This window comes from Homo sapiens, chromosome 3, assembly GCF_000001405.40.
Source record: "Homo sapiens chromosome 3, GRCh38.p14 Primary Assembly".
Taxonomy (NCBI): domain Eukaryota; kingdom Metazoa; phylum Chordata; class Mammalia; order Primates; family Hominidae; genus Homo; species Homo sapiens.
The window spans coordinates 182588536-182732714 of NC_000003.12; the positions used below are offsets into that span (position 1 = coordinate 182588536).

A 144179-nucleotide genomic window follows, 5' to 3' on the forward strand; every position below is an offset into this window, starting at 1 on the left:
CCTTTCTGGAAGCATAAGGAGTAAATCTTTTCTAGCTCCAGAGGCTTCTGATTCCTTGGATTGCAGACCTCATTCTCTACCTCCAAAGCCAGAAAGTGAGCTTGAAGTTGGCAATAATTTCTTAAATACAACACAAAAGCACAAACTATGAAAGAAAATAATAAAATAAATTTGATTAAAGTTAAAAATAGTTGCTCTTTGAAAGACACCATTACAAAAAAAGAAGACAAGTCACAAATTGGAAGAAAATACATGCAAAACATAGATCCAACAGAAGACTTGTATCTAGAATATATAAAGAATAGTTAACAACTCCATAATAAGACACACAGTTGAATAAAGCAATGGGGAAAAGATTCAGATACATCACCAAAGAAGATATATGAATGAAAAATAAGCACCTGAAAAGATGTGCAATATAATTAGTCTTTGGAGAAATACAAATTAAAATGACAACGACATACCACTACACATCTACTATTAATAGGATAGCTAAAATTTGAAAGATTGACTGAGTGTTGGAGAGGATGTGGATCAACTGGAACTCTCACTGTGGGAATGTAAAATGTTACCATCACTTTAAAAACAATCTGACAGTTTCTTTAAAAGTTCAACATAAACCTGCCATACAACCCAGCCCTTCCACTCCCAGGTACCCAAGAGAAATTAAAGTATACGTACACACAATTCTAATAGCAAAGAGATTTGAAAACAACCCAGAGGTACATGAATAGGTGAGTGGAAAGTAAATTGTGGTATATCCATACAATGGGATACTACTCCTCAATAAAAAGTTATAAACTATTAACACACACAATATGGATGAATCTCAAAATAATATGCTGAAGGGAAGAAGCAGACTATCAAGAAAATGTAAGGTTTCATTCCATTTAAAGAAAGGCTTGAAAATAGACTAGTGACAGCAGCAAAAGAAACTACCATCAGAGTGAACAGGCAACCCACAAAATGGGAGAAAATTTTCACAACCTACTCATCTGACAAAGGGCTAATATCCAGAATCTACAATGAACTCAAACAAATTTACAAGAAAAAAAACAAACAACCCCATCAAAAAGTGGGCGAAGAACATGAACAGACACTTCTCAAAAGAAGACATTTATGCAGCCAAAAAACACATGAAAAAATGCTCATCATCACTGGCCATCAGAGAAATGCAAATCAAAACCACAGTGAGATACCATCTCACACCAGTTAGAATGGCAATCATTAAAAAGTCAGGAAACAACAGGTGTTGGAGAGGATGTGGAGAAATAGGAACACTTTTACACTGTTGGTGGGACTGTAAACTAGTTCAACCATTGTGGAAGTCAGTGTGGCGATTCCTCAGGGATCTAGAACTGGAAATACCATTTGACCCAGCCATCCCATTACTGGGTATATACCCAAAGGACTATAAATCATGCTGCTATAAAGACACATGCACGCGTATGTTTATTGCGGCATTATTCACAATAGCAAAGACTTGGAACCAACCCAAATGTCCAACAATGATAGACTGGATTAAGAAAATGTGGCACATATACACCATGGAATACTATGCAGCCATAAAAAATGATGAGTTCATGTCCTTTGTAGGGACATGGATGAAATTGGAAATCATCATTCTCAATAAACTATCACAAGAACAAAAAACCAAACACTGCATATTCTCACTCGTAGGTGGGAATTGAACAATGAGAACACATGGACACAGGAAGGGGAACATCACACTCTGGGGACTGTTGTGGGGTGGGGGGAGGGGGGAGGGGGGAGGGATAGCATTAGGAGATATACCTAATGCTAGATGACGAGTTGGTGGGTGCAGTGCACCAGCATGGCACATGTATACATATGTAACTAACCTGCACAATGTGCACATGTACCCTAAAACTTAAAGTATAATAATAATAATAAAAAAAGAAAAGAGCTAAAAGTAAGAACAACAACAACAACAAAAAAAAGAAATAAAAGAAGAGAAGGACTGACATAAAGGCTATATCCTTTATGAGAATTACAGACATGTGGTGCCTGTTTACAGGATCAAGTACTTTTTCCCCCTGGTCTTTATAAGTCTTGGTTATGTAAATGGAGAAAATGTCATGGTTAGAACTCTATATGTTAGTCACAGTTGGGAAACTCAAGTCAAGGTTTAGAAAATTATAACATTGGATTTTACAGCAATAAAGCCACAATGCAAGGCATAAAAAAAAAAAAAAGAAAATAGACTAGTGACAGAAAGGAGATCATTTGTTACCTGGGGACAGTGTGGGGAGGGAAGGGAGGAAAAAAGAAGAATTACAAAAGGCACAAGGAAACCTTTAGAGGTAATAATAATGTTTATTAACTTGGTTATGGTAATGTTTCTCTTTCTCTCTCACACACACCCACACAAAAACACACACACACACATTAAATTACAAGTCAACTTTATTGTATGTCAATTATACTTCAGTAAAATTACAAAACAAAAAATAAAACTACGGGAAGTTGTATTCATTCATCAAATGATCAAAACCTAAGAGTCCAGCAGTGGAGAATATAAGGGTATGAAGATTCTCATGTTGTATTCATGCAAGGTTAAATCTCAAAAAATCTGTCAATTAAAATACACAATCCCTTTAAAACAGCAATTTCACTTTCAGAATTGAATCTTATAGAAATATTTCCACCTGGGTACAAATATAAACCTTGTCTATAATCATACAATAGATCACTCTTAAATGTCTATCAATAACAGAATAAATAAATTATGAATAATTACATGATGGAAAACAATTCTTTTCTAAAATAGGTTTTCTTTTACCTCACTATATAAATACCTATTTTATTTTTATAGTCATTGCATAACTAAATTAGTTTTGTCCCCAAGTGGATTTTGTTTAATAGGTGAGATGTGTGTGTGTGTGTGTGTGTGTGTGTGTGTGTGTGTAGGATCAAATTTTATTTATCTGACAGATGTAAGTTACTTGGAAGAGCTCATTTTGAATTATTGGACACAATGATATGCTTTTCAAAAAAGAAACATGTGCATGTATATTTGCTTGACAGATTGAAAGGCTGCACAACTAGCACTTTTTTCATATATATATGAATGTGCTCCTGGCCTAATCATTCAAATAAACCCAAAGAAGTTATTTCAGCATCTTGAATAAATATCACCCATTTTATAACTTTTCATTAAAGCAAAATATAAATATCACCTACACATTGTATACATCATCTATAAACCTGTCATTGGAGTACAGATATATGCAAATTATTTACAGTCATGTATTCATACCTACTATCAAAAAGCCAAACAATAGCTAGAACATAAGAGTGGAATTTTCTTTTTAAATTCTGAGGCTTGTATCACTTTTCTTTTTGCATATTGTTTCTCCTGTGCTATGTCTCAAACTGGCAACCGTGTAAATTTTGCTTTTCTTCATTTGCATCACCAGATTTTGCAATTTGATAAGCCTTAATATATTTAATTATATGATTGCTCTTCCTCAGGAAGGGTCAAGAGAAAATAGAACACTTCCTGATTCACTAATTTCCTGGAGAGGTGGTGGTGAAATATCCACAATCCTAATTGCAGTGGAATTGCACTTGAGATGAAAGTGAACCTGTCTTCCTTAGCCTCTGTTGGAGTTTAGCTTCACACTGCTTTTTCTTGATGCCCTGTTTCTCCAAAATGTGGTAAACAGCCCTAGAGAATCTTGTAAGACCTGATAGGAGGCCAGCACCAAGGAGAAAGAGAGACAAACCAAATTCAAGACAGATGTGAGAAGCAATGATCGAAACGGATGCCACAGCCTGGGGCTTGCAGCACGGATGAAAGCCAAAAGATTCCAGTGACAAACCAGAGGGCAAAGCTGTTGTAATTCAGCTTTGTAGACTCAGAGGTGAAACACCATAGTTCTCTTAGCCACACAGAGCAAGACAAGGCAAAGTGAAATGGGCCTCAGAAAAGCAGCTCCAAAGGTAATTGTAGATGACTAGCTAGAAGTTAGGCGAGACTTAAGGGCAGAGTTCCTAATTATATTGAAGACAAAGGCAGAGAAATGAGTGTTAATAGGTGCACGCTGGGACCTTTCCCCAACTAGACAAAGATTCTGGAATTTATTTATTCAAATATTTATTGAGTGTCTCTTACATGCCAGTCATTGTTCCAAGCACAGGAGATACAGCTGTGAACAAAACAAAGGCTGTGCCCACATGGAGCTTACTTTCTTACAGAGAAAGACAGATAATAAAGGTGTAAACAATCCAAAACAACTTTTTAGAAAGTCAACAGTGATTCATACTAGAGAGGAAATAATACAGGATAATTTGAATAAGAGTGACTTTAGATAAGGTTCGGGAAAGACCTTTCTGAAAAGGCGATGTTTGAGTTACAGCCTTAACTACAAGACAGAGGCAGCTGTGCAATCACATGGGGAACAGCATTCTGGAAGAAGGAAGCAATAAATGCAAGGGCTTTGCTGTAGGAGAAACCTGACCATTTCAGAGAGGAGAAGAAAAAAAAAAAAGCATGAAATGATACCAGAAAGTGAGAAGGGATTGGATTAGGTGGGGCCCGTGGGTGCCTGAAGGTGTTCAGATGTTATTCTAAGTGCAGTGGAAAGCCATGGGGGTTAAAACAGGAAATGATTGATCCTGATTGATTTTTGCTTTTAAAAGAGCACCCTGTCTTCTCTGTGGAGAACAGACTGAGGGAGCAAGAGCAGAATCAGGAAAAATTAGTTAGAAGGCTATTACCATAGTCCAGTGGAGAGACAAGAGTGGCTTGGAACTAAACAAAAGGTAACACACTGGAAATACATTTTGGGTAGAGAAACACCAGGACTCACAGATGGATTGGATATGAGGGTAAGGAAAAGAGAATAATAAAAAACGATTCCTAGGTTTTTAACCTTAGCAGTTAGATGCAGCTATTAACTAAGAAAGGGGAAGAAAAGAGCAAAACAGTTTTCAGGAAAGAAAGTCTAAGTTCTTTTTAAGCTAAGCTCTTAAGCCTAAGTTCCTTTTAAGATGGCCATTCTACCCTAACATATTGATTATGATTTTGGCTATATGTGTCTGAAGCCCGGGAGAAAGTTTTAGATTAGAGATACTACATGGAGAGACATCAGTGTGTACAAATGGGATTTTTTTTTTTTTTTTTTGAGACAGTGACAGTGTCTCACTCCATCTCCCAGGCTGGAGTGCAGTGGTGCGATCTCCACTCACTGCAACCTCTGCCTCCTGGGTTCAAGGGATTCTCCTGCCTCAGCCTCCTAAGTAGCTGGGATTACAGGCGCCCACCACTACGCCCAGCTAATTTGTGTATTTTTAGTAGAGACAGGGTTTCACCATATTGGTCAGGCTGATCTTGAACTCCTGACCTCAGGTGATCCGCCTGCCTCGGCCTCCCAAAGTTCTGGGATTACAGGCGTGAGCCACTGCGCCCAGCCTGTACAGATGGGATTTTAAACCCTGGGGCCAAATGAGAGCACCTAGATGGAGAAGGGAAGAAAATTTTTAAAATAATAATAATGAGACTGGCATAGGACTAGTTCACGGTCTCCCCAACCTTTAGAGAATGGGAAGAAACAGCTAGTGAGATAGGAAGAAAACGCAGCAATTCTGGTGTCGAGGAAGCTAAGAAGGGACGATCGCAATGGCAGCCAATCAGGAATCCAGAAGGGCCATCTGAACAGAATTGTAATCCTGTGTTTTGAAGAGAGCTGAAGGGAGTCTGTGATTGAGGTGACAAATATATGGAGCCCAGGTTTGCTCTAAGAGAAGCAGTCCGTGGGTCTCTTTGGCAGCCGAAGAGAGTTAGTGAAAATGGAAACCCAGGAATTGTAATGTGACGTCCAGTAGTTTAATTGTGACAGCAGAACTTTAATAAAATTATGCATGGGCAATTTAGGGAGGACTGATTACATACATCCTACCTTGTGGACATCAGCTTTGGAATTGGGCTATGTTTGAGCCTACGTTAGTGGTACAGATTGGGGGTGGGAGGGCCAGCAATAGCTAATCTGATTGCCAAAATTCAGGGGAAGTGGCAACAGGAGAAATGAGAGAGGAGATGACACAAAGGAATTAGAATGTCTAAGCCCTGGCCAAGAGAAACCAGGAGATTGGCAGGATGTTAAGAGAGCAGAACAGGTGGGCAAGCCTACTGGCAAACATCCAGGTGCCAGGTAGTGCTCAAGAAGAAAGGATGATTAGCCAGTTGCCTTAACCTGAAGTTCTGTAATGAGCCCAAGAAGGGAAAGAAAGCCTGCAATTAGAGTTGGGAAGGAAGAGACCACAATGGCAAACATACAGCATGTAGCACAGTGCCAGGCACATTGTGGGGCTTCAGTTTATGAGTCACGTATATTAATTATCGTTACTGTTTTAGTCAGAACAAAGTCCCCCTACATACAAGATAATCACAGATTTCTACCCTAACTCATTTCCATATTTAAAGCCTATAAGAGAATAGCCTGCCTACAATTTTGACCCCAAAATTACTTTCTTTACAGAAAAAAAACTTTGAAATTCTATTTCAGAGTTCCTACTGGGTCATTGTGTGCTAAGAATACATAAATATGTTCATGCTCTCTTCAAAGGTTAAGATTCTCTTCTTCCGGGCATACCTTCAACTTTACGTCCAGCACCTAACGATGTTGCTAGGGGAGAAGATTAAATCAAAAGGCACTGGTGAGCTTTGAGGATTACTTACAGATTTCATTCATGAAGGCTCTATTTCCTCCCATTAATATTGGTAACTGAGAGACCCCTGCTCAATATGTTGTGTGCGTGTTATATGAGCCTGCTAATGTTCTAATGGGCCAAGGAAAGAAATCCAGAGCTTGGTTGTAGTGGAATTTAATACAGTCTTTAGTTCCACTAGTGTGCACCCCAGCTGCACACGTGTATTTGGAAACACTACTAACTAGGGTGAACCACTGAGCTTTTCTTTACCCAGTCTTAAAAGGCCTCCCTTCTCCTCACATTGACCTACAGTATCCTTTTAATAGTCTTCCTCTACAAATAGAGAATGACAACATTAATTTTTTTTTTTCCGAGACAGAGTCTTGCCGTGTCACCCAGACTGGAGTGCAGTGGCGCCATCTCAGCTCACTGCAACTTCCACCTCCCAGGTTCAAGCAGTTCTCCAGCCTCAGCTTCCTGAGTAGCTGGGATTACAGGCATCTGCCACAATGCCCGGCTAATTTTTGTGTTTTTTAGTGGAGACGGGGTTTCACCATGTTGGCCAGGCTGGTCTCAAACTCCTGACCTCGTGATCTGCCCGCCTCTGCCTCCCAAAGTGCTGGGATTACAGGCATGAGCCACCACACCCAGCCAACAACGTTTTAATTTTCAAAGGCAGATTTCTAAGTTCCTCCAAGGACTAGAAAACATTGAGAATCTTTTGGGAAACAAACTTCTTTGTAGCCGAACTCTCAGCCTGAAATACTACCCAGATTTCTATTTCATCATGTGCCCAAGGTTTGAACTAGATACAGAACCGGCTTCTCTCTTCTGTGACTATCAAAACTCCAAGGTGTCATTCAGTGCAATGCATTAACCTATTGGCCAAGCATAGCTAAGTAAAGCAATGGCAAAATCGAGGTGAGCTACGTGTTAGGAGGCATCTGAACGACTGCATTTGTCCAGCAAAATCTATGCGGATGCCTTATACCTCAGAGAGGAGAAGTACAAAGGACATGGAAACAGCCGGCGGGGAGGCTGCCATGGATAGCTGTGCTTCCTCAAGCTAGAAAATTCACATTATCGTTAAAAGGTAGCAAGTGCAGAAAGTTTTGAAGTCAGCATTTAGCCTTTTTTCTAAATCCTGCTGATAGTGAGCAGAGTGGTAGGAAATCCTAAAACAGCCACTGTTTTCTTTATGTTGGCATTAACAGGCAACATGAAGGGTTTAAGAAAAACTTTGTTGGAAAACGTCCACTTTGAACAGCAAGGGATTTGGTGTCTATTCCAATCTCTTTCTCGCCCCCTCCCTTTCTGAGAGGGGAATTCACTCTAAAGTTGAAAAGCAAACAGCCACAAAAGCATTTCCAGGTACAAAGCCACTGGGTATGTTCTAGCCTTTTGGTAGAGTCTCCTAGGTCTCTAGCCACAGTCGGTTTTATGTTCCAGGCATCAATCCACACTCATGATTGTTACCGTACACCTGTATGTCATTCGGAGGTTCACCCAGCTCAAGCAAATTATATTTTAAAACTGCACTGATCAAAAAAAAAATCAGGGGAAGGGATTTCCTAGCTCTCAAATAAAAATGTGCAATGGAGCGCTTACTAAGTAAACAGAAAACATGGGCAGCTGAGAAATCAATTTAGCTGAACAAACAATGTTCCATGTAATGAACTACTAATTATCCTTTTATGCCATGTCAGTCTGAGTGATTACAGAGCTGTGCAGTTTAATTTGACGTTTGAGCATTGCCTTGCTCCATTAGCTTCATATAAAGCTACAACACATTCAAAAGCGGGGGGGTGGGGGTTCTGTATTTATCTGGAAGTAAGTAAGCACCTGTATTAATAATAAGACTAGAATCTCAGAATCTGTTTAAAAATATGCTTTTAATATGAGGATGAATAAAGCACGGAGAACCCGAGGGAGTGTGAAGATCAAATCAGGTGTCTTTCGGTCAGTGGAGGAAACACCCGGAAGCAGTGAAACGCACTGGGCTTATTGCAACAACCCCAGCTACTGAAAATGCCACCCTCTCCACGACGAAGCACCGCCAGTCCCAAACTCCAATCAGCCGCTGGGCTGGGAGGCCGAAAAGGCAAGAAGACACAGAGCGGGGTTGAAATGAAGAAGGAACTCTTTTTCAACGAGACTCATTACAGTATGCAAAACCTAAAAAACTGTACCCTGTGTTGTAATGAGAATATGACTGCATGGGAAATGTGGGTTACAACTCTTGACTTTACCTGCTTTTCACATATTTTCACATAGTGAGTAAAATCGCTGTGGGAGGAAATGGCAATGTGGGAATTTTTTTTTTAATTCCATCCAATTCAACAAATAACTCATTGAGTTCCTGCCATGTGCCTGGCCTGTGCTAAGTGTATGGTGAATGAAGAGAGAAGTAAAAATACAATGCAAATGCTTCAAGGATTGGACAGTCTTTATATCTGAGCCACATTCCATTCTTTAACTTGCTGAGCAAGAAAAACTGGCCTTCTAAGGCAGTGGTTCTCAACTTTGGCTGTACATGGGATTACCTGGGGACGCTTAAAAAACCCAAAACCTGGATTCCGTTTCCAGACATTCTAATCTGATTGCTCTGGGAGAGTCATCATTTTTAGAACTACTTAGGTGAGTCTAATGAGAAGCCATTATTGCAATCCACTGGTGTGTTGACTAAAGTTTTATCTTCAACTTATGGCATTTACTCAACCCACAAATATTTACTGAGTACGTATGAGGCACTTGCACTGCACTGAGACTTGTGAAACTCTGTGCAGTGTTTTCATCTGAGCAATAGATTATACCTCCAAAGGGTTGGCTCTGGTCACTAGACCACTGAAATTAGGATATTCGGTGAGCAAGGGTTTCATAACTCACTTTTTTAATCCCCAAATCAGATGAAGATTAAGAAAACAAATTCACTGCTTAGCACTCAGTTTTCAAGCCAATTTGTTTAAAAAGTAAGTAAATAGAATAATACTGTCAGTTTAATCTATGATAAAGAGGCATAGGAAAGATATAAAGCCGTAATACAAGGATTCCCCAACCAAGAGAGGAAAGAATCACCCATCTTTTCAGAAAATGTTACAGCTAGAATTGCACAGCACTTCAGAAAGAAAGATCTCAGTGTCCACAGGTATTCCTATCCCTACTTAACAGATAGACAAATGGGTATGGCAGGATCCAGTGGCTCCCTTGAAGTCAAACATTTAGTAAGTAACAAACTGGGATTTTAAAGGCAGTTTTGGGCCCAGTGCGGTGGCTTACACCTGTAATCCCAGCACTTTGGGAGGCCAAGGTGGGTGGATAACCTGAGGTCAGGAGTTCGAGACCAGCCTGGCCAACATGGCGAAACCCTGTCTCTACCAAAAATACAAAAATTAGCCGGGCGTGGTGATAGTCACCTGTAATCCCAGCTACCCGGGAGGCTGAGGCAGGAGAATCACTTGAACCTGGGAGACGGAGGTTGCGGTGAGCCAAGATCCCGCCATTGCACTCCAGCCTGAGCAAAAAGATCGAAACTCTGTCTAAAAAAAAAAGAAAGAAAGAAAAAGAAAAGAAAAGGCAGTCTTCTGACTCCTTGAATCATAGAATCTCAGAGCCGGAGGAGATCTGTCATGACCTAATTCCTTAATTCAAACCCTTTCTGGTGAGTTCCCTGAGTTCCAAAGAATATGAGTGACTCGGTCAGCCAGCCAGTGGCCAAATAGCATTTAAAGCCTTAAGACTGAAACTCTGTCTCCCAACCCTCAGGGGAGTGTTTTTATCTGAGCAATAGATTATATTAATACCTCTGATGGGCCAGCTCAATTAGGATATTCAGTGATCAAGGGCAACGCGCTCGTTTGAATCCCAAATCAGATGATGATTAAGAAAACAAATTCACTGCCTAGCACTCAATTCTCAAGTTGAGAAAAGTAAGTAACTAGAATAATACCATCAGTTAAATCTATAATAAAGAGGCTTTTTCGGGATTCCAAATCCCAAATCTTTGACCAGTTTGCGTACTTGGAGCCCACTCTTCTCAATGGCTGTATCTAGGACACGTAGGCAAGTATGTTCCTTATTACTAGTTAAGTCTGAAGTTCTCCATCCAGGCTGCCCGTTAGAATCACCTGGTGTGCTGTTTTAAAATATCCATGCTGGACCACATCCCCAGAAATTTTGATTTAATTGGTCTTGGTGGGTTCTAGGCATCAGTATTTTTTGAAAAGCCCCCCAAGTGATTCTGACATGTAGTAGGGTGAGACCACTAACCCAAGGAGTTGCCCTCAAATATATTGGGCCACCTATGATTTCAGGTGCTCCTCTTCCCCCTGAGCAGACAGTCAGTATGGGAGAAGCTCCAGTCTCCTTCTCCAGGCCTTCTCTCCTCCAGGATCTACCAGGATTTGGCCTTTTAAGACAGAAAATAGCTTCTCCCAAGCAAGGGATGATCAGGCCTCATGTTAAAAGAGAGACTTTTTTTGAAATTCTAAAAATATCTGACCAATACTCCTTAAAACTGTCAAGGTCATGAAAAACAGGGAAAGACTGAGAAACCGCCACAGACAAGACAGGACTAAGGAAAAATGACAAATAAATAAAATACAGCAACCTGATTGGATCCTGGTGCAGAAAAATAAAAGACATTATTAGAAAAATGGGTGAAATTCAAAGGAAGTCTAGAGTTAATAGTAATGTATCAAAAAATTGGTCTCTTACTTTTGATAAATTACCAAGATAATGTAAGATGATAACATAGGGAAAGCTGAAACTGGTTGAGGGGTAAAAGAAAATGTTCTATACTTTCTGTAATTTTTCTGTAAGTATAAAACTATTTCAAAATTTCAAAAAAAGCTTATTTAAAAAAAAGAGGGGGTGGCTGGTCACCGGGGATCACGCCTGTAATCCCAGCATTTTGGGAGGCCGAGGCAGGTAGATCACTTGAGGTCAGAAGTTCGAGACCAGCCTGATCAATATGATGAAATCCCGTCTCTACTGAAAATACAAAAATTAGCCTGGTGTGGTGGCGTGCACCTGTAATCCCAGCTACTCAGGAAGTCAAGACAGGAGAATCACTTGAACCTGGGAGGCAGAGTTTGCAGTGAGCCAAGATCGCACCACTGAACTGCAGCCTGGGCGACAGAGCAAGACTCCGTCTAAGAAAACAAACAACAACAACAAAAAAAAAGAGGGAGCAACTTTTTTAGGTGCACTCAAATATATTGGGCCACCTATGATCTTCAGGGACTCCTCTTTCTCCGAGCAGAAGGCCAGTATGGGAGGAGCTCTCTCAAACAGGAGAATATGAGAGATTGCTTACCTCACCTGGTTTTAGTCATGATACCATTTGCTCTCCCTCTCAAAGCTTTACCCCTTGGTAGCATAGCTAGTTGCCTGTGTCTGAGGACTCCATTTAGTCCTTAAACTATTCCGTAGCTCCAGGAGGAGACCTGAGTTCTCCCCAGAGGTTAGAAACTATCACAGACAATTCTATCAGTGTTGTGTATTAGTCATGTGGAAAAAGCAGAGGATTGTAGCATTATACCGAATTTCAACTCAGAAGATAGCCAGGCTGCCATACTCTGAGACATGAAGCTACATGGTGTAGTCATTGTAACAGTAGCTCCATTGTGTTGGCAGCACCATTTCTACTGTCATGTTCTTACCATGCTCGCATGCATATTTTATGATCTTACTGAATGCAATGTGTTCTGTACATATTACATACGTAGTCTCCAAGCACATTAAAAACAGCTGCTGCCTAGCTTCCTGTCTGTTTTCCCAGCCTATGAGCCTAGTTCCCAGGCTGACTTCCAAGACTCTTCTCCTTAAGAAAAAAAATGAATGAACTATTAGCAAGTAATATTTGGCCACTAGATATTCAGAATGGTCTTCATGGGAGCTTACTGAAGCTGAAAGGAGTATAACTTCCTAATAGAAGAAAGAAGAGCTAGCTCCCTTCATTTCTATTCAAAGAGAAACCAGCTCGTGGTCAGTGTAGTAGTTTTGTTACTAAAAATACAAATCCACTTGGTTCTGATCTGACACCCACTAGAATTATACTACCTGTATCCCACTGGCAAAGAATGTCCTAGGAGCTTGCTAGACAGTGTCTCTTGGAGGTGAAACAAAAATAAGAGGCTGGGAGAAAAAGATGCCAAAGTGTGGCCTTAAAATGAGGCTCTTTTATCTAGTCGAGACTGTTCTTCTCTCCCTTGAGCAGAACAGGGTGTTTTAACTTTGAGCGGGGCTGGGATACTGTTTTAAATTAAACCTCTCTATTGGGCCTGCTTCTGACTTTCCATCGGCCAGGACAGGATTTCCGTTACAGTATGTTCCAATGCGGAACCTAGAGGCTAGGTGGTCTGTAATTGGACCACGCGCAAATTGTCTCTCCATTCAGCCTCCTGCATCCTTGTGTTGTGCCTATCTACATTCTCCACTAGATTATAAATCCCCATGAAGGAAAGAATCATATATTATTCATTTTTGTGTCCTTTGCTATGCCTACCACATGCCTGTCAAATAGCAAGTGTTCAACACGTTTGTGAAACATGTCTTGTATTTCCTTAAGTGGCAAGGCTTCCTATGGAGCTTGTTTACAGCTGCAGTCAGGATCCCTGTAGTCATGGCCAGCAGGGGAGGTCAGGGCAATGCTCAGTCAAAACTCAAATGGATGACCCTGTGTTTCACTGCCCACCCTGGAGAGAGTATGGGTTGATTCACTGGAGACTAAAGGGAATGCTTGAAGCATCTCAGAGGCGTGCACCATGGTCCCAAATGTTTTCTCATCTTTAAGCCAGAGGGAAATCATAGTTATTTTACTCCATGGCGCAGAATTCACTACCCAAAATGTAATGTTACAAGTATGTGTCATACAGGAGACACAGAATACAAGGGCACTGGGGACTAAGGCAAAGAAGAGACAGAAACTCTTTTAGCACAATGGCATACAGATGACTTGGAAGTAAGAGGTTGGGGTGACATCGTCCATAACCAAATGGACTTACAGTAAAGCACACAAAACAAAGCCAGGAGAAAACACATTCTTTTTTCTTTTTTCTGAGAAGACGTCTCACTCTGTTGCCCAAAATTTTTTTAAAGAGAAAGAGAGTAGAAAATAATACCGCCCAGGCTGGAGTGCAGTGGCATGATCTCAGCTCACTGCAACCTCCACCTCCTGGATTCAAGCGATTCTCCTGCCTCAGCCTCCCAAGTAGCTGGGACTACAGGCACGCACCACCACGCCTGGCTAATTTTTGTATTTTTAGTAGAGATGCACTTTTACTGTGTTGGCCAGGCTGGTCTTGAACTCCTGACTTCGTGATCCGCCCGCTTCAGCCTCACAAAGTGCTGGGATTACAGGCATGAGCCACCGCGCCCAACCAAAATCACATTCTTTTACTGTTAAGTTGGAGACATCATCCAACCTGAGTCTACGAGGGATACAGATTAAAGAAAGGAATTTCTATTCTATTCCACCCATCTCCAACCACTCCAACTGGCATAAAGTTTTAGTTTTATACTCTAGGACCTTCCCAGGAAGGTCCCCCCTCCTTTCCTACAGAGCCACCCACTCAATCTTTTTTCTTCCACACCTCTTTGGCTTTAGAAATACTTTATTTCCTCCCACTAGGGCTCTACCATGGGCTAAGCATCCAGGTGGCTTGTCAATCACCAGCAATATGCATTTATGTTGCTGGACTCTGAAGGTGGCCAACTAAAGAACGTAGAGAACCCTTAGTAATTACCTGGCCTCAGGATAGGGTATTTATAAATTAATCATACCCATCATACTGCCAGGTTAACCTCTTGCTAGCATATCTCCTTTACATCATGAAGCTAAAAAAGCATCAAATTCTTTCCTTACTTTAAATCCTGCTGCTTTCTTGTGTTCAAGCACTCCCCTTGTATTTCCTGTGTACGTATCTATCTTGCTTATTCAACTGACTGTACAGTTGTTTGAGGGAAGACCCATGTCCCTAATGTTTATTCTAGATTTGGTATGTGCTGGGCCTCATAAAAGAGTAAAATACTTTGGGAGGCCAAGAAGGGTAGATCGCCTGATGTCAGGAGTTTGAGACCAGCCTGACCAACATGGTGGAATTCCATTTTTACTAAAAATACAAAAATTAGCCAGGCATGGTGGCAGCCGCCTGTAATCTCAGCTACTCAGCAGGCTGAGGCAGGAGAATTGCTCCACCCAGGAGGTGGAGGTTGCAGCGAGACGAGATCATGCCACTGCACTCCAGCCTGGGCAACAAGAGCGAGACGCCATCTCAAAAAATAAATAAATAAATAAATAAGAGTAAAGTAGTGAGGAAGAAAAGGAAAAATACCTGAGCCATTCTGTGCTTTTATTCCAAGTCCTTAATTTTGTATATTTTTAAATAAATCCTATATAAGATGCTTGTAAAATAATCTTGGCCATTTTGGCTGCCAAACCCAACAAAGTCTGAGTCATCTTATTCATTATTTTCATGTGTAAAGTTAAAATTCTCCACACACAGGTGCAGGCTTGCATGTATATTCTTCAGCCAATCTAGACAACTAGTTTCTCTTCTAACTTGGCCTATCCTTTTTGGCCTAATATTAATCAGATTTCTGCTGAGATTATTCTGCATAACAAGCAACCCCCAAAATCTCAGGAATTCATAAAAACTAACATTTATTTTCACTCACAGGTTTGTACATCTGCTGTCATTTGGATGATTTCAGCTGTGCTGATCCGCGCAAGGCTGGACTTAAGCCAGAGCACTTTCAGGTTTGCTGCTACGTGCCTTCATTCCAGACCTCAGGCTGAAGGCACAACATTTGCCTGAGACGAGCTGTTCTCGAGACAGAGGGAAGAAGCTTCAAGAGGGCTGGCAGAAACTTATCATGAGTCTTTTGAAGTCTGTACTCACAAATACCATGCTGCTACTTCCATCCACATTTCAATGGTCCAAGACAGTTACAGGGCCAAGCCCAAAGTCACTGGAGGTAAGGGAGCATGCTCCTCCCTGTACAGTTTGGAAAATAAGATGAATATCTGCTGTTTAGTGATGTAGTCTATCACAAGCCTATCCAATTTTATGTTTACTATTTCATTTGGCTGAAATGCCCCTACTATCCGCAAACATACCCATTTAAATCTGGCCCATCCTTCAAGTCTCAGTTCGAATGTCACCTCTTCCATCAAACTCTCTCTGGTGTCACTGGGCAAATATAAGCATTCTTTTTTCAAAACTCCAAAATCTGTATAGCTCTGGAAGAACTGCACTGCAGCCCTCTTTATGTGTAATATCCCCTATACACCTTTAATATCCTAAACACCTTTAATCCTATAATATTCTAAACACCTTTAAAAAAAGATGGGGGATGTAAGCGATTCATCTTTTTAAAACCAACATCATCTAATGCCTCTAGCATGGTAGACAGCATATGTGACATAAAGAAATTAATATGGGCCGGGCACAGTGGCTCACGCCTGTAATCTCAGCACTTTGGGAGACTGAGGCGGGTGGATCACAAGGTCAGGAGTTTGAGACCACCCTGGCCAAGATGGTGAAACCCTGTCTCTACTAAAAATACAAAAATTAGCCAGGCACTGTGGCTGGCAACTGTAATCCCAGCTACTCGGGAGGCTGAGGCAGGATAATTGCTTGAACCTGGGAGGCAGAGGTTGCAGTGAGCCAAGATAGGGCCACTGCACTCCAGCCTGGGTGACAGAGCAAGACTCTGTCTCAAAAAAAAAAAAAAAGAAAAAGAAAAGAAAAGAAAGAAATTAACATGTATGCCTGTGTATTAACATATGACTGGAGGGTGGGGGTGTCTACATAAAAGAGAAAATGTAACAATGATTAAAGATTCCAGCTCTGGCATCAGACAGATCTCAGTTCAAATCCTGTCTTCCTCTCTCCTTGGCTGTGTGCCTTCTGGAAAGGTAGTTAACCTATTTGTACCTCAGTTTTCTCAGCCATAAAATGGAGATTATAACAATCCATGTAAAAGTTGAATACAGGATAAGCACCTAATAAGTGGGGCTATTTTATTATTACCATATACATTATGTTAAAATGTTATTTCTCTTATTATATTCAACATGATGAAAATATATTTTCAGTAAGTACATACTGACAGAGACTAAAAGGGAACATGTGTTAGGGCAGTAGGATTGTAAGTAAAACATCCTCTTTTGTATTTCCTTCATGAATAATATGGTTTTGTTTATGTAATTTAAAAAATTAAACATCTATTTTCCTTGGTATTCAGCCAACTCCGGGGTGGGGACACCCATATGGACCTACCCTGCTCCATAGAAATGACTTTTTGAATAGATGTTCTGTGTCAGGCCCATTATAAATCCTTTTTCTTATTCTCACAATAATCATGCGAGGTAAATAATATGCCCATTTTATAGATGAGAAAGGTGAGATTCTGAGAGGCTAAATTATTTGTTCAGGGCTCTGCAGTTAGCAAGTGGGAAATATGGGAAATAGATATCAGGCCCGACTCTGAAGCTCAGACTTCCTTCTCCACCCCACACTCCTGTCCGGACTATTTCACAAGTGATTTATAGTGTGAAAAACAAACCAGGAGAACTACACAGATCCTGGCTCCCAGTACCATTCTCTAATAAAATAAAAATAAAAATAAAAACAGGGCTCCTTGGAAAAATGGCTGATTCCAGAACTATAGCAGGAAAAATACAAGATCAGCCTGGACCATCTTGTAGGCCCAAAAAGTAAGGAAGTACTGAAAAAAAAAAAGTTTGAAGAAGACACACACACACACAAACACACACGGATACACTTATGTCTAAGGGGCGTAAGAGCCAACTGAAAGAGCTTCTAGCCAAAGATAGAACAATTTGGGACACAAAGTTAAATAGTGTTGGATTATAGCCCAAAGTATAAAATAAATATCCGTGAGTCAATACTGATATAAATAAATGATTGACTAAAGAAATAAATGAGGAAGAATAGACAAGTTTCCCAAGCAGGAGACTGCCAAATAGCTTGTGTGGATACTCCACCCTCAAGGAGGTGAAATATAACTCCTTAAGTACAGACTGCACATGGTAACTTCCTTCAAAAAGCACAGTATGAAAAGGGGTGGGGAAGAGTAACTTTATAGCAGAGAAACCTGACAAACACTACCTCAGCAGGCAATCAAGGTCAACATCAACAATGATAAGCAATGTTGATAGTAAGTACCCTTGATATGATGTCATGAGAATGGCACTTTACCTCTGTAGTTTCCCTCCCAAAAACTCGTAACCCCAGTCTAATCATGGGGAAATTATGAGGGTTCTCCTAGTGAGACATCCTACGAAATGCCTGATCAGTACTTCTCAAAAACCATCAAGGTCATCAAAAACCAGAGAAATCTGAGAAACTGCCAAAGTCAAGGAAACTAAACTGGACAGGATTCTGGAGCAAAAGGAACATTAGGTGAAACCTAAGGAAATATAAATAAAAACATGAACATGAACATCAGTTAATAATAGTGTATCCATATTAGTTCATTAATTGTGACAAATGTACCATCTTAACATAAAATGTTAGGGGAAACTGGGTGGGGTGTATATGGGAACTCTCTGTACTATCTTCGCAACTTTTCTATACATCTAAAACTATTCTAAAATTAAATTTTTATTTAGAAAAACAAAAACCAGAGCCTGAATGTAAAAACGAGTTTCAACTATGGAATTGGCCCTGGAAGAATCTGGAGTACAGGCCAAAAAAAGAATTTCTCATTTTCTTGGAAAACAAGAAAGTACCACCTGACAAAATGCTTGCCTTCCATCACATTTTAAAGCTGACTTGCCTAACCGAGTGGCTATCTGATGATTCCAAATGAGGAAGCAATTTGCCAAGTCATAAAGCAATCTATTCCATGGTTATCTGATGACATCTATCAAAGTCCCCCCTGTTATCTTTCTCATAGCACACATTACTCACTTTTCTTTTAGAACTTACCTCTTGTGAATAAGTATTTCAACAATTATCTGCTCAATGTCTATCTTCCCCAGTACACTGGAGTTTTAAGAGGAGAGAAACCTCTTTCTGCACTGTATTCCCGGAACTTAGCAGAGTGGTACCTCCTAGGTGCTCAATAACTATTTACTGAATGCTTGAATGCCAGTGCAGTCTAGAGGAGCAATGATCAACACTGCTAACTGTGGTGCAGAAAGAATGACAAGCCTGAGCTTTCTGAAGATTGAGGGGCCACTGGGACAAATATAGCTTCTCTCTCAATCTTTCCATCTCTTAGTTCACCCTCCAATTCACCAAATACAATTATTTCTCTTTTTTTAACTTAAGTTCAGGGGTACATGTGCAGGTTTGTTACATAGGTGATAGTGTGTGTCATGGGTGTTTGTTGTACAGATTATTTCATCACCCAGGTATTAAACCTAGTACCCATTAGTTATTTTTTCTGATCCCCTCCCTCCTCCCACCCTTCACCTTCCAGTAGGCCCCAGTGTGGGTTGCTTCCCTCTATGTGTCCATGTATTCTCATCATTTATAAGTCCCACTTATAAGTAAGAACATGCAGTACTTGGTTTTCTGTTCCTGTGTTAGTTTGCTAAGGATGATGGCCTCCAGCTCCATCTGTATCCCTGCAAAGGACATGATGTTGTTTGTTTCTGGCTGCATAGCATTCCATGGTATATATGTACCACATTATCTAGTCTACCACTGAGGGGCATTTAGGTTGATTCCATGTCTGTGCTATTGTGAATAGTGCTGCAATGAACATACGCATGCATGTATCTTTATAATAGAATGATTTATATTCCTTTGGGTATATACCCAGTAACGGGGTTGCTGGATCAAATGATATTTCTGTCTTTAGGTCTCTGAGGAGTTGCCACACTGTCTTCCACAATGACTGAAATAATTTATACTCCCACCAACAGTGCAAATACAATTATTTCAAAGGCTTTCAAATAAGATCAAGGAGTGAAATTTAACCTGTTTTAATCAAATCTAGACCTAGAAAACACTAAAGTTTCCTAAAATGCAAGCAAATTATAAGATCCACATATTTTCTTTTATATGGCTCATCTATGCCCTCAGAACTGAGTCTAGTCCAGGCATTACAAGGAAAACCTAGACTCCTAAAAACCACAGGAAACATGTGGCCAAAAGCACTGTGGGGAAAAACCAAAAGCATAACACAGATTTCAGTAGGGACACTTGGTATGAAGTCTCCCTGGTATATCAATCTTCATTATTATTTTATTCTATAAGTGCATTCCAGATCACAGCAAGTTAGTAGTTTTGCCATATCTTTCACTGCCTGGCTTTATGTAAGTGCTGCTAAGAATAAAATTAAGCAGTGGGAGAAAAACATCAGTTTGGTGTCTAAATTTAGAAAACTTGATGAATAAATCTATTAAATCCATCATGGGGAGAGAGAAGAGCAAATCATGTCTTATTGGAAAGATAAAATAAATAGAAAATAAAAGGTGATTGTCTTTATAATTTAGAACAACGGATTTCAATGTAAAGCCCCCCCCCCTTTTATTTACAAATATATTGGTTGATTGTGTATTTTCATTCACGTAACCCTCAACTTGAATTTTTAAAAAGACATACTGTGAGGCAAGAAACCATACAGAAAATCATTACTGGAGCCCTGAATTCTGTATTTATTGGGGGAGGACCTTTATGAGATCCTACTTATGTGATATAAATCATCCTCTGAAGATCATGGAAAGCAGGTGCCTAACATTCTGCACTACAGACATCTGGCAGGCTTTTATCCTCACACTCCACCCTCCCGCTCAACATCTGGCAGCCCCTTCATCCCTGCTCCCCACCCCCACCCCCAACTGCCTCCCAACATCTGCCACACACTTCTCTTAACCTCAGAAGCAAATCCAGTCCAAAGCTCAAAGACACAATGTTCCAGGGGTGGTGACCTAGAGTTACACGCTGGGTGGGAGTAAAGCAGGGTTTGTTTTTATTTTTTTCCTAAACTTTAAATGAATACACAATTCACTTGGAAGTATGCTTTAATGTCAAACTGGTTCTCACTGAGAAGCTTGTTTAAAATTGAAATCCATTGTTACTATGAACCTCTTTTTATAAGTTTTAAATCACCTTGGGAATTGGAGGGTACAATCAAAAAAGTATGGGGAGGAGAATAATTTTATGCTGATGACATGCATCTTATGAGCAGAGAGAATTAATTCTGATTGGAGAAAAATGGGCAGAATACTTGTGGCTTGTCTATGAAGTACAAATCATTTAAAGGAGCTGTCTTAAACCTAATCCAAAATGTTTTGAAACCTATTTAAGGAAGTGAGTGCCATTTGAATTCCACATTAGTTTAGAAATTCCTCCTTATGGCACTCACTGGTTTATAGAGCCATCTCACTCATAATCTCCCTGGTTCTGAACAGGAAGACAACTTCTTAGTTAGGGCTCACCCTGAAGTACTTCTCCTCACCTGAGTAAATCACCTGACTTAACGCTTCCTACTAACACATTTGTATTCCGGCTACACTACTCTGACAGTTTGCTGTTAACCATTTCACGGTATTTACCTTAGGGTTACCTGAATGAGTAAACTCCCCAACTATTTCCTCCCACACCCACTCTCAGCCACCCGTACACACATAATTCTCCTTCTCCTCCCTTCTTTAGACCAACCCTATTACTTTCCTTCAAATGAAGAAATGCTCGCTGTTTCTTTTTCCAGAGGAACATGGATAAAACCACATAACCCTGAGTGATCTGGGCACAGGTGACTTCCTGAGATGGTCCTGGCTTCTGATGAAATAAACATTCCAAACTCAAAGCCACTCTGGGCCTTGGATGGCTGCCAAGATGCTGGATGTATCACAGAGACTCCGCAGGCCAGAGCTCTATGAAAGCATTTTATCATTTTATTACACACTTAAATTAGTAATTACTTCTGGGACATTATTTAGATTCTGTTGTAGTGTGCAATTTCTTGTTTAAAAGTTTAAATATGTTTAGTGACTATTCCTTATTTGGAATTCCTTGCACATATGTTTGTCTGGGTTTTTTTCCCTAACAATCCTCTATTTTTGTTCCAAAGAATGCTAGAACAAAGAGATACATCAACATTGTTTTCTCTTTTGATAGTTACCTGGAGTCGGGAAATTTTTATGCTTATTAAAATCACAGGGGATGGTAAACTAAGTTAGGTTGGAAGTTGACTAGAATTGTTCATGGCCTTTGCATGTTGAAGTTATTATTACCAGGATGATGATGACAAAAATAAAGTCTATAGGGAGAGCACAACAGGCTGAACTGATACATGGTTTACCAGAAACAGCATGTCAATGGCAGACAGAGGACTTGCCTTCTAGTCCCAGTCTCCGTTTTGTTAGCTCTGCGATGTTTGGATCTTGGTTTTTTTCATCTAGAATGATTAAGTTTGTCTAAATATATTTTTCTTAACTTTGTATTATGAAAAAATCTAGAGTAGCTGCAACACTAGAAAGATGGCGGAGCAAGAGCAAAGAAAAATCCCTTTGGTTCCAGAAAATCTCCTGAAAAAGAGGAAGGCTTATCAAGCCCTCAAAGCCACCCAGGCAAAGCAGGCACTTTTGGCAAAGAAGGAGCAGAGGAAAGGAAAAGGGCCAGGTTTAAGCAACTGCAATTATTCCTACATGATTCCTGGCAGCAGAAATATGGCAAGGTGAGTCTTTGACGACTAGAAGTGAAACCTCATGACTTGGAATTGCCAGATAAACATTCCTTGGCCTTTGTTGTACTCATCGAAAGGATTGATGGCATGAGTTTACTGGTGCAGAGAACCATTGTAAGACTTTGCCTAAAGAAAATTTTTAGTGGTGTCTCTGTAAAAGTCACCCCTCAGAACCTAAAAATGCTGCATATAATAGAACCTTGTGTGACCTGGGGATTTCCAAATCTGAAGTCTCTCTGGGAACTTCTTTTGAAATGTGGACAAGCCAAGGTCAAGAATAAGACCATCCTTCTGACAGACAACACAGCGATTGAGGAGCATCTGGGGAAGTTTGGTGTCATTTGCTTGGAAGACCTCATTCATGAAATTGCGCTCCCAGGGAAGCATTTCCAGGAGATTTCATGGTTCTTGCACCCTTTCCACCTCTCGGTGGCCTGCCATGCTACCAAAAATAGAGTGGGCATCCTCAAGGAGATGGGCACATCTGGCTATTGGGGTGAACGCATCAATCAGCTCATCCCCCTGCTGAACTAGACCCAGGTGCCAAACTGCAGTCAATTTGTATCAATGAAGTGGAAGCCAGTGATTTTGTTCTTTTGGGAATTTTTATCAAGTATCTTCAGAGACGATTATTTCCTGCTTTATCTTCAAAAACTGGAAAGGAAGGGTCAAAGAAAAGACAGTAGCTATGTTCATGGCAAGCACCTCTCATCACAGTCCAGTTCCGAGGAAAAATTCCAGCGTTTTCCACATTGGCTGCCTCCTCGTCTGAAATCAGCACATTCCATGGAGGAAGGAGTCTTGCTTTGTTGCATCTTCTTTCCTAAGGTTTAATGCTGCTAAATGAGTAACTCTAGCATTTGTACAAGGCTCCCTAAGACTATTGCAGGGGTCGACCAAGCCCAGGGACATAATTAAATCTGGAGATTCTTGGGGCCTTGTTTTGAAAAAGACTTGAAATGCACATAGGAAGAAAGGCACAAAAATAAATGTTCACTTGACTCGGCAAAAAAAAAAAAAAAAAAAAGAAAGAAAGAAAAAATCTATTTATAAAAGTACTGAGAGTAATATAAGTAATCCAGCTTCGGTAATTATCAATATATCTGGCCTCATCTCTATTGCTTTAATTTGCCCCTTGTTTCCTGCTGTCTTTTAAAGCAAACCCTAGAAATCGTAATATTTCATCTGTAAATATTTGAGTATTTCTAAGAGATAAAGACTTTTGCCTTAGCCACATTAATTAATCATTACATCAAAACAAACTAATTGACAAGACCAAAAACAAAAGAACAAAACCACTTAACAATAATTCCTTCAATCCCTTTCAACTCAGACATTTCAAGACCCAAAGCCTACAAGCTAGACCTGAGTCAGTTATAGCCACAGAGTCCTAAGAACTGACGCTTTTTACTCTATTCTATAAATTACTAAGAGTTTTAGCATTTTTACCTGATAGACTTCACTGGTCTCCAATTCTGGACTTCAAACCAAAAAGGAACATGAAAAACATAGAGAGCATTAAGTAAAGAGCCAACCAAAAGGTTTTGGTGTTCAAAAAGAAGGTAGATTCCTTATAAAACTTGAAAGAACTAGAATTATTCTGACTAAAAAGGAGACATGCCAATGGAGTACATTAGAAGCAAAAATCATTCACTCATTCATTCATTCATGTACTTTTTCATTCATTCATTCGTTCAACAAATGCTAATTGAGGGACAATGGTAAGTGACGGGGATGCAATGACACAAAGTGTCACCACAGGAAGTGTGGCAATAAGCTAGTCTCCATCTTCAATTAGGGAAAAAGTAACACCAATGGGGCTAAACATGCAGCGGTGACACTAGCAAAATATTGAAGAGGGTTTTCAAGGGACACTGGGAATCTCCTATCAGAGACAGGAGAACTTCATTTTTGTTTAGGATGGTTTAAATATGCACAGAGCATAGAAAACATTTTAGGGATGCTATAGGATTTTGTAGACCCCAAATTTATCCTTTGTCAAGAAAAGTATAAAATACAGAATAGATGCCGTAATGATTTCTATTACCTGATATTTGCATCTGTCTGGTGTTGGGAGTTACCCTACATGTAAAGACAAAATCACCCTAAAAATTTAGGTTTGCTGGCGGGGCACAGTGGCTCACGCCTGTATTCCCAGCACTTTGGGAGGCCAAGGCAGGTGGATCACGAGGTCAGGAGATCGAGACCATCCTGGCTAACACAGTGAAACCCCGTCTCTACTAAAAATACAAAAAATTAGCCGGGCGTGGTGGCACACGCCTGTAGTCCCAGCAACTTAGGAGGCTGAGGCAGGAGAATCGCTTGAACCTGGGAGGCGGAGGTTGCAGTGAGCCGAGATTGCGCCACTGTACTCTAGGCTGGGCAACAGAGCGAGACTCTGTCTCAAAAAAAAAAAAAAAAAAAAAAAATTATGTTTGCTCCTCTCTGAAATTGAAAATGTAAAATATAACTTAACTTCACCTCTCCAAACAGAAGTCGAAGGTGTGCGAAACACAATTGGAAGATAGAGAGGTCCATTAAAATTTATTTCAGTCTTATTTCCCCTCAACGCTCCTGCTACTAGGATACCAGCCTCTATCATCTGATAACTGTAAGATTTATAAGTTGCTGCATCACCACAGTAATTTTGATATTGGCAATTTAAAAGCCCAGTGACTGAGAAAGACCACCTGAAGTAACTCAGACACCTGCAAAAAGACAGCCCTGAGACAAACAGTGAAGTGATTGACCCCCTTATTACTCTTCCCTTTTCTCCCACCCCACGGCCTTCACCTGGGTTAGCCATTCACAACCTCCCTTAGATAAGATTCTGGCTCCTGACTTCATTCTCCTCCTGCCTCCCACCTACCCCAGCCAAAGAAATGCCCCTACATACTTCCCACTCACCCAGAGTCATTTTTAGCATGAAATTAATGTTTTTAAAAGATAATGTGAATATAAAAATAACTGAATTTGTTTGCTCTCCCAAAATGTATATTTTCATTTTTATGTACACCTCCTAAATTCGTCAATTGATCATTAATATAAAACAGGTGGGTACATACCGCTGACTTTACTAAGAGCTTTCAGATGCATTGTCCAATTTAATCTAATCTCCACAGCACCCCACTGCCCTCCCAACCCAGATTTGTAGCATTTTACAGATGAAGAAACTGAGGTCCAAACAGACTAAGTCGCTTTTCCATGATCACTCAGAACTAAGAGACAGAGGCATTTCTGACTTCAAATCCTGCCTCAACATCTGGAAAGCTAAGTGCTTATAGTCAGTCTCCCTTGTGGAGTACAGGCAGGGCCATCACCTGCTTAACTGGGAAAGAAGCAACACTCAACACTCACCCTAAGGTCTTACCCTTTGTAGACCAGTCCTTTAGCTTTCTGATTCCAAATGATTTGCTGCTGCTGTTGTTGTTGTTCATTTATTTCATTTTGTTTCCACAATCTCAGCATACTTAGCTAAGAAAATGCTTTAACCCTAAGAGACTTTTCATTGAGACCATCTTAGACACCTGTGGTCCCCCAGTAGAGGCGAGGCCTCTCCAAATGGCACTACACACTCAAAAGATACCCGGGCTGGCTCTTAAATCCCTGCTTGCCATATAAGAAAGCAAAGTCAGTCAAAATGAGGGACTGTCTCAGTCTTCGGTGCATGAATGGTCAACTTTGGCACCCTTGGTTGACTTGGTCAGTGATCCAGAAAGTTCAGTATAAATAAATCATATAGATGCCACATTGAAATGAGTGTCACTGGATTAGCCAATGAGTGAAAAGAGAAGCAATCAGAAAGCAGATAGCACTAACACCATCCTAGGGTTGGCTAAGCCACCTCTGTCTTTCACTATACATAGGGTTTATGTTAAAGGGAAACTGGCTAGATCCATGTATATTCAAATCTGTGTGATAATGCACCATCTTCTCACAGGAATCTCCTAGACTGGGAGTCCAGATGCCTACAGTCTAATCTCAGATCTCATGAGTTCTGTGATGCTAATAACTCACTTAACCTATCTGGGCCTCAATTCCTTCATCTGTAAAACAGGGGCACTGAGAAGGTTTGAGCTGAATTAGAATTCCCACTTCTAACACTGCACAAGGGACACTATACTGCATTCTCTTCTGGAAGGATGTAACTTTGCACAAAGAGGCAGTAGGACATACACACTGGAATTAGTCAACCTGCATTTGAATCCTGGTTCTGCCATTTACTAGCTATGTGTCTCTCAGCAACTTACTTAACTTTTCTAAGACTCAGTTTTGTTATTTATTATAAATAACAATAATAATTATTGAGAAGTCAAATGAAAGAATGCATATAAACTGATGAGCAGAGTGCCTGGCACACAAGAAGTGATCTTTAAAAATGCTAGTTCATATGACATTTAAACATGTTTCTTATTTTTGTGCATCAAAAATGTTCATGTGTATCAAAAATGGAAATGATTCATTTCATTCTGTTTTTTAAGCTTTCTGGTTTTTGTGTAAACCTGGAAAAATTGTTCATAAGCTCAAGTTCAACTCCAGTTATAAATTCAAAGATGTCTGATTAAAAACTCTCTACCTTGTTGTGGAAACTCATTTGTTGTAATATTCCATTAAGCCAGCTGTGAGCTGGTCAACTGAGCACCCACTGTGTGTCAAGCACATCTGAAAGAATGTAAATGCTTGAAAGGATCATTTAAGCAAAACCTATACAAAGAAATATACTCCTAATTCCTTTATTTTTTGATTCTGTTATTTTATATCATTGACCCTTAGACACAACCATTGAAATTAGTCCAGAAAGAGAGTGTGTATGTTTTATGTCATTCGTTTACTCAAAAAATATTTATAACCATGTATTCTGTACATGATGCTGTGCAAATCTGAAGCAGATGCAGATTATCTAATCCCCAGCTCCTAGGAGCTTGTTATCTTGTAGAAAAGATGCTACATACAGATATACCTATCAACCAAAGCAGTATTCATGTGCCATTAAAAAACACAAAGTAAAGAAAAATGAAAAATTATTTCTAGCTGGAGACAGAGAAGAAGTAAGGTGAACCTCTTGAAGAAGGTGGTATTTATACTGGTCCTTTAATGGCGAGCAGGATTTCAATGATTAAGAGATAGGTTTTAGGGAGGAGAGTCCCTGAGGGCCTCCGAGAAATTAGGAATGACAGGCATCAGCAAAGACTGGGAGAGTCAGATCCATGACATCCATCCATGAAACGTGGCAGAGTCCCATCTGGTCAGCATGTGAGATACAGGCAACAGTGAGCACCAGGTTGGGAACGCTTTGCCTCAGCGGAGTTTAGGCATCATTTAGTAAACAAGGGCAAAGCATGGAGGATTTGAAGAGCAAGGGGAAAATGCTCTCAGAGGTGTTTTAGGAAGAACGATCCGGCACTATGATCTATTTCTCCTTTCCCAGAGAAAAGCCCTACAACCTATGTCCCTCAAAACAATATGTTTATCCTCAATGTCTCTAAAAAGTGCTATGGCCATCCCTAGTAGCATATTAACTGTTTAAATAAAAGCATTATGTGAAAGACTGCAGTCCTTATGTCAGGGTAACATTGAAGGTGCAAGGCACGTGTCAGAAGATGAAATAAACTCAGAGTAACCTATCCCCTCTAGAGTCCTGGCTTTAAATTCAGGTTGCATCATAAATGAATAGGGTTTGGTGGCCTCCCGCCTATCTCCTGGGAACATTTGTTTGATTTACAAAAGTACGACACAATTTGACACACTCAGTATAATTAGCATTCGCTATTTGGGAGAATGCCCCCAGACAGCTAGAATTCAAATGCACCGAAGCCAGACCTGAATTTTTTTTCTCTGTCCTCCTCTTCCATTTTTTTTTTTCCTGCTCTCTCCTTTCTTCATCAGAGGACCATGCAAGCTGGAGATTCGAGGAAGCAAATCCCAGATGTCCCGGGTGCTCTACACACCAAATCAAGCAACAAAATGCATGTTTCAGCCTCTACCGTTCTGCTATGCGTAGAGAACAGAGGCTGTTGTTATATGTTCTGCTCCCCAGACTTCTTCATGCAACTGTTGATTACACAGTGTTGGTTTCACATAAAGAGTTTTTCTGGAAGAAGTCCCATTTCAGAGAGAGGTGCTTAGTATTTAACAGTGCTCCTGCTAATAATGATTAAAGTTATTACTGTTACTTAAATAAAGCAGGGCATAAATACATAGAAGACATTGGGTTAACTACTGCTCACAACATATGAAAATATCCTCTTTTCTCAAGCACAGGAGTTTGCCTGTTCATTTTAAATCTGTTTAATTCCAATTTTAGGGGGCCTTGTGACAGTCATCCAAAAGTTAGCTGCCAAAACTGTGACTATATTAAGCTGTTTATCACACACCAACTAAAGGTGGTGCGTGCTGGTAGACACACAGAAAAGCAAAGAAAATTGGAGCTCATTAGCCAGGGAGGCCAGGAAAGCTTTAGGAAAATTCTGAACTGGGAAATATTTGTTAGAGAATTTTAGTTGTGTTTCTTCTAAGGACAAAAAAAAAAAAAAAAAAAACAATCTAAGTTTATAAACAGAAGCAGCATAAATGAGTTAATTTTAAAGTTATAATAGACAATGAAGAGGTGAGGATAAATAGAAAACACAGACCTCAAACTCCAAGGCAAGTGAACGGAATCTTCAATTTCTTGATCCTTTGGTTTGACATGGTTGACACGCTTCCCATGGCTCACAGCCTGAAAATGCAAGGCAAGAAATTCATTTTCTATTTTTTTTCTATCCAAAAGTTACATGTGTCATTTTAGAATCATCACAAGTTTCAATTGGATGGGATCCAAAAAAATGTCATCTTCCTGTGAGTGCGTAGCAATATAGCAATGCAGAAATGGAATCATAACTGACCTGGAAAACAAGGAGGGCCTCTCCAAACTCCACATCCGAATGGACACACCACATTTGGTTTCTTCTCAGCAGTGACTAATTTTGATTAGATTTGAAGGCCCAATTTAAGCTTAGCCTAGAAGCTGCTTCCACTGCTTATTAGTGGTCTGTGCCCTCATTAACTATCATTGAAGAATGAGGTGGAAACAATCATTCAAGAGCATCTACTCAACTCTACATTCAAAGCCACAGCAGTTTATTTTATCCTTTGGTTTGGTGACGGCTTGGGAAGGGGAAGTCAATTTTCCTTCATTTCTTGGAATAGAATTGGAAACTAATTGCATGTTGCTCTTAAAATTCGTTAAAAAATAGTTTGAAACTAGCCCATAACGTCACATAACCATAGATGACAATTGGCCCCTAATTGTACCTCAAAGTTTAGCCACTGACGGTTCATTTGTATTTTCCTTCTCAACACGCTTTCCCCCTCCCCAGCACCCCAAACAAAACATGCTACTTTTAAATAAGATTTGTGGAAAGTCCTAAATGGGGTACCATAGACGAGTAAACAGTGTCACCTAGTGGGCCAGAGGACACTAGGAAAAGAAGAAAACTAGTAATCTGTACAAATGAAAATACCGGCCAACTGACAGCATTAGGCCACATTTTGCCTTCATTTTTGCCCTCTGTTGTCAACCATGAGCAAAGAAGAAAGTTTCCTCCAGGACACACTAATAAATAATCACAAACAAATAAACGCCAAACCCCACAGCTTTCCCTCTCTAGTTCCCTAATAAAGATCTTACCTAAGTAAAAATAACAGCTGGCATTAATTCAGCATTTACAGAGAGCGGATATTTTGCAGAGAGCTTTACCTGGGGCATCTCACTTGGTTACCCAGAGTCCCATTATTGGTTAGGGAGCTTTGGTGACTTGCTTGAAATCATAGACTCTGACACAGCCCCTGTGGTAACACCTGCTCTGTAGTACCCCCCACACAGCCCAAGGGCAAACAATGAGATCTCGGAGGGACAAATATATGTAATAACAGAATCATTAGACACATATTAAGCATTTACTGTGCCCCAGACTATTTAGGGGATACTAAAATGCACTGACATGGATCCTGCCCTCTAACAAGTTGTCATCTAAAGGATCCATTTGTAGAGTACTTTAGAGTTACTATCATTTCAGGCTATCTTCATGTGCCTACAATGTAATCAAGGTCCTGATTTTAGAAATGAGGTTTTGGGATTCATCCAAGTTCACACAGGTAAGAAGTGGCAGCCCTTCAGATTTAAAGGTGAGTGGATCACTCCACCTCTTGCTGCCTCTTTCACCAGTGCAGCTGCTAGAGATCTCTGGTTTCATGACGAGGTATGGAGGCCACAGACGGCAGAGAGCTGACTCAGAGAACAATTACCACAGGGTTCAGGGGTGGAATGTTCTTTCCCTCTACCATCTCCAAACCATCCCAGCCTGACAGGAATGACCATAAATCAAATCTCTTGATAGATTAGATTAAAACAGATAATTCCCATTCTGTGGGTCTCAAAGAATGAGAACTATAAGGAGATTTTCTTAATTTAAAAAGGGGTGCCGGGCGCAGTGACTCACGCCTGTAATCCCAGCACTTCGGGAGGACAAGGTGGGTGGATCGCCTGAGGTCAGGAGCTTGAGACCAGCCTGACTAATATGGTGAAACCCCATCTCTACTAAAAATGCAAAAATTAGCCAGGCGTGGTGGCAGGCACCTGTAATCTCAGCTACTCAGGAGGCTGAGGCAGGAGGATTGCTTGAACCTGGGAGGCGGAGGATGAAGTGAGCCAAGAGCATGCCACTGCACTCCAGCCTGGGTGACAGAGTGAGACCCCATTTCAAAAAAAAAAGTGGGGGCGGCAGGAGTGGCATACATGAGAAACCTACAGCAAACATACCTAATGGTAAGAGATAGCATGCTTTCTGTTCTCACTCATAGGTGGGAATTGAACAATGAGAACACTTGGACACAGGGTGGGGAATATCATACACCGGGGCCTGCCGTGGGGTGGGGAGAGGCGGGAGGGATAGCATTAGGAGATATATCTAATGTAAATGACGAGTTAATGGGTGCAGCACACCAACATGGCACACGTATACATTTGTAACAAACCTGCGCGTTGTGCACGTGTACCCTAGAACTTAAAGTATAATAAAAAAGTAAATAAATAAAAATAAATAAACAAAAAAATAAAGAGATAGCATACTTTCCCCTGAGATCAGTAACAAGATAAAGATATTCTCTTTCACCAACCTATTCAAGGTCCTAGCTAGTGCAGTAAGATAAGAAAAAGAAATAAAAAGTATACATATTAAAAAGGGACAAGTAAACTGTCTTTACCACAGGTGACATGATTATTACAGTAGAAAACTCCAAAGAATCTTTAAAAAATTATTGGAACTACTAAGCAGGTTTAGCAAGGTTGCAGGATATAAGGTCAATATACAAAACTCATTGCTTTCCTACATACCAGCGATGAAAAACTAGAATTTGAAATTAAGAAATAATACCATTTACAATACCACCCAAAAAAAGAGGAAGAAAAAGTACTTGGGCATATGTCTAGCAAAATACATATAGGATCTGCATGTAAAACTTACCTTCAGTAGGGAGGAAAAAAATCCTTCTGTTTTATAAAAATAGGTTAACAGAACAAGGAACAGTATATTCTTCATCTTTGTACAGAATGGGAAATTCTTCCAGAGGCCAGACTCAAGATTTCAAAATCCTGGGATTAGTAGCCCACCTGGGGCCATCTGGGCTCCTTCTCTCTTCTGCGGTCTTACAGAATAAGGGAACCAGGGTGTGGCATACTCAGAGTGCCTTAACTCACTTAGGAAAGCTAAGGAGAGAACAAAGAAGGGAGGGGAAAAAAATAGCGTTTTTCATTAAAAGCCTTAATACCATCAGATGATAAAAAGAAGTAAGTACAGCCTTTCTCCTGACTCTAAGGACATAATGCTTTTTCATTCTTCCTGCAGTTAAGATCACAGATCTAAAATCCTTTGAGGATCTTTTTTAATTAAAGAGATCACTTTAGCTTATTGAATGAAGCTGAGAGATGCAGCTCAAGTTTTCCTACTTCCTACCTTCCACACTCTCAGCAGCACAAAGTTCATCTGCATAAACTATGCACCCTAAATCCAGACAAGGCCTTGCCTTGACTTGTATGATGCTTACTCTGTGTTACTCTGGGCCAGGCACTTCTCTACTAATGCACTTTACACCTATTAGCTAATTTAATCTCAATACCTCCATGAAGGAGGTGCTATTGTCAGTCCTATCTAGACAGCTGAATAAACTAATAGCTAATACATTTTTTAACATTGCAAATTTTCTTTTAGGAGTTTTACTTTGGGCTTGCTTATATGGCCAACAACTTATAACATATGTCAACTAAAATATCTTATAATAGTCTGACTGCTTCAACATTTCAAGAAGCTATTGTTTGTAAAAAGCAAAGTGTATTGGTGAGGTGGGATCCTGGTGTGGAGGTCAAGAGGCAGGGAGGGTGACTGAGTTCAGGAGCATGTCTGTAACCCCAGTGTTGTGCTGATTAGTGTTCAACAACCAGCTCTTCATTTAAATAAAAGGAGGGGTGGGGAGAAGAAAAAAACAACAGCATAGGAAGCCCTGATTTGTTGTGGTTGCCAATTTCTGTGTATAAATACTCTCACCATTGCCAATTTTGAAGCTCATGAAGTTCCTGAAAATTTAAAAATAGGCTTTCAACGAGCCAGTAGGGGCTGGCTCTAGCACACCTGCAAAGCTCCATGAGGACAGAGTCCATGGCTGTTTTATTCAGCCTCACAACTAGCGTAGTGCCTAGCATGTAGTAAGCACTCAGGAAATATTTGTTGAATGACTGAATGAGTGGATTAATGAGATGCAATCAGGTAAATTAAACAGAGGTAAGTGCACTGTCTTCCTTTGGCTATACTATAATCAGAACCTGGTTGCTTCAATGACATCACAGTCTTGATTTATCATGATGGTTATGATTTGTGCTACAATTCTGTGGGGGAAAAGGAGTGTTATCTCAACATTGTGCTTTGTTAATCATAATAGGAGTGCTAAGGGAGATAAGACTCTTGAATGTGTGTTTTCAAAAGCAGGAAAAAAAGAGACATTAGATTTGTTTTTGTTTGATTTAATCAAACAGAATATACTTATAATTTTAAAATGTTATTATTTAAACTCCTATAAGGAAAAAAATCGTTCTGTTATATGTATCTGAGACTCTAGCCTCTAACCCCTTGAAACAATAATTGAGACAATTATTTTGATAACCAAATATTCTTAGGAACTCAATTGTTTCACTGGAGCCAAACAGACAGGGGACTAGCTCTCTACTGCCCCCAGACAGTTTTCTCTGCTCCTGGAAATGATTTTCTTGCAGCACACATTGGACAAAATGTTAGAAGGGAATTAGTTATCCACACGTGTAAATAAATTAATTTATTTCAATCTAACACCAGTTGTATGCTCAAATTTCAGAACCTTTAAGAGATGCATGCAGACATTCTAGAAAATACCATTAAGCTTTTAAATAGCAAATGAACAAAAGTAGCAGAGCCCTGATATAACCTAAATTGAGATTCAGCTCAAACTGAAGTATCTAAGCAAATGGAATAGTGGCTCCCAATGTAGGGTTGCCAGATAAAATACAGGATGTCCAGTTAAACTTGAATTTCAAGTAAATAATGAATAATTATTTAGCATAAATGTTTCCCAAGCACAGCTCCCAATATTGCATGGGACATACTTGTACTAAAAATGTATTTGCTGTTTATCTGAAGTAAACATACGTATTTTAATTTGTGAAATCTGGCGACCCTATCCAAACAACATATTTGCTTGAAATGGTTTAAAGAGGAGTCTGAAATTTCAAATAGGTTCAATATTTAAATGTAAAATAAATAAAGAAAAATTTGTGAGAATTCTTTTATAACCTTAAATGTTAAAAGCCCTTCTAACTAACACAAAATCCAGAAGCCACGGAAGAAAAGACTTTACAAGATCCACTCTTTAAGAATAAAAAGACTATTTTCTGAATTTAAAAAATGAGCCAAGTAAAAAACAAATGACAATTAGGCAAAAATATTGGCAACCTGAAACATAAAGGGCTAATGTCCCACATATAGAAAAAGTATCTACAAATCCCTAAGAGTAAAAGAAATATCATTCATCCAATTACAATGTTCACAAAGGTATGAACAGATCATTCACAGAAGAGAATATCGATATGGTTCCTAAATAAGTGGAGAAAAATAGATGCCAAACTTCATTTATGGTAATGAATATACAAATTAAAACTAGATGAAGTTATTCCCCCACTACCTATCAGATCGACAATATTCCAGAAGTTTAAATAATAAATTATGTTGCAAGACTGCATAAAAATAGCCCTTTCACATATTGTTGGTGAGAATATGAATTAGTAGAATTCTTATGGTGGGCTGTCTAGTAGTATCTACCAAAGCTTCAACTACTTATCCCGTTAACCTAGCAATTCTACTTCTAGGAATTTATGCTACAGATATAGAAATGCTAAAATGAATTAAATACAAAGATATTACTTGCAGTATTATTGTAATAAAAATTTTGACAAAAAACTCAATGTTCATCAACAGAGAACTGAATAAATTATGGACTATCCACACAGTGGAATACTATGCATCTGTAAAAAAAATTAAAAACTATTAGTGTATTGATATGAAAAGATTTCTAAATTATACTAATTAAAAGCAAGGTATATATAGCATTTCTCTATTCTTGACAAAAGAGAGACAGAAAAGATATATACATATATATATTTGTATTGACTTTTATTTACATTTAAAAAATATCTCTAGGGCTGAGCATGGTGGCTTATGTCTGTGATCCCAACACTTTGGGAGGCCAAGGTGGGCAGATCACTTGAGGTCAAGAGTTCGAGACCAGCCTGGCCAACATGGTGAAACCTTGTCTCAGCTAAACATACGAAAAGTAGCTGGGTGTGGTGGTGCATGTCTGTAACCCCAGCTACTTGGGAGGCTGAGGCAGAATTCCTTGAGCCCAGGAGGTGGCGGTTGCAGTGAGCCAAGATCATACCACTCTACTCTAGCCTGGATGACAGAGTGAGATTCTGTCTCCAAAAAAAAAAAAAAAAAAAAAAAAAAAAAAAATATATATATATATATATATATATATATAAAACACATATAATATGATGATAAGAAATCAATAATAATGTTACCTATCACAGGGATAGGGACAGTTGAATTAAGGGCTGATAAGAAAATAGTTTTTTTAATGAATAGCTTTTATATGTTTTATATTTGAAACACGAATGTATTACCAATCCAAAAAATTATAAAAATAAAATTAATGCCCTGTGATTATCCTGATACTGACGTCACTCAAAAGTAGGAGGGCTTAATTTTTTGATTGAGGTTAAAATCCTTTTCGAAACTCCGTAATCCTTCTCCTTATCCCACTGTGATGAACTAATGCTCCCAGTGTTGTTTTTACTCTGCAGAAAAAAGGTATAGAGATAACAGAGTTCCAAGACCTGATTCAACTATACTCAGGCTGTAACTATTACAAACCCTTAAAATTCCTCATCAAACCTTAGCCTAGGTTATCAGCAACAGCAAAAATAAATAATTATCGAGCACTGGCTGTAACTAAGGCATTGTGCTAGCTTCTTTGCTTCAGAAAAACCTATCAGCCCTTGCACTGACAGGCTTACAAGAAAGGCATTGTGTATAAATTAGAAAGATAAAAGTTTCCATGAATGGTATAGACAAAAAAAAACTGGAAGAAAATGTTATCACCATAATTTGTGTTGGAGGATTTATTAGCTATTATTTATAATTTATTATAAATTTTATTAGCTATTAATTATTTGCTATTAAGATAGGACTAACAATAGCACCTCCTTTATGGAGTTGTTGAGATTAAATTAGCTAATAGGTGTAAAGTTCATTAGTGGAGAAGTGCCTGGGTCAGAGTAACACAGAGTAAGCATCATACAAGTCAAGACGAGGACTTGTCTGGATTTAGGGTGCTAGTTTATGCGGATGAACTTTGTGCTGCTGATAGTGTGGAAGGTAGGAAGTAGGAAAACTTGAGCTGCATCTCTCAGCTTCATTCAATAGGCTAAAATGATCTCTCTAATTAAAAAATCTCCTCAAAGGATTTTAGATCTGGGATCTTCACTGCACAACACACTCTGTGTAGCTTCAATATGGAACTTAAAGGATGAGAACTCCAAGCAAGAAGAGGAGTCCAGAAGACATTTCAAACAAGGAAACATGATGAAGAAGGGCACAGAAGTGGGAAAATGTGTACCATATTCAGACCAATGAGCAAACGCTGTCCTCCCCACAATATGTATGAAGGGAATGAGAGGAGAAAAAATTAAAACGTGAGTTAAAACCTGTGGCAGAGACTGCTGGTTCTTTGCCCCAGAATACATTATTCTCCTCCTTTTTAAAAATAGAATACTGATTTTTTGGCTAGATACAGGTAGAATAAAAGAGCACATTTTCTCAGCCTCCCTTGCAGCTAGAGGTAGCCAAGTGACCGGGTTCTGGCCAATGAAATGTGAGAGGAAAAGCTCTGTGAGACTCTGGTAGTCTCCTTAAAGGGAAAAGGAATGTAGCAAAATATAAACAAGCAAACAGAGCCAAAAGTCTGTAAGGAAGAGTTTTGGTAGAGACACCTAGAGCAAGATATGGGAAGATGAAGAACAGACTCTGCCTCTGCTCAGCGCAAAATGCCAGCTGTGAGCCTGTGGAAAACAGGGCTTCAATTAGAAGACAAAAGGGTTGCTTTCATGAGGATTTTGTGATACATTGGAGCACGGATGGCGTGTTTTTTTGTTTTGTTTTGTTTTTTGTTTTCTTTAATGACCGAGTAACAAAGGGCAACATACTGAGGAAGGTGCGTTTTCTCCTAATTACTCCATGAGGCAATGTGGTTCTAGAGGAGTGAAAGCTAAATGTGCTGCCATTTTGGCACCTCACAGGTTTGCAACTTTGGAATGTTCTAGAAAAATATCAACAACGGTCTCATGAAGATTGGCAGAGAACAAGGAGACACTCTTACATGGTAGAACCCGTTATGAGCTCATAAAAGCCCCCACAAAATAACAGAGAAGAAACTGAGTGATACCAGAAGTAACTGAGAGAGACTTGGAACAGAGGGTCTGAAGACTTGTGTTATGGAGGAAAATATAAAATCAGCCACTGAAATGTGACTTATTGCTATTAATGTCAACTTGTTTTCTCACAGATTATTGGGGTACAGTGACCACCTGCTACATAAGTGTCAGTATTCCTTAGACGAGAGCCCCCACTAAAGCAACAAAGCAAAAACAGCCAGAAGGATAAGCCAGGACCTGAGATTGCCTTCCTGGGCATGAGAGAGTGATTGGTCAGTGATGGTGACTCATCAAAGTGAAAATGACGAGTAGTGGTGACCCCAAAACAGAAGGCAGCTACGTTGTAAGGAAAGAGCCCTGGACGGCTTTGGAAAATCCAGACCCCTGGGAAGAGGATAGCTAAATGTCAGGAGCCTCAGAGGGGTTTTTGGCACCTAAGAGAAGATGAAAATGTACCTTCACCTTGACCAGTAGTGGTCATCTCTCCACACAAATTGATTTAACACGCTCCATATTCTCTAGAGCAGGAATAACTTGAGATTCCCAGAGCCATACTCAAACTGCATGCAAGTCTGAAACACATTTTCCCCATAACCCTCAGGGCAGTGAGGATCAATGGGCCCACCTGCTTTTTCTACTACTTTGTTATCACATCTGATAAAACCTTGAGGGCTCCTGACTGCCCAGTCACCTCCAGGAGAGACTGCAACTTGAGCTCAGAGGACTGAGAGTCACTTCTTATTTGCCATTAATTTGTATTTGTTTAGTGTGCCAGTCATGGTAATCATCTTAAGTTCAAGGTTTTTGCTTGTGGTTAGAAAGGAAAGCTATCGTTAAGGATGTGGTCATTCTAAATTAAATCTTTAATTCTTTTTTTGAAGTCTGGTGTTATACAGTTACCTGTCACTCAAGGAAAGGGGGAATGGGAAAAGGAAATGAACAAGGGGGAGGGAGGGAGAAAAGGAAAAGTATTAGTGGGAAAGCCATATGTGATTGTACCTGGAGCTATAGAGAACTTTCTCTCAAAGTACCACAGACTGAATTGTATATGACTCTGTAAGTTTCGACATTTTGCACACAAGTGTGAATATGCTGCGTAGTAATATTCTTACATTCATAGTATTCTTATATTTTATATGAACTTTTGTGGGGCTAAAAGTATTTCACATTTCAAAGAAGACTTTTCTGGCATTCTGTTCAATTTAGTTAAAATACTCAGCTAACCATTTCAAACTTCCACAAAAGAAATTCAATATGCAAAAACATATTTGATTTTCACTATTTACATTGGCTCTGACTGTGTGTACCACTAGGGTGGGGGAATGGGAGGAAGCAGGATTTCCACAGTTGGCTCTTTATAAGGTTCTGGTGAACCAGACCAGATTAAACATTAAATCACCTTTGATCATTCTCACCCTAACGTTTTCCACATTCAAACAGAACCTTCAGCTAACCAAAGAAATCTACATATTTTTTGTGCTTTGATGACATCTAAGCATATGTGTAACTAATCATTTACTACTGATTCTCAAAAAATCTTTTAGGCCACATCTAGGTATCTAAACAACTGGAGTTTTCTTTATTTTTTTTTAATTTTGTGGGTACATAGTAGGTGTATATATTTATGGTGTACATGAGATGTTCTGGTACAGGCATACAATGTGAAATAAGCACATCATGGGGAATGGGGTCTCCATCCTCTCAAGCGTTTATCCTTTAAGTTACAAACAATCAAATTACATTCTTCATTTCAAAATATACAGGTAAGCTATTATTGACTATAGTCACCCTATTGTACTATTAAAAAGTAGGTTTTATTTATTCTTTCTCATTTTCGTGCCCATTAACCATCCCAGCATATCCCCCAAACTCCCCACTACCCTTCCCAGCCTCTAGTAACCATCCTTCTACTCTCTATCTCCATGAGTTCAATTGATTTGATTTTTAAATCCCACAAATAAATGAGAATGCATGTTATTTGTCTTTCTGTGCCTGACTTATTTCACTTAACAAAATGATCTCCAGTTCCATCCATGTTGTTGCGAATGACTGGATCTTATTCTTTTTTATAGCTAAATGGTAGTTTATCATGTATATGTACCACATTTTCTTTATTTATTCATCTGTTGATGGATACAAGTTGCTTCCAAATCTTAGCTGTTGTCAACAGTGCTGCAACAAACATGGGAATGCAGATACCTCTTCAATAGACTAATTTCCTTTCTTTTGGGTATATACCCAGCAGTGGGCTTGCTGAATCATATGGCAGCTCAATTTTTAGGTTTTTGAGAAACCTCCAAACTGTTCTCTATAGTGGTTGTACTAATTTACATTCCCACCAACAGTGTACGAGGATTCCCTTTTCTCCACATCCTTGCCAGCTTTTGTTTTTGCATGTCCTTTGGATATAAGCTATTTTAACTGGGGTAAGATGGTATCGCATTGTAGTTATGATTTGCATTTCTCTGATGATCAGTGATGTTGAGCACCTTTTCATATGCCCCTTTGCTATTTGTATGTCTTATTTTGAGAAATGTCTCTTCAAATCTTCTGCCCATTTTTTGATCAGATTATTGGATTTTTTCCTATAGAGTTGTCTGAGCTCCTTATATATTCTGGTTATTAATCCCTTGTCAGAGGGGTAGTTTGCAAATATTTCCTCCTATTCTATGATTCGTCTCTTCACTTTGTTGATTGTATCCTTTACTGTGCAGAAGCTTCTTAACTTGATGCGATCCCATTTGTCCATGTTTTCTTTGGTTGCCTCTGCTTGTGGGGTATTGCTCAAGAAGTCTTTGCCCAGACCTGGAGTTATTCATGTGACTAAATCCACTACATCCTGGTAATTGGCACAGCCTAGAAGTAGCACACCACATTAACTATCTGGTCTGATCTATTATATGGTCATTTGGACTATTTATTCCCTCACTTGGTCAAAAACCATTTATTGAGCATGTTCTATGTGCTCAGCCTTCAAGTGGATGCTTAGGTTACAGATGTGAATAATAGAAATATGGTTCTCACCCTCTTTGTGCTTAAAATCTGGTTGAGAAAAGATGCTAACAGCTAATCTTTATGGAGCACTTATTCTATGGCAACAACTGTGTTATGCACTTATGCATTTTATATCAGTTCATTCTCACAATAACTCCAAGAGGTAAGAACCGTTATTTGAACTGGAGCTTGAGGGATAAAAAGACTTTCCATAGGCAAAGAATGAAAAGAATCAACCCTGGAAGTTGATAAAACAGCATAACAAGTACAAGAAGATAAAGATAGCTGGCAGATTTGGAGTGAGTGTACCATAAGGTTCATGGAGGGAGAAAGAGTTGAGAAGTAAATCTGGAGCCTTATCTCCCAAGCTATGGGGGTTTGGAAATTTATTCCAATGAAATAAGCACAGATAGTATTTGATACCTCTTCCTGCTTTTATTTGGCCTAGTGAAGATTGTGGACCAAAATTTCAGTGCAAGAACATGGCAGAAGTCATAGAGTGGAATTCAGCTTGAGAAAAACTAGGCTGGTTCTCCCAGATGTCTTGATGATGAAAACAAGCTACAGTTACATCTCCATTCAACAAGCACCTATCAAGTGCCAAGCACTGAGCCAAGCTGTAGAGATGCAAAAATAAACAGGTGGAACACATTCCTTGTGCATGAAAGTTAATAGTCTAGCAGAAAAGAGATTATTAAACAAGCAATTACAACTTAGTTATGCTGGTATTTTGGTCTGGGAAGCATGAAGTGCAGTGGGCAAAGTGAGCAGAGCATGTGTCTTAGCATGTTGGAGCCCAGGCCCAGGCCCCCTGGAGGAAATGACTCAGGCCCAAATCATAAGTAGAATTTAGCCAGTTAAAGTGGGGAAAAGAAGGCATAGCGTGTGCAAAGACACAGAGGCTTGCAGAACTGGGAGAAGCCAGGTGTGGCTTGAGTGTGAAGGCAGAAGAGTTGGTTTTATTTATCATCTTGTGCACTTTGTGTTTCTTTCTCTTTTTTTAACCGAGTTTCTCCCCCAGTAGTCTAGGAAATAAATGGAGGACTGGAAGATAAGAAGGTATGGAATGTTTAAAAGGAAAAATCCAAGTGGAAATAAAAGGAAGAAAACAAGGCAAGAAAAAGAAGGAAATGAGGAGAGAAGATAGAGCAAGAAAGGGGAACGGGGCAAGGGCAAAGTGGGGGCAACACAAGTCAGGAAGAGGGGTGATGATATAACTGCAGTTATCCCTAAACCACAGGGACCAGGTGGAGATTAAAATGCTCTGAGAACACTAAAACCCAGAAGCGTTTTTGAGAGAGTTCTTAAAATAAAAATCAGAAGGAAGAAAACAATTATTGAGCATCTACAGTATGCAATAGGTATTTTCACATATGGTATCTCATTTAATCTTCACAAAAGCCCTGCTTGATGAATATTATTGTGTTACCTAGGAGAAAACTAAGCCTTTGAAAGACTAAATTGAGTGGCCAAGTTTACACCGTTGGTAAATGATGGAGCTGACATTTATATCCGGGTCTACTTGAAAATCTCTGCCATTTTAAGACAACAAGAGAACACAGGCACTGAAAGGGGAAAACACCAAACAACCTTCACGTTTCTCGCCATTTTGTTCAAGGCTTCCTTTGACCCTGAGAGAGGAGTCATCTGCCTTCTAACATGAATAAAATGCGTAGAAATTACACAACTCAAATTTATAAATCTCTTTAATCTACTCCTGGCTGCACATATTATCCATGATCAGTGATCATAAGGAAACAAGGAAAAAATGGGCACATGAACTCTGATACTGACCTACAACCTCAGATTCAGTGACTTCTGTTTTTTACTATCGCAAGCAAACAATGTGACATTAGCCTCTTTGCAGTTATGCCCTTGCACACTTACGTAGTTCTGTAAGTTAGATGTCTAGAACTGGAATTACCAGATCAAAATAGTTATACTTTATTTTGGTCTACCAAATTTTCTGCCAAGCTGCCTCCAAAACATCTAAGCTTTTTACTTTTATGGCCAGGACCAAAAATTTTGGTAAACCCACCACCGTAGATGTGGAGTTTCATATTGTTACAAAATCATGTTTCATATTTCATATTTAAAAAATTATATTTTACAAAATATTTTCTTAAAAAAAACAATATTTTTTCAGAAAAATTTGGGATTTTATTACAACTAAATGGAAAGCTTAAGTATTTTGAAACACACTACCTGACATGGATTCCATCAGAACCTCAGAGCCAGCAGCGGACATAGAAGGCCAGAGCTGGAGGCCCAAGCAGGCTCCCAAAGCCAGGAAAAAAACAGGGAGTTCACAAATGGGAACAAGATCAGAAGTGGCAATGCCAGTGGCAACCATCAGGCACTTTAACCTGAAATCTTGATACATAGAAGAAAGGGGTGGTGAGGTTAGTAAAGGTCCACGTCAGTTTATTTATTATTCTGTCAACAAGTATCTGTTGAGCAATGACTATGTGCCAGGTACTGCACTAGGCTTGAGAAAACAAAAATAAATAAATGTTCTTCCCTAACTATAGAGTTGCTCACAATCTCATGAGGACACTCTCCCTTGTTTTCTGGAACTCCCTGCCTCCAGCATTTGTTCTGAGCCCTCATTCCACCCCTAGCTTCCTTGCTTCTCTCCACAATTCACACGCCTTACAGTCTGGCCCAACACCAGGTTGGCAAGGCCTGGCCAGGATGGGAGGAGATATGCGGTGAACTACAGGATACATTTTAGCCCTGTAGCCAGGGCTCTAGCCAGGCCAATGGAAAGCCATCTACCTTTGCCTCTTATCCAGCCATGAGTCAGTCTTACCTATATTTTTTTGTTCATTTAATATGTTGAACAGTTAAATACTCCCTGCTGCTCTGAGTGGATTAAGACAGCCAATTTGGAATGGCCATTCATATTCAGGTTTAAAAACTGGAGGGAGTGAGTTTGATGTTTGTCTCCATGGAGAGAGCTCTGCAGCAGAAGGGACACGATCACTTATTGCATGTAACAGGTAATCTAAATCAGCCTCTGAGGCAGATCTCACAGGGTGACACCTCTAGCTTGTCAGAACACCTCCCGGCAGGATCACATGGCCAGTTTACAAAAGAGGGGAAAGAATATTTTTTAGATTCTTACACTGAACTCGTAGATTCATTCAAATCCATCTCATATTCTAAGGGTAACCTCAGTCTATGCACAAGATTAGAGTTCAAGGCAGGCTAAGATCTCAGCGCAGAGTTAAAGTGTTTGGCGTGCTCCTCCTACAACCCTCCTTGAAGTGCTTCAGAGAGGGCGGAACTAGGAAGTGGAAAGTCTAGATTCTCTTCTTTGCTCTGATGCTTGATGTGTGGTTTCAGAGACTCCGCATCAAAAATGAGACAATCCACAGCCACCTGGACCTTACAGGACTGCCATAACAACCAAATAAGATGATGCATGAGAAAGTGTTTCTAACTGCAAAGTGCATTGATATATGAGAGGTGGTGCTGGTGGTGGTGGTGGTGGTGGTGACAATGATGAAGAAGGAAGACATGGCCCAAGTCCACCACCTGGATAATGTTGGTCAGCAAATTATTTTGTCACTGTAAGTGCATTACCTCTCAACTCTAAAGTTTATTTCATTAACTGTTCTAAGTGCCAGTATTAGACTTAGAAACGAAAGAGTAACCCAAACACAGTGTATCCTTTCTTGGGTTCAGATAGCAACATTCTGAGGAGCTAAGAGTTACCAATGAGGTCACCGGGCCCAGTATATGTGCCTATAGATATGCAAAAATAAAATTATGAAAGCTTCAAGTGGGAGAATCCCAAGGCCACACAGGTTGCTTAATATTTGTGCTAAACGGCTTCAATCCCCAGGGAGTGGCAAGATGAAAAACAACTGCATACTCTTGCTAGAGACCCAGGTGCCAGGCTGTGTTTTCAGTTCGTGTGAGTGCCCTTTATCGGGCAGTGGAATGGGTTGACCTAGTGAGACCCTAGAAAATGGCCCTCCTTAATGGAGCTCTCATTGTAGACATCTGCAGGCTTTTTTTTTTTCTAATTGAAAAAGCTAAACCCTTTCTGCTCAATCTTATGATTTCCACAGTTGGCTTTAAGAAACTGCAAATAAAACCCAGAGGCCTCCTTAAGCTAAGACTTTTAGAATTGGCTTGCTTTTCCAAAACCAGTGGGGGAATAGAAACGGTGAGAGAGAGACTGGGTTGTGAGTGGATGGGACCGCAGATATAATTCCCTTGAATAAAATTATCACATAATGAGACGGATGCAAGACCAGAGATTGTATAAGACATGAAAGACATGATTCCAAATCAAAGCACTTTATTTGTCAAAGCAACTAAAATAGTTGTTTAAAACACACACACGCACACATGCGCACGCACGCACACACACTGTTTTCTAAAGCGTGATATTTTCTGCCTGAGCCTTTTCTTCTCACTTGGCAGCCCTGTTGTGTACACGATCTCTACAGGAATGCAGAAAAACCACCTGAGGGAGAAAATTACTAATCACTAAAAATTACTAATCACTCTCTAACACTAAACAAATCCCACCGGGAGGTTTTTAGTTACACACCAGGATATGGGCTCTCTCTTTTTTTTTTTTTTTCCTTCTCAGGTTAATGATACAAAGGCATACAAAATTTTAAAAAGGAAGCATGTCACATCTTAATATGCATTAGCAGGGATATTTTTACATGATAGCATCTAGGTCTCAGTCCAAAATAAAGGCAAAGTAGACTGAAAGTCTCTAATGCCTACCACTGGGTCTCTCAGAAAGAAAAGAGCCTGGAGGGAGTCGTACTTCCCACAGCATTGAATACAGCGCCTATCATTCCCCCGACTGTCACCCGTCACTCTCTCTAACATTCATCAACCTCCTTTTCCCATGATATTCAATTCACAAAGCCCATCAAGTGCCTATCATATATTATTTCATTAAATAGATTAGTGTGTTATTTATGGCAGGCCTCATCAAGTTATATCATATCTTCACATTGTTTATCTCTTACTTGTTTATCTTTTACTGTTTCTTTCATCCACTGTAAATAGTCTAGGCCCGTGTCCCTACTTAGTTGATCAGAGGTTGAGTGTTTCCCATTCAATGGTCATATTACAAATGAGAGAAATTAGTAGAAGCAATAGAATTAAGAGTTTCATTGTAATGCCTCTTGGATTTTTCTTCTTCTTTATTATTATTATTTTCACTGATGATGCAACATAATACCATTCACTATTAAAAATATGTTTAAGCAAGTGAAAAGCCCCCAAGTACAAAGTGAATGTTCTTCCCCACTAACTTCTTCTACCAGAAACCATTGTATACAAACACATTCTTTATGTGTCTAAGTATAGATAGATATATACATAAACATGTCCATCTAAGTGTAATAATGCAAAACATACAATTCTGTAATTTTATTTTCACTTAACAGTGTATCACAGCTGCCTTTCCATATGAAAAATATGGAGCTACAATCTCCTTTTGAACAGCCACTGAGTATTTATTCCATTTGGAGTTATATCATAATTAATTTAAATAATTTCCTATTTGTGGACATGTATCTTATTCCCCATTTTTCACCTTATCAATAAATCTTAGAAAAACAGGCCAGGTGCAGTGGCTTATGCCCATAATCCAAGCACTTTGGTAGGCCAAGGCAGGTAGATTACTTGAGGTCAGGAGTTTGAGACCAGCCTGGCCAACATGGTGAAACCCCATCTCTACTAAAAATACAAAAATTAGCCAGGTGTGGTGGTGCATGCCTGTAATCCAAGCTGCTCAGGAGGCTGAGGCAGGAGAATCACTTGAGCCCAGGAGGTGGAGGTTGCTGTGAGCCAAGATCACGCCACACTGCACTCCAGCCTGGGCAACAAAGTGAGACTCTGTCTCAAAAGAAGAAGAAGAAGGAGAAGGAGAAGGGGAAGAAAAAAAAACTAATAAATATGTCTTTGAATACCTTTCTAATTTTCTCCTAAAAATAACTTTCTGGAAAAGAGATCACCTCATCAAAAGACATGAACACAGTTTAAATTTTGAAATGTATTGACAATACACCTTGCAGAAAAGTTAATCCAATGCACCCACATTCTCACAAACACTACATATGATCAATATTTTTTGTCTCTGACAATCTGATAGATACTTATTAGATATAATGCCATTATTTTTTCAGGTGAATTTCCTTGATTGTTAGTAAAATGAAATATTTTCAGACAACTATTTCATTAATATTATGATGAAATCTAATTTTTAAGGTTAAAATTCTTCACGTTATTTTGTAGATTAAAACTACCCCTTGCTTTTATAGACTTCTATCCATCTATCACAGCATTAAGGAATCATAACTATTTTATAGATAAAGAAGCGGGGTCCAAAAAAAAGTAGATGGTTAAAAGAAAGTAAGTAGTTGACAAGCATTCTCATGCTACTTCTTAAAACAACAACAATAACCAAGATGGAGCATACTCTGTGCTCCAGATAGAATGTAGAAAACAGAAATGAACTCACATTTATCCCTATTCTAATTCAAGCCAGGCAGAGTTGAATTGGAAATGCATGTACAAAAAAAAGAAACCTAACTGATAAAGCATTTGAGTTTTTGCTCCAAAACCCCTTGATTTGATCTAGGAAAGAACATGTAGGAAAGGGTGCACCTCAGAGAAAAAGTGTGTGTGTGTGTGTGTGTGTGTACATATGTGAGCATGCACACGCATGTTAAAATGTGACACTTGGTCTTCTAGTTACATTTTTGCATTCAGACTAATTAAGCAACACCTGCTAACAACCCTGACAAAGGTGTCCCTTTCTCTCATTCCAGCCCCCAACTCCACATATACTGGCTCTGCAACCCCCACACACCTTTATTTGGTTGGGTTGGGAGCCTGTTGAGACCTCCCTGTCACTACCTGTGTGGCAAAACCAGCCTTCCCCAAGATCAGCTGCTCTGCAACAGTGCACAGGTGTGTCCTGGAGAAATCTCAGCATTCTTGTTCTTCACTTAGGCAGAAAGAAAACAAAAAGGCAGAAGATTAAGTTATACACAGGTACAAACAGATGAGAGAGAACCCAGGAGAAGCCATGTAAGCTGTAACCACATTTAGATAAATGCTACTGCAGGGTTCATGGTGATGCAGTTGAGCTCAAAATAAACTTTAAAAAAAATACAGAGGCTCAAAAATCTTATTTTTATGGGACAGCGCCAATTACTTTTAGTTGTTACGGCAATAAAAATTCCATCGTAAATATGATTATATTATTGGAGGAGAAGATCAGAATAGAATTGACATGTATTGAATACATCTATTATGTGCCATGTAGTATTTATGCCAAGACTTTAGGTGTTTTTCTTAAAATAGTGTGCTTTTTCTCCCAGACACAAAATACATGAATATACAGAAGTGAAGCTCTCTGGTATCTTCTCTTGCCCCTCACCAGTTTGTTGGCAATTCCTGGTGCCACGGACCTCCTATCTTTCAATGTGAAAACCTCTCCCTAATCCTGGTGTGCTCTCGTTTTCTCTCTCTCTCTCTCTCTCTCTCTCTCTCTTTCTATCTCTCTTTTTTTCTCTCTCTCTCTCACACACAGACACACACACACACACACACACACACATTATGATAACAATAATGAAAATGTTGCATTCTTAGGAAGGCACTACACAAACCCAAAAATCACTGTATCCTGCTGATACTGTGTGTAATCCAAGGAGACAACAACTGAAGTTTTTTACCTGCTGTGTTGAGGGAAGGCAAGTTAAACTCCTTAAAGAGAGAAGGATTTTTTTTTCAGGAGAGGCCAGGTGGCTGCTTTGTTTGTTTGTTTGTTTGTTTGTTCATTTGTTTGTTTGGGGCTGACTCCTATGTTGCAATAAGACTTCCACAACCTTGGGCAACCAAAATTCCAGTCCTCAGCTACAGAATATTACTCACTCTGTGGTTTAGGTTGTCTCAGGCTTGGCATGCCAGGACATCAGAACATTACAGAGAAAAAAAGCCAGAGCAATTAATTTTTCTTATGTCTACAAGAGGACAAAATATTTTAGGTAAACAACCTCAGCCAACATGGATAATTAACAACCATGTTTTAGAGAGGCGTTCCACTCAAGGAAACTCAAGCTTGGTTTTGTTTCTAGGTTTTTAATTCTTGAATATAAAGATGGTACTATCAAAACTAACATAAACCTATTTCTGGTAGAAATTTGCCCTTGCAACCTGTTTGCAGGATGCTTCAAACAAACTGGCAGGGTGTAGGTGGCCTTAGCTCAGAGGCAGAAAAATGAAGGGCAGAAAAATGAAGTGCAGAAACATACAGGTCTCCAGGATGCTGCTGCTACGCTAAGGACAAATGACATGAACATGGTCCTTCCCAGACCTTAGAGCTGCTGTTGAATTATGACAAGCCATAGAAGTAATAAGAATTGAGGAGGAGGGGTTGTGGGGTTGGGGGTGCATAGCTTTGTGTTCGGGAGCACAGGTGTTCAGGCCACTGGGGTTCAAATTCCACCCAGCTCAGCTACTTACTGATGCCATGACCTTGGGCAAGTTTTTTTAACCTGCTTTACTATCTCTTCCTCTGTAAAATGAGCACAGTAATAGGACTCCCTCATGAGTTTGCTGCTATGACAGAATGGGATGATGCCTATTACACTCTTGCCTGCACAGTGCTGGCGTCATGGCTTGACAGACAGCAGAAGTTGGCATTGCTATCCAGTGTCATGCTCCTAGAGAGGACACATGACTTGTCCAATGTCTCCCAGCTGGTTAGCCAGGACTGGGACTCAGTTAAGCCCACTTCTTTCATTGCTCTGCCATCACCAGGGTGAACTGATTTAAGGAAACAAGTTGATTTTCCATGCAGCCCAGCCCCACCTAGCTCTACTGGCCCCACCTTTATTCTGGGCCCTGCCCTGCCATGCCCTGTTCTGTGTTGCCCTGCCTTGCCCTCCTCCAGCTACCCTGGATCAGCCTCAGTAGAAGGATCTAGATCAGCCAAGCCTGAGCACCAGTCTAACAGGATAATGAGGCCAAGGTCCAAAACCAACACCTTGACCCATAAACCCAGACTGAAAACTGCTGACATGGCAAGCAAAAGGTGGGGGCTTCCAAACTCTGAGAAAGGGAAGTGCAGGCTGGTAGGTGGTGCCCCAACCAGCTCTTCCCAAGAAGCTATGTGAGAGGTTTGCAAGGGTTCTGTCAACAATTATAAGCCCAACAAACAAACAAAACAAAGACAGACAAACCTTCACTCAAGGGTGGAATGAAATGAAAGAAAGGCAAAAGGCCCAGGGCATCAGTTCTAGGGTTCCTGAGAAATGGTGACAGCAGTTCAGAAAATGAAAAGCAGCAAAGGAAGATGAGCCACACCAGTCTGAGCATAGAGGAAAGACCTGAGCTGTCATATTTGCACCAGTTCTGCCCCTATCAGGTTCACAAAAAGTTCTGTGTTCCATGCTGGGCATCTACAAGAGAGGAGAGAGGCAAACGCTGGGATGTGCCCAGGAGACAGCAAACAGGCTAGTGGTGAGTCTTAATACCATATGGGAGGAAAGAAAAGATTTCAAGGTGATTGCTAAAGAGATGAGACTTCTCGATGTGATATGGCAGCTTTCACTGAATAGCTGATATTTTCCCAGGTAGTCCCACTTTGTCAAAGTGGCTCCAAAAGGCAGAGCGAGGCTTGGAGAATGGAACTCACAGGCAGGCAAATTTCAGCACAATACAACAAAGGTGTGTCCACTGACATTCAAAGTTGTAATGGACTCTGGTGGGAAAGTTGAGCTCTCCTGGCGGTTGTCAAGGAGATGGTGGAAATAGTACTGGCAGGATTCCTGCACTGGGTATGGGGGTTGTGAAGTTGACCTTTGACTGTTGAGGTCCCTTTCAATTCCAACACTGGTAAAATGGGGTGAGTCAGTGAGCACACCTAGAGCTACTTTTATTCAGAATAAACACCGATTCATGTGTCTTCCCCTCCTCCCATCACTTGGCTTTTTCCTAAATAAGTAAAGGGGACATAATTGTTCTCTAACCCTCAGATTCAATAACATTTAGATGCTGTTTATTAACTCCTTGAAAATAAAATTCTAAATTACAAATCTCTCTCTCTCTCTCTCAAATTCTAGTGTGTTAGAAACAGGGAAATCAAGAAGTGATAAATACATTTTTAAAAGCTCAAGACTGAGGAATTCGACTACATATATTTTAATATTCTGTATGTCAAATAAACATAGAAAACAAAACTAAAAGGCAAATACCTTGGAAAATGATCATTTTGAAACAAATGAAACTGAAGAATAGTGTCTAAATATATGAGTAGTTTATATAAATCAATATGGGGACAATCATAGCAATAGAAAAAAATGCAAAGGGCATGAATAGAAAATATTCAAAATGAGATATATAAACGACCAATAAATATATGAAAAACGTTCAAAGTTGTCAAAGAAATGCCAGTTAAAACAATAATGAGGCTGGGCGCGGTGGCTCACGCCTGTAATCCCAACACTTTGGGAGGCCAAGGAGGGCGGATCATCAGGAAAGGAGTTTGAGACCAGCCTGACCTACATGGTGAAACCCCGTCTCTACTAAAAATACAAAAATATTAGCTGGGCATGGTAGTGCGTGACTGTAATCCCAGCTACTCAGGAGGCTGAGGCAGGAGAATCACTTAAACCCGGGAGGCAGAGGTTGCAGTGAGCCGAGACTGTGCCACTATACTCCAGCCTGGGTGACAGAGCAAGACTCCGTCTCAAAAAAAAAAAAAATAAAAGAGAGCGAGAGAATTCTATTGTACCTATAATATTGGTTTGCACTTCTTTATTAAAAATTCAAACAGACCTGGATCCCTGTTTTGGGGGTGAACAAACACAATGGGTTTCTACACAAGGGTGTTTGCTTCAAAGTGGGGAGCATTCTGACACCTTTAAAGTGTTAAAATATAATCTCTCTTCAGACAGAAACAATTGATAGTGGAGAATTTCAAGCACAGCTCTATCATTCATTTGAAATGGATTCCATGGCTGAACTCTTTTCTGGTTTCTCACTGTAGCATTAGAAAAGAACACAGCACAATTTTTGCAGAGACTTCTTGCAAGGACCTCATCATAAGCATTACATATTTTATTTGCTGAAATGTAAAATTTACCTTTTTGAGAATAGTGCAGACAGGCCTTGGTGAAACGTACCAGAAAACCCTAGATATGAGTCACAATTTGCTACTTCCAGCTCTTTGCAAGAGAGAGGTAAATATCTTATTAAATGTATAGTAAGTTTCAGGGCCCTTTAGGTCCATGACAGGAAATTTGACCAAGGGTCTCTGAAACACAATTTTAAGTGGCTAATTTAAAAAAACAAACACACACTCAAATTTCATTTTGATGCCTGTAAAAACTTACATGAAAAGTTTGGTTTAGGAACATTTCGAGGTACTAACTGGAAAAGGATCCCTGAATATCTTTAAAATTCCCTTGTGCTTTCCTTCTCCCTGACTAGCGAGAAAAAGTCAGGGGTAACTGAGTGGAAAACAGGGAAGAAACACTGTGATGAGGAAAGTATGAAAAGAAAAAGTGTGGAAAAATCTTCCCTGAAAGAGACACTACTGGACTATAGTGACTGGAATGATGGTCAGGAGGGCAAGGATGGTTGGTTAAAAGTAGAAGGAAAGAACAAAAAAGTGTCTTTAAAAAGAAAGTAGAAGTAGGAGACAGGAAAGCTGGAAGGAAAAATAACATGAAAATAAACTCAGTACAGCCAGCTGAAGGACAATCTTCCTTGGGGCTTTTCTACGAGCAATTAGTCTTCTGGGTGTTCATCTCCTCAAAGGCAGGGGAACAAACACTGCCAGGAGATGGCAAACAGGCTAGTGGTGAGTCTTAACACCACGTGGGAGAAGGAATAGAGAAAAGATTTCAAGGTGATTGTCACGGAAATCTTTTTTTTTAATTGTTTTTAATGTTCCCATTTTCCAGCCTCATTGGTTATGGAATACTGTTGATTGGAATTGAATTTAGAGAATATTGAATTTCTCCTTGTTTTATTTTCTAAATTTTAGTGACTTTTTATTATTGTATGGTAATTGGAGGAAATTTAGAGAATACAGAAGAAACAGAAACAGTAAAATAAAATTCACTTTTACTTTCCTCTCACAGGTAACACTATTAGGCTGAAGTAAAAATATTCCTGTCTTTTTACCATTGTTTTCATTTACAAAATGAAGGCTGAAACCAATGAACAATATCTGAATGTTGCACAATACTGTTTCAAATAAATAAATTTTAAAAAGAGCAGAAGCCATTTGACATTTTCTAGACTTCTCAATGATATAAAACCTTTAACTCATTGTTTCTTAAAAAAAAACAAATAAGGAGCATCAACTCTGATTTTGTCAAGAGCTGACACCAGAGTGGAGATAGCCAAGGAGAGAAAGAGGATAAAAAAGGAAATTTGTCCAATCCAAAAACTGAGTAAACTACTTTGTATAAGCAAATAATATAATGTATAAATTACTTTCAGTTTGTATAAAAAAATAGCATATCGTGTATGTAAAACAAGTGTACAATTGAGTAAGCAAATGCCATTACTCTACAGAGTTTTCAGGGTAACAACTTTCACTCCAGTCATTATTAGAGTCTGTATTGCATCCTAAGACTTTTTTTTCAAACCAGTCGAAGGACATCAGGACAAACCTCCCCAATATATGCCATGGAAGCTGAGACCTGAGGGATGTGCAGGCAGATGCGAGCAAGCTGACAGGCTAGCCTGGGGCTATGGTAGCAAAGAAAGAGAATTTCCAGTAGAAGGAATAGTGTGTTCAAGAGGGAAGAGAGCATACCACTTTCTAGGACCTAAAAGGATTCAGCATGGTAGATGCAGAGCTCCAGGATGATGCATGATGTGAAATGAAGATGGAGATGAGGCCAAATAGGGCACAGTCTTGCCTAGCCCCTCACCAAGCCTGTCATCAGCATTTGTTCCACATAGGAAATATTAGGCAGAGAGGCTGTTTTTTTGTGAGCCCTAAAGAATGTTCTTTGTAGGGAAAGGCACTGACCTGGAGCTTTTGCATGGTGGCACCCTACCGTGGAGCTTACCATTGCCATCAACACGTGGCTCCTGCCAGTTCTATCAAGGCTGGTCAAAATCCGCAAGCACTTCTATAGCACTATAGTTCCAGGCATGGTGCTAAGAGCTGTGCATGAATTGACTCATTAAGTCTGTGACATAATCTTATGAGATAGAGCCTATTCTTTTTTTTTTCTTTTCTTTTTTGAGATGGAGTCTCGTTGTGTCGCCCAGGCTGGAGTGCAGTGGCACGATCTCGGCTCACTGCAAGCTCCGCTTCCCGGGTTCACACCATCCTCCTGCCTCAGCCTCCCGAGCAGCTGGGACCACAGGTGCCCACCACCACGCCCAGCCAATTTTTTTTTTGTTTTTAGTAGAGACAGGGTTTCACCATGTTAGTCAGGATGGTCTCGATCTCCTGACCTCATGATCCGCCTGCCTCGGCCTCCCAAAGTGCTGGGATTACAGGCGTGAGCCACCGTGCCCAGCCCTGAGATAGAGCCTATTCTTATCCCCATTTCATTGATTAGAAAACTGAGACACAGAGAGTCTAATGTGCCCAAAGGCACAAAGCAGGCAAGCGGCAGAGGTGGGCAGTTTGGCTCCAGCAGCCTTGCTCCTAAGGGTTACCCCACACACCCTCTTGGCGAGTATTATGTGCATACCGTATGGCCTGCACTTTGCATCCACGTGAAGCAAAAAACCAGCATGGGGAATGTGTCCCGGTGACAAGAGGCCTCACTCGCTACTCTGCTACATAAGATAAAACTGCTTGGCAAGTCCTTAGCTAAATATTTCAGTCATTCATCAACAGGTGTGCCTCCTTCAGTGGCAACAGAGGAATAATGATTCTCTCTGGTATTTGTATAACACGCTGTCACTTACAAAACACTTCCTCATGTTGTCTCTTGGTGATGGTTGTCACAACAACCCCGTGAAGCCAGAAAGACAGGATTGTCCTGAGAATCAGACTCTGAGGAGGGAAGGGACTGCCAAGGACACTAGCAGGGGAGCCCAGACTCAAACTTTGGGGTTCTGACTTGAGCAAGGCTCTAAGGAAGGTCACTGCACCTGAGCTGGCCTTGGTTGGACTATTGGCTTAGCCAATTAGAAACTACTTAACTCGCTAATGATATGGGCTCTCTGCCTGCATTTCCTCACCTCGAAAATAGTGATAATAATACCTGCAGTATACAGTAGTTGTAAGCACTTGATGAGGTAACAGGGGACAAAGGCCACTCAACGAATTCTGTGTTTCCTTTTTACTGTCAACTTCATGTGCCTGCCCTTGGAGAAAGTGTATGTCCCTGAATTTTTAAATTAAATTATAGCTTAGATGTTGTTTTATAGAAGAACAAGTATGGTATGGTTGCATGAATATTCAACATTCCCTCTCCTGTCTCCCCACCATCATTTTCACAAATTTCAATTTTCTCTTTAGAGTTTTCTTAAAGCAGGCAACTTAATCTGCAGCCTCCAGAATATGTGCATGTGATGGAGAGGAGGGCACAGATTCTCCATCACATTTCTGAAGGCAACAAAATCTGGCTGGCTCAGATGGAAACTCCCATGGCCAGAGATGGGTGGGACTTGCTCCAGGACCCCTCCTTGGAGACAGCACTAGACCCTGGCCTTCCTGAAGCCCAGCCCAGCATGCAGGCCACTGGATCACACTCTGTTTTTCCCCAGCTCCCAGGGACTCCATTGTCCCCAGAAGCATAAAAGCCTGCACTTCGGGGTAAGATGTTCCACCAGAGCTAAATGCTCCAAGGACAAAAGCTAAAACCTCCAAGGACAAGCATCACAATCCATCTGCCACGAGCCCTCTGGGCTTCATTCTGGCAGCCGTGACTGCTAAAAGCGTGTTCTGTGTTCCCCTGCAGAAGTAAACAGCAGAAAACACTGAGAATTGGGGAAATTCGCTGTCATCTTTAAGAATATATAACAAAAAAAAACACGTCATGCATTTTTTATGTGAAATAAGTTCAGAAGCTGAAATGTCTGAGGGAGAAAATGAGTCTTTGAATAGAAATCTGCAGGAGGGACAGAATGGAGGGAAAAGGCCGCATTTTGAAAATAACTACATTTCTCTTATTTCTTTTTTTTAAAAACACTGCCTGTTCAAGTGAGAATAAGCAGTCTCCAACAAGTATCCTCCCCTTGGCTCTTCCTGAGGCCTCTAAATCCAGGGAGGAGGAAATGGTGTAGTTTGCTTTGCATGTTTCTGTTGTATTTCTGTGGCACTTGATTGCCCTGGTGGTGTTTACCTCACAAATGCTGCCTAATTCAGGCCAGAGGGAAGGCAGAGCCAGTGAAAAGAGCTCCACGGGCTAGAAGGTGAGCAGGCTGAACATGCAGCACTGGAAGCCTATTCAGAAGCAATCAATAAGCGGTAGTAGTAGCTTTGGCTGCAGAGCATTCAGTGCCTGTTTGGGGGATGGATAGGGACAGCCAGCCTTTGGTTATTGACAAGTTCTCCATTATCTTAGAGGGTGGACCCAGGAAGAGATGGCCTCCCCCTGTCCCTGACTCAACTGGAGCTCAGTTCACTCTGCTTTGAAGGAGTAGGAGGAGAACACTACTCACAAAAAGGAGGTTTGTAATGGGCTCTCACACTCCCTCCTCCATCACCCTGTATCCCACAGACACTGATATAGCTCTGTCCTTTGAACCCTGTCTGTTCCAGGAAGGCTTTGTGGATCCCCCAGGGCAGAGTTAGGGGCTCTTTCTGGGTCTCTCAAAGCCATCTGTTTCACTTTGTTAGTGGTGCTTCACTATGCTGAATTTTAAGTATCTTTTCACTTGTCTCTCTCCTCTCCCTGGCTCTAACTTCCTTAAGGGCAAGAACCGGCTTGTTCACCATTGTATTCCTGCACCACAGCATAAGCACTCAATCATTATGGGTTAAAGGCTGAAATTCAAAAAGAGAAAGGGAGATGTTAGACACCTACTGACCAAGGAGGTGCCCTCCATTCTGCTTAACCACCGCCCAGGCCAGTCATTTCTCTCCCTGGAAGACTTTGAGTCATGCACGCGCAAGGAAAATGTGAGTAGATGAGTTGGATTATGAGCTGTAGTGGACAAAACAGAGGCTTTGATGTTAGAACAGCTCTGGTTTTGATTCCTGGCTCCACCAATGCATGCTCTCTATATAAGCTTGGATAATTTTTTGTAACTTCTCTTAACTTTCTCATTTACCAAATGATGATAAGAAGGTACAACAGAACTAATATAAAGGTATGTGAAACAGTCACGTGATTGTTGGTGTTATGAGTGTTAGCTCATGCATTGCTCTGCTAGTCTGTTTTCCACTCCTGCACTCTTCTTCCCAACTCTTCAAAAGCTCCTATACCCCAACCTCTACTGCAGCCTCCAATTCTCACTGCTTTATACAGTGAGAAACAAAATAATTCTTGGTTTTCTCTTGTTTCCAAAGGCCCAGTTTTGGGGTTGTTTTTTTTTTTTTTTTTTTTTTTTTTTGAGTCGGAGTCTCACTCTATTGCCCAGGCTCTGGAGTGCAGTGGCGCGATCTCGGCTTTCTGCAAGCCCTGCCTCCCGGGTTCACACCATTCTCCTGCCTCAGCCTCCCGAGTAGCTGGGACTATAGGTGCCTGCCGCCACGCCCAGCTATTTTTTTTTTTTTTTTTTTTTGTATTTTTAGTAGAGACAGGGTTTCACCGTGTTAGCCAGGATGGTCTCAATCTCCTGACCTCATGATCCACCCACCTCAGCCTCCCAAAGTGCTGGGATTACAGGCATGAGCCACCGCACCCGGCCCAAAGGCCCAGTTTTTAATAAACCATAGATTTGGAAAAACTAAGTGATTCCTTCTTTCTGCAGAGGATTTCCCACCTCTGCCTCCAAGCTCTTTAGGAACAAGAACCTTCTACAAGCTGAGAGAGTGAAACCAATAAGTTACATGCTGGTTTGGAAGCCCAGCTCCTGCCCTTTGGGGCCAACTCCCATTAAGAAGAGCTGGTGCGGGAGGAGGGAGATAGAACATCTGTGTAAGTTCCAGACTCCCTAAAGAAAGAGGACTTGAATCTCACTTGTTCTGAGAGGGTCTGCTGGTAGACTTGTAGAGTGTCAAGCCAGAATAAGGGGGTGCTGCAGGAAGGATACATACTGCATGCATCATCCCTTGGGATAGCTAAAAAGAATGCAATTATTTCTTAGGAGATTGCTGCTGTGGAGGACATGCCCAAAGACCAAACCGACCAGCTACATCTCATGGGAGATAGAATGAGATCTCAACCAGTCAAAATTGAGAAGGGCACGCCGTGCTCTCCTCCAAATCCAAAGTGGCATATTCACAAATCTCTGCAGTTTTCAAGATCAGTATCAGGAAGGAGAAAAGGAAGAAGAGGGAAAGCCCACAGTTACATAGGTGTAAATATGAAATGACTAATGTGATCGTCAAAGGAACAGAGTTGACATAGATATAATGGGACTAAATTTTTTATATCATAAAAAAGTTGGTTTATGATAAAATTTAAGTTCACTTACAGAAAAACAGGGAGAGCTACATTCTTGCTTTTTTGTGGGCTTTGAAATTCACAGGAAATATAAATATACTTACAAAAATATAAATATACTTACAAAAATATAAATACACTCACAACAAACATAAAACATCTAAAAAGGGGCCTCGTCCATAGGAGGTTCTGAAGAAATTGGCTTCCCTAAGCTGGATTATCTAAATTTTTATGCTAATACTTATCTCTAAAATCAGAGACATTTGTAACTTGGCTCCAGTAATGAGTAAGGCTTACTTTGAAAATGCAAACAAATCAATCAACAATCTTTATAACATCCAACAACAATAGAAGAAGAGCACTGTCCTTCCAGAAAGTGACACTGTGATTAGTAAAACAAGATAATGTCCATCATTACTAATGGCCATTGCCCTCATGGTAGTGAAGGTGGAACAGCAATATAAAACCCATAGGCTCTATCTCCCAAGCATACGCAAATCTCAGCCACTTCTCATCATTTCCATGACTGTCACCCCAATCCAAGCCACCATGTCTCACCTGGACATTGCCCAGTCTCCCTGCTTCTGCTCTTATCCCTATAGTCTGCTCTCAACATAGAGTGGCCCTTCCCTTTTAAGAGCATAAATAGGATTATGTTACTCTTCCCCTTAAAACACTCCGAAGTAGCTTAAGTCTCACCATCCTTTCCTTAAGAGTGAGCTTGATTCCAAAGAATAGAGTAGGAAAAGGTGAAAATAGTAACTTCATGGTGGAGAAATCTGGAAAACCTACCTCAACCAAGTGATGAAAGTTAACCTCACTAGAGACATCATATGGATGCAGGTACCTGTTGATATGATGTGATAAGAAGGGCACTCACTTCTGTATTCTTTCTGATGACTCATTGCCCTAGTCCAATCATAAGAAAAACAAAAGACAAACCCAGATTGGGAAGATTCTATGGGGTACCTGACTGCTATTCCTCAAGACAGTCAAGGTCATGAAAACAAGAAGACTGCCAAAGACCAGAGAAGACTGAGGAGGCATGGCAACTAAGTGCAATGTGGTACCATATATTGAATCCTGGAACAGAAAGAGGACACTGATGGAAAAACTAGCAAATCCAAATAAAACCTGACGTTTATTAACAGTAATAAGCCAATGTCAATATTCTAGTTTTAACAAATGAACCGCGGTAATGTATGATCTTAATAACAGGGGAAACTATATAAGGGATATACAGCAACTTTCCGGACTATCTTTATAACTTTTCTGTAAATCTAAATTGTTCCAAAATAAAAAGTTTCATTTTTAAAATTCATGCAGAAATGTAATTCTCTTTATATTTATGTAATCAACTTTAGCTTTTGATAGCCCATTTTCATAAACAACAAAAAACTTTCAGTGTTATCATTTCAGTACAAAATAACTTCCAGAATAAGATTTATTCATATTTAGTTTTTTTAAAAAAAAAAAAAAAAGATCCCAAAAGACTCCACACATCTCTGACAATCTCAGTTCCAAAGTTCTTACCAAAGTCTAGAATGTCCCAGGTGAACTGATGGGCCTGGCCACTCTTCCCTCTCCAGCATCCTTGCCTCTTCCTCACCTTGCTGTTCTTGAAAAGCTTCAAGCACATTCTTAGTTCAGGGCCTTTGCGTTTGCTATTCCCAGAAACCTACATGGTCCCATTTTTCTCAAACCTCTACTCAAATATCAATTTTTCTTTTTTAAGAACAAAACAGGTATACTTCTATTAGACCACCTGACACAGAAGTTAGTGTGGTATGGATGGACAGTATGAATGACAAATAATACAAATATATTTTATTTGAAATAAAAATGTGTACGCAGCTCAGTGGGTCACTTGGAAACAAACTCTTGCTTTGCTGTATTCAAAGAGGTTTTCCATGACTACACTTCAATAACACTCTGACCCTCATCCCCATCACTGCCCAGCCCTTTACCTTGCTTTATTTTTCTTCATACTTCAAATTACGTGACATTATATTATAGACTCATTTGGGTTTGCTTTTTTGGATTTTTTGTGGGTTTTGTTGTTGTTGTTGTTGCTTTTCTCCATGAGGAGAGGGATTTTGTCTGTTTTGCAGTCAAATGGTCTACCCCTGAGCTACACCCCCAAGATTTTTTCTGTTTTGATCACTGCTATAACCTCAGTACTTAGCAGTTCCTGGCACATGGTAAGAGTTTAATCTGTTAAATGAATGAATAAAAATAAAATCAGAGCAGTTCTTGCTGCAAACCATGTCTCTTCAGGTGGCTTTGGTTCATTTCAACTGGAAAACTGAGATTGCCTTCTGGGCCCAAAAGATACCTGATGATGGACATGCTTGATGTAAATGAAACAAAACCTCCTGCCTTGGACTAATTATAAGAAGCTATTTATAATTAGCTCATTGTTAAATTAATCAGCAAGCTGTTGCTACCTCAGGAATAAAGTTTAATTTCCCAAATGATTTTGGCACTGCTGATAAGCCCGTGGGCAATGGACAATATTTAACTGCCAGCAGACGTTAAAGAAAATGACTTGTTTGACTAAGATGCTGGTAAAATGTGTTAATGAAACATATCTTTTTAACTTATTGGCATGAATAAGCCATATTCCTTACTGTAATTATTTTTAGAATCAGAATAATCTAGATACTTCAAATTATACCCCCTACCCGATAGAACGTTCTGAAATTATAGAAATGTTCTATACCTTGATTGGGGTGGTGGTTACATAGGTAAACACATTTATCCAAGTTCATTGATTCACTTAAAACCAGTGCATTTAGCTATGCATAAATTTTACCTCAATTTTTTAAGTGTATCCCTATATTGGTGATAATTTCATTGTCTACAACCCATCTTAAGAAAATTCATTTTGTAGGAGAAATACATATTTTTATAGATAATTGTATCAGTTAGTAAGGGGATGTATATATCACAGGGACCAACATTTGAACTATATTTTTTTGTTTGGAAGTTTCTAACTAAAAGTACTACATTCATATTTCCCATTATTATCATCATTATACATTTTTTAGCTGACACACAAAGCATCTTGAAAACGTTTGCTCTCTTCATGCAGAAAATTGTAAAACAATAGTAGCAAAGTTGATACTCCTCAAATCTAAATATTAGCAGCACAATCTCAAATGGAGGCAAAATTTACTTGAATATTTCCAGGTGCAGGGAGAATTTCTGTAGAAAAAAAAGGTAATTTTTTTTTTTTTTTTTTTTTTTTGAGAGAGAGTCTCGCTCTTGCTGCCCAGGCTGGAGTGCAATGAATGGTGTCATCTCTGCTCACTGCAACCTCCATCTCCCAGGTTCAAGCAATTCTCCTGCCTTAGCCTCCCAAGTAGCTGGGACTACAGAAATGCACCACCACACTGAGCTAATTTTCTTTTTTTTTTTTTTTTTCAGTAGAGACAGGGTTTCACCATGTTGGTCTCAAACTCCTGACCTCAAGTGATCCACCTGCCTCAGCCTCCCAAAGTGCTGGGATTACAGACGTGAGCCACTGCCACACAGCCGAATAAAGGTAAATATTTTAATTGGAATTAAGTCCAGTGAAAAGCCTATTCCTTAATGGGGGAGAAATAAAGACACCTGCAGGTAATTAACATGATTGTTAACACAAAAGGAAACACAGGTAATGAACTACAACTACAAGCACTCAGCTTGACTCAGCAATATTGTGAATTTGGAATTCCAACAGTAAATTAGCTTTTAAAATTATTCCAGAACAATATAATATATGTTTCTGTGTCTAAATTGCTAGGAACTGACATCAAATTTTCCTAAGAGGTGGTACTTATATAAAAGTAGAATAAATGTTTGCAATATTTCTACCTTGAATTTCACAAAGCTGACCTAATTTATTAACCATTGCAATATAAAAAAAGTTTTCTCACCTGAAGGCCACTCCAGGTGACAATTGGATGGGTGAGGCTGACATCCTTTCTCTCATAAGTATTTGCTTTGACTACCGACTCTCCTAACTTTATCCATGCACTTCACAACACTTATCACCATCTGAAATTACATCGTTTATGTTTGTTTGTTGACTTGTTGATGGGCAGCCTCCTCCATTGCCATGTGAGCCCTCTGAGGGTAGGACTTGGATTCTCCTGTCTTTGTTGTGCCCCAGCATGTAGAACAATGGCCTGGCACATAGTGGCTACTGAATCACCAGATTCAGCCACTCTAATGATGTGTGCATGCCCTGGGAGAATGGAGCCCACAGGCTAAGAGAGCTGTACTACCTCACCCTAAATGACTGGGTCTGGGGCCACTGCACAGAGACTCATCCAGGGGAGCGGTGCAATGGCCAGTCGAGCAGTGGACCAGAACAGGAGTGTGGTGACTAAAGAGGGTAGGGCAGTGGAAGAAGGGAGGGCCACAGGTAGTGGAGAGGTCTGCACTGGCTGAGGTCTAGGGTTTGTGGCACAGGGAGCCAGGGAGGTACAAAGAGCCAGGTCCAGGTGAGCAGGTAGAGAACAGGACAGAATCCACAGTGCAGAGTTAACAACAAATAAGTAAGGCAGTACCAGGGAAATGTTCCAAAGGTGAGGCCCAGATTAATCCAAAAAGTTGATACAGACAACTAAAGTTGTTGATAGGATGACTGTGGCCTAGTTAAGGGCGCTGAGTCTATTCAGACAAGTCATCATAAATGCTAATTCATCTTCACACTATTTCTGGCAAAACTAAAATTGTCTTTGGCCTTAGAAGGTAGATAACATGACGTATGTATGCCCATTCAAGGACAGCTTGAATTGAGTTTCCTTTTCACTTGAGAGTTGTAAGTGTTCAGGATATATATATAATATATATATATGATTTGTACACACATCCTACATATTATATATATATATATAAGTCAACTATATATATAACTAATGTACACACAAAGTCTGAGAGATATATACATACCACATCTATAGGTATGTCTTTAGTTGATGGAGAAATAAGGAGAAAGACATAGAAACAGAAGGAGAGACTTGAAGCAACAGAGAGACTAGGAGTTAGAGATTGAGAGAAAGAGAGAACATGAGAGGAACTTTCAGAGATAGAGCTCTTCATACAGGAAGAAGCCAAAGTCTTGTTTGTTTTTTGAGGGCGGTGGTGCACTTTGGATTCGGAACGCCATGTCGTAAAAACAATGTCCACATGTCTGGATTATGTTTGGGTTATCTGCACCCTCCGATCTTAGTGCAACAGGATTTGCCAGTGGACCATATCCACTGGAACAAAGACGCAAAAAGGTTTCGCATTCCTTCACACACACCGTCACACTGTGACCTCCAGGGTCCAAGGGCCACTTCTGTCTGTGACATGTCCATCTCCTGTCATTAGGCCTCCATGCCTTCAACCATGAAAAGTTTACTAACAGGGAGAAGGAAAAGGAGCTTGACACCTTTCGCAGTTTAGTAAAAGCCCCTTTAATGGTTATGTTTTCTTTAGTATTGCTGTTTTCCATCTTTATTACCTAAGGCTGCACTTGACTGCAGGGGAGGTGATAGTCAATGACTTGGTAGTGGTCATTAGGCTTCAGGATGTCATTGTTTGTTGATAGGTAGGAGTACTGCTCACCCTCTTCCTTTGCTAGATACAATGCCTTTGAGTGAAGGGTCCTAACTGCTAGCTAATATCCCAGCTGAGTGTCAGAGTGCTAAGGCATGCATGCTACTCTTCAATGTGGGTCACTTCAAAAGATAAATGCTGGAGGATGTTAGATTAGATTTTCCTGAAATTCTAGCTTTCATTTGTGTAAATAAATGTCATCTAATGCTTACCAATAGCATCGAACTAAAATGAATAAGAATCTTGGGTTTCAGACAGAAATGACCAATGGAGATATTTGTGTCGGTGGGTAAAGATAGCTAGAACTCTTCTAGCTAGCCCAAGCCTTGTCAAAGACTGCCTACATGTCAATGTAAAAATGATTAGTGGAAGAAGAGTCAATGCACTATAAGAAAACTGAATTTTCATTTTAATAATTAGAAGAGAAATTAATTCATAAAGAAATGAGCTTAAAAGACAAATGAGTTGATTCCCATAAGCTGTCCAAAATAACCCATTACTTGATAATTCATAAGAATATCCAAAAGTAATCTGATGTAAAGTATCTACCCTTCACCCCTACAAACATTCCTTTCTGCCCTGATTTGTTCCTCCCATTTATCTTTTCTAACTCACCAAAGTATATAATTATCCATATAGAGAATTTGTGACCCCAAATTGTCTTCTGAGAAATCCCATAGGAATGTGTAGTGGCACTGAATGTCTTTGCTTATTAAAGACTATTCCTGTAACCCATAATTAATCTAATCATTCTTTTCTTCATTCAGAAAATATTTACTGATAACTACTATGTCCCAGGCATTGACTGTGCTGAGAATGCAATGGGGAATAATATAAACAGGTTCCCTGCCTTTGTGAAACTAGTAGTCTGCTAGGAAAGAAGCTACTAATCATCAAAAAATCATATAAATAGGCAGGGAGCAGTGGCTCACGCCTGTAATCCCAGCACTTTGGGAGGCCAAGGCAGGCAGATCACCTGAGGCTGGGAGTTCAAGACCAGCCTGGCCAATATGGTGAAACCCCGTCTCTACTAAAAATACAAAAAATAGCCAGGTGTGGTGGCACATGCCTGTAGTCTCAGCTACTCAGGAGGCTGAGGCAGAAGAATCTGCTTGAACCCTGGAGGTGGAGGTTGCACTGAGCCAAGATTACACCAATGCACTCCAGCCTGGGCAACAGAGCAAGACTCTGTCTCAAAAAATATATATATATTATATGCAATATATTTTATATATTGTATATAATATATTTTATATATTGTATATGATATATTTTATATACAATATATTTTATGTATTATATATTTTATATTTTACATTTTATATAAATAAATAAATATTTTATATAAATTTTTATATAAATTAATAAATTTTATATAAAATAAATATTTTATATAAATAAATATATATTATACTATATATTATATAATATATAATATATAGTATACTATATATTATATAATATATAATATATAGTATACTATATATTATATATTATATATAATATATATTATATAAATATAATTTATATATTTTATATATATTATATAATATATATTTTATATATAATATATATTTTATATATTATATTATATATTATATAATATATTTTATATATTATATATTTATATTATATATTTTATATATTATATATTTATATTATATATAATATAATATATTATATATTTATATTATATATAATATAATATATTATATATTATATATTTATATTATATATAATATAATATATTTTATTTATAATATATACAATATATTTTATATTTGTTTAATATATAATATATACAATATATTTTATATTTGTTTAATATATAATATATTATAATAAATATTATATATAATATATAATATTATAATATATAATATATAATTGTCATATATAATATATAAAAATATATAATATATTATATATTATATATAAAATATATGTGTATGTTTATATATACACTCACATTTATATATAAATGTATGCATGTGTATATATATATAAATATATGTATTTATATATAAATAAAACTCAACATTTATATTATACATATATGTAAATGTAGAGTTGCAAATGTGGCAAGTACTATGAGTGAAAATTACATGGTCCAATGAGAGTTTATAGTCAATGGATTTGACATAGAGCTATCAGAGAATATGTCCTCTAGGAAATGACAATTTCCATCTCTATAAAGAGAGCAGAAAAAATAATCAAGTTATGGGTGGAGAGATTGGGAAAAGAGAAGCTGCACAGGCAAAGACCATCTGGAAAGAGGAAATAGGATGCATTTCAGAAATCAAAAGTAAACCAAGAACTGCATTACTCACTAGGAAAATGCAAATCCAAACAACGAGTTACCACTTCATAACTATTTACGTGCCTATAATCAAAAAGATGAACAATATCAAATGTTAGCAAAAATGTGGAGAAACTGGAAGCCTCATACGTCACTGGTGGGAATGTAAACTGCTACTGCCACTTTGGAAAACAGTTTGGCAGATTCTCAAAAATATTAAACATAGAATTACCATATGACCAAGTGATTACGCCCCTGGGTATATATCCAAGAGAACATATTCTCTTGGATATATACAAACTTGGATATACAAAAACTTGTACATGAATGTTCTTACCAGCACTACTCATAATGGCCAAAAAGCAAAAACAACCTAAATGTTCATTAACTGATGAATAGATAAACAAAATGTGGTATATCCACATGGTAGAATATTATTTGGCAATAAAAAGGAATGAAGAGCAGATACATGCTACAACCTGAATGAACCTTGAAAAGAGTATGTAAAATAAAAGAAGCCAGACACAAAAGGCCACATATCCTACAATTCCGTTTACATGAAATTTCCAAAACAGACAAACCCATAGAAGCAGAAAGTCAATAGGGTTTGCCAGGGGCTACAGGGGAGGAAAATGAAGAGTAACTGATAAAGGATTTCTTTTTGGGGTGATGAAAATGTTCTGGAATTGGATAGTTGTGACGGTTGCACAACTTTAAAACGTACTAATAAACAACTGAACTTTAGACTTCAAAATAATGAATTTTATGGTATATGAATGATATCTCAATTTTTTTATTATACTTTTAAGTTCTGGGATACATGTGTGGAACGTGCAGGTTTGTTACATAGGTATACATGTGCCATGGTGGTTTGCTGCACCAACCCGTCATCTACATTAGGTATTTCTCCTAATGCTATCTATCCCTTGCCCTCCACCCCACAACAGGCCCCAGTGTGTGATGTTCCCCTCCCTATGCCCATATGTTCTCATTGTTCAACTCCCACTTACGAGTGAGAACATACGGTGTTTGGTTTTCTGTTCCTGTGTTAGTTTGCTGAGAATGATGGTTTCCAGCTTCATCCATGTCCCTGCAAATGACATGAACTCATTCTTTTTTTTTTTTTTTTTTTTCGAGACAGAGTCTCGCTCTTTCACCCAGGCCGGACTGCAGTGGCGCGATCTCAGCTCACTGCAAGCTCCACCTCCCGGGTTCACGCCATTCTCCTGCCTCAACCCCCCTGAGTACCTGGGACTACAGGTGCCTGCCACCATGCCCGGCTAATTTTTTGTATTTTTAGTAGAGACGGGGTTTCACAGGGTTAGCCAGAACTCATTCTTTTTTATAGCTGCATAGTATTCCATGGTGTATATGTGCCACATTTTCTTTATCCAGTCTAACATTGATGAGCATTTGGGTTGGCTCCAAGTCTTTGCTATTATTTTAAGTAAATTTTTTTTTTACTTTTTACTCTCAGGACAAGAGTAGCAAAGAGGATTATGAGCAGTGCAATACAAAACAAGGCTGCAACAAAAGGTAGGAGCTCAATCACGCAGAGTCTTGTAACTTAAAATTTTGGTCTGTGTTCTAAGAGTAATGGAGTCTTTTAAGGGGAAAGTAGTTATGATTAGATTTGAGATAAGAACCATCACTTGGGCTATATTATGGATAACTGATTTAAGAGGGCGAGAGTGAATGGTTAAAAAGGCCAAAGAAGCCTTTATAGGAACCTGGGTGTGAAAAGTTTGTAACATAGAACAAATAAGGAGAAGCAGTGATAGAAGTGGATGTATCTAAGATTATTAGGAAATCATATCTCTACTATTTGATGAGTGTGATGAAGGGTGGTGTCAGAGATGACACTTGGGTTTCTTATTGCATAACAGAATAAAGTGTGGTTTCATTTGCTGAAAAAAGGAATGCTGCTGAACACTGGGCAAAGGCAGGAAGATAACGATCTTAATTTGACATTGAATTGTCAATGAGAATGTCAAGTAAGCTGGTAGACAGAGAAGGCTGGGGCTCAGAAAAGAGGTCTAAACTGTAGCTAGACATCTATGAGACATCTGCATGAGGTGGTCATGGAGGCCACAGGCATGGATGAGAAGAGAAGGCAATGGAGAGGACCTAGGGCCAAGCCTTGAGGAAATCTAATATCTAATGACAAAGCAGAAGACAAAGAGCTACAAAGCAGGTAGAAAGCATGCCCAGGGAGGTAAGGGGAAAACTGGGAGTGTGCTGTCATAGTAACGGTGGAAGAAATTGTTTTGAGAAAGAAGATGTGGTAGGGTTCCCCACATGTCAGTCTTGTCTTATGAAAAACACGTCTCAGGAAAAAGGGAGTCTGTGGTCAACTCTAGTGGGAAATTATTGAATTAAGCAAAGCTAAACAGTTTTCTTTTCTATAGACATCCTCAGATGTTTTCACATATTTATGTGTATTGTCACTCTCCCGTGGAATATACCATATCCCAAATTTACTTGGCCATAGAATGCTTTCTTGGGATGAAACACCTATTAATATGGTTTGAGATTCTGTTTGAGGAAGATTTCAGTAGGCAACATGCTAGTGAAGGTCAGTTGTCAGCCCACCCTCCATAATCCTCTGTAACTAACAGATTTGTGTGGGAAAAAATGGTCCTCTGTCCTTTGCTTCATCTTTGTCCTCCATGACACCAGTACACAAGCCTGTTAGGATACATCCGACTTGAATAAATGGCTGAGGTAACTAGAAATAATACAGTTCAGGAAGGTGAAGTGAGCAGAGGGTACATGGATGGACATAAAATTATATGTGACTTTTCTTACATCTAAGGGTAGAGCATTGTCTTTGTCTATTTGGGCTGCTGTAATAAAACTCCTTAGGCTGGCTGGCTGATAAGCAACAGAAATTTGTTGCTCACAGTGCTGGAAGCTGGGCAGTTCAAGATAAGTTGCCAGCAGATCAGTGTCTGGTGAGGGCTCTGTGCTTCATACAGGGTGGCTTGTTGCTGTGTCTTTACATGGCAGATGGGAAAGAAAGGGAAAATAGGCTGACTCAAGCCTCTTTTTTAAGGACGCTAATCCCATTCATAAGGGAAGAGCCCTCATGACCTAATCACTTCCTAAAGACCCACTTCTTCACAACACCAAAATAAGGATTAGGTTTCAACATGAATTTTAGAAAGACACACACATTCTGACCATATTAAGCATCCAAGAAAATACCTAATAGCAGAAGGAGGGTCCTCATAGTCGAACGCATTCTAGCCCCTAAATTTGCTCCGCTGTATTTACAACCCTGCCTCTCCAATGGAGCATCTCTGCAATGCACATCTCCTCCTACCCTCAGCAAACTGTACTTCTTACCTTCTGGACAGGAACTCTCACCTCAAGTAGCGTTTCTCTTTCCCCTCGTAATATCTTACCCTGAGCCTAAGGTATTCAGACTAGAGAATATTCCTGAAACAGACTGGGTAGGATTTAACACATCAGGCTTGGGGTAATCGAGGTGGATGGCAATGAGGATGCAGATAATAGCTTTAAGGCTCTGAGACCACAAAGCAGTCTAGAGTTGGCCTAAGAATTCCAAGTGGATCTCTATTGGTATTATTAATACATGTTCACCATACAATCTATTCAGTAGCTAACCATTGGAATACACAGAGAGAGACAGAGAGAGGAGAGAGCGAGAGACAGAGAGAGAGAGACAGAGATTTCCAAAGGACCAACATTAATTCTCAGATATGGTATAACTAAAAAGGAGAAAAAATATTTTCCTAACTTCCGTCACATCTTGTGAGATGAAACATTTCACAATGGAATTGATACTTCACATTTTTTTGGCCAGTTTCTTTTGTTCTTTGTACCCCAGCCTGTTTTAAATTGTGCTCCTTCCGATCTACCGAAAACAAGAAACAGTCCCATTGTTAAGCCATATTTTTATAATTACCAAAAGACAGCTTATAAGGAGCCCCATCAACCTTTTCTTAAAATGGAAGAGAATTTGTTTGATTCTGCCAGGAAAATATAGCTTGGTTCTTCACATTCTTAGAAAAACATTTGGAACAAGAAATTGTAGTAAAAGCTTCTTCAATTCTTAAATGCTTAAATCAAACATAGCTAAATTCAGACATATAATTTTTATGCATCATTGAGTTTCCTCATAAGAGATCCTTGAAACTCTGGAACTTCCTAAAGGTAACGATAGGTTCTATGTGTCATTTTCAAGATTTTTAAATATCTAATGGAAATTATACACTTGGTCACCAAAAGGGAGTCTATGATATATACAAGTTTCCTTGGTTTGGATGGGAATTATAGCAATTCAGTGTTGAATATTTATTATTGCACTTTCATCACAATAGTTAACTGGTAGCTATGATTGTCTTTGCTTATTAAAGTCGAAAAACTCGGCCAGGCACAGTGGCTCATGCGTGTAATCCCAGCACTTTGGGAGGCCAAGGCGGACAGATCACCAAAGGTCAGGAGTTCAAGACCAGCCTGGCCAATATGGTGAAACCTCATCTCTACTAAAAACACAAAAATTAGCTGGGCATGGTAATGCATGCCTGTAATCCCAGCTACTTAGGAGGCTGAGGCAGGAGAATTGCTTGAACTCAGAAGGCAGAGGTTGCAGTGAGCCAAGATCACACCATGGCACTCCAACCTGGGCAATAGAGTGAGACTCCATAGCAAAAAAGTAAAAATTAAAAAGTGGAAAAATTCAGAATTACTTAATAAATACAATTTCATGGGGGAAAAGTCTTTCACAATTGGAAGATCATGAGGCAAATGGACTTTTGGTATTAACAATGTTGGAAATCACACTTCAATGTCTCCTGAAACAATGCATTAAATAAAGCAGCTGCTTTCTGGCTTAGTAGTCATATAAGCAGGCAATCTTATGCTGACAAATTTTTGTTTCATTTTCTGTGTTTGTGTTTACAGTTGAAAACATCTCTTCCCTTGCATCCACAAAGTTATAATTATTAGGTATTCCAATTAAAGCCATGTAAGAGCTCATCTATTGTTGCATGATTTTGAAAACATGGTATCTCTTTTGATGACTATGATATTATTAATCAGCTAATTATCATCATTTGAAAAATGTGTGCCCAAGTAGTTTTACAAACACCTTCTCAAAACAAAGTAATTTAAACTCTTAAAATGTGTGCGTTATTTTCAGATAAGATGCATTTTTGCGTGTAATTGTTCAGCTCCAAGCAATGGCAAAAATAAGTATAGGACCCCACAGGAATTGTGTGTTACCTTGTTGACTTCTGATGTTTTTGTGACTCCCTCCAAGCTCAGCACAAGGTATTTGTCTGTCAGCAGTGGTCAGCTAAATGATCAGCTGACACAGCTCTTCACTCCATGGGTCACTGGCAGAACAGACAGGTTCAAATATACAAGATGTTGGCTCTCCCTCTTCCTGAATGCCTTTCTTACTTCATTAAGCTTTAAGCTTAGCTGTTTTTGTTGAAAAATAACACACATTGGCACTCAAAAATATAAGCTCACTGCTAAAATGTAATCTATTAATCTATGGAGGAATAATTTACAGACTGATTCCCAAGGAAGTTTTTTTACAAGGCTAAGATGAGAAGATTTTTCAACTGTGTTTTATTTTGAGGAAGGCTTATCCATACATTCATATAATTATGACACAGCAGTATGACCCAAATGTGGTCACAATTATCCATTCTCCCTCTCTAAATCACACCCATGAATGTAGGAAATATCAGCCATAATTTATATCAAAATAAATATTGACCAATAAAATATATTTGGCATTTTCTCAATGCATCATAAGACAAGTGTTTGACTTAGTGCCATGGTATTATGTTTCTCTGGGAATGGTTGAGAAAGACCAGCAAGTAGAAGAAAAGAAGCATGACTTGGAGCACCATGGGAATAATGCAAACCCTAATATTAAACAAAAATCCTTATTCAATGTAACTGGCAATTGTCCTTTCATTGAGACTATTAAATATGAGATTTAGCTTCCTGAGTTGAGGGAGACCAGAAATCTCATCTCCCTAGTTCATCACTTCATTCCAAGTGTCTGATACTCGGTGCTCATAAATATTTGTGGATGAATGAATGGAGTTTGAAAGAACCTTAGGAAATCTGTCAACAGAAAACTTTGTTTCACAGACGGGGATATTTAAAATCGAAGGAACTATGGTGCTTTCACTGCATCTTGCTAGCATTTCTTGTAGGAGGGCTTGCTCCTCCCCTCTCAAAGGAAGGTCTGTATTCTTTTATTCCAGAACTCTATTTCCTTTAGAACTGACAGGGTTAAAAGTGGCCACTCCTAATGTAAGATGTGTTTTAATTTTATTCCACATCCTACAGTACCAGAATAGTTTCTCTGAGAGAATACTTTGCACTAGGATTGCCCCAACTATGCTTCTCTTGAAGTGATAATAATTGCTGATGAAGGCTGAGGGATGGGCCCAAGGTGACCCTGCCAGCCCAAAATAAAGGGAAACATTGTGAAGTTGGAGGAATTTTAGAAGTCGCTTTGGTGAAATAGAAAGTGTAATTGAAAGCTCAGGATATATTTAGACAGAAAAGATCCTATCCCAATGCCTAGTTTCCACGGTGTTGAAATGTAATCTAAAATCCTTATTATGTAAAGGGGAAGCATTTCCTTTCTCATTTTGAATATGCTTGAGGGCAATGGCATTAGAAGATTTTGTCATTGTACAAAACAGAAATGTATGCTTTGTACATGGTTTTGTACTGGAAGGACACCATTCTACAAACCCAAAATTACATACTGAAGACATAAACCAATGTATACATTCTACAGACTGAAGGGAGAGGTTTAACAACCTGCTATGGTGTTAAAGCCAAATATACACATCCGTGAACCTAAGAGGCTGGACTTCAGCCTTTCAGGACAATGTAAATCAGACCCAAAAGCAGAATTTTCATCTTCCCATTGTTACAAGGCACCCAGCTACATGTGGCCCTAGAAGAGCAACATTCAGACCAGAGAGAACACATAATACACTCCCGTCACTTAGGATCAAAGACAACTGTAACACAACTACACCAAGTGGCATAGGTACAATCTGACACACATAAACCAAACAAATTAATACTTATGTTCCCACTAATTTTTATTACACACAGCATAAGTCTGTTTCACAGGGAAGTGGTGGAAGGAGGGAGAAAAGTCCTGGGGCTTATTTGTGCAGACAGCTTTGAGCCTGAAAGAACTTCTGACCTATTGCAAATATATTCAACATGATATCATGACAGTACTGGGCATTCCAGAAGACCCTGACTACAGAGAAAATTGATGACTGAGTGAGGTGAGGGTATTGTAAACAGGAAACAACAGCCTAGGAGAATGCTCAGGAGTGAGATTGAGATGATTTGACAGGTTACTGGTTAGATGAGCTTGAGAAGCCTGAGAGCCTGAGGCTATAGGAAAGCAGGGAAGATGAGAAAGAAGCAAGCTCTACAGAGACAAGACTGAAGCCCCCAATGTGAAGAGGTTGGCCCTGACCCTACAGAGAGCATCTACTGGACTCCTAGTTTGCCTGGATGAGCATTTGAGAATTCAGGAGTATTTTTCACTTTGATATGCTTGGTTAGAAGCAGTTTGAAGGTAAGAACAATAATCTCCTGTTCTGATTGCATTTATACATATGTGTGAAAAATGAAAATAGGGCATTCAGACACATGGCCAGACCTCCTGGGAACCTGGGAAAATCAGGCTCAAGGGAGTTTCAAGGTCTGAACTGGAAGGACACTCCAGATCCAAGGACCCTCCAGAGGTGAAGTTGTTTGTCCCCCATAAGAGTCCCTAGTCCCCTAATCTGATATTTAGTTACAGAGTTGTAATCAAATATATCTCTAAAGAAATTTTGATTTTCCCCAATAATGTTTACAAGACACCCTCCACAAGACACTTATCATCCTAAAAATGACCAATGTACTTGTTTAGGTGGCTCTATAAATGCTTGTCCTGCTCAGAGGACCCTGTGGTCTCCCTAGTGTGTGCTCTGACACGCAACTGCAGTACTACACACTGAAAAGTGTTGAGACGTGATTGCACCACTCTTGATTTTGTCATTAAGTAGCCAGTTGCCACTGGAAAGAGACTTTTCCTATTTTGCCCAAACTTGACTGAGCATCAGAATCTCTTGGAAGGTTTGTTAAAACATAGATCACTGAGCCCCACCCTCTAGTATTTGTAATTTAACAAACCTGGGGAAGTACCCTTAGAATTCGTATTCCTGAAAAGTTCTTGACTGCTACCTGATGCTACTGGTTCAGGAATGAAACTTCGAGAACCACTGGATTAGAGGACATTATTGTTGACTACTGGTTTTAACATATTAAAAAAAAAAAACCCACCTCCCAAAACTACCAAGATCTATGTTTTTCCAGTGAGTATTTCAATAATGTTCTTATTGGCATCTTCAGCAACAAATTGGTAGTCCAGAGCCAAGCAAACAGTGAACCTCCTGAGGGGTTATTTAGGGAGTGTTCCCGTGGAATAAAGGAAGGAATCTAATATTAACTACAGGCTCAGGTCAAAACTATCACTTGAACTGAATTTCATTAAAGGAGCTAAGAGGCAAAAGGCCAGATCTGAACAATATTTGACTCTGAACACCTGAAATACCTGACTTTGTCAAGATACAGATTAAATGTGGGAGCTGTGAGGCAGTGGGTAATGGGAATCAAGTCAGGGAGACATCTCCTGGAGAACATGGCGGAGATGATGTAGATGCCAATTCCAGGCCAGATTGTTCCAAGGGTATTATGAGAATGAATAAATAAAGGCACATTCTCCAGGTATTGTAGGTGGTTATAGTGTGACGTTTGAAGGAGATTAAAAAATAATCAATATCCAAAAGTACCCGTAATATATCATGTAGGGAACTTTTCAAAAATACCAATTCCCAGGCCCTAGTTCAGACCTTAAATAGAATCCCTAGTGGTAGAGCATAGATATCAATATTTTTTTAATCTCCCAAGTGATTCTGATTGATAGCAGATTAAAAATCACTTGGCTGGTTGCAGTGGCTCACATCTGTAATCCCATCACTTTGGGAGGCCAAGGTGGGAGGATTGATTGAGTCCAGGAGTTCAAAACCAGCCTGGTCAACATAGCAAGACCCTGTTTCTAATAAAAATAGAATTTTTTTTAAATCACTGGGATAAATAACAATCTTGCTATCCTTGGTATGTTTAGGGTAGTATGAGGAGACAAAGTAGAAAAATAGATGCAAAAGAAAGAAACAGGCCAAAATATGTCAATAATCAGGAAAAAAAAACTTGAGTGAATCAAACTTTCAATTTTAAAGACAGATATTTATATAGTGGACAAATATACAAAGATCCAGATATGTTTACAAAAGACACACTATAAATAAAAGAAGCCAGGCACAGTGGCTTACACTTATAATTCCAGCACTTTGGGAGGCAAAGTTGGGAGAACTCCTTGAGCCCAGGAATTTGAAACTGCAGTGAGCTATAACTGCACCACTGCACTCTAGCCTGGGCATCAAAGCAAGACCCTGTCTCTTTAAGAATAATAATAGATTAAATAAATACAAACAAATACAAACAAAAGGACAAAAGAGTTTAAAAATAAAAGGATGGAAAAGCATATTCCTCCAAAATACTAACCAAAAGAAAGCTGCAATTGCTAGGTTAGCAGCTACAATAGAATTTAAGACAAGCATAATTAAAGACTAGGGTTTAATCCATAATTATAAAATGTTAAATTGTTCAGAATAACAATTGTAAACTTATATGCACCCAGTAAAATAGCTTCAAAATATATAAAGCAAATAAATATTAATAGAATTACACTGAGAAGTTAACAAATCAATGTTGTATTCAGAGGTGGCTACTAATTTAAAAGACTCTTGGTTTTTTTAACACCCTAATTCTTCCATGCTTATGCAAATGGTAGATATAATTAGCTGCTCTGAATAGGGCAAACTTATACTGGCTCACTACTCTATAGTAGTATAGTGTAACAGAGAAGTAATGCACATTTTCCCAATATAGATACAGAAAACATTTAAAGTTGGGGTGAAAATTAAAATATGAATAATTCACTCCCTTTTATATATAAATAGCTTTGATTAAAAATAATTTTCAGGAGCAGTTTAGATTACTAACCTGGAATACTGCGATAGAATCCTAATTGACCTTCCCATTTCACCCACTATTTTTTTTTTTTTTTTGAGATGGAGTCTTGCTCTATAGCCCAGACTGGAGTGCAGTGGCACAGTCTTGGCTCACTGCAACCTCCACCTCCTGGGTTCTAGCAATTATTCTGCCTCAGCCTCCCAAGTAGCTATAATTACAGGCATGCACCACCACGCCTGGCTGATTTTTGTGTTTTTTTTAGTAGAGACTGGGTTTCACCATGTTGGCCAGGCTGGTCTCAAACTCCTGACCTCAGGTGATCTGCCCACTTCAGCCTCCCAAAGTGCTGGGATTACAGGCATGAGCCACCGCACTCGGCCTGAGGTACCTACTCTTGATCTGGCTATCCTTAAGGGCTTCAGATAGCAACCTGTTATTCTTTAATAACACCTTTTGTCATTGTGTTCATAATTTATAATAGTGTTCATAACACTAGTTATAATTTTATGTTAATTTCTATGCTCATTTCTATGTAACTGTCTATCTCATAACTATAAGCTCCATGAGAACCAGAACCAAGTCTATTTTTTTTAGGGCCACATACCCAGCATTTAACAGAGTGTCTGGCACCTGGAAGGCATCCAATAAATGTTTCTGAATATTTTCATAGAATTTAGAACAGGTAAGAGACAAAGAAGTTCAGCCCATGCTATCTAACTAAAAGTATACATTTCACCAGAAAAAATTACACCAGAAAAAAATCATTAACTAAAACAAGTTTTATTTCTAAATCATGAAGCAAAATGACCACGCCTAGCTATCATATGCTGGTTTTGGTTCAGCTAAGTCTTCCTAACTAGATGCTTTATATAGGAAAAGATAGTTCCTCCACTCACTAATAAAGAGATCACAATGATATGTGCTAATGTATCTATTAAGTAATTGCATAAAAGATGGCTGAAAGACAAAATGAGCATAAAATTTCAGAGGGGGATGAAGTCTCAAGTATTTTTCTACAATTTTTTCTGTTGGGAATTATTTACAGAAATAAAATGTTTTGGTGTGAAAGATATGAAATAGTGTGAAAGATATAAAATAGTGCCCTAGACCTTTCTATATTGTGCTCATAATTTTAGTAAATATACAATAAGATACAAAATATCAATAATGGAAATAGAATTTATTGACAACATGGGCCGTTTACTTTTTGAAATAACTTCTATCCTCATTTTACTTTCATCTATGTTTACCTGTTCAGTTTATGTTCAAAACTAAACTCATGAACTTCCAAAATCAGTTCTTACTTGGATTTTCTATATTATGATCCAGTCTTCAAATTTAGAAACATAAGAACCATTTGTGTATGTTTGTTTGTTTGTTTGTTTGTTTGTACATTTGTTTGGGGGTGGGCGATTGAGGCAGAGTCTCATTCTGTCACCCAGTCCGGAGTGTAGTGGCTCAATCATAACTGACTGCAACCTCAAAATCCCGGGCTCAAGCAGTCCTCTGGCTTCAGCCTTCCTGGTAGCTGAAACTACAGGCACTCTCCACCACACCCAAACTAATTTATTTTGTTTTTTGCAGAGACAGGGTCTCACTGTGTTGCCCAGGCTGGTCTCGAACTCCTGGCCTCAAGCAATCCTCTCACCTTGACTTCCTCAAGTGTTGGAATTACAAGTATGAGTCATGACGCCCTGCTGGAACCATTTTTAATATGTCCTAATTTTGTGTGTGTGTGTGTGTGTGTGTGTGTGTGTGTGTGTGATTAATCTTGTTATTGACTCTTCGAAAATGCTTCCTTAAACCTAAAATCTATCTATAGCATTTATTCAGTAATTCCTTTCTCCTAGAAAAAAATCAGAAATAAAGACAATATAGATATGAAAAAAAATTATCACATCATTATATATAATAGTAAAAAAATCATAGAAAAAATATGTCTCGGCCGGGCACGGTGGCTCACGCCTGTAATCCCAGCACTTTGGGAGGCCGAGGCGGGCGGATCACGAGGTCAGGGGATCGAGACCATCCTGGCTAACCGGTAAAACCCCGTCTCTACTAAAAATACAAAAAATTAGCTGGGCGTGGTGGCGGGCACCTGTAGTCCCAGCTACTCGGGAGGCTGAGGCAGGAGAATGGCGTGAACCCGGGAGGCGGAGCTTGCAGTGGGCCGAGATCGCGCCACTGCACTCCAGCCTGGGAGACAGAGCAAGACTCCATCTCAAAAAAAAAAAGAAAAAGAAAAAAGAAAAATATGTCTTATATATCCATCAATGGGAAATTAATAAATAAATTTCTATATCCATGAAAGAAAATACCTTCATTTTTGCAAGGAATATCTAATATGCAAAAAATACTTATAAAATACATTGAGGCTGAGCACAGTGGCACATGCCTGTAATCTCAGCACTTTGGGAGGCTGAGGCAGGAGGATCACTTGAGCCCACGAGTTTCAGACCAGCCTCAGGAACACAGTGAGACCTCATCTCTACAAAAAAATATTTAAAAATTAGCCAGGCATGGTGGTGCACACCTGTATTCTCAGCTACTCAGGAGGCTGAGGTGGGAGGATGACTTGAGCCCACAAGACTGAGGCTTCAATGAGCCATCATCATGCCACTGCACTCCAGCCTGGGTGACAGAACAAGACCCTGTCGATAGATAGATAGAAAGAGAGAGAGAGAGAGAGAGAGAGAGAGATGATAGATAGATGATAGAGACTAAAAAGATATATAATAAAACGTTAACTTTTTACATTTCTATATTTTACACATTTTCTACAATTTTTTTAAATAAAAGGGCAAATCAAGTTATTAAGAAGTAAGGGGAAAAGAAAGAGAAGAAGGAAAAGAAGAAGGATAGAAGGGAGGGAGAATTTCTTAGATGTATTTTCTCCTGTCTATTGGTACTTGAACCACTAAATTTCAATGCGTGGTCATGGCACCTCTGGATCTAGCTCTAGCATCTCTTCCTCCCATCCCTCCACCTACTGCCGCTACTGTGGCTCCGTTCAAGAACTCCACTGGGTCAAAATTTCTCTGTCAAGAGTAAAATGAAAGGTACACACTCATATTCTCCTAGCGGAAATATAAATTGGAACAACATTTCTGTAAGACAATTTAACAGGATATACCAATAACCTTTAAAATGTTTGTATATTTTAGACCAAGTCATGTCATTCTAATAATTTCTCCTGTGAAGAAGAAAGTGAGATTAGTTTTTAAAGCATTCTCATGGATAGTGTTATATGTTAGAGGAGAAAAAAAATAGAGCAATTTCCAGCAATAATAGACTTTGACTTAAAGCAAGGCCACAAAATGTAATATTATGTGGCCATCACAGATGATGCTTCCAAAAAATAAGTAAAGGCACACAAAAATGCTGGCAATGTCGTGTTAAATATTAAGAGCAGTTACAAAAATTTATGAATAGTATTATCCCAAGTCATGTTTTAGTTATAAAAGTAAATATTTACGTAGAGAAAAAAGCAACTAGAAGGAAGCATACCAAAGTGGCTGTCTCTGAGTGGTAGAATCATGGAATGCCCTTCTTTTCTCTCCTTTGTTATTTCTATCTTCTACTATAAAGAAGTATATCTGGCCAGGCGCGGTGGCTCACTCCTGTAATCCCAGCACTTTGGGAGGCTGAGGCGGGCATATCATCTGAGGTCAGGAGTTCGAGACCACCCTGGCCAACATGGTGAAACCCCAACTCTACTAAAAATACAAAAACTAGCTGGGTGTGGTGGTGGATGCCTGTAATCCCAGCTATTCAGGAGGCCAAGGCAGGAGAATCGCTTGAACTCGGGAAGCAGAGGTTTCAGTGAGCCAAGATTGTACCATTGCACTCCAGCCTGGGTGACAGAGCAAGACTCCGTCTCAAAAAAAAAAAAAAAAAAAAAAGAAAGAAAGAAAGAAAGAAAAAAGGAAAAAAAAAAGTATGTCTGCCTTATCAGCCTTGTCTTTTATGACCACTCCTTCAGTCAGATGGTCTTTTTCCAGAACACCATGTTCTTTCCCACCTCCACGCCTTTGCTTATACTGAGCCTGCTACCTAGAATTCTCATCTCCTTTTTCTCCAAGAGCAAGCTTCGATCTCTCCATCTCTATAAAGGCTTCCCTGTCTGTCTATGTTGATCTTCAGCCATCGCTTTTTTTTCTGAACTTCTGCTCTTCCTCAGTCAGTGGCATGATATGCCATTTCCCAAGGGCATAAATCATCTCCTTTAATCTTCAAACCTCCCTGGGAGATTTTCATTATTATATCCATTTTGTTGGTGAGGATACTGTGTGAATCAGAGAGATTAGGTAACTTGTACAAGACACTGTTTCATTACTCTTTAATTATTTCATGTTTTTACATGCTTCGTCTCTTCACCAAGATTATAAGCATATTGTTTTCCAGGATCTTATTTTATGCAATACTATCTTACTCATCTGATACTCAAGAATGAATCTTTACCATAATTTTATTTTCAAATTGTTTGCTTTAATTATCAAACAGTATTTTATGTTAACCTCTTTTAATCATTTTAACAATAAATTGAGTATTGTGAGCCTTTTTCTCCAATATGTAGAATCAATATAATTATCAGTTGTGGTACCATGCTGTATCACAATGATACTCTCAAAGACTATTAGGGAATAGGGCAATTTGCCCTTGTACCAAATGTCTGCTACAGAATCCTAGTATGTCTTACATAAGTATTACCAGTTAGACTCATGTATCTAATTCCTCTCCTCTCCTCCCTCCTACTCTAAAATGAACAGATGAGCTCATTTTAGCAAGTACAGTATCATGTCTATGCATTTCCAGCTGCATCTGTCTGTTGATAAAAGGAACTTAGTACTGAAACACAACTGGACTAACTGTAATTGAAACTGTAATGAAAAATGAGCAATTTAAATAATGGGTCAGATAACAAAAATCTGTTTTACTTCAAGAATCCTTACATAAGATTTATATATTGCAAATTTCCTGTTAAATTCTTGCTTGATTGATAGACAATATATTATATGCAATCAGACACATACATATACTACAATTATTGCTACTGAAAGTCTATTCAGATTCATTTGTTGTAAGATTAGACTTACAGTTTTCCAAGTTTGCCTTATGAAAGGAATTGAAAGAGGCCTTTGGAAATATTCAATATAATAGTTTGAAATATTCAGATTCCAAGACTTTCCCCTGGAAATTCTGACTCTGTTGATGTGGGTTGGAATCTGAGAATCTATTCTTTTTTAACAAGCATTCTAGATGATTCCAAGGTTTTCTCACAAATCTAAATGGGGTTTGTGGGCAAACTACTCTCTCAGTTCCTGCATATCAATGTATTTTTTTTTAATTCTTCATGACAAAAGAATATCTTAGCTGGGTATAGGACCCTTTCCCTTCTTTCAAAAAATGATGAGAGCTTACTAAGGGTCTGTTCTCAGTGACAGCAGTGAACAAACAAGTCCTCCATTCTTACAGTGCCCATATTCTAGTGGGAAAAAGAGATACAATAAACAAACACAGGTAAGCAGATAAGTGCTATAACTTATAGGAAATAAAGTGAATAAGGCAGATAGAGAATGACCCAGAAGAGAGTTGCCATTTTATTAAAATGTAGGGGGTTAGAGAAGGCCTCCTTGATAAGATAATACCTGAACAAAGACCTGAGGAAGGGAGGGAGCCATGTGGAGTTGGGCAAAGTGTGTTCTAGGCCAGATGCAAGGCAGGTGTTGTGACTGGCGGGTGTGAGCAAGGGGAGAAGGATCAGAGACTGTTCAAAAGGAAAGGAGATGCCAGGTGCGGTGGCTTATACCTGTAATCCCAGCACTTTGGGAGGCTGAGGCAGGTGGATCACAAGGTCTAGACATCGAGACTGTCCTGCCCAACATGGTAAAACCTCATCTCTACTAAAAATACAAAAATTAGCTGGGCGTGGTGGCGTGCGCCTGTAGTCCCAGCTACTCAGAAGGCTGAGGCAGGAGAATCACTTGAGTCCAGGAGGCGGAGGTTGTAGTGAGCCGAGATTGTGCCATTGCATTCCAGCCTGGGTGACAAGAGCGAAACTGTCTCAAAAAAAAGAAAGAAAGAAAGAAAGAGGAAGGAAAAAGGAAGGAAGGAAGGTAGGAAGGAAGGAAGGAGGGAGGGAAGGAGGGAGGGAGGGAAAGAAGGAAGGAAGGAAGGAAGGAAGGAAGGAAGGAAGGAAGGAAGGAAGGAAGGAAGGAAGGAAGGAAGGAAGGAAAGGACAGAGAGAGAGAGAAAAGGAGAGATGGGAACCTCTAAGGGGTCTTGAGCACGGAAGTGTTGTGATGGGACCATTGTGATCTGAATGTCCAGGTGAGAGATCACGGTGGCTTGAATCCACTATTTGGAGCAAAGTTTCACTGGTTTCTTGCCTTTTTCTCTCAGATAAATTAGATTACGATGATTTCATCTCAGTTTTCTGTAGAGGCTATATGTCATTGCCTTCCGGCTTCCATGTTTCAAATGAAAAGAAGAACGACACGCTACCTCTTTTCACTTTTTTAAGTAACTTGTCCTTTCTGTTTGGAGACTTATAAGACTTTCCTGTTTATCCTTGAACTAATATTTACAATGAAGCAGACAAAGTCTGTAGGATAGAGTTAAGTTGTCAGATCAAGGTCAGAAAAACACAAAATTGGCGATAAGAAAACAATTGGAAGCCCTGAACCTGAGCACATAGACCAAAATGGGCTAAGGGCAAAAATTCAGATTTTGAAGGAAGTTCCTGGGGCCTTTACGTGGCTGTAGGGCAGCTGCCCTTCCCCAGTCAGCCTCAGCTCAAGCCAGTTAACCTTAGATCCCAGCCCCCAAGCTGCACTAACATCCTACATCTTATGCCTTTACTATCACTTTCCTTTGCAAAAAAAAAAACAAAAAAACACGTGGTCAGAGTTATACTTGGGACCATTTCACTGGCCACATATGTTGACAAATTTAAATTCTGTACGTCTACTTTCATCTCTATTCATAAGCATCTGTTCTAGATACTTACTTAGTACTTAGATAGATCTAAGTATCTATTCACTATATCTGTGGCCCTGAAAGAACTTGGATATATTTATTCAAATGTATAAGTAGAAATTCTGCTTTATTTAGATGCATTTCTTGATTTTTTATTTCATATTTGGCTAAAAGCTGAGTTCATTCATGTCTATAAAAAGTCGATCTCATTTTGGATGTAAGCAGGGAAGAGCCTTGAAGAAAGTATTTATGCCTTGTGCTATTTGGTGGGGGGAGGGGTAGAAGGAGCAGGGAAGCCTGGCTGAATAAAGGGTAAGTGAGAGAAATGAGACAAGGCTCCTCCATCTCCTGTGGAGGGTGAGTTAGAGCACAGACTCAGGAAACTATGTCAAGAAATGAGCGAGTGTCTAATGGGAGATTGCTGTAGGAAAGCAAATGACTGTAATATCTGATAATGATCCACAGAAAGATAAAAGTGTGATAAGGACAAATCACTTCTTATTCTATTCTTTATGTCCTTCCCTCCTCTGCCTCCTCAGCTAGTAGAATCTGCCTTGCTCCCACTCCCTCCCTGTCGCCCACAATCTCTGCATTTTTTTCTCTCATCCATTCTATGAATATCTTCATCTGCTATTTCTGTGGTTTCAGATGAAGAAATACTTCAGTGCATGCCGTGTGCAGCCTAGAAGTTACATATGCAATTGTAGATGAAGCTAACTGACCAGGCGACACCAGGAGGAGCACGAGGACCAAGAGAACTAAGTGGGCAAGATGCCCAGGCAGTGGACAGAAAACAGAGAACAACAACATCCAAAGAGCCACCTGGAGAACAGATGGGGACCGGGGACCAGAATGCTCTTCCTAAATCAAATAGAAAACAGGAAGGCTGTCCAAAGATTTGGGGGGCCAGGAGAGTGAGCAATACAGAAGGGATTGTGACCACCAAGCTCCCTTTCTAGAGAATGTGTCCAAAGCAGGTCCAGGCAGACTGGGGGTGGGAGAGGAGAATTCACATTAAATATTTATAATGTGCACAATGAGTTCTAGTGGGAAATCTCAGAAGATGCCACCATTTCCAACTTTAAAATACCCTTCTTCTTCAATGTCTGTGTGTGTTTTTAGGAATCCAAATACAATAAAATATTCATCATGGAGAGTTTTTGATGGTAAAAGAGTATCCCAGGGAATATCTTCTGATGTTGTATCGTCACCCTTTGTGGAATTTTCTCCCTCTCACTTCATTCTTTATTGGGTTGGAATTGGGATAAAAGAGTAGAGTGGGTCATAAGGTCCTGTTCCAAGTAATTAGAGAGTTTTTTCTTTTATCTAAATGTGCCTTGTTAAAGTATATCAGTGTCAGCCAGGTTAATTGGAACTTTAATACATAATTGATGCTAATTTATGGCTCTTTTTGTTCCAGGATGCTACTGCAGACCTTAAAGTCAGGATACAGTTTTCTTGTTATTAATTATATACAGAAAGCCAATATCCCCTATGAGAAGAGACTCATGTCATCTGTAGCTTATTAAAGATACAGTATGTCAGCCATAGGTCACTTTTACTGCTTATGCCCCCAGTAAACTCCACATTACTCCATAATAACATAATACACTAATCACAGTAAATAAAAATTAGAATTTTAAGTTAAAGCTCATAGCATACTGTATATTAAAATGTTAACATACAATGTTTTAAAAAGTGTCATGTTTCTATGGATTCATTGTATTCCACAGGGCCACAGAAACCTGGAATCATTTTGGAAATCAGTATACCATCTTGAAACCAAAAATGTCTCCATAAATATGAAGGCAATAGCAATGCCGTCACTGAGTCTGCCATGAAGTCAGAATGCCAAATGAAGACTATAAAACTTGGATTTGCTTGCAGAGTTTCCACTGAAATTCGAATTCTTGGTTAGTCACTTTTTTGGAGACAGAGAAAAATGATGTGTTCCAAATCCAATTAAAGATTCTGTGTTCTAATTTTCTTCTATTGTGAGGAATTCAGTAGATGAAAGTACAGGATCGTGCAAGATTTATAAGCCACATAAGCCCACATGTTGTCCAAATGGACTTAGCCAAAACCTTGAGCAAGAAATTGAAGGAAAGGGGAAGTCCAGTAGTATGAACTTACTTGATGAATAGCAGTGCTAGATTTACAGATGGATAAAAGATGCTACATTTGCCAATGTTGCTTCGTGACTATTCCATTTTGCAGGAGTGAAGAATGGATGACTTTATATAAATTTAGTGCTTCAGAATTTTTCTAATATGTCACCATGTTGATGTTCAACTTAACATTGCCATGATGTGATCAGATATGACATAACGTGATAAATAGCAGGAGTGTCTCACGATGGAACATGACACAACATGGTGTGTCAAGTTTCTTTTGAACCTTTCTCGGGATCCAATATCAGCCAAAAGGAGGTCATTTTAATTATCAGATGATTAATTAATTAGATAGTTAATTGTCACAGGTAGATTAATCCAAAGACAATGTGGTTCTGTACATGCACGTTTGTAGACAGAGGAAAACGTGACTTTTTAAAACGTACCTAGCTAAATTAAAAGACACTAAAGTTTAAGAACGTGACTCATTGTTTATTCAAATAACATTCACAAACGACTAGGATGCCAGATGTTGTGCCAGATGTTGTGTGAAGCATGTTCAGAAGTAGAAAATCATCCCTGCCCTCAAAGGGCTGATGATCGAGTTGAAAACATAAAGCTTTCTTTAAAACAATCTGGACATCTAGAGAATGTTCAATAATTTTTTTTAAGTTAAAAACTAAGGAACAGTTTTAAGGCAATGAATCTTTTTAAATGAACTATTTCCAGTACTTTGCCACTGTTTGCTTTTTAGGGAAAGCTGTCATATTCCAGGAACAAGGGTAACTGCAAAGTAATTTTTTTTAATCATAGTAATGAAATCCCAGTTTCAGACATTCTATGAGTTAGATGTAAACCAAAAAAAATTAAAACCCCATGAAAAACTTTAATAAATCAGTTTTTTAAAGTTATTGTCTACTTTTTATTTTTCTGCTAAAAGCAGAAATCCAAGACATGACAAATACTTAGTTTTCCAAAAAGAGCTGGAATCTTATAACCTTTATGTAAAAGGCTGCCAATATTGTAAGTTCCTTTATACATATTTAGAAGGGATTTTTTTTTTTTTTGAGATGGAGTCTCGCTCTGTCGCCCAGGCTGGAGTGCAGTGGCACAATCTACGCTCACTGCCACCTCCGCCTCCCGGGTTCAAGCGATTCTCCTGCCTCAGCCTCCCAAGTAGCTGGGACTACAGGCACATGCCACTACGCCCGGCTAGTTTTTTGTATTTTTAGTAGAGATGGGGTTTCACTGTGTCAGCCAGGATGGTCGTGATCTCCTGACCTCATGATCCGCCTGCCTCAGCCTCCCAAAGTGCTGGGATTACAGGCATGAGCCACCGCGCTCGGCCAGAATTTTTGACAATCAATGGCAATTAATGTATCATGCAAAATCATGTCAAGTGCATTTCTTAAAGTATCTATTTGTATGAGATTTTGTCCTAGGCGTTATAAAACAAAATAAGCATATAGTTAATGTTCTGCAATCTAAGATGTAAAGTACTTTTCATTATTCTAAACTAATAAAGCAGTTTTTGTTTTATTCCCTCAACTCCACAACATTTGTAATTAGTTCTATTGGCCTTTCTGGTCCTCTCTTCGTCTGCAAAATGAGAATCTACTCCCCGCTCACAGAGCCCAACGATTGACAACCACTCTAAATCATTTGTGCTGTTTTCTAATCATAGTATGTTAAAAATCAAAGATTACAATAGTATTAGGAGGGATTTTAAGATGAGAAAAGAGCTAAAGTGAACTTTAGTTGTGTGAGCTAAAATAGTAAAAGCTCCCAGGACTTCCTTTTAATATAGTTGAAGCAATTGTAATTCATTGCCTTTTAAGATGCTTTTCACAGCAATATTATTCTTGATCCTTTGCTTTCCCTTATGTCTACTGCTAATCCAACAGCAAGTTTCGCATATTCTGTCTCCAAAGCATACCTGAATCTATGCGTTCTCTCCATGTCTAGCACCACTTCTCTGTCCAGGTTTCACTGTTTCTCCCCAGAAGGACTGCAGTGGTCTCTTCAGGTTGGTGTTCCCCAACCCAGACCATCCCCTGCACCTCCATAATAGTGAAGCGCTTTCAATGCACCTCAGTGGGTCTCACCAAGCCCCCTTATTATCAATAGACAATCTTTCTTATTTCACTGAGAAACTAGAAGCAAATCAAGAAGAACGTTCACAAAGTTTTGCCACCCCATCTAGACACAAACTTGTGTCCACATTCGTGCATTCTGCCTTCCTTTCCATTACTCTGGATGAATTGTTTGCATTCCTATCTAAAGGCCACCCTTCCACTTGTCTTCTAGATCCCATTCCTTCTTACCTACTTGGTGACTTTACTGCAATGATTTTCCCCTCTCCAGCATCACCAGTTTTTCCTTCTCTAATGGATTATTCCCACCGACAAATAAACCCACTATAATCGCTCACAGTGTACAAAAGAAAATTCTCCCGAGACCTCACTCTCCCACCGCCCAATCACTGCTCTGTGAACCTCTCCCTTGAACTTCAGGTCCATGTATTCCCCTCCCCATGAAACACCTCCACATGGATGTCTAAAAAGCACCTCAAAGGTAACATGTTCAAACTGAGCTCCCAGCCTTCCCTCAAACCTGCTCTTCATGCAGTCTTCCTCATCTCAGCGAATGGTATGCAGTACTTCCAACTACTCAGTTCAAAAACCTTGCCTCGTCTCTGTTTCTCATTAGAAAATCCTGTCATTTTACTGCATCTACTTTTGAATGACGTTTCATCAACTGTTCCGCTACCACCCTAGCCTAACCCACCATCTCCCCTCTTCTAAATTACTGCAATAGCCTTCTAGGCAGACCCCTACTACTTCCACTCTTATCTCCCTTCAATCTATTCTCAACACAGCAGCCAGAATAAGCCTTTTAAACATAAGTTAGATGATGCCTTTCCTCTGCTCTAATCCCTCCAATGACTCCTCATCTCATACAGAGCAAAAGTCAGAGTACTTACAATAATAAGTATATTATATATATATACTTATCTTGTAGGGATATATAGACAGATATATCCCAACATGACCTGAGCCCATCACCTCTCTGACTTCATTGCCTTCTGTTCCCTCCTTGTGCATCTCACCCCAGCTGTACTGGGCTCCTAGCTTGAACATACCAAGAATGCTTCTGCTTCAGCATTTTTGCCTTTGCTCTTCCCTCTGCCTGGAAAGCTGATCCCCTAGAGATCCTTGAGAGCCCATTTTCTCTTCTGTTTCAGGTCTGTGCACACATTCACCTTCTCAGTGAGGGCTTCCCTGATGCCCTAGATGAAACAGCACATCCTTCCACCTCACAAACCAGACACTCTATCTTCCTGTCCTGTTTTCTTTTCCTCCATAACATTGTCTAACACACTCTGTTAGCTCCTTGAAAGCAGGGAGATTTTTGTCTTTTTTGTTCACTACTAAATGCTCATGCCTAGAATAATGCCTGGTCTATAGTTGTCACTCAAAAAATATTGCATGAAGGCCAGGCGCGGTGGCTCACGCCTGTAATCCCAGCACTTTGAGAGGCCAAGGCAGGCAGATCGCCTGAGGCCAGGAGTTCAAGACCAGCTTGGCCAACATGGTGAAACCCCATCTCTACTAAAAATACAAAAATTAGATGGGCATGGTAGCATGCATCTGCATCCCAGCTACTAGGGAGGCTGAGGCAGGAGAATTGCTTGAACCCAGGAGCAGAGGTTGCAGTGAACTGAGATCGCTCCACTGCACTCCAGCCTGGGCAAAAGACTCCTCAAAAAAAAAAAAATGCATGAACTAATGAAAATTTGTTTCCAAAACTAATGCCTGATGTTGGTAAGGGTGCAGGGCCACATATACTCTTGTATTCTGCTGATTAAAATATAAATTTTAACAACTTTCTGGTGGCTAGTTGGGTAATAGGAATCCAAAATCCTAAAAGCATAGATATTATTCAACCAGCAACTTCACTTCCGTAATTGAGCCTAAGGAAATTATCGTAGATATGTGCCAAAAAGTTTATATAGGGATATTTATTGCAGTACTCCCTGCAGTAATGAAAAAATTGGAAACAATCCTAAATGTCAAATAAAAGGGATTTGACAGGATAAACTACAATATGGTACATCTATACAATGAAATTCTATTCAGCTAGTCGTGATATTATAGGACATCATAGAACAATCTGCAGTGTTAATGATAGATATTAGAGAATAAAATCAAATTTTGTGAGATAACAATATTTGCAGAGAAAACAATTGGCAGTAGAGCACCTTTATTTATCTCTGGATTATGGGATTATGTATAATTTTATTTCCTTTTGCATGTCTGTATTTTCTTAATTAGCTATAATGAAAAGGTATCATTACTATAATAAGAAAACATCACTAATAACAATAGTTAATATTTACTAAGCACTTCCAATATGCTGAATACTCCACCTATACTATCTCATTTAATCCTCAAAGAGACACTATGAGGTAGTACTATGATTATCCTCATATTGCAGCTTTGGAAATTGAAGCTTAATGAGCTTGAGAATTTCTCCAAGGTTCACAGTAAAGAGTACCAACTTAGGTCTGTACTCTTAGCTGCTCTAGGGGTAGGATAGGTATGAAAGGTTCTCTTTTCTTTTGTGATCCAAACAGATACAACCTCAAAGCCAGCCAGAGCAGGGATCACCAATTCCTAACTGAATTTTCCTGTGACTGCTGCACTTCAATTCTGTTAGCAGCTGCCACAAGCCTCTAACTTCCCCCTTGCCTCCGCTTCCCAAGCAGTGGCTTCCTCCCTCACCTACAGTCAGCTGCAGCTGAACATCACAAGTGATTACTGTGAACATCTCCATACCTTCTCAAGCACCTCTATAGTTAATGAATTAGGAGACTCCAGAATTATAACCATATAAATGTAATATGCCAAAAGGCAGAATATTTATAGTGTGTCAACTAAAGAAAGACTTTTTTAAAATTAAGATTTCCAACCTCACCAAGTAGAAACTTAGCAAAAAAAAAAAAAAGTGGGGTAAATGGCTTAAGGCCAGGGGCTAACCATTCCTACTGAGGAATGAAGAAAAATTCACAAGATGAAATGACTAATCTCTTTCCATATAACTACAAAAGGCCTCCAATCTTTCAATTACTATATTAAATATGCAACAATGACTAGTTTCAACACGGAGAAAATAGTCATTGTAGTAAATGCATGTTAAGAAAACACCACCTCTTCATTATGCAGTTACCTTTTTCCAAGAAGCTGAAATCACCAAAAGAATTTGATTCCATACATTCAAGGCAAGTGGCAGATACTCAGGGCCAATTCTATACCCAAAAAATTCCGGCATTAATTGGCAGAGGGTTGCCCAACTCAGTACAAGTTTTGATTGAGCCATTATATTGCTAACACTGTTAAAGCCTCCAAGAGTAATAAAACAAAAAAGAAAGAAGGAAGATGAAGAAGAGGAAGAAGAGAAAACAGAATGTTTCTGTCCTAAAGGTGCTTGTGATCTGCTACCTAGGGGCCCCCTCAGAACATTGGCTTGAAAATGATCAAATGCCACAATCTAAGTTGGTCTCTCTGCCCCACTCCTCACTACACTCTGTCCATCTGCCACACAGCAATCTGAGTAATTGCTTAAAAACATAAACCAGAACTTGCCACTGTGTCACTGTGGAGTTTAAAACCTCATGACTCCCCATTTTACTTGGTGGGTGGGTGGGGGTCGGAGGACATACTCCTTGCCAAGGTACCACAAAGGCTTAGCTGCCCTGGGCCCTGCTGACTTCCGAGACCCCCATCTCCCCCACACATCTCCACTCTCACTAGCATCTAGACACACTGGCCTTTGCCTAGTCCTCCATCAGCCAAGCTGTCACCTAACTTAGGGCCTGGGGACTGCAGTCTCTCTCCTGACCCAGCTGGTTGCTTTTTTCAGTAAGATCCCAGCGCCTGTGTAACCCACTGAGAAAGGCCTTCCCTACCCAGCACCAATCAGCCTCCCAGCCCAGCTTCACACACTCCAGCATCTCACCTGACATTTTTCTTCACAGCCCTTTTCACCATCTGCAATGGTCAGATTTACATGTGTTGTTATTTAGTGTCTGTCTCCTCCTACTAGAAAGTCAACTCCATGAAAGCACAAACCATGTCTGTCTTGTCCACTACACACGCTTGGCTTCAATAAGTATTTATGGAATGAATCCATGAATGAAAAGTAGGCAGAAAGAAGCATGTCAGTGTTGACTGGAGTTATCCAAGAAAACTCCAGGAACTCAATGGGCCTTGAAGGATAAATAGTAGTAAACTAAAAAGAACCTGATTGAGCTAAGAGCTCTCCTCTTTTTTCTCACTGATATTCCTGGCCTCCTTCAGCATCTTCAAAAGGCAAACGAATAACTCCAAAAGCAATTGCTAAATGCTTATTGAATGGAATAAGTTAATTGTGAAACAATTCCAAGTGACGTATATCATTCTCAGTTGAAGTTATAAGTTTGGGGTTCACTGAGGCTGTTTTTGGTCTAGTCACAAAAGCAACGGTGTCCCAGTTAGAGACTGCCCTATGTCTAGAGTAAAACCAGAAATGAAGCAGAGCCACAAGAAACCCAAAGAGGTCTTGATGTAAGCAAAAAAGTCTACTTCAAGCAAGCTTCTTTCCCACCACTAGGCCTCAAGCCTAACCTAACAAAAAGTACACGGAAAGTGAAATCCTGTTTGCTTTTGTGACTTAAATCCTGTAGCATTGCCTTAGTTTTTAACTTCTGTACCATGCTTTTATTTCTGGTAATATTTATCTTTTTAAAAATAAATCTAAGGCATAATCTCTCTCTCCATTAGATACCTGTTATGGACTGAATTGCATGCCCCCAAAATGAATATGTTGAAGTTCCAACCTCAGTACCTCCAAATCTCACAATATATGGAGATAAAGTCTTTAAAGAGGTCATTAGGTTAAAATCAGATGTTTAAAGGGTGCTTACCCAATATGACTTGGGTCCTCATAAAAAGAAGAAATTTCAACAAAACATGCATGAACAGAGAACAGGCCATCTGAGGACACAGCAAGAAGTTCATCTGCAAGCCAAGCAGAGAGGCCTCAGAATAGACCAAACCTACTGACACCTTCAACTTGGACTTCTAGCCCTCAGAACTGTGAGAAAATACGTTCGTATTGTTTAAGCCATCTTGTCTGCAGTGTTTTGTTATGGCAGCCCTGACAAACCAATAGAATATCCATACTCATAAAGTTTTTCATTGTTGCTGTGTCAAATAATTATACCCATTTCCAACTCATGGTCCCCAAAACTTGTCACTTCAACCAAAACCAGGTGAGATATAAAAGGGAATTACACATTCAGTTGGAAGGAGATACATACAGAAAACCCCTTAAAAACCGGGATCTTTTTTCTATTCATATCTTTCATAATAGTGAATCAGAAAAAGGTAAATTAAAGGTTGTTTGGGAAATTGACAGATCTTTCTTTGGTATGATACCAGGCTCAAGATCCTGTGCTTGTCAGACTAAGACTAAGATTGTACTACCTTTTTACTCCATGTGTTATATCCTGAAAAAAATTCCAAGTCCAGGGAAAAACTTGATAAATAGAAGAATGAAAATGTGCTGTCCAAAATATGTAAAAATACCACAAAACAGATTGTAGAGTATTGTCTATAGCCATTTAACTTGCATGTGTGATAAAGAGTATCATCCAAATATAACCTTATGAAATTTTTTTTAACTTCTAGAAGTCAAAAAGTACCCAAACACACACACATACACACAAACTTATGCTTTGTAGACGGGAGGGAGGTTTGCCATATGTGCGACAAACCGAAGGTTAAATCCTTATTACCTAAAACACAGCTTATAAATTCATAAGAAAAAGATAACTTATCATAATAAATGAATAATATTAAGCAATTCACAAAACAAGAAATTCAAATGTTCTACTAACTTTTTATTCTTTTATTCATTCAATCAATATCTATTGGGCATTTGGTATGTGCTCAGCATAATACAAGACACCAGGTACATGGTGATGAGCAAAAACTGGCCCTTCTCTGTAATTATTCGCAATATAATATTAAACCCAACTTACAATAAAAGAAATTCAAAATAAAATGGTGCCAGGGAATAATCAGACAAGTGTAGAATTGCATACAAAAATATTAATTGAGCTATTATAATAAGGAAAACTTGAAACTACCTTAATGTTTATTAATTCACTGTAAGTTAAATAAATGGATATAGACACTAAATTTGTCCCTAAAAATATGTAATGTCATTGGACAATTCCCACTGCAAAATATGATGGAAAAAAGCATGTGATACTGATGTTTAGATATATGCAAATTTCATATTTTCTACAGTAAAAGTATTATTCTAATAATTAAGGAAAACGCTTTTTAAACAACCAACATGAATGCTTTTGACAGGGATGCCATCGTGTAAGTTAATTGCCAAATAAACTAAATAAACTTTTTTTTTTACTATTATTCTTCAGTTGACAAATAAAAACTGTATAATTTACATTGTATGACATAATGTTTTGAAATATACATAAATATGCTTTCTTGGATGCTCACAATTTGGGTACACTTTGGAGCATACTGGAAAATGCTCCTAACGTTGGAAGCAACACAGTCCCCTTACTTGAGCGATAAAATGTTACTTTGTTCCTTAAATTAAAGAAAGGTTCGAAGTTTAGTTTGACATTCACCTCTGCCTTTATAAAACAAACACAGCCTATAAAATAACTTAAACGCCCAGAGTGCCGAGTTTCGTCGGGCCCTGGCTGCGCCGGGCCGAGCCCTGCCCCGCGGAGGTCGCCGCCCAGCACGGTCTGCAGATGGCAGCCTCTCGCGGAAAGCCCCGCAACGCCGCTTCCTGCCTGGGGGCGGCACTTGGGGCCCGCGCCGGGGTTTCAGAAACCTGTTCGAGCCGTTCCTTTATGGCGGAACGTTCTTATTTAGTAAATATTTATTCCACTCCCCGAGGACCCAGCACTAATCACTGCCACTTCTCTTTAATAATAAATGGTGAACTTCAAATGCGGCAGAACTCAGCCGGCTAATCAGTGCTCGCCGGGAGGTGCAAAACTGTCTGAAGCCCACCGGTGGACATGAAAGACGGAACATTTCCTGTTCCAGCTCTCGGTGGCCCAGAATAAACTTCAGCCGAATGAGAGGATGTCTAGGCGGCCGCCCCCCGCGCGCCGGCCCGGGAGCCCGGGTTCCATCTGCCCGCGGCCCGGAGGTGCGCCCCTGCCCGCTTCGCCCCGGGGACCCTCGGAACCCGCGGCTCTGCCCTCCACACAATCTGGGCTGCCGCTCCCTTGGGCTTTTCGTGAAAGCTTCCTTTTAAATTCGCTGTTTGGTCGCAAGCCATTTAGCCCTTTCCGTGGGCCCGGGCGAGGGGCGGAGAGCGGAGAGCGACCCGAGCTCCTGGGAACCTGGGGGCTCCGCGCTGGGGACTCCAGGCCGCCCGCCTCGGCTCTGGCCAAGGGGTCAGCACGTGGGGTGGCGTTTGCCCCAGCATTCCAGCCCTTTGGTCTCCAAAGGCTTTTTGTATTCACTAGGGAAGGTAAGGGCCGCCCCTTTAATGGTTGCATTTTGGAATGTAACAAACTATGAGGACCACCCGGTACGCTTGCGTTGGCATCATACGAGCCCCGCGGTCCCACCGTCACCCACGGCTGATTTGGAAATGCCACGGGGCCTTTGGACATATGGAAAGACTTTTGGCCCAGACACAATAATAAAAATATTCAAAACGTCTTGAGACATAACTCATTTATCTACAATTCTGTTTACTCAAGGTGTAATTTTCATTCTATATTGCCCATTCTGGTGAAGACATGAGTGTTTGAAGCGGGCTGACTATAGTTTTATGATAAGCCATATTTTAGCTTTAAATAAGAACTGCATTGCCTCCAAAGTATTCCATCTTTTGTGTAACAGAGACCCACAGATCCTAAGTGAAATTTGTTCTCAAATTTAACACATTTCTGTAACATATTTAAACCTGAGTTAATTTAGAATGGGTTGCTGGCACCACTGGGATTGATACTGAAATGGTTTTGCCTCATTCACATCGAGCCCTGCAAATGTACTTTAAATTCTACGCTCTTAATAATCCCTAGGCATGGAGAAAAGATTGGAAGTTCTTTTTCTACAACCGCTCACTGAAAACAACACAGTGCACGGTTTCAGTGATGAGCTTGGAGTGCCCCTCTGTGGAAGAAGGTGGGCACTGCAATTTTTCTTTCCTAAATTGACTTGCCGGTGTCTTAGGAACTGTGGTTCTTTACCTCTGCCAACCATGAAATTCGATGTTACTTTTCCATTAACTTTTGTGGATTGAACCTCACTCCTTGTTTTATATAGAAACTTAAATATGTGTTGAAAATAATGAATGAATCTTCTTGTCTCTCCTGCCCCCAAAGCTTTCCAACTGATGATAAAAGATGAGAACATTTTCTTGCAAAGCCCAAAGCTGTGTTAGTACCTATTCTGACATTTAGGACTAGACAGAATGGCTTGATAAGGAGCACAGATAGATGTTATCTTATGTGCCCGCAGGGGCTGCTACAGAAAGCTACTGAGACAGAGTTTGAGCTCAGGAAGAAAAGAATGATGTGATACAGAAAGTTAGGTGCAGAAAGTAAGTTAGTTACTCTCCCTCCAAAGAGTTGAAACCTGTGTTATTGATCTATAACAGTGCTGGCCATTGGCTCATTGTCGTGAGTTTATTTCATTTACTTCCGTTTTAATCTCAAAAGTCAAAACAGTGTATTCAGGCAAGGCAAGGTGACTCACACCTGTAATCTCAGCACTTTGGGAGCCTGAGGCAGGAGGATCACCTGAGGTCAGGAGTTTGAGACCAACCTGGGCAACGTAGCCAGATGCCCATCTCTCAAAACATTTAAAAATTAACTGGTCATGGTGGCGGGTGCTTGTAGTCCTAGCTACTTGGGAGGTTGAGGAGGGAGGATCACTTGAGCCCAAGAGTTCAAGGTTGCAGTGAGCCAAGGTTGCACCACGGCACTCCAACCTGGAGTGAAACCTAAATTTGGTTTCCCTCAGAGGTGATAAATCTTCACCTGAGTCATATGTTCAAGTTATACTTTAACAAGAGATATTTTCATTAGGATGCTTTTAACTGCGACTAAAACCCAAAATCTGTCTTATACAATACATGAGTACATTGACTCATATAACTGAAAATTCAGCTCAAGCTTCAAGCAAGGGTTGATATAGAGACCCCCCACAGTGTCACCATAGTATTAATTTCCTTCCATTTTTCTGCTTTATTGTCCAGGATATTGCCAAAAGGGGGATGGATGAAGCCACCAACATCATGGCTGCTCGAAGGAGGTAACTCAATGTTCTCTAAGAAGGAACGACACATGAAAATGGCTGTCATTTGAAAAAAATATATTTTTATCAAAGAGAAAATAATCTACAGATAAGACAGTATTTAAGAAGCAAAGCTTTATTTATTTTGAGTCTGTTTAGGTCCATGGTGGAGGAACTTGTCCTCCCATTTGCCACAGTATAAACGTTTAGTATGCCAATAAAAAGAGGCTGTGGTGAATCCCAACACACACACCAGGCTTCACACAGCACACCAAACTCAGTGCACCTGAGAGAATCCATGGTCTTGACTCTTCATCGTCTAGGGAAGTAACTGAGACTCAGGGCAGAGAAGTGAACATAAATTTCATCATATGAAAACTGAAAAGGCACTTCAAAACGTAAGTGGGGATCAAAGCTCTGCACACCAAAACTTGTTTATTAGTCAAGAAACAACAACTGCAGGCCGGATGCACTGGCTCATGCCTGCAATCCCAGCACTTTGGGAGGCCAAGGTGGGTGGATCTTTTGAACCCAGGAGTTTGAGAATAGCCAGGCAACATGGTGAAAACCCATCGCTACAAAAAATTAGCCAGGCATGGTGGCGTGCACCTGTAGTCCCAGCTACTTAGGAGGCTGAGGTGAGATGATCACTTGAGCCCAGGAGGTTGAGGCTGCAATGAGCCAAGATCATGCCACTGCACTCCAGCCTGGGTGACAGTGCAAGACCCTTTCTCAAGACCCTGTGGTCCAATTACAGATAGCAAGCTTCTTTTTCTCTGATACCCACAGCTCCTACTTGGCTTCATATGATGTTTTCTAAATTGATACACACACGGCAAAGAATACATTCCATAGTGTAGGAAATATAACTGGTATATGAATATCAAGTGCAGGATCTCACCAAGATTATTGTTTAGGATGAGCCTATAGTTTACACATCACTGATAGTCCATCTTTTATACTCTGTTTTTTAACTTTAATTTTAGAATTCAGAAATAGCCATGAACCTTCCATAGAGTCAACCTTGCACATTGAAAGCAAATTTTACATGCCGCTGTATTCACAGAAAAGATTTGGATACTCTGGATATGTATAAAGGTTTACGAGAAAAAATTTCTAAAGCTTTAAAGGCTGTCAGTCTCTTTAGTGTCAAGCCACTGATTTCTTTACCTTTTTTTTTTAACTTTTTAAAGAAATGAAGCTCATTGGCTTTCACTCAGTAATGTTCTCACTCCTCTATTTGTTTTGCAAGGAACTTCAAGTCTCTTCTGTATGTAATCTTCAATCTGCCAAATTGTATGCATGACTTGTGTTGGTGTTAAAAGATAATTGCTCATTTGAACATTCTAAATCTAGCCTTCCATGGCAAGTTTACATTCCTCATGCAAGATAAAGTGAATGGGGAGATCATAAAACTGGAGCTATAAGGAACACTGTTTGATCATGGTAAGATCGGTTTTGTTACTTAATTACTTTGTTTAAATTCATCTGAAGAACCAGTTGTAAATATTTTAAACCTTATTAAAGAAACACTTGAAAAAAGGGCCTCAGATTTCTGCTTCCGGTCGTAAAAGAGATTAAATATTCTGAAAGATCCTGCCCCTCAAAAACAAGTAGATCCTGGATAAATCATCCTTTATTTCATTTCTGAATTAGTAAGGACAAGGGGAAATCTTCAATATCCTTCAAAAAAAACTTTTCAAAAGGCAAGACGGTGAGCAATAATAAAAGGGGGAAATGGGCTGGCCTAAAGACAAAAGCTAATATCAGAGCTGTGTTAGCTGAACTAACTCTCGGGCTAGAAGCAAATAGAGGAACTGTATCTGAAAGTACTACTTTAAGCTAACATTCTCAAAGGACACTAAAGTATTCCAGGTCAGTATTTCCCCTGTTTCCTAGCAAAAGCAAAGTGTTTTCTGGAGAAAATTATCCCCTATGTATTCCCACAGGATTCTCACAGATTAAAAGGAAACAAATATGAGCTCAAAACCAAAATCAGCAAATACACATTGAAAGAAGTCACCCTTATTACAAGTCACCAGTAACTACAAATAGATTTAAGCCCCTAAGCCATTCATATTTTGGAATTGTTGGATACAGAATATAAAATTGCAATCTATGAACTGTTTAAATAATGAAAGATGTGTTCATAAAATGATTGTTAAGAGACTGTCAAAAATATGCAGATTTGAAAAATAAAAACAAAAAGGACTTTTGGAAATAAATATAATAGTTGGAAAAGAAAGTTTAACAAATAGTTTAAGTTGCAGATTAGCTGTAGATGAAGAAAGAACTGGTGAACTGGATAATATATCTGAAAGAAATATCCAGGATCCAGTATAGAGAAAAAAAGGAGGAAATATTAAGATAGATTAAAAGATATGGAAGATAGAATAAAAGGCTTTAATATATATCTAGTCAGAGTCCTTGAGAGGAGAATAGAGAAAATTGAGAGCTGCTATATTTGAGGAGAAAATGAATTTTTCAGAATTGATGAAATGCAGGCCAGGTATGGTGGCTCATGCCTATAATCTCAGCATTTTGGGAGGCTGAGGTGGGCAGATCACTTGAGGCCAGGAGTTTGAGAGCAGCCTGGCCAACATGGTGAAACCCCATCTCTACTAAAAAAAAAAAAAACAAGAATTAGCTGGGCGTGGTGGTGTGCACCTGGAATCCCAGCTACTCAGGAGGCTGAGGCAGGAGAATCTCTTGAACCCAGGAGTTGGAGGTCGCAGTGAGCCGAGAGCACACCACTGCACTCTAGCCTAGGAGACAGAGTGAAACTGCATCTCAAAAAAAAAAAAGAAAAAGAATTGATGAAATACATATGTTCATAAGTGAAGAAAATCAATGTATCATAAGCAAGATAAGTAAAAAGAAGTCCATAAAGATACACATTTTAGTGAAATTGCAGACCATAAAAAACAAAAAGAAGATATTAAAAGTAATTTGAGGCTGGGCACAGTGGCTCACACTGTAATCCCAGCACTTTGGGAAGTCAAGGCGGGTGGATCACCTGAGGTCAGGAGTTTGAGACCAGCCTGGCCAACATGGTGAAACCCCATCTCTACTAAAGATACAAAAATTAGCCAGGCATGGTGGCAGGCACCTATAGTCCCAGCTACTCAGGAAGGCTGAAGCAGGAGAATAGCTTGAACCAGGGAGGCAGAGGTTGCAGTGAGCCAAGAGTATGCCATTTCACTCCAGCCTGTGCAACAAGAGCAAAACTCCGTCTCAAAAAAAAAGTAACTTGAAGGAAAAGGAATGATGATTAGCATCGCAATAGTAGCAATAGAACATAAAAGAAAGGGTTTAATAACTTTAAAATATTTAGAGAAATTAACTGTCAACTTAAAATTATGGACTCAGCAAAACCATCTTTTCATAAATAGTAAGAAAATAAAGACATATTTAGTTGAACAAAAAACTAGAGTTTGGCATCAACAGATCTTCACAGAAACTTCTAAAAGATGTCCTTCAATAGAAGAAAATTATTGCAAAAGTCTAAAATGCAGAAAGAAAAAATTGGTACAAATGTAGATAATTCTAAGATGACATAATATGTATGAAAAAGAGATAAATAAGGACAAAGAGGAAGAAGTAGAAAAAAGAAGGTGAGGACAAGAAGGAGATATAATTTACAGGGTTTAAAAAATAAGGTATAGAACTAAAGTTTTTGCTTTCGATAGCATTTGAGTCAGAAGTAGGTAGCTGACTGAAAAGTGTTATAAGATTCGTTTTATTTTTCAGATCATTTAACTTATTGATTCACTTTAATCTTACTTAAATTTAACATGTTTGATAAGATTTCAATAGTACTAAAAGAAAATAGTGTATTATGTTTAAGTAGTAAAGGGGAAACATTTGGTTAAGAAAAAAATTTAACCAAAAAAGCTAAATTAATTTTTTAAAGACAAGACAAGAAACAAGAGTGAAACAAATAGGGGAAATTTTACATTGATAGAAACAAGTCCCAATATACCAATAATCACACCAAATGTAAAAGAATTAAATACCAGTTTTAAAAAAAAGAAAACATAGCTATACTGTTTATCATATTCATACTTTTTAAATGTGGGAAGGTTAAAAATACGAAGACGAAATACTAGACAAATATCAAAATAATGCAGAGGCCACTACATTAATATTAGATAAAACACACAAAAAACACAAAAATTAGCCAGGTGTAGTGACGAATACCTGTAGTCCCAGCTACTCGGGAGCCTGAGGTGGGAGGATCACTTGATCCTGGGAGGCAGAGACTGCAGCAAGCCGAGATAGCGCCAGTCCACTCCAGCCTGGGTGACACAGTGAGATCCTGTCTCAAAAAGAATGTAAGACAAAGAGCATTACTGGAAATAGAGAAATGTACTATATACTGATTATAGTTTTCAATTCACTATGTGATTATAGACATTTTAAACCCATATATATATAAGAAAATTGCCTCAAAATCATTATAGGATATTTTAACACACCTCTAGTAATTATTGACAGCTTAGAAGATAGGAAATTAATATAGATAAACAATATTTAAACAATATACATAAAAAGGGATTGGTATTAATATAATTAACATATTTAGAATTGTGCCCCTAAACAACTAGAGAATACACATTCTTCTCAACACAGAAGCAATGTTTTCAAAAATCAACCACTTAAACGCAGCCACACAGCAAGTCTGAACACATCTCAAAGGATAAGTATCATAAATACCATATTCTCTGGCAACAATACCATCTAAAAGGAAAAAAATAATAACACAGATTTGATGGACGACTTCAAGCCACACATTCGAGAAGTTTTAATCAGAATAACTACAAAGAAAACTATAACCTAGCACATCAGCATAAAACAGCTGAAAACCAAAAACAAGAAGCAAATTTTTAAAGCAGTCAAAAGAGATACTATCTTCAAAGAAGCAACAGTAAAATAAGCAGCCATCTTCTCAACAGAAACCATGAATGTCAGAAGACATGTGCTAAAAGAAAATAACAATAATGTAGCGTTTCATATTCACCAAGAATACCCTTCCAAGGTAAAAGCAAAAGAAAGATAGTTTCAGACCTACAAAGTATGGGTGAATTTGTCACTAACAGGCCTGCATTACGGGAAATGCTAAAGGGCATTCTTCAGGCAGAAGTAAATGGTCGGTAGTCCCAGATGGAAGCTCAAAGGTGCAAGAAGAAATGAAAACCAAAAGAGAAAATAATATAGAAGTAAATATAAATGAATATTTACAATATAAAACAATAAGAATATTGCTTTGTGGGGATAGAGATATAGATATGACAGTAATAGCACAGAAGTCAACAGAACAAGTAGAATGAAAATGTTTTTCAGTGTTTGTGATTAACACAGCCGTTCTCAAAGTGTAGTCTCCAGGTCTGCGTTTGCATCACCAGTGTCACTTAGGAAATTGTTGGAAATGCAAATTCTCATGCCTCAACCCATGCCTGCTGAATCAGAAACCCTGATGACAGAACCCAGCAATCTGTGCTTTAACAAACCCTTAAGGCAATTCTGATGCATGTTCAAGTTTGAGAACCACTGGCCTGGGAAATAACAAAAGTGACAATTTACATGGATGTTTAATAAATTGAGTAACATGTTGTTATCTCTATGGCAACCACTAAAAAGTCATAAAATAATATATAATTACTTAACCAAGGAAGAGGGGACTACAATAATAAAAAATACTTAATCAACATAAAAGGCAAGAACTTTGAAAAATGAGCAGAGGCAATTCAGTGGAGAAAGGACAGTCTTTTCAACAAATGGTGCTGGAACAACTGGGGATATGAAAAAAAAAAAAATCCTAGACACAGATCTTACACCTTTCACAAAATTTGACTCTAAGCAGATCATAAACCTAAACATTAAAACACTAAACTGTAAAACTTCTAGAAGATAACATAGGATAAAATAGAGGTGACTTTGGGTTTAGTGGTGTGTTTTTAGATACAACACTAAAAGCACAATCCATGAAAAAAATTAGCAAGTCAGACTTTATTAAAATTAAAAACTCTTCAAAACACACTTTGCCATTGATGGCATCTGTAAGACTCAAGGCAAAAGGAAATACAGAAGTACTCTAGTTGATAAAGTTTTTCCCCATAGAGGTATGGATTAAGAATTCTAGTACTGCCTGATACTGCTATACATGTATACAGGAATTGAACAATTAAGTAAATGGATAGCAGATGATAGGAGGCAGTTTTCTCACTGTTGAAGTAGGAATTTATAGATAAGGAAAAGGAGGGGGGTAGAATGATGTATGTGGTAATGGATTCAAACTAGAAACATCAGTAAAAACTTCTTTAATAATTAACAATATGGAAACAGATGGTTACACATAGAAATATTTATAAATATGTGTATATATACAAGGTAGTATACATACATATATTTCATTGCTCTGTCAGGTGAGAAGCCTGCAAAAAAAAACTACATCTCAATAGCAATGAACACACCTAGCACCCAGATCTTGGTTCCCAACATCATTCTCCAGAATAAAGGAACCAGGGCTCCTTGCAGAAATGAGTGACTATGACTGGGGCAGGAAATACACAAGATTAGCCTGGGGTGTCTTATAGTGCTACAAGTAAGAAACTGCATTCTCTCTCCCTTACTCTGTCTCTCTTCTTCTCTCTCTCTCTCTCCCTCTCTCACACACACACACACACACACACACACACACACACACAAATTAATGAGAGTATCTCAAAGGGGCTCAGGACCAAAAAGCTCCCAATGGCCAAAGCTAGAAGGATTTAAGCAATGAAATAAATAGTTTGGGATTAGAGCCCAGAGTATAAAACGCATATCCATGAGCTCAGATCTGATATAAATATATGATTAAGTAAGTTAATAAACACAGGAAAAGAAACAAATATTCAGTACAAAAAAAGAATTCCAAATAAATTATACCGATATGGTGACTAGCTCGGCCAGGCTTGGTGACTACACTGGCCCGGCTACACCGTTCCACACCTCCCACTGTCGGACTGGGCTGCTACCTCTGTGCCTGCCAGTCATGTTATTAATACTACTGCCACTGCTGTCACTGCTGCTGCTGCTGCTGGGATCTGGCCCTGGGTCCCGCCAGGCCTCCAAGAGGTCACACGTGCACCGACGTGGGATCCTGGAACTGGCAGGAACTGTGGGTTGTATTGACTCCTGAACCCCACTTACCTATATGAAATACAGTTGCTACTGTGGCCTGGGAGGCCATGGCCAGCACCGGGATGCCATTGACTGGACCAGCAGAGAACAAATGCCAAAAGCTCTTGTGCAAGTGTGACCAGGAGATTGCTAACTGCTTAGCCCGAACTGAGTACAACTGAAAGTACCTCTTCTACCCCCAGTTTCTGTGAAAGCAGGACTCGCCCAAGTGCGACTGGCTAGCTTGACTTGAAGTGCTCCTTTGCACAAAGAAATAAAGCTCCTTCTCGCTAATGAAAAAGTATTATATTGATACTTCACCCTAATGGAGGGGGAGCAAAACTTGCCACTCCTTAAGGGCTATGTATAAGGAACTTCCATCCAAGGAGTACAGTTAGAAGAGGGAAATTTAAGTGAGTATTTTTAAGATAGGGACACTCAAGAAACAGTAACCCAACCAAGTGATCAAGGTCAATATCAACCATCATAAATCACATTGATAATCTTGATATTATGTGTGATGAAAATGGCACTTCTCTTCTATAATAAACCCATAACCCCAGTCTAATTGTGAGAAAAACATCTGTGAACCTAAATAACAGAGAGGGAGACTCTCTAAAAGAAAATGATGTTTATTTGGGAATAAGCATTGCCATGGCAATAAGCAGCCCATAGTAAACCATATGAGTATTCAGGGAAGTAACAGAAGAAAAAGGCTTTTAGAGGAAAAATGAGGATTATACAATTGTTATGACACTATTATCCTTGGCTACAGGATCAGTAAGAAGAGTGGCACTAGTCTGAGGTTGAACAGGAAGTTGCTGGGCAGATGTCCTCACAGGGGTACTTCTTTGTGTATAGTTGCAATGGCCTTTGTGCAAGGTTGTGGTTTCTGCAGTCTTCTGTGATAGTTCTTGTTACCAGGCATTTGGGCTTGAGAAACTTCCCTTCGAGACCTTCCCTGGGTCTCTTTGTCAGGAATTTTAATGCAAGTGACTCCATTTTGATTCTGACAACTTTCACATAATCAATAGATTTGTGAAATTTATTCTAATTATATTGAAATTTTACAAATTCCAACAGAGGGCATCCTACAGTATACCAGACCAGTATGCCTCAAAACTTGTCAAGGTCATTAAAAGCAAGGAAAATCAAGAGGAATCAGGAGACATGAACATTAAATGTAATGTAGTATCTTGGATGAAATCCTGGAACAGAAAAACGAGATTAGGTAAAACCTAAGGACGTTTGGAAAAACTGTGGACTTTAGTTAGTAATAATATACCAATATCAATGTATCAATTTTAACAAATATAATGACTAATGTAAGATGTTAATAATCAGAGAAACTGGGGGTACATAGGAACTCTGTACTATCTGTTCAATTTTTCTGGAAACCTAAAACTATTCTAAAATAAAGTCTCATTTTTTAAGGCAAGATGAGAGAAAAATAACATTGACTAGATGAGAAAAATGGAAAGCATATGGTAAGGTGGTAGACATAAATACTTATTCAGTAATTGCATTAAGTGCAAAGAGATTAAATTCTTTCCATTAAAAAAAACAAAGATTGTCAGGCTGAATTTTCAAAAACTTTTATATGTTGCTTATAAAAGAAAATTTTTAAAAAATGCACAGAGGTGGCTCATGCCTGTAATCTCAGTGCTTTGGGAGGCCAAGCAGAAGGACGGCATGAGACCAGGAGTTGGAAAACAGCCTGGGCAATGTACTGAGACCTTGTCTCTACAAAAAAAAATTAAAAATTAGCTAGACATGGTGGCACACATCTGCAGTCATAGCTACTCAGGAGGCATAGGTAGGAGGATTTCTTGAACCTGGCAGTTTGAGGCTGCAGTGAGCCATGATCGCACCACTACACTCCAACCTGGGCAATACAGCAAGACCCCAACTCAAAAAAAAAGGTACAGAAAGATTAAAAATGAAAGAACGGGAAAAGACATGTCATGCAAATATTAACCTACTATCAGAAATGCTTAGTAGGAAAAAGAAACCAGATATATCTTTTTCCACCATTTTACTTTCAATATTTCTGTATCTTTATATATAAGGTTGATCTGTTTGGGATGTACTAGATTAGATAAAGTTTAAGACAATAATTTACTGAAAATAAAATGAACATTTCACAATAAAGAAAAGGTCAGTTCACCAAGAAGACATGGTGATTTGCAGTCTGTAACTACCTAGTAACATTGCCTCAATGTGTATTAAGCAAAAATTGACAGCATTAAAAGGAGAAATAAGCACATCCATAATCAGTGAGCTTTTTAAAATACCTATCTCAGTATTGCTAGGACAGGCAGGCAAAAAAGGGGTAAGGATATAGATTATCTTAAATATATGGTTAACAACTTGAACTTAGTAAATATAAATAGAAAACCACCCCCACAAATGCAGAATACAAATTGTACACACAGAATGATACAAAAGTTGACTGGCTGTTCTACCATAAATCACATCTTAACAAATTTTAAAATATTAAATTAGAATATATTCTCTGACTACAGAGGGAAAAAACTAGAAATAAATAACAAAAATGATTAGTAGGAAATATCAATATGCTTATAAATTAAACAGTACAGTTCTAAATAATCTAAAAATCAAAGAACAAATCACAATGAAAATTAGAAAATATTTTCAATCGAACAATAAATATAACACATTCCAAAATATGTAGGCTACATACAAAACCAGGCTTACAAGAGAAATTTATAGCTTTAAATACATATATTATAGATTAAGAATTAATTATCTAAGCACTTATTCTCAAAGAGCTAGGAAAAGAACAGCAAAATATTCCCAAAGAAAATTGAAAGATGAAAATAATAAACATAAAAACAAATTGATCTAGTAGAAAACCCATGTACAATATAGAAATAAGATAAAACACACAAATCATAAAATCTAGGAATGAAAGAGGAGATATTACTACAAATACTATAGACATTTTAAAATTAATTTAAAAGATATGATAACTTATGCCAATAAATTTGACAATTTAAGTGACACACATGGACAAATTCCTTAGAAAATATAATTTACCAAAAGTGACACAAGAACAAATAGAAAAGTTTTCTTTGTGGGTTTTTTTTCACAATTATTCAATTTCTTTAATAGGTAGAGGACTATTTGAGTTATTTGTGTCTTCTTTCATAAGCTTTGAATTTTAAGCTGTGAAGAAATTTGCCTATTTCATTTAAGTTGTCAAATTTATAAGTTTACAGTTGCAAGTGATATTTATTATCCTTTTAATGTCTGCAGCGTTGGTAATTATGTCCCTTTTGTATACCTGATATTGGCTATTTGTGTCTTCACTCTTTTTTTTTTTTTCCTCAATCAGTTTGGCTAGAGGTTTACCAGCTTTACTAATCTCATCAATTAACCAACTTTTGATTTCATTGATTTTCTCTATTGTTTTTATGTTTCCTATTTCACTGACTTCTGTTCTTAACTTTATTGTTATTCTGCTCACTGCTCACTTTGGGCTTGATTTCTCTTCTTTTTCTATTCCTTTTTGGTTTTTTTTTAGAGAGAGAGATGGGGTCTCACTATGCTCTCAAACTCCTAGGCTCAAGCAATCCTCCTGCCTTGGCCTACCAAAGTGCTAGGATTACAGGAATGAGCCACTGCACCTGGTATCCCTTTTTCTATTTTAAGGTGGGAGCTGATAAAGGACATCTACAAAAGAAACTTAAAATTAATATTATATTTAATAATTAAAAACTGAATGATTTCCCCTTAAGATCAGGAACAACACAAGGATGTCCACTCTCACTATTTCCATTCCATATCATAGTGCAGATTGAGTGGAATAAAGCAAGAAAAAGAAACAAAAGACATACAAATTACAAATAAAGAAATAAGCCTATCTCTATTTACAGAAACCATAATTTTCTATGTAGAAAATCCTAAAGAATCTATTTTTTAAAAAGACTAGAAACCATGAGTTTAGTAAGGTTTCAGAATATAAGATAAATATTTTAAAATATCAATTGCATTCTATATAATAGCAGGGAAGATTTAGAAATTGAAATTTTAAAGTAGAATTACTTACAGTAGCATCAAAAAAAAAAAAAAACACTTAGGCTGGGCGCGGTGGCTCACGCCTGTAATCCCAGCACTTTGGGAGGCCGAGGTGGTCGGATCACAAGGTCAGGAGATCGAGACCATCCTGGCTAACATGGTGAAATCCTGTCTCTACTAAAAATACAAAAACAAAATTAGCCAGGTGTGGTGGTGGGCACCTGTACTCCCAGCTACTCAGGAGGCTGGGAGATGGGAGAATGGCGTGAACCTGGCAGGCAGAGCTTGCAGTGAACCGAGATCGTGCCACTGTACTCCATCCAGCCTGGGCAACAGAGCGAGACTCCGTCTCAAAAAAAAAAAAAAGAAAAAAATTACTTAGAGATAAACCTAAAAAATAGTGTAGAAGCTGCACACTAAAAAGCATAAAACATTACGAAGAAAAATTAAAGAACTACATAAATGTACTGAGTTGACAGATCAGGATACTCTATATTGTTCAGATTTCAATCCTTGCCTAATACAGCTACAGATTCAATGCATATCCAGTCAGTATCCTCTCAGGTATTTATTTAAAGAAATAACCAAGTTTATTGCAATATTTATACGGAAAGAAAATAAAAAACAAAGAATAACCTATTTTCCCACCAGGCATCCACAGAGTTCCTATGCTCATATTTCATACTATATTTAGGATATAGAATTTCCCCTAACTAAAGTCATTTGCTCTATGCTCATTGCTTAATATATGTACATTGGATGATTGTACATTTTTTAAACCACATACAATCATATTTTATTAAAAGCAATGATTGACATAAATACATTCAATTAAAATAATTTTTTGTTTGGCCTGTTGGGAAGAATCAAGAAATTCACATATCAATATATAAATTTACCATGTAACCCTTTATCTAAAAAAGAAAAGTGTGAATCTATATTTCCTTACTTGTAAGCAATAGAAGTAATGAGGATATTCTTCTGCATATTTTGCACGCAGCTTCTGTCACTAACATCTGCTGCTCTTTATATGATGCTTATGTGAAGATATGTGCCAGTTATGGTAAGCTCTCTGAAAAAAGGAAGATAGAACATGTGTGAACCAAAACCGTAAAATATGAATATCAGGATCCTATTTTTAAAGCACTGCCTATGTGTTATTTTATCACGCATTTACTCTAGTTTTGACTTCACCTATTTATGTGAATGTTTCCACAAAGTAATTAACCAAAATCCATGTCATTTGGCCTCTTCACCCCGTACATTCTGCCAACACTTACTTGACCCGATCATCTCCCACATCCTGTGTGTGGCATGTCTCCAAAGCCTCCTAGAAATTCAGGGTTGATTTCTGCTGCACCTATTTGATTAGCTCATTTTGCAAGTTTCTGGGTCGATGCAGACGATCACAAAGCCCGCTTGGCCAAGGGACAGAAATCAATAAGGAGGGAGACAGCAGGAACGACAGGGGTCGGGTTCAGAAACCTTGCCACACAGTGCGCTGGCTTTGTTGAGCTTCATGGCACAGGCCCATGTTCTGTAAACTTTTCATCTGCACACAAATTGCATTTCACAGCGATACTAAAAGGGTGGGTTACTGATGGTGCATGTGGGAGGTATGTGCACAAATCCTGTTATCAGATAATGGGATTACCATGCATGCCTCCTGAGTATGCTTTGAAAGTTTACTCCCGAATCTACATATACAGCCATGGGCCAGCCATTTTATAGCACAACAAATAAAACTGCTGCCAAATCACTTTTAAAGTGGCTATTATCGTCATTATTTCTGTCATCACTTCTGAGTCGGGCTGTAGGAACAGCCATATCCAGGTAAGCAGTATTTTCATCATATCCCCACCCACCCTGAGTAACACCAGATTGTTTCTTAGTGTTTGTTCTGAAGCCTATACAAAACTATAGGCCTTGAGGAAATAAAGAATAAAAATCAATGGGGAAAAAGGAAAATACCAGGTATTTTAGCAACACAGATAAGATGTCTTCTACAAAACTTATAACCAAAAAAACTATTTTAAATGTTCATTTACCATTCATGTTGTCATTGGCTTCGGTGTAAGTTTTCACTTAGTCTTAGGTTATAGGCGGCACAGGTGCAGGTTCCAGCTTGTACCCATTTCAAAAATTTCATGTCCAAGACTTTTGCCCTCTTGTGGCTAAAAACACCTCATACTGTGCTCCAACTTCACTACTCCAGGTGGAGAAATTGTTCTGTGTGGGAAGACCAGGCCATAATCCTCAGGACTATGGTAACTATTGATCAGAATCCCTGAACCAACAGTCATAATACACAATCTATCTGTTAAAATAAAACTTTTTTTTTTATTTTTTGAGACAGAGTTTGCTCTGTCACCTAGGCTGGAGAGCAGTGGCACAATCTCAGCTCACTGCAACCTCCACCTCCTGGGTTCAAGCTATTCTGTCTCAGCCTCCCGAGTAGCTGGGATTACAGGCATGCACCACTACACCCAGCTAATTTTTGTATTTTTAGTAGAGATGGGGTTTTACCATATTGGCCAGGCTGGTCTCGATCTCCTGGTCTCAAATGACCCACCTGCCTTGGCCTCCCAAAGTGCTGGGATTACAGGTGTGAGCCACCATGCCTGGCCAAAAGAAAAACTTCAGACAGGCAGGAGCAATGGCTCACGCCTGTAATCTCAGCACTTTGGGAGGCCAAGGTGGGAGGATCACCTGAGGTCGGGAGTTTGAAACCATCCTGGCCAAATGGCAAAACCCTGTCTCTACTAAAAATACAAAAAAAAAAAAAATTAGTCAGGCATGGTGGTGTGGACCTGTAGTCCCAGCTACTCGGGAGGCTGAGGACCCAGGAGGTGGAGGTTGCAGTGGGCCAAGATTACACCACTGCACTCCAGCCTAGGTGACTGAGCAAGACTGTCTCAAAAAGAAAAAAAAAAAAAGAAAGAAAACTTTGGACAAATTAAATTTAAGAAAGTTAAATTGAGCAAAGAACCATTTAAGAATTGGGCAGCCCCTAGAATTAGACTAGGTTCAGAGCAACTCCAGGACTGCCACATGTTTCAGATCATATTTATGGACAGAAAAAGGAAAATGATGTACAGAAACAGTTGGATTCGTTATAGCTCAGCATTTGCCTCATTCAAATACAGTTTGAACAGTTGGCCCCTTTGACTGGCCAAAACTCTGTGGTTGGTATAAGAGGTAGGTTATAGTCTGTTTACACATTCAGCTAGGTTACAGTTCACTATATATGGAGAACCCTTTAAGCTGAACTTAAAATATATAAGGAGGCAGCTTTAGGCTTGACTTAATTTAGCAATTCCACCTTTTGGTTAACCTCTCAAAACTGATTTTTTTTAGAGATTTTTTGACCCCTTTGAAAACTTTAGGCATTGATATCACTCTGTCACCATCATAAATGGACTTATTTGGTCTCAAATCCCACTAACAGTGGATTTTGTAAGGTGGGAATAAACAGAACAATAGAAAAAAAACTGATTAACATCAGGCTACTTCAGCCTACTTTTTTGTAAGGGCTAGAGGAGACTTCTTTATTATGCTGGAATCTCCTGTTTTCAGGAGGGAAAAAAAAACTGATCTATTTTAGGATGCACCTGCTTCCTCAAAGTTTCCATTTGATTACATCACATTTAGCATGAGTGACTACATTTTGGTTTGGTTTGTTGGGGCCTCGTGCACAAGCTCAGTCCAAAATAATGGCTACTCATAATTTTGTTCAACAATTCCCCCCTTTTGGTCAGGTTCTTACCTGGGTGAGAATGTGACAAAAATGTAAGGCATTACCACCACTTTGTTACCATCATTTTGGGTTTCCAGTCTCAGCATGTCATTCATAGGTTATGGTGCCCTTGTGGTTATGCATTTCTTTGAGTTTTTGTCATTCCAGTCTAAGAGAAACAATTTGACATTTTATAGATAGCTGTGGGCAAATATTTACAACTTTCAAGAAAATACAGCACACTGGGGAAACTACTATCGTGACCATCAGGAGGTCCAAGAGTTTGGAGTATGGTCCTTAGCCAGGGTCCCCATGAACCAAACCAAGTGAAATCAAGTAGATCAAAGAAAGAGCCAAATGAGGAGACTACTAATTTTAACTGAGCAGCCTGTTCATTAATCCCCTGCAACCAAGTCTCTGCAATGTCTGTGTATTCATCCACATGCAACAAGAATGTCAGCAACTGCATAGATTCTTGCATTTTCAGCCAGTAGGTAATCTAGAACAATTCTATTATCTAACACATCTATAGCAAGAGAATTTAAAGAAGTCTGTTATGCAACCATAGCTTTTGCAGTAAGATCTAGTATAAAGCCTATTAAGAGTAATAAATTTTTAATTTTACATCATTTACTCCAAATCATGGAAAAATAGACCTAAAAAATGATGCCCATTCAGAAGTGTGAAGGCCTCCTGGCAATGTTCTCTTTAACCTCTGATAAAGGTTAAGAGGAGTGAACCCTGTTCTGTTTCTCACCGATTATGGCTTGCAACATATCAAAGATTTTTCCCTCAAATGCAATTTTATTTATTTGGAAATTATTCAGGAACGCAAATAAATTCTTTTTACATATTTATACTTAATGGATCATTTTTACTACAAATCATATGATGAGAAATACAGTATTTGTATAAAGATAAATATACAATTTAGCGAGTGATATATCTGATGAGTATATAGTTTTACGTCAGTGAGTTTCTGGGGTTTTTGTTGTTGTTGCTGTTTTGTTTCATTTTTATTGTTTTTTGAGGCAGAGTCTTGCTCTGATCATGCCAGACTGGAGTACAGTGGCGTGATCACGGCTCACTGCAGCCTTAACTTTCTGGACTCAGGCAATCCTCACACCCTACCCTTGCACATAGCTGGGACTACAGGTGCGCCACTACACCCAGCTAATTTTTTTATTTTTTGTAGAAATGAGGTCTCGCTATATTGCCCAGGTTGGTCTTGACATCTGGGCTCAAGCAGTCCTCCCACCTTGGCCTCCCAAAGTGCTGGGATTACAGGTGTGAGCCACCATGCCTGGCCCTCACTGAGTTTTAATTTGCATGGTCTTGATTACTAATGAGTATAAATGCCTTTACGTATATTTATTGGCCATTTGGATATTCTTTCTCATGCATTGTCTGTTCCAGTCTTTGCATTTTCCTATTGGATTGGCTTTTTTTTTTTCTTATTGAATTGTAGATCTTTTTATATTTGGGATATGAGCCCTTTGTCTGTTAGATGTGTTACAAGTATTTTCTCCCTGTCTGTGACTTTCGTTTTCATTCTCTTGATGTGCCTTAATATGTCTTCTGACACATATAGTAAAATTTAACAATCTTTTTTTCCCCAAGCCCCATTGAAAAATATGTTTCCCTGGCCCATGAGCATAAAGAAATTCTTTTTTTTAATTGTTTATTTCCATAGGTTTTTGGGGAACAGATGGTATTTGGTTACATAAGTTCTTTAATGGTGATTTATGAGATTTTGGTGCATCCATCACCTAAGCAGCATACACTGCACCCTATTTGTAATCTTTTATCCCTCACTCCCCTCCCACCCTTCCCCCTCAAGTCCCCAAAGTCCGTTGTATCATTCTTATGCCTTTGTGTCCTCACAGCTTAACTCCTATATATCAGTGAGTACATCTGATGTTTGGTTTTCCATTCCTGAGTTACTTCACTTAGAATAATAGTCTCCAATCTCATCCAGGTCACTGCAAATGCCATGAATTCATTCCTTTTTATGGCTGAGTAGTATTCCATCATATATGTATATACCACAGTTTCTTTATCCACTTGTTGACTGGTGGGCATTTGGGTTTGTTCCACATTTTTGCTATTGTGAATCATGCTGCTATAAACATGCATGTGCAAGGATCTTTTTCATAAAATGACTTCTTTTCCTCTAGGTAGATAGTAGTGGGACTGCTAGATCAAATGGTAGTTCTAATTTTAGTTCTTTAAGGAATCTCCACACTGTTTTCCATAGTGGTTGTACTAGTTTACATTCCCACTAGCAGTGTAGAAGCGTTCCATGATCACCACATCCATGCCAGCATCTACTGCTTTTGATTTTTTGATTATGGCCATTCTTGCAGGAGTGAGGGTGATATCACATAGTGGTTTTGATTTGCATTTCCCTGATCATTAGTGATGTGGAGCACTTTTTCATGTTTGTTGGCCATTTGTATATCTTCCTTTGAGAACTGTCTATTCATGTCTTTAGCCCACTTTTTTATAGGACTGTGTTTTTCTTGCTGATTTGTTTGAGTTCATTGTACATTCTGGATATTAGTCTTTTGTACAATGTATACATTGTGAAGATTTTTCTCCCACTCTGTGGGTTGTCTGTTTACTCTGCTGACTGTTCCTTTCACCGTGCAGAAGCTCTCTAGTTTAATTAAGTCCCAGTTATTTATCTTTTTTATTGCATTTGCTTTTAGGTTCTTGGTCAAGAAATCCTTGCCTAAGCCAATGTCTAGAAGGATTTTTCTAATGTTATCTTCTAGAATTTTCATAGTTTCAGGTCTTAGATTTAAGTCCTTAATCCATCTTGAGTTGATTTTTGTATAAGGTGAGAGATGAGGATCCAGTTTCATTCTCCTACATATGGCTAGTCAATTATCCCAGTACCATTTGTTGAAAAGGGTGTCCTTTCCCCACCTTACATTTTTGTTTGCTTTGTCAAAGATCAGTTAGCTGTAAATATTTGGGTTTATTTCTGGGTTCTCTATTCTGTTCCATTGGTCGATATGCCTATTTTTATACCAGTACCATGCTGTCTGGGTGACTATGACCTTATAGTATAGTTTGAAATCAGGTAATGTGATGCCTCCAGATTTGTTCTTTTTGCTTGGTCTTCCTTTGGCTATTGGGCTGTTTTTTGGTTCCATATTAATTTTAGAATTGTTTTTTCTAATTCTGTGGAGAATGATGGTGGTATTTTGATGGGCATTGCATTGAATTTGTAGATTGCTTTTGGCAGTATGGTCATTTTCACAATATTGATTTTACCCATCCATGAGCAGGGGATGTGTTTCCATTTGTTTGTGTTGTCTATGATTTATTTCAGCAGTGTTGTATTCCCAGGTCAATGGAGCTATGATCCTAGAAGGATTGTGGCTGTCTCTACTGTGTCATGCAAGTTGTCAGGGAAGTTGGGGAAAGCTGGCAGTCACAGCCCTCACCCAGCTCCCCTGCAAAATGAAGGGCCAGTCTCATTCCCACCGTTCCCCCACTAACAGCACAGAGTTTGTTTCCAGGCTGTGGGCAAGCAGGGCTGAGAACTTGCCCCAGGCTACCTGCCTCTCAGCTGCAGAAGCAAGTATGGATTTCCTTCTTCCCCACCTATGGAGTCTGCACACTGGAGTCACGCCCTCCCCTGAGTTCTGGCCAAGAGGGTTCTCAATTAGTTCAAATTGTTACAGAGTTCAGCTGGAGATTTCCTTCTCCCTGTGGCCTATTCCCAGGGCCTCTAGCTGCCCTCCCAAAGGATCCCTGTGAGGCCAGGAAGGAATGGCCTTCCTGGGGACCCAGGAGCTCCCAGCACCTTTCCGGCTGCTTCCTCTACCTCTGTATTTTGCTCAGCTCTCTAAATTGACTCAGCTCCAGGTAAGGTCAGAACCTTCTCCCTAATCTAGACCTTCAGTTTCCCTAGTTGGGGTGTGTGTTCGGGAGCAGATGATCTCCCTTTCCCACTTCCACAGTTTGGGCACTCACAGTATTTGGGGTGTCTACTGGGTCCTGCAGGAGCAGTCTGCTTCCTTCAGAGGGTCTGTGGGTTCTCTCAGGTTTCCTGGTTTATTCCTGCAGTCGTTCTGGAGCTAAAATTCACAGTGCGAGCCTCCACACGCTGCTCTGTCCGTCCGAGTCAGAGCTGCAATCTAGTCCTGCCTCCTGTCCCAAGACAGTCTTTTAAATCATCTACAAAATCTTTATTGTTTTGCATTTGACATCGAGAAGGTCTACCTTTCACCTAAAATGTATATGGGTCATAGTGTACATTATGGGTCCAATATCTTTTTTATTCTTTCTTTTCTTTTTCTTTTTTTTTTTTTTTTTGGCATTTATGGCTTATTTTTCCTAGCATCTTTTATTCTTTTATTGAAAAGATAGTCCTTTCCCTACTGCTCCACAGCAGTAATCAATATAATTAATTCATAAGTATATATATGAGTTTTAAGCTCTCTATTTTGTTTATTTATCTATTATTAAACCAAAATGATGCTTCATAATTACTAATGCTTTTAGGTCTTGGTATCAAGTAGAGCAAGTGTTCCCACATTAGTCTTCTTCCTCAAGAATATCCCAGCTATCCTTGGCCCTGTGCAGTTCCACATAAATTTTGGGATTAGTTTGTCAAGTTTACACACACACGGAGAAAAACATTGTTGCTATTTTTGACTGGGATTACATCGAATCTGAAGATTAATTTGAAGAGAATCAATATTCTTTAAATGTTGAGACATCAACTCCACATATATATTCAATTATTTAAGTTGCCTTTATTTTTTCTTATTAAATTTTATAATTTTCACAAGGGTTCTGCACATTTTTTAAAGATTTATACCTAGGTACATGACTTCTTATGCTATTTTGAATGCTATTTTTTATTTCATTTTCTAAATATTGATTGCTGATTATAGACTTGCAATTAATCTTTACACTGATTTTGCATCCACTGCTGAATTTGGTTATAAATTCTAATAATGTATTCATAGATTCTTTTGGATTGTCTGTGTTACCGTCATATCATCTTCAAATAATGACAGTTTTGTTTCTCTCCAATCCCCGTATTTCTCTCCCTCCACCCCGCGTCCCCTTATCTTACTGTTCTAGTGCTGAGCTGAAATTCTGAATAGAAATAGTGGTAGCGGGCTTCCTTGTATTTTTTCTGATTGTCTCATTTGCACCCATGGAATTTTTGTTTATAGAAGTGAGTGAGTGACAGCACAGAGAGATTAATGCCATTGAAGAAGAATTTATTTTCCAGGAAAACGGGACATGCTACACCACACAGGCCCACTTGGGGAGCACCAGGTGTGGTCAGGAGGCAGCAGCAGAAGCAGGGGAAAGCCCAGGCCAGAGCCTGTATTAGGCTTCCTTGGGAGAGGCAAGGCAGGGCAGAGTCAGCAGTTTAGGAATGGCAAATCTGAGTAAAAATCAGCAGGCTTTGGGGTATGGGGAGCTCTCTAGTTGGCTCGTACCTGGCCCTGCGATGATTTAAAGCAGGGGAAATGTTGGCGTGGTATGTGAGAGTTTGATAAAGGGGAGTGGGTGGTTTGCATTTTAGAGGCCTGCTCCCAAGTTGTTTACTATTTTGAGAAATTAGCTAGCCCTGGGAGGGCAGTCTCTCCTTGGCCAGCAAGATTTTTAAGAAGTCAAGACATCATAAGATACTGAAAATGAAAACATAATAAACACTGATCCAAAAGAGAAAGCTTCCAACATCCCATTCAGGTTTTTTGTTTATTTTGTTTTAGATATCCTTTATCCTAAAAAGGTTCTTTTCTATTCCTCAGTTTTCAACAGTGTTTTTCCTAATTATGAACAGATGTTGGATTTTATCAAATATTTTTCCCTGAATCAATTGATTATATGACTTTCCTCATATCTAGCAATATGAATACTCAATTTATTGAACTTTTAACGTTAACCAATATTTTTATTTCTGAGAATAAACCCAACTTGGTCATGATGTACTCATTTTTATATATCGTTAGATTTGGTTTGTCAACATTTTGTTAGAATTTTTGCAACTGTACTTATAAGAGAAATTGGTCTGGTTTTCCTTTTTTTGTGCTGTCCCTATTGGATATTGGTACAAGGTTATGTTAGCCTCCTGCAATTAGTTGAAAAGTATATCTCAGGAATATTTACCAAGAAAGAGTTGGGCGGGCATGGTGGCTAAGCCTATAATCCCAGCATTTTGGGAGGCTGAGGTGGGTGGATAACTTGAGGTCAAGAGTTCAGGACCAACCTGGCCAACATGGTGAAATCCCATCTCTACCAAAAATATAAAAACTTAACCGGGCATGGTGGCACACACCTGTAATCCCAGCTACTCCAGAGGCTGAGGCAGGAGAATTGTTTGAACCCAGGAGGCAAAGCTTGCAGTGAGCCAAGATCGTGCCACTGCACTCCAGCCAGGGCTACAGAGTAAGACTCTGTCTCAGAAAAAAAAGGCCAGTCGCAGTGGCTCACGCCTGTAATCCTAGCACTTTGGGAGGCCGAGGCAGGTGGATCACTTGAGGTCAGGAGTTCGAGACCAGCCTAGTCAACATGGTGAAACCCCGTCTCTACTAAAAATACAAAAATTAGTTGGACATGCTGGCAGACGCCTGTAGTCCCAGCTCCCCTGGAGGTGGAGCTTGCAGTGAGCCCAGATCACGCCACTGCACTCCACCCTGGGTGACAGAGTGAGACTCTGTCTCAAAAAAAAAAGAAAAGAAAAGAAAAGAAAGGGTTAATAGAATATTGGCATTTTTTTTCTTGTTTGGTAGAACTGTCCAATTAAGCCAATCAGGCCTAGAATCTTCTTTACAGGAACAACTTTAACCGGGATTTCATTGCTTTAATAGTTATAAAAGTATTTCAATTTTCTATTCTTTTTTGTATCAATTTTGATAAGTAAGTAAGTTTGTGTCAGTTTTTAGAAGTTTGCTATTTTTCTGGACATTTCATCTAAATTTTCAATTTTTTGGCATAAGCTTCTTCATATTATCCTTTTATAATCTTTTTAATGCCTGCAGGATTGGTAGTTTTTTTGTTTCTGATATTGTTTATTTGTTCTTTCTTTTTTTCTTGATAAATCTCACCAGAAGTTAATCAACTTTTTTAGTCTTTTAAAATAACTCTCTTTGACTTTGGCAGTGCTTTCTATTAAACATTTGCTTTTCTCTTTATTAATTCATGTTCTCATCTGTTTGACTTTCTCCCTTCTAATTTCTGTGGATTTACTTTTCTGTTGTTTTCTAAGTGTTTGAGATTGATGTACAGCTACATAAATTTCAACCTTTTTCCTTTCTTAATACATACATTTAAGGCAATAAATTTTCTGTTAAACTCTTCTAACTCCATCTTTAAAAGGTTTAAATGTACCATTTTTACCATTATTCCGATAAAAGTATTTTCTAATATTTCCTGTGATTTCTTCTTAGAGTCGTGGGTTACTTAGAAGCATACTGACTAAACTCTAAGCAAATGGGAATTTTTTTAATTAATCTTTTTTATTACTGATTTCTCTAATACATTGTACTAGAGAACATATTCTATATGATTTCAGTACTCTCACGTTTATTAAAAACCTTCTTTACAGCTGCTGTGCATTGTCAATAATTGTATATATTCTGCATGACTTTTTGAAAAGAATATGCAATACATAGTAGTTGTTGTATGTTTGGTCAAATATGTTAAGCATATTGCTCATATCATTTCTATACCTCATGATTGTTTTCTCAATGAGTGAAAACATGTATTGAAATCTTTATGGTGAACTTATTTCTTCTTGCAGTTCTGCCTGGTTTTGCTCTCTATATGTTGATATGGCCATTAAAAGCACGCAAATTTAGAATTGCCATATCTTCCTGCAGAGCTTAACCTTTTATCATTATGAAGCAAAGCCCTTTAATTCTAGTAATGCTTTTTCCCTAAATTCTATTTTGTGTGATATTACTGTAGCTGCTCCAGTTGTAAAACAAACTGGGGAGGAAGGAGGGGTAAGCATTTCACTTTCTATCTTTCTGTATCATTATCATGTTTATCCTTTATGGATATAGATTTGGATATATCTATATTTGTGGATAAATATAAAAGATTGCTTGAAAAATTATATATGTGTATATATAGTCATACATACAGTTCTTTAACTGGAGCATTTAATCCATTTATAATTAATGTAATTACTGTTGTCTTAGAGCTATATTTATCATCTTACTGTATGCTCTCTGTTTGTATAACAGCTCTGTGTTCCTTTTCCTTTCTCTCTTCTCTTGCATTCTTGCATAGTGATTGCTTGGGGGTTTATTTATTTTGTTTTGTTTTTATTGTGCTATTTTCCCTGTTAGTTTGAAAGACATATACTCTTTTTAGATTTTTTCCTTTAGCGATTACCCTAGAACTTAAGAAATAGATCCTTAATTTCTGATGCCTAATGAATTGAAAAATTATTTGTAGAACTAATTGAATGGCAACAGTAGCATTATAATGTTCCAGGTGTTATTTTTATCTGCTCCATTCAGGCACCTAGAGGCACTAGCAGTCAGCATCACCTTGCTTGGGATTTTCCAGGCCACCCATATGATCAGAAAGGTGTAAACCATACACGCTCTGCTTTACTGCCGGTGTAATTTTATTGCTATGTTCCCAGTCGAAAAGGTAGGAGCGGGGTGTTATCTATCAGGACATGTGCACTTTGCACACCCTGGATTCAAATCTAGCACCCCTAGCTCAGGGAGACCTCAGGTCTGCCTCACAGCTGCCTTTTCCGAATCAACAGCAAAAGTGATCCAGTGGTATATTCACATCCTGACCTCCCACCCTCTGCTAGATCTCAGTCCAGTCATTGTTCACTGTGTTGTTTAGTCTTTGATGTATTTTAGAAAAAAGTTTAATACATTTCATTCAGCTCTTTAGTTGCAATGCCTGAGAAAACTTACCCTCTCAGTTCCTGCCCCTGAAGTTCCTGGAGCTACCTATAGCTTGGTTACTCCTCTACCAGTACTTACTGAGAGCCTACTATCTGCCTGACCCTATTCTATGCTCTAGAGATTCTGCAGTAAAGTCCAGGCCTCAAGGAGTTGACATTCTGGCTGAAGAAAGAGATGTTAAACAAGTAAACTTGTCTAAATAGATTGAGAGGGTGAACTACACAACGTCCTGGCAAAGAGCTTCTTAGGCAGGTGAAACAAATCCCAAGGCCCTGAGGCAGGACAGTCAGAGTGCCTGGAGCAGACTGAGAGAAAGGAGGGTAGCAGAGATGAGGTCAGGGTGGCCAAAGCCAGACTGCATAGGGACTGGTAGGGTTTTATTCTAGGTTTAATGAAAAGTCCTTAGTGTGGAAAGATTTGAAAGACTTGTGTTTGTATTAAGTTGCTCTGGTAGCTTTGTGGAAAATAGCCTACAGATCTTTTCTCTGATTCTAATCGAACACACTCCAATACATTTCTTTTCCCTTCTGAATTAGCTACAGTCACATAACCACAAAAGAAAAAAAAAATCCTAAATCATATACCTAGAGTGGTGACTGCAGAGAAACATGAGGTATTTCATTCGATTTGGAGGAAGACAGTGAGGACTCCTATTCATATTCCAGGCTGGGAAATTAGCAGCCATGGGTGTACAGGACTCAAGCCCTACTATGGCAAGTCTGGCCTCCCGAGACTCTGACTCCTTCTTTGACACAGCCACACCTACAGCAAAAGACTTGAGCAACGTGCTGCTGCCCAGCCCCAGGTGGTTCTAGGAAGCAGCCACTCTCCTGAAACAATCAAGGCCCTGATTTCAACCTAGATCACCTGTTCTGATTTCTCCCTCCTTCATCCCCAGTGGGCACGTCGTTACCCTCTGCCACCCAATGCTTCGATTGAGATCACCTGTGTCACCTGACATGTTCTCAGAATAGAAAATGATCAGGCCCTGGCACCAGGGATAAAAGTTACAGGTAGCAGATAGGTAACCCCTGAATAGTAGCTGAACACATAGTCAAACTTACTAGTGCAGAAACCAAACACATTCATAGACTGGTGCAAAACTTCATAGAGCAGTTTTTGACCGCCCTTGAAAAATAAAGTGGGAGAAAGCAATTCTGGCATAAATAGAAAGGCCGATGCTCACGTTAAAAACTCTGGAGAAAATGGTGGGCCGGACACAGTGGTTCATGCCTGTAATCCCAGGAATTTGGAAGGCCAAGGCAGGTGGATCACCTGAGGTCAGGAGTTCGAGACCAGCCTGACTAACATAGTGAAACCCCATCTCTACTAAAAATACAAAAATTAGCCGGGTGGGCGACTGTAATCCCAGCTACTCGGGAGGCTGAGGCAGGAGAATCACTTGAATCTGGGAGGCGGAGGTTGCAGTGAGCCGAGATCGCACCATTGCACTCCAGCCTGGGCGACAGAGCGAGACTCCGTCTCAAAAAAAAAAAAAAAAAAGAAAGAAAATGGTGTCCTTGTAATCCCAGCACTTTGGGAGGCAGAAGTGAAAGGATTGTTTGAGCCCAGGAGTTTGAGACCAGCCTGGGCAACATGGCAAGACCTTGCCTCTATTTTTGTATTTAATAAATTTTTTTAAGAAAATGGTTTCCCATTTCTCAATTTTGTGTGAACAGATGCTAAATATCACATATACTAAGATGGGCCATGAAGTCAAAGTAACCGTTTTTATTCCCATGTATAGCAACACTTCATCTCCTCAGAATCCAGCTGTCTAGACATTTCAGCTATCCAGCATGTAGATATAAGAAAGGCGGCAAACAAAAACGTATCCAAAGAATTCAAATATATTTAACAAGTTTTACATTTTAAAGTATCTCTTTTATCTCAGGTTATTCACATTTATCTCAGTTCTCTTTTATCTTAGTTCTTTTTTCCCTGAGTTGTACACTACATCTTGATGTTAGAGGTGAGAGACGGGCTACCATAGGAAACAACCAGAAATAATAGTCTGCCCTCTAGAGGCCAGAGTAAAAATTTGAAAATACAGATGCAGTATCTCAAAAAATACAGCAATTTTGTCTCTGGGCAAACAGCACTACGATTTTCAGTGAAGGCATTGCAGCACTGTATGATAGCTGAAGTATACAATGATTTCCCTTAAAGATCAAGATCAATGCTTGAGCATGGGAGGTCGAGGCTGCAGTGAGTCATGATTGCACCACCGCAATCCAGCCTGGGCAACAGAGCAAGACCCTGCCTGAAAAAAAAGTGTCCAGAGGTCCAGATCAAGATCAAGAAAATGTTAAGTTGTTTTCCTGGAAGGGCAAGAAACGTGTATTGCATTATAGAACAAATCCCACTAAAACATAACCAGGATTCATTTTGTAAAGTGAGTGAATGTGAAGGTGTAACTCACCTGTTCAAAACACCATTTTACTTGGAGTAACTTTTTTTTCTTCTCTTCACATGTGATTAGATAAGCTCTAAGAAACTAATTGTGTGGTGAAGAACCTGGGTTCTGATATCAGACAGATCTAGACTCAGTTAACAGCTGTGTGACTTTGGACAAGTTACTTAACTTCCGTAAGCCTAGGTTCCTGATCTCTAAAATGAGATTATCAGTACCTCCCTTACAAGGTTAACATGAGGATTAAGTAAGATGAAGCATTGTGAGGCCCTTCCGCCTCACAGTAATTGCTCAATAAATGAAAACTATTACTTCTACTATCTCAATACTGGAGACAGCACTGCCTAATAACTATGGACTCTGCAGCCAAAAGGCATAGGCTCAAAGTTCAAATCCTGGCTTGGCTACTTACATAATAGTGTGACCTTGAACAAGTTACTAAATCTCTCTGTGCCTCCATTTCCTGGTCTTTAAAATAGAGACAGTGATTGTACCTACCCGATAAAGTTGTGAAGAGGATTAAGTGAGCTAAGGCAGGGGTCTCCAACCCCGGTGAGCGGTAAGCGAGCATTACTGCCTGAGCTCTGCCTCCTGTCAGCTCAGCAGTGGCATTAGATTCTCATAGGAGTGTGAACCCCACTGTGAACTGCGCATGCGAGGGATCTAGGTTGTATGCTCCTTATGAGAATCTAACTAATGCCTGCTGATCTGAAGTGAAACAGTGTGGTCCCAAAACCATCTCCCCAACACACAGTTTCTGTGAAAAATTGCCTTCCACGAAACTGGTTCCTGGTGCCAAAAAGGTTGGGGACCGCTGAGCTAATGCATTAGAATTGCTTAGATCAGGGCCTGGTGCATAGTAAGCACATTTAAGTGTTGACTGTCATTGCTGTTAATGACTGATCATGCCATTGTTAGGAAGCACTTTTCCTCCTTTGATTTAGCCATGACTTCCTCCTTTGTCCTCCCCTGGCAATCATGTCATATACAAAGTCCTTTTATGTGTATCATCCCAAATGAGTCTTAGGACATGATACCAATGTTTATAAATTTCACACAGGTATTTGTCCAAAACAATATTTAACTGAATCATGAATCCTAGTATCAAACAATACAAGTATCACATCACATAATAATACATTTTTAAAACTGAAAGAAACTAACATCTATAGTTAGAAAAATACGTTCCTCCAAAGCAACATGGTATTGGTACAAAAACAGACACATGGACCAATGGAACAGAGTAGAGAACCCAGAAATAAAGCCACTATCCTACAGCCAGCTGAACTTCAAAAAGTCAACAAAAATAAAGGCCGGGCGCAGTGGCTCACACCTGTAATCCCAGCACTTTGGAAGGCCGAGGCGGGTGGATCATGAGGTCAGGAAATCGAGACCATCCTGGCCAACATGGTGAAACCTTGTCTCTACTAAAATACAAAACATTAGCCAGGCATGGTGGCACGCGCTTGTAGTCCCAGCTACTTGGGAGGCTGAGGCAGGGGAATCACTTGGACCAGGGCGGCGGAGGTTGCAGTGAGCCAAGATAGCACCACTGCACTCCAGCCTGGCGGCAGAGTAAGACTCCGTCTAAAAAATTAAAAAATGAAAAAAATAAAAAATAAAAAGTCAACAAAGTTAAGCAATGGGGAAAGAGCTCCCTATTCAATAATGGCACTAGAATAGCTAGCCAGCCATCTGCAGAATAATGAAACTAGATCCATTTTACCATATACAAAAATTAAATCAAGATCGATTAAAGATTTAAATGTAAGACCTCAAACTATAAAAATCCTAGAAGAAAACCTAGGAACTACACTTCTTGACATCAGCATTGATTTATGGCTAAATCCCCAAAAGCAATTGCAACAAAAACAAAAATTGGTAAGTGGGGCCTAATTAAACTAAAGAGCTTCTGCACAGCAAAATAAACTTTCAACAAAGAAAACAGACAACCTACAGAATGGGAGAAAATCTTCACAAACTATGTATCTGACAAAGGTCTAATATCCACAATCCATAAGGAACTTAAATCAGCAAGCAAAAAACAACCCCATTAAAAAATGGGCAAAGGACATGAACAGATACTTCTCAAAAGATATGCGAGCAGCCAACAAACATATGAAAAAAATGCCCCACATCGCTAATCATCAGAGAAGCAAATCAAAACCACAATAAGATACCATCTCACACCAGCCAGAAGGGTTATTATTAAAAAGTAAAAAAAATAACAGATGCTGGAAAGGCTGCAGAGAAAAGGGAACACTTATGCACTGTTGGCGAGAATGTAAATTAGTTCAGCCACTGTAGAAAGCAGTTTGGAGGTTTCTCAAAGAATTTAAAACAGAACTACCATTCCACCCAGCAATCCCAAATCCCATTACAGGGTATATATCTAAAGGAAAATAAATTGTTCTACAAAAAAAGACACATGCACTTGTATGTTCGTTGCAGCACTATTCACAATAGCAAAGACAGAAGCAATCTAGGTGCCCATTAATGGTGGACTAGATAAAGAAAATGTGGTACATGTGCTCCATGGCACACTCTGCAGCCATAAAAATGAACAAATTCTGTTTTTTGTAGCAATGTGGATGCAGCTAAAGGCCATTATCCTAAGTGAATTAACACAGAAATAAAAAAAAATACCGCATGTTCTCACTAATAAGTGGTAGCTAAACATTGAGTACACATGAACATAAAGACGGCAACCACAGACACTGGGTACTACAAGAGGGAGGCGGGAGAGAGGGGAGTGTAGGCTGAAAAACTACCTCATTCTATGTACTGTGCTCACTACCTGGTGATGCAATCATCCATACCCCAAACCTCAGCATCATCACACAATATACCCATGTAACAAACCTACACTTGTACCCCTGAATCTAAAATAAAAGTTGAAATTATTAACAGAGAGAGAGAAAAATGGAAGCAAGGAAGGAAGGAAGGAAGAGAGGGAGGGAGGAAGGGAGGGAGGGAGGGAGGGAAATAGGTTCCTTATCTCTCTAATTCCTGGAGATTAAAGCTACTGAGTCTAATTGTGAAATCAGTTTAAATAGCTGCAGTTTCTCCCACTTAGCATAAGGTGGCACCAAAGGATGTTTTAATTTGTTGCTCAATGCCTTGGACAAAGTGCTCCAGCTAGTCAGAAAACCTAGGAATACAAGCAAGATCTTCTGAACTAACTGAATAACCCTGAGAAGCCTCAGTTGTCAGCAGCTTCCTCGAACCTTTTGTGCCCAAACTTCTGAAACTGTTTCATCTTGGGTAAGAACAGAAAAGTTCTCTTACAAAAATATGCCTAAAAATATCCTACTGTTGAACTATTGCTGGGGTAGATTGTTTGACACCTGCCAGGAAGCTGTGCTTCCTGGTAAACAAAAAGTAACCCATGTACAGTATAGGAAAGCCATCAAATTTAAAATACTAACAAAAAATCATCAATACTACAACTCGGAGATAACCATAGCCTCTCCCCAAAATTTCCACCTCCCAAATTGCCTATTTCTAGCTTCCCACATTTTCTCTTTCCCAATTTCAGCCTCCCAAGTTCTCTACCAATATTTTCCAGTTGTCTAAATTCACAATATTTGAGACATTTTATTCTTTCCTAACAAAAATAGTAATATCTCCCCTAGAACTGTATTGTTTTAAAAGTGCTTAATCGTTGGAGATCTGTGGCACAGCCATGTGAATATACTTAATGCTACTGAACTACACATTTTAAAATGGTTTCAATGCTAAATTGTATGTTTTTACCACAATTAAAATTTTTAAAAATTGTTTTCAAAAGGAAAAAGTGTTTAACCATTAACATTTTTATACATTTAGTTCAAATTAACTTAAGCAGTCCTGTCCATAGTACATTGAACTGTACATAATACATTGCATTTAAAAATGGGCCAATAAGCAAGCTCATGCTAATAAAATAAATCAAATAACCTTGTGACTTTGGGACTCACTGGGCATGTGTTCCAAAGAACATACCATGCCTAGTGCTGTGGATATCAACAGGGCAAGATAAATGTGAAGGTTAAGAGTAGCCCTTCAACTTCAACTGCAATTTCTCCAGCGAGTTAGCCACAAGGTCCAACTGACCACAGGTGTCTCTTTAGATTAGGTGGTGAGAAAAAGACTGAAAAAGTCCTAGTCTTTGGCAACTACAAGATCATTGAGTGTCTAAGTTGTGAGGAAGGAATAAGAGAAAAAGTGAACTAGTTTGTGGTCAGTCCGAGACTCCATCTAGATTTTAGGATGGAGTGGCAGTGAGGGGTTTTGTAGGAGGGGCTTTCACAGATGGAAGTCATACCAAAGTGAGGGTCTATCATCTTAGAATCTCCAAAGGCAGATGGCATGGGTTCAAACCCTAGCTCTGCCACTTACTAGGTGTGTGGTTAGCTTCACAAATAACTTTATCTTAGTGTGTCTACTATCCTCCTCTGTAAAACAGGAACTACAATGGTAATAAAGTAGTACCTATCTCACAAGATGGGTAAGTAAATTAAAAGAATTAATAGTGTGAGGCCAGGCACAGTGGCTCACACCTGTAATCCCAGCACTTTGAGAGGCTGATGTGGGCGGATCACCTGAGGTGGGGAGTTCAAGACCAGCCTGACCAACATGGAGAAACCCCATCTCTAATAAAAATACAAAATTAGCCAGGCATGGTGGTGCATGACTGTAATCCCAGCTACTCAGGAGGCTGAGGCAGGAGAATCGCTTGAACCTGGGAGGCGGAGATTGTGGTGAGCCGAGATCGTGCCATTGCACTCCAGCCTGGGCAACAAGAGCAAAACTCTGTCTCAAAAAAAAAAAAAAAGAATTAATAGTGTGGCACTTGACATACAGAAAGCACCCGTGTTAGCCAGGATGGTCTCGATCTCCTGACCTAGTGATCCGCCCACCTCGGCCTCCCAAAGTGCTGGGATTACAGGCTCAAGTCTGCTTTTAGCTTCCCTATCTTAGTACACCTAAAAGGGAAAGGAATGTGCTTATTAAGGCCCACTGTTTCACTGAGACCCACTGTATAGGTGTGAAGTTTGGTGATTACCCAGGAGATTTTCCCCAGCTCCTTCTGTGTGGGAGCTGTCTTATCTGTGTTTTACTGTTTGCTCTTTCAGGCTGCTTGTTGTTAGAAGAGAAGTGACTTTTTGAACTGCATGAGATTAGAAAGGGAGCTATGTCTGAGCTGCTTTTTGTTAAAAGGAAAGTTTTCTGCCAGGGACTCACCTAAATAATTTCTCTCTGCCTCCTATAACATATTTCCCCCCTCTGAAATGGAATCCCTAACTGCCGTTAGGGGGAATTGGGTGATGACTTCTTCTGGCTACTTCCTGCTGGAGAGGGGCATTGTGTGGGGAACAGCAGCTAGGGCTCCTCCTGGGGTTGATTTAAGGGTTCCTGGTAGAAGGGAGGTTTCATTTTCAGCTTTATTTAAAGCACCATTTGAAGCTTGGTGGTTTCTAGGTGAGAAGAGATAAAGTTTACAAGGGGGCTTAGAATATAGGGTTCAACTGTGAGTATTAAGACTGCCATTATTAATGGGGGCACAATAGGCCATAACCATGACTACTGAGTTTGTTTGATACCTGCAAGCCATTTAAATGGATTGTGCTATTGTAAGTGGGTGTATGGGGCTTGGCTTTGTTTAGCTTCCTTGGTCTCACCTTCCCTGAAAAAAAGGAAACCTTGGGGTTATAGGTTACCTGTCAGTATTTGTAGGATAATTGCCCAGAACTAGAACATGTTTCCAGATTTTTACATTACCCATGCTTTTTTGTTTCCTTTGAGCTGCAGCCAGAGATTGACAGAAATAAACAGGGTTAGTTTAAAATGTAGGCAAGAACTTAAAAACAATTAATGAGACTACAAGCCAATGACAGATGTATAAGTTTTAAAACATAATTTTTCTCTCTTTAGTCCTCATTTTTGTTAAAAACAACTTATGGTAGGACTGAGCTGTTTGCAAAACAGACTTTAGTTTTAAACTTGGTCTGATTATTTGCATAAAGTCCAGCAAGAATAACCATCTTTTAGATCAGCTTTGATGGAAACTTTTTCCATAAGGAATCTCAGATAGGACCTTTTAAAGCCAAGCCCAGGAATGGGTTGAAACCTTTAAATACATGCGAATTGGGTAAACTTCTTTCTTCTTGAGGTTCCAGGTGCATGGGGTTTCTAGGCCTGTTAGAAAGTGACATTCTTTACTCACCGCAGGCTAGGAGCCCTGTACTGAGAAGCTGTAGTCTAGGTATGAGGCCAGTTTCCTAAGGTGCTTTTTATTGGCTTTACAAGTCAAGCCTGACTCCTTAAAGGGGAACACACCCTTCCAGTCAAAGCCTTGGTAAAACAACCAGTTTTTCCAATTGTGTCCTGTTGCAAAAGAAAATGGATTCTTGTTGCATTGATGCAAACTATATTGTTGTAATTTAAGAATACTTATAACTAGTTTTCAAATTCTAGAGGAACTAGGCAGAGAGAAACAAACACGCTTCAAATCCTATTTACAGGAGTATACTTTACTTAGTTGTTAAAGGCTGTAGCTAGCTCAAGACAAGTTTCCTTGACTCTGAAAAATAAAATAAGGATTAGCGGTGTTCCAAGCAAAAGCCAAAAACTTGCTTCTGTTTTCCATTAGTTCAGTCCATTCTATTAACTTTTGTTTTGCTTGATATTTATAAACATTTCAGCTTTTCATGAGTTCTGTATTTTTGTTGTTGTTGTTATGAGAAACCCACATTTGAGAGCACTTGTTCAAGTCCCACAGCTTGATTATAAAACATCTTTTGAAGAGAATTAAAACAAAACAACAATTATCTGTAAATGACAAAATGTCCAGTTTGGATACTGTCAGAAACACAATTGACAAAGAAACTTGGTTATTTTTATGATTTACAATAACCCAGCATAACAACCTTAATTGTGATTGATTGCACATATTCAGACACTAGAACCCTAGACATCCCATACAGTTGTGGAAAACATGTTAATATTATTCCCTAAAATATAACCTATTAGACATCATTTTGTCAATTCCATGTACCTAAACATGTTAAATAATCCTGTTTACCTCTCTTCTGGATGCTCCAGGGGCCCTCTGCAACACCCCAAAGCCAAAGTTTAGGAAAGACAAACTTCAGACTAAAGTTTGATTTTGGGAAGCCTGTTAAATATGTTCAAAATTCAAAACACTCGATATTATGAAATAGAATTTTAGATTACCATAAGTTTTTTTTATTTGTTTTGTTTTGCCAAAATAAGTCAAAAATTTGAAAAAGCAAAAACCATTCATCAGCCTTTTCTATTACATGAAAATCCTGTTCAAGAGAGGTTAAATTTTACCCTTGCATTAGTATGCTATTAATGTTAACACTAATTTTTAATGAATCCTTATAGACAATCCTATTTAATTTTAACCAGTTTGACCATGAAGTGAGATTTTCACAGACCTGTTGACAAGTTTTCACAACCCTTGACAAGTTTTGGTAAAGAGTAGATTAGCATTGTAAGAAAATCTTGTCGTGCTTTTGTTTTGTGTTTAATTTACAGAAAAAAAAACATATAATACCCTTTTGAATTTAGTTAATATGGTCACACACAGAGTTTCCTTTGCAGGACTAATTTTTACAATCTCCTCACAACTTGCTTAAACCATCCACTTTATTTTATTTAATTGTAAGACAATTCTTTATTCCTAAGCAAAATGTATATTTTCATGCTATCGTATAATTTTTAACTAAAAACATATTTTACTGTTTTTATATGTCTTGCATGCAAATCCATGTTCAGTGGTTTTAATTACAAGTCATAATGGTAATGCTTAGCAATTTTTAACTTTAATGTAAAACCTGCTACGTTTTTTAAATCATGCGCTGGATGCAGATGAAGTTTGACTCCTTCTAGCATAGTTAGGGACATGGCTACTTCAACATGTTCTTGGCCTTACCAGTTGTGAAGCAGGCAAGTTGAAAGTTCTTAAAGGCTAAGGAAGCAGTTTACGGCCAGGCGCGGTGGCTCACGCCTGTAATCCCAGCACTTTGGGAGGCTGAGGCGGGCAGATCACAAGGTCAGGAGATTGAGACCATCCTGGCTAACACGGTGAAACCCTGTCTCTACTAAAAACACAAAAAAAATTAGCTGGGCGTGGTGGCGGGCGCCTGTAGTCCCAGCTTTTCGGGAGGCTGAGGCAGGAGACTGGCGTGAATCCGGGAGGCGGAGCTTGCAGTGAGCCGAGATCAGGCCACTGCACCCCAGCCTGGGTGACAGAGCAAGACTCTCTCAAAAAAACAAAAAACAAAAAAAAAAAGAAGCACTTTACAACCTTAAAACATTTAGCAAACCTAGTATCTGACCTGCATAATTTAGACCACATTTTTACACCTTGAAGACATTTGTATTTTACCAATAATTCCTAAGACCGCTTTTATTTTTAAAGATTAAAGTCATGTGATCTGAAAGGTACCACAGCTTTTACTTTTCCTTTAAAAATATTTGATTTAAGTGCTTATTTTTCTTAGGCCAATTAATTAGAGCTCTTTTTAATAGACATTGCACACATAACACATATATAACCACACAGACAAACAGAATAAGATCCAGTAGTTATAAAACTTACATTTGCCAATTTCCCAATTAGATTATTGGCCTCTGGGTGAGGCCCTATAAGAACAGGGCTAGGAGTACAATTTCCAGGGCCTAATAAACAAGCATAGCCAGAAGACAAGGACAGATTTGGAGAGGTACTTACTCACCTCTAATTCCAGGGGTTCCATAAGGAAAACAGAGATTTTTCCCAGAATGGAATTTGTGGCACCTTTTCTGATGTCCCAAGGCAGCCCAGGCCACCAGAAGTCATTCTAGGGGCTTTCATGCATGCAACAAGAGTGGCAAGACAGAGTGGAGAAAAGTAATTCAGTCGAGTGAGAAAAAAAACCTTTTCCAGGAAAACTAGATTTATGAAGAGAAAAACATGAAGGCCTTTTGGATGTACTTATAGCTTGGATATCCATTTTTAATTAAGCTGAGTGCTCTTTAAGAAAATCCTTTTTCACGAATTAACACTTTGCAGATAAGATAAGCAGTAATTCTTACCATTTGTTTTTCCAGTTTGCACCACTACCTGTTCACAATTATGTTCAGGTTCTCCAGTTTTCTCTGGGAGAAAGTGACTGGGCTCAGGCAAGGGTGGGTTTTTAACTGGCCTGCAGATCCCTTTAGCAGCAAAGCTTGATATTTGAGGAGGCAATTGTCTGTTAGCCAGAGACTTTCCTTAGTGGACAACATTCCTGTTATATTGTGTGGGGTTAAACAGCGAAGTTATTTCTTTTTTTTTTTTTTTTTTTTTTTTTTTGAGACGGAGTCTCGTTCTGTCACCCAGGCTGGAGTGCCTTGGCGCGATCTCGGCTCACTGCAAGCTCCACCTCCCGGGTTCACGCCATTCTCCTGCCTCAGCCTCCCGAGTAGCTGGGACTACAGGCGCCCGCCATCACGCCCGGCTAATTTTTTTGTATTTTTAGTAGAGACGGGGTTTCATCGTGTTAACCAGGATGGTCTCGATCTCCTGACCTCGTGATCCGCCCGCCTCGGCCTCCCAAAGTGCTGGGATTACAGGCGTGAGCCACCGCGCCTGGCACAGCTAAGTTATTTCCCATGGTTAACCCAGAGGTTTCTGGCACCAGCAAAGCCACCACTGTAACTGCTTGGAGGCAGGCTGACTATTCTTAAGCCACCAAGTTAAGATCCTTGCTTAAGTAACCCACTGGCTGTTGAGCTGGACCTCAAGCCCTAGTTAAAACTTTCAGGGCTATTTTCTTCCTTTTCAATACATAAAGATTAAATACCTTCCCTATGGGAAGACTAAGAACTGGTCCTTTTTTTGGGGGGGAGACCGAGTCTCGCTCTGTCGCCAGGCTGGAGTGCAGTGGCGCTATCTCGGCTCACTGCAACCTCTGCCTCCTGGGTTCAAGCGATTCTCCTGCCTCAGCCTCCCTAGTAGCTGGGACTACAGACACGTGCCACCACGCTCAGCTAATTTTTGTATTTTTAGTAGAGACGGGGTTTCACCATGTTGGCCAGTATGGTCTTGATCTCTTGACTTTGTGATCCACCCTCCTCAGCCTCCCAAATTGCTGGCATTACAGGCGTGAGCCACCTCACCTGGCCAGAACTGTTGCTTTAAGTAAGGCTTGCTTTAGCTAGTTTAAGGCTTTTGTGTTTTTAGGTTCCTAAAGGGGGTTGAGTTTTAACTGTCTGAGTTTCTTTTATGAGGTGGTATAAAGGATGAGCTACTTTCCTGTGCCCAGGTACTTACAGTCTACAAAATCCAATAATGCCTAAGAATTTTCTTAACTGTTAAAGGAAATGGGCTTAATCCTTTCCTCACCAGGTGCTCTGCTCCCTTTTGATAAGACCAGAACTAGGTACTTTGCTGAATTCTGAGAGAGCTGAGCTTTAGATTTTGAGACCCTATTCTTCTTTTTTTTTTTTTTTTTTTTTTGAGACAGAGTTTCACTATTGTTGTCCAGGCTGGACTGCAATGGTGTGATCTCGGCTCACTGCAACCTCCTCCTTTTGGGTTCAAGAGATTCTCCTGCCTCAGCCTCCTGAGTAGCTGGGATTACAGGTGCCCATCACCATGCCCAGCTAATTTTTTTTTTTTGTATTTTTAGTAGAGACAGGTTTCACCATGTTGGCCAGGCTGGTCTCGAACTCCTGTCCTCAAGTGATCCACCCACCTAGGCCTCCCAAAGTTCTGGGATTACAAGCGTGAGCCACCGCGCCCGGCCAACCCTATACTTCTTTTAGCTAAGAAATTGAGGAGAGTCTAAGTGCCTTCCTGAGACTTTCTTGATTGGGGCACAGAGGAAAGTGTCATTTACACACTGCAAGACCCTGACCTGAGGATGGGAGAACTTAGAAAGGTCCTTTGACAGTGCTTGTCCAAACAAGTGAGGGCTGTTTTGAAATCCCTCAGGCAGCACCATCCATGTTAACTGGGCGGTCTGACTGGGGGGAATCCTCAAAGGCAAACAGGTATTGAGAGTCAGGATGTAACAGTATGCAGAAAAAGGCATCCTTTAAATTTAGGACTATAAACCATTTAGTTTCCTGCGGTATCTGTGTCAGCAAGGTGCAGGGATTAGGGACCACTGGATGAATTGGGACTATGGCCTCATTCATGAGACGAAGGTCCTGAACTAGGCTCCATTCCCCATTGGGCTTTTGCACTCCTAGTATCGGAGTGTTGCAAGGACTGCTGCAGGGTCTGAGGAGGCCCTGCATTTTCAGGTTATTAATAATAGCTTCTAGCCCTTTCCTGGCTTCTGGCCTTAGGGGATATTGTCTCAGGTTAGGAAAAGAAGGTGCATTTGAACTGGCCTAGCAGTTTTAGCTCAACCCACTCTTTCTTGAGTTGCCCACACTTTTAGATTAATATTGGCTTCCACTAAGAGAAGACAAAGAGTTTATCCTGGGGCCATGAGGATGTAGACCCCCATGTGGGCTGAAATGTCTCTATCTAATGAACGAGTGGGAAGGTCAGGCATAATCAAGAAGGTATGTGTAGATAATAAGTACCCACAACTACAGCTAAGGGGTTGAGAGAAATGTCGGATTAGAGTCTTTGCTGAGATACCCACCACGGTTGTGCTATGGGAAGAGGGGAGGCCTGGATTGGAGAGGACAGAGAGACTAGCTTCAGTATCCAGGAGGAGGCCCACCCTCCTCCCTTCAATTTCCAGAATCACCCAGGGCTGCTGAGCATGATGGCAGCCTGAGCCGCTGGAGCCGGGGGTTTGGGCCCCAGAATCCATCAGTCCTGCTGGATCCTCTGTGAGACTGGTTCTGGACCAGGTGACTTCTGTCCCCAGGGGCAGTCTGATCTCCAGTGATCTCCACCACATGCTGGACAGCATTGAGGTGGCTTTTTCTTGTTGCCTAGGCAATTCTTAAAGTGCACTAGCTTGCCACACTGATAGTGATGAGTGGATGCTCCCTGGGGATGCTGAATTCTGCAAGGCTGCAAAGCGGCCACTAGAGCCTTAGTCTTTCTCTTGTGCTTCTCTTTTTCTCCTGGGCCTCCTCCCGGTCCCTATTGTAAAAGACCGAAGTGTCCAACTTCAGGAGGTCTTCCAAGGTACTACCCGGTCCTATGGCCTGTTTCTGTAGCTTCCTTCTAATATCTGGAGCTGCCTGCTTTTCAGCTGCAGTGTGGGTTTGGCTTAGAAGCAGCATAACGTCCCTGCATGTGAGGTAAAGCACTTGAGTTACATTTTGGAAGGCCTCAATATACCTATCAGGGTCATCAGAAAACCAGCCCAAGTCTCCCTTTATTTGCCTAGGGTTCTGTAATGAGGAGGGAACAGGTACCCTAGTGATGCCCCTTCCATCTGGCATTTTTTTGTAGGGGTAGGAGTGAAGCTGGGGCAGTGGGGAGCTTTGCAGATGGTGGAGCTGGAGGAGCTGATGGCACAGTTGGAGGGGGCCCAGATAAGGAAAACTAGAAGGACTGGGACACTTAGAAGCCGCCTCCAATGGCTCCTCCAAAACTTGCTTTTCTAACTTAGCGGAACTACTCTCCACAGACACCTGCCTGATATGATTGCCAAGAGGGCTGAGTCAATTGTGCAATACTCGCAAAGGTCTGGATTGTCCCGCAGGGCAAAGAAAGCCTGTACATAGGGGACCTTGGGCCATTTGCTCTCCCATCTACAGAAAAGATCTAATTGTTGGATAAGATTAAAATCAAGGCTCCCTTCAGCTGGCCAGGTCTGTTCATTCCTGAGATGGTAAGAAGGCCACACCATTGTGGAAAAAAAAAAAAAAAGCTATTCTTAATAATAGCTTCTAGCACTTTCCTGGCTTCTTCTAGGCCTTTCCTGACTTTTTCTTCAAAGTTTCAGGGTCAAAGGAGTCCCAGTATTTCAGAATGCATGCCAGAGGAGTGCAGGCCAAAGATGGCTTGTTACCCATCTTAAAAAAGAGACAAGAATCAAGGTGTTCCTCAGTCTCCTGGTTCTTTTCGATGTGACCCAGGGTGGAGGGGACACAGTGTGAGCATCCTCCTGACTGTTCTCCCTCCCTACTCCCTGGGTCCTGGCACCATAATTGGTACCCCATGGTTGCAGGCGTGACCCCCAAATGTGGTACCAGAGGACCTAATCAATGGGGCTAGTCATGTTTACCCCAAGTGAGCTCAGTCCTCTGCCTAATAATTGGGTAACTACCCTCTGACCTTCTAGACCTGTGTGACCTGTGTGGCTCCTTGATGGATGGGTCTCGGGAGAGATTATGTAACAGTTGCTTTGAGCAAGGCCCCTTAATGGAGGGAGTGCACTGGGACTCCCTGTGCTTTGTACTCAGTGCACTGGGACTGAGCTTTGTACTCTGCTACTACTGCCCGGACTAGAGAAATTATTCTTAGGTGGTGGTTCCAGTCAACTTCCCGACATAAAATCCCCTTTCTGGCCGGGCGCAGTGGCTCATGCCTATAATCCCAGCACTTTGGGAGGCCGAGGCGGGCGGATCACCTGAGGTCAGGAGTTCAAGACCAGCCTGGCCAACATGGTGAAACCCCGTCTCTACTTAAAATACAAAAAAATTAGCTGGGTGTGGTGGTATGCACCTGTAATCCCAGGTACTCGGGAGGCTGAGGCAGGAGAATTGCTTGAACCCGGGAGGCGGAGGTTGCAGTGAGCTGAGATTGCGCCATTGCACTCCAGAATGGGGGAAAAGAGAGAGACTTCGTCTCAAAAAAATGAAATAAAATAAAAATAAACCCCCTTTCTACTTAGATGCCATTATAGTTTTAGGTAAAATAGGTGTCTTAAGAGAACATAAGGGTCATATGGTGGCCTTCCTGCTAATAGAGTATTGAGACTAAAATTCGGATTTGGAGGATATGTTCCTCCTCACTGCTGAAAGCAGAGTTCTCCCGCTCGCAGAGGGGGCATAAGGTTTGGTCTCTTCCGCTCGCAGAGGGGGCATAAGTTTTGGTCTCTATTAGAGGGGGCATAAGGTTTGGTCTCTCCCGCTCACAGAGGGGGCATAAGGTTTGGTCTCTCCCGCTCGCAGAGGGGGCATAAGGTTTGGTCTCTCCCGCTCGCAGAGGGGGCATAAGGTTTGGTCTCTATTAGAGGGGGCATAAGGTTTGGTCTCTACCACTCGCAGAGGGGGCATAAGGTTTGGTCTCTATTAGAGGGGCATAAAAGGGAGAAGAACTGGAAAGCTAGAGGCTTTTGGCAAACGGCAGGCAAGTTTCCCCCTGGAGAGGATTCCCATTCTACTAGGTGATGCTAGTGGAACACCAGGCAGTAACTTTGCCTCTGTATGCTCTTTAAACAAAGGACAGAGAGAGAAGTTTGACCTGTGGCAAGCTGTCCCCACAGCATACCTCCTAGCAGGAGAAAGTTAATTCGCGTCCTAGAGGGACTATCCAGTCCGACTGGGCAGTGCTGGCTCCTCATATGGGAAAAGAAATAGCCTAGGTGGACAGAGGGGCTTTTACTGGGGGGAAAGTAACCTCCCACCCAACCCCAGGAAGTGCTATGGTTAGGAGTTAGAGTCTGAGATCTGGATCATGAAATCCTCCTGTCTGTAAAGAGTCACAAAAACATCAATCCTTTGACCTGCATTCCTGGTTGCTAAGGTGGTTGCTAAGCCTGCCTAATTGAATTATTTCCCTGGGCTGTAAAAACTCCCGCAGCATTGCATAGAGAGAGAGGATGGGAGGTATGGTGACTGCCGGAAAGGAAAGGAGAAAAATAAAATTTGCGATAGGAAAGCCTGGAGATCCTGTGGCTGACACCCAGTCGGGCGGACGGAGCCTGGGATCAGTCCAGGAACCTTTTGAATAACACCAGGGTGTGGCCCTGGCCAGAAATTCTCAGTTGCTCCAAGACCTATTCCAGCACCACAGCCAGGCTGTCCGTGAAAACAAAACAAAACAAACAAACAAACAAAAGTTTGGACACAGCCAACATTCCCAGCACTCTGAGGGCACCGGGGGATTGACTAGGTCCTCCCCAGCAAGCCTCACATGAGTCTTTAAGACCGGCGGCAGGCTCTCGTGGTTCCTTAATCGGCCATCAGATGCCCAGTGTTTTCGATAGTTCTTTGAGAGAATAAAAAACTGAGGCTGAGAAGCCTCGGAAGTGAAAGGACAGAGTCCGCTCCCCTACTCACCCTTCCGATGAATTCACCTTCAAATCCCAGATGGGCCCCCAAAATGAAGCACCCTCATTGTCTGGGGGGTAAATACCAAGGCTCTTGGTCTTACAGCCAAGGAGATTGAGGTCACAGACACACACACAGACAGAGTTTGGAGCAGGAGTTTCATAGATAAAAGGAAAGAACAGCTCTCTGTTACAGAGAGGGGTCCTGAGCGGGTTGCCAAGGTATAGCAAAAATGTCAGGGTTTTTATAAATGCCCTAGTGAGGAGGGGGCTCATGAGGAGGGGATGTCTTATCCTCCCAGGGCCTGACGGTTCAGTTGGGACCAGATGTGCTATCTGTATCGACCAGAGGTTTTATCAGCTCTCATCCCATTTCTGGGCCACATAGGCTGACTTTTAGTCTGTGTTTCTTTGTCTTGCCTAATCTATCTGGAAGGGAGAGTTTCTGTGTCTGTTCCCATACATCTTCTTGCAGCTGCAGGCATACCCCTCAAGTCTGCTTTTAGCTTCCCTATCTTAGTACACTTAAAGGGAAAGGAATGTGCTTATTAATGCCCACTGTTTCACTGGGGCCCACTGTATAGGTGTGAAGCTTGGTGATTACCCAGGAGACATGCCCCCACCGCCCCGCCCCTTCTGTGTCCGAGCTGCCTTACCTGAGTTTTACTGTCTGCTCTTTCAGGCCGCCTGCTTTTAGAAGAGAAGTGACTTCCTTGAACTGCATGAAGTTAGAAAGGGAGCTATCTTTGAGCTGCTTTTTGTTAAAAGGAAAGTTTTCTGCTGGGGACTCTCTTTACCCTGTCTACCTAAATAATTTCTTTCTGCCTCCTATAACAACTTGGGCCTGGCTGTGGCTCCTGGAGATATGGGTTTTAGGGGAGTCATGAAACCCCTCCCAGCCTCCTCTATTCCTCTGTCAGTTTGGAGAATATCTTCACTGCCTCCTTCACAGGTTGTTGGCACAAGAAAATGAAATGGTATGCATTAAAACACCTGTAAAGCAATAACGATGCATATTATAATATTACAATCTAGATACAATCTAGATTAATAATATAATCTAGATACAATCTAGATTAATAATATAATCTAGATACAATCTAGATTAATAATATAATCTAGATACAATCTAGATTAATAATATAATCTAGATACATATTATAATATTTTTATTTGTATTGTTTATAAAATGTCTCATAGGTGAAATTAGTCAAGTGGAAAATATTGGCACAATTTTCTAACAAAATAGGGAATTTGGGAGGTTGAAATTTCATGAAGGGCATACAGATAATCCAATCAAATCTGCAGCTGCGGAATAGAAATATTCAGAAGACTAAAACTAAAGAGCCAGATCTTGGGGCCAGGTGTGGTGGCTCCTACCTGTAATCCCAGTGTTTTGAGAGGCCAAGGTGGGAGTATCACTTGTGCTCAGTTGTTTGAGGCTGCAGTGAGCTGTGACCGTGCCACTGCACTCCAGCCTGGGCAACAGAGCAAGACCCTGTCTCAAAAATAAATAAATAAATAAATAAATGGATAGATGGGTGGATGGCTCACGGAAAGTGAAGGTGGCAGATTAGCTTCCCCAAAATATGCTGCTTTGACATAAGAATTATTTTGAGCTAAAGGCACTTAAAAAATAGCAGATTCAGAAGAGTATTCTAATGTTCCCCTTTTCTTCCTGAAAAACTCCCTTGTGCAGGCCTGGCATGGTGGCTTACTCCTGTAATCCCAGCACTTTGGGAGGCTGTGGCGGGTGGATCACCTGAGGTCAGGAGTTCGAGACCAGCCTGGCCAACATGGTGAAACCCCATCTCTACCAAAAATACAAAAATTAGCCAGGTGTGGTGGCGGGTGCCTGTAATCCCAGCTACTTGGGAGGCTGAGGCAAGAGGATGACTTGAACCTGGGAGGCAGAGGTTGCAGTGGGCAGAGATCGCACCACCGCACCCCAGCCTGGGCAGCAGAGTGAGACTTTGTCTCAAAAAAAAAAAAAAAAAAAAGAGAGAGAAAGAAAAACTCCCTTGAGAAAAATGCCCTCCTTGTATCTCCTTGTTCGATAGTGGAGTCATAGCCAAGAGAAATCTGTACAAACAGACCTTGTTAAAACAATTCTTATCTTCCTTTAACCTTCCCACATAATTTAGTTATCTGCATAACTGGCTATCTTTGTTCAACCTAATATAAAGGCATTTGGGTTTTCCCACTTCTTTGCATCTTCATTTCCTTATGAGGGCTCCAGTGTCACACAAAACATATTAAATTGTATGCTTTTCTTCTGTTAATCTATTTTATGACAATTTAATTCTCAGGCCCACCTAGGAACCTTAAGAGGATAGTGGTTAAGTTCTGTCTTCCTTACAAAATGATTTTTTTAAATTCCGTCATGCATTGTTTGAAGAGACATAATTAAAAACAAATTGAACCACTAAATGAAAAGGCTGATTTCTGGTTAAACTAATAGTTTAACACATACATCTATTTCTTTTCTAAAATGTCACTAAGTGAGGAAAAATGTATAAATCCATAAGGACAAAGAGAATAGGAGAAGAGACAACAGTAGACATAACACTTTTTTTTTTCTTTGAGATGGAGTCTTGCTCTGTCGCCAGGCTGGAGTGCAATGGCGCGATCTTGGCTCACTGCAGCCTCTGCCTTTCAAGCGATTCTCCTGCCTCAGCCTCCCGAGTACCTGGGATTACAGGCACACACCACCAGACCCAGCTAATTTTTGTATTTTTAGTAGAGACGGGGTTTCACCATGTTGGTCAGGCTGGTCTCGAACTCCTGACCTCATGATCCACCTGCCTCGGCCTCCAAAGCGCTGGGATTACAGGCGTGAGCCACCACACCCGGCAGACATAACACATTTTCATAAAACAAAAAGCAGATTGTCTAGCTCATTTCTCAGGAAAAGAGCTACCACATTGTAGGAGGGGATCCCAAGTAAAAGCAAACCACCTTGCGCTGTATAACAGTCAAGAAGCTTACAGTGGAGAGCCACAGGAGGCGAGAGATGCTGTGAAGGTCAAAAAGCAGAACATTAGTTGGAAATCCATACATGGACCATTGGTGGACCCTCCATCCCCACCCCCAGTATGGCTGTCACTCAAAGTGTCCATTGGTTGGGGGGACTAGGGGTGGAGAGGAGCTGCCTGTGTCCAAAGTTAATGCTTTCATGTTGTTCATTTAAAAACTGTGAGGCCGGGCACGGTGACTCATGCCTGTAATCCCAGCACTTTGGGAGGCTGAGGTGGGTGGATCACCCGAGGTCAAGAGTTCAAGACCAGCCTGGCCAACATGGTGAAACCCCATCTTTACTAAAAATACACAGATTACCCGGGCGTGGTGGCTCATGCCTGTAATCCCAGCTACTCGGGAGGCTGAGGCAGGAGAATTGCTTGAACCCGGGAGGCGGAGGTTGCAGTGAGCCAAGATCACGCCACTGCACTCCAGCCTGGACGGCAGAGGGAGACTCTGTCTCAAAATAAATAAATAAATAAAAACTATGGGACCTGTGCATTGAGGGAGTAGACTTAGTATTGAATCTCAACATCATCAATCCCACCTTCCCAAAGGGAGGTTAGGAAGGGGAACAAACTCCCTTCTCAGAAGCAGTATTTTAGTTACTGCCCAGTCTTGTAAGTAAAATCCCCTCCCGACCCCAAACCCGAAAATTGAGAAGTGAAACTTCTCAGACATTCGGAAGGATGAAGAAGAGGAAAAGGTCTCACAAGCAGAGGGCTAGAAAGAGCAAAGTATCATACTGCTGTTTAGCATGGTTTAAATGGATGCAAAAATGGCAGTCAACACTTTAATTTCTTTGTACCCTAAAGTTTCTATCTCTTTGCTCACAAACTAAGGAGCAACTCAGAGAAAGGAGTCACACTTGATTTTGGTTTGTGACCCAAACACAAAAACTGAAACTTGGAGACAGAAAAAGAAAGATAGGAAACCACCAGCTTTACATCAACCCAATCAGACACATCTAAAAGACTCAGTGTGACTCTTTTTTCTGAAAGTGGGCCAGGCGCGGTGGCTCACGTCTGTAATCCTAGCACTTTGGGAGGCCAAGGAGGGCAGGTCAGAAGGTCAGGAGATAGAGACCATCCTGGCAAACATGGTGAAACCCCGACTCTACTAAAATACAAAACATCAGCCGGGCGTGATGCTGCATGCCTGTAGTTCCAGCTGCTCGGCTGAGGCAGGGGAATCCGTTGAACCTGGGAGGCGGAGGTTGCAGTGAGCCGGAATCGCGCCCCTGCGCTCCATTCTGGCGACAAAGCAAGACTCCGTCTCAAAAAAAAAAGAGAAAGTAAACAGTCTGAGAAAAGGGAAGGTAAACGTCTGTTACCCACCTTCTCCTCACTCTTCATATCTTAGTAAAGGACCCTAGAAAATAATCAGTAATATTAGCTTCTATCTGCAACCCCTCTTGCTATGTCATCAGGCAAATGCCAACCTCTTTGTGACTTGTTTCTCAATAGTAAAATGTACATAATGGTAAGTAAAAGTGCATAATCATTAACAGGACAGGCTCTCTAAAGTGAGACAGAGCTGGGCTCAAATCCCAGTGTCCCTCTACTTACAGCTGAATGGTGTTAAGCCATTCATTACTTAATGTCTCTGAACCTCAATTTCCCCATTATAAAATGGCTTAATAGCAGCATGAGAACTGTCGTGGGTTGGGGGGAGGGGGAAGGATAGCATTAGGAGATATACCTAATGCTAAATGACGAGTTAATGGGTACAGCACACCAGCATGGCGCATGTATACATATGTAACTAACCTGCACATTGTGCACATGTACCCTAAAACTTAAAGTACAATCATAATAAAATAAAATAAAAATAAAATAAAATAAAATGGCTTAATAGTATATATGCCATAGAGTCATTGTGGGGATCCAATAAGAGTATGTAAATAAATCTTTTTTGCTATATGCTATGGTTTGGATATTTGACCCTTCCAAATTTCATATTGAATTGTGACCACCGACCAGGTGCAGTGGCTCACACCTGTAATCCCAATACTTTGGGAGGCCAAGGCAGGAGGATTGCTTGAGCTCAGGAGTTCAAGACCAGCCTGGGCAACATGGTGAAACCCCATCTCTACAAAAAATACAAAAACGTCAGCCAGGCATGGTGGCACACGCCTGTAGTCCCAGCTACTCGGGAGGCTGGGGCAGGAGAATCGCTTGAACCCTGGAGGCAGAGGTTGCAGTCAGCCGAGATCGAGCCATTGCACTACAGCCTGGGTGTGGCAGCAAGACTCCGTCTCAAAAAAAAAAAAAATTAGCTTGGTATGGTGGCTTACGCCTGTAGTCCCAGCTACTAAGGAGGCTGAGGTGGGAGGATGACCTGAGCCTAAGGAGACTGAGGCTGCAGTGAGCAGTAATCACACCACTGCACTCCAGCCTGGGTGACAGAGTGAGACCCCGTCTCAAAAAACAAAAAACAAACAAAAAAAAACTGTGACCACCAGTGTTGGAGGTGGGGCCTCATGGGAGGTAATGGGAGGTGTTTGGGTCTTGAAGGCAGATGACTTGTGAATGGCTTTGTGCCCTCCTCATGGTAATGAGTGAGTTCTTGCTCCATTTGTTCCCACCAAAGCTGGTTGTTAAAGACAGCCTGGCACCTCCCCACCTTCTCTCTTGGTTTCGCTCTCACCATGTGACCTCTGCATATACCGGCTCCCCCTCCCCTTCTGCCATGAGTGGAAACTTCCTAAAACCCTCACCAGAAGCAGATGCCGGTGTTGTGCTTCTTGTACAGCCTGCAGAATCATGAGCCAAGTACATCTCTTTTCTTTATCAATTACTCAGTCTCAGGTATTCCTTTACAGCAGCACAAACAGACTGAGAGACCATGTAAAATAACATTGTAAGTTTCCAGAGATTAGGACCTAGCTATCTTTGGGGCCATTATACAGGCTGCAACTTGATACAGGCTGTATAATGACCTCAAAGATATCCAGGTTTTAATCTGGGTGGGTACTCCAGAGGGAAGACTCCCACCCCCACCCCCAGTGCCCTTCTCTGTTGGAGCTCCACCACCTGCCTGCACGCTCTGGTGTTTGCAAGTAGAGCCCCAGTGGGGCAGGCAAGGCACAGGGGACAGAGCAAAAGCAGCAAAGTATGCTTTAGGGGAGAAAGGGGAAATCTACAAAGTATGCTTTAGGGGAGAAGGGGAAATCCAGTGACATTTCAAAAACCTCATCAAGTACATTGAACACAAAATGATCCTGCCAACCTGTCTCTCCCTTATCCTACTTCATCCTGGGTTAAAATCAGCTTCACAGGAAAATACTTCTATCCTGGCTACGGCAAATCAAAAAAGAAGCTTCATAAGTCACCCCGTCATAGCATAGTCTTCACGAAGCCTGGGAAAAATGGC

The 144179-nt window shown here is 39.8% G+C and overlaps 2 long non-coding RNA genes and 1 pseudogene across 4 annotated transcripts, besides 7 other annotated features; 2 read left to right on the forward strand and 1 right to left on the reverse strand.

Moving 5' to 3' along the window:
* On the forward strand, nt 22118-23032 carry RPL7L1P8 (RPL7L1 pseudogene 8; annotated as a pseudogene).
* On the forward strand, nt 55565-86061 carry LINC02031 (long intergenic non-protein coding RNA 2031). Of its 3 annotated transcripts, none has more exons than XR_427440.3 (5): nt 55565-55780; nt 55933-56038; nt 56283-56489; nt 67287-67345; nt 83546-86061. It is a non-coding gene; the product is annotated as a long intergenic non-protein coding RNA 2031 (long non-coding RNA). The 3 variants fall into 3 exon arrangements; XR_001741038.1 differs by having other exon boundaries at nt 84631-86061; XR_001741037.1 differs by lacking the exons at nt 67287-67345; nt 83546-86061 and adding an exon at nt 57620-59168.
* Nucleotides 93727-93796: a silencer, noted in NCBI's record as "silent region_14930". NCBI's record gives its function as "represses an Ori minimal core promoter by ATAC-STARR-seq in GM12878 lymphoblastoid cells {active_cell/tissue: GM12878}" and the evidence as "EXISTENCE:reporter gene assay evidence [ECO:0000049][PMID:35858748]".
* Nucleotides 93947-93996: an enhancer, noted in NCBI's record as "active region_20880". NCBI's record gives its function as "activates an Ori minimal core promoter by ATAC-STARR-seq in GM12878 lymphoblastoid cells {active_cell/tissue: GM12878}" and the evidence as "EXISTENCE:reporter gene assay evidence [ECO:0000049][PMID:35858748]".
* Nucleotides 94207-94276: a silencer, noted in NCBI's record as "silent region_14931". NCBI's record gives its function as "represses an Ori minimal core promoter by ATAC-STARR-seq in GM12878 lymphoblastoid cells {active_cell/tissue: GM12878}" and the evidence as "EXISTENCE:reporter gene assay evidence [ECO:0000049][PMID:35858748]".
* Nucleotides 95121-95170: an enhancer, noted in NCBI's record as "active region_20881". NCBI's record gives its function as "activates an Ori minimal core promoter by ATAC-STARR-seq in GM12878 lymphoblastoid cells {active_cell/tissue: GM12878}" and the evidence as "EXISTENCE:reporter gene assay evidence [ECO:0000049][PMID:35858748]".
* Nucleotides 104517-111453, reverse strand: LOC107986054 (uncharacterized). Its single transcript, XR_001740577.1, has 4 exons — nt 111322-111453; nt 109604-109784; nt 108505-108627; nt 104517-104722 (listed from the first exon to the last, which is right to left on the reverse strand). It is a non-coding gene; the product is annotated as an uncharacterized LOC107986054 (long non-coding RNA).
* Nucleotides 125600-125865: a transcriptional cis regulatory region, noted in NCBI's record as "candidate enhancer chr3.5107 targeted for multiplex CRISPR interference". NCBI's record gives its function as "positively regulates ATP11B gene expression with high confidence in K562 cells {active_cell/tissue: K562}" and the evidence as "EXISTENCE:mutant phenotype evidence [ECO:0000015][PMID:30612741]".
* Nucleotides 126643-126732: a transcriptional cis regulatory region, noted in NCBI's record as "candidate enhancer chr3.5108 targeted for multiplex CRISPR interference". NCBI's record gives its function as "positively regulates ATP11B gene expression with high confidence in K562 cells {active_cell/tissue: K562}" and the evidence as "EXISTENCE:mutant phenotype evidence [ECO:0000015][PMID:30612741]".
* Nucleotides 141503-141592: an enhancer, noted in NCBI's record as "active region_20882". NCBI's record gives its function as "activates an Ori minimal core promoter by ATAC-STARR-seq in GM12878 lymphoblastoid cells {active_cell/tissue: GM12878}" and the evidence as "EXISTENCE:reporter gene assay evidence [ECO:0000049][PMID:35858748]".